The following is a 144,179-nucleotide window of genomic DNA, read 5'->3' on the forward strand; positions in this document are numbered from 1 at the left end:
CAGCGCCAGGGACCCAGGTACAATTCCAGCCTTGGGTGACTGTGCGGAGTTTGCACATTCTTCCCGTGTCTGTGTGGGTTTCTTCCGGGTGCTCCAATTTCCTCCCACAGTCCAAAGAAGGCCATGTTAGGTGGATTGGACATGCTAAATTGCCCCTTAGTGTCCAAATATATTTAAGCTAGAAGGATTAGCGGGCTAAATATGGGGCCTGGATGGGATGCTATGTCGGAACGTTGGTGCAGAATTGATGGGCTGAATGGCTTCCTTCTGCACTGTAGGAATTCTATGATTATAACTGCATTAGCTTGTTTTTAAGTCAATATTACCCAACAGTAATATCCAGAAGGATAGCAGCATATCACACTTAATGATCAAATGTGCACACAATCCAAATAAATCAATAGATCAATTAATCTGCTTGAATAATAAGCTGTACAGAATTCTATGAGTCACTGAAGCAATTAATTACTAGAGAACAGAGGCACTATTCCATTTAAATCAGAGTTCAGTGTCCTGTCTCATAATCTGTTCATATTGTACTCAATGAACACCAGCTGTTGTGGACTGTATTATTCATCCAATTTACAGTAAGTGTGAGTTGCCAAGCTATTTGCCAAGACCAAAAATAAATGTAGGAGTTTATTTTCTTATCACACCAAGGCCAGCTGTCATCTGTGGATTAGAACTGGATGAACAAGTCAGTGCCGAAATGTATGTTGTACCCTACCACACCCATAAGTCTTGGCTTTGTAGCCGTTACTTTTCTTTTTCATGCTCCACCTTTTAGTTGCCTTTTAATTGCCTGCAACTCTATCAGTCGGTCAATATGGATCTACATGAGACATACTATTCCCATGGCAACCATGAGTACTAATCCATGAAAGGCTAGCGCTGTAATATGCTCCTTTCTCTTTCTTGGGATAAACTGACTCCAAGTCCCAAACCAAAGTTTTTTAATGACTACCAGAACATGGATCTATTTTTGAATCTATGTGCATTCCTTGGCCCAATCTGAGCTATTGGCTTTTATTTAATATTAGCCCCACTTTTGTAACTGGAGCCTATAATCTAGGCTGATATCTCATGCTGCACTGTGGGTGGTGTTCTTTTTAAATGAGACATTAAACCATCTGTATGTTCAAGTAGACAGAAAAAGATCCCGTGTGGTTATTTGAGGAAAAGCAAGGGAGTTTTCCCAATGTCCTGGTCAGCCTTTATCCCTCAACAATGAGTCAAGGCTGTTTAACACTTCATTTATTTTGTTGCTTTTTGTGGAACTTTGTTGCAAGCAAATTAACTTCCATATTCACGTATACCATCACAGAGGCTAAACTTACAAAAAAAAAGTACTTTATTGAATCTGAGGTGCCTTGGGACTTTCTAAGGATGTGGAAGGTGCGACATAAATGCATTTGGTGAGGCAACATTTCGAGTAAGACGGAAGGTAATATTGGAATGAGTGAAATCCTAATGGTGGAAGAGTCAGTTGCACTATTTTTTCTTTCCTGTTGCATATGCATTTAGGATGCTGAATGGAGATATTCTCAAATTGAGAAAGAGGGATTGGTAGTTGTCTTCTGTGTTTTAAAAAAAACAGTAAGAAGTCTCACAACACCAGGTTAAAGTCCAACAGGTTTATTTGGTAGCAAATACCATAAGCTTTCGGAGCGCTGCTCCTTCGTCAGATGGAGTGGAAATGTGCTCTCAAACAGTGCACAGAGACACAACATCAAGTTGCAGAATACTGATTAGAATGCGAATCCCTAAAGCCAGCCAGGTCTTAAAGGTACAGACAATGTGGGTGGAGGGAGCATTAAACACAGGTTAAAGAGATGTGTATTGTCTCCAGACAGAGCAGCTAGTGAGATTCTGCAAGCCCAGGAGGCAAGCTGATAATGTGACATAAATCCAACATCCTGGTTTAGGCCGTCCTCATGTGTGCGGAACTTGGCTATCTGTCTGGAGACAATACACATCTCTTTAACCTGTGTTTAATGCTCCCTCCACCCACATTGTCTGTACCTTTAAGACCTGGCTGGCTTTAGGGATTCGCATTCTAATCAGTATTCTGTAACTTGATGTTGTGTCTCTGTGCACTGTTTGAGAGCACATTTCCACTCCAGCTGACGAAGGAGCAGCGCTCCGAAAGCTTATGGTATTTGCTACCAAATAAACCTGTTGGACTTTAACCTGGTGTTGTGAGACTTCTTACTGTGTGTGGTGAACCATCGTTGGTTCCCACTAGATAGTACTGAGCCAGGGTCTGGCCAGTACTACAAGTATGTATATATGTTGCTGTTGGGGTTAGGGATGGGTTGTTCTACTTGTTGCTGTTGGGGTTAGGGTTGGGCTGTTACACCTGTATGATAGTTATTATGGTACATCCCAGTCGGGCTCCGCCTCCTGGGAGAGGTATAAAGGTCACTGCTCTGTCTGGGACCCCTCAGTCTGGGATCGTGTACTATACTTAGTAGCTTCGTTGTAACAGTAAATAAAAGCCTTTATTTCCTGAGCATCTCAAGCCTCGTGTGTGATAACGCGCATCAATTTTATTTACTGTTAAGTAAACACTCGTCGTAAAAAAAAACGATACAGAGAGTATGGAGCAGATGTTAAAACCTGAACGTCTTACACTGGATCCACGTGCGGCGGGCGCCTCCAACACCTTCGACCACTGGTTGAAATGTTTTGAGGACTACCTGGCAGCCTCCGCAGCGGTCACCACAGACGATGACAGACTCCGGGTCCTCCATGCGAGGGTAAGCGACACCGTATACCTCGCGATCCGTGCGGCCACCGACTACACAAGGGCCCTCGAGCTTCTTAAGAAGCGTTACATTAAACCGCCAAACAAAATGCATGCTCGATACCTCTTAGCCACTCGACGACGGCAGCCCGGCAAAACGACGGAAGAATACGCGAACGAGCTCCTACAGCTAGCCAGGGGCTGTAACTGCAAAGCAGTGTCGGCAGACCAGAATATGAACGGCCTCGCTCGAGATGCGTTTGTGGCGGGAATCGGATCATCTTATATCCAACTCAGACTGCTGGAGCAAGGTAATCTTGACCTCACTAAGTCGATAGAACTAGCGGATACGTTGGAGACGGCCTCCAAAAGCCTAGTATTGTATCCTGAAGACCACGTGGAGACAACGTGGCAGGAGCAGTCGCTGATCCCTCCTCGTCCCTCGGGTTCGAAAAGCTGCGTGATGGCGTGCCCACACTCGGGCCTGACGACGGCAGCAGCTCCGGGCGGCCCGCGGTGTTACTTCTGTGGGGGAGCGAAGCATACTCGGCAACGGTGTCCCGCTAAAGCTGTGTTGTGCTCCGCCTGCGGTAAGAAGGGGCACTATTCGAAAGTATGCCGATCTAAACTTACTTCTAGGAACAGCAGTGCGGCCTGCGACTCCCCGGAGCCCGGTTCTTCGTCGTCGGCATCATCGAGGGTTTCGTCCACGTGCGAGGCCAGGACGACGCCATTACAGTCGACGGAGTCGGAGATGCGTGACCACCAGGGGTCGCTGATTTTGGCGCCATCACCCACGTGCGACCTATGGGAGCGGCCATGTTGGTCGGCACCGACCGCGAACGACCAGCAGGGGTCATCTTCGTCTATCTCAGCGGCGTGCAGTGGCGCTCACGAACCAACGGTGGCGTCGATCATCCTGGACCAGGCCAAGCCTCATAGACTCGACAAGTCTATGATGGACATTCAGGTAAACAACCACTTGATTTATTGTCTGTTTGACAAACTGAGAGTTTTATTCACCCAGACGCTGTGAAGCGGTGTGGCCTCCAGATCCAACCTGTCAAACAGACAATTTCTATGGCATCAAGGTCCCGGTCTGTCACCGTGCTAGGGAGTTGCGTGGTAAATTTAACGGTGCAAGGCACGGTTTACGAGCGCTTCAAGCTCCTGGTGTTGCCGCACCTTTGCGCGCCAATACTCCTCGGACTAAATTTCATGGTCCACTTGAAGAGTGTAACCCTACAGTACGGTGGGCCACTCCCTCCACTTTCAGTGGGAGAACAGCAGCTTCCAAATTGCCCAACGCGCCCCGCCTGTAGCCTCTCGACGCTGAAGATTACCACACCCCCCCTGTTCCAGAATCTTGTGCTAGGCTGCAAGCCCATTGCGACTAAGAGTAGGCGTTACAGCGCTGAGGATCGTATCTTCATTCGATCTGAAGTTCAGCGGCTCCTCAAGGAAAGGATCATACAATCTAGCGCTAGTCCATGGAGAGCGCAGGTCGTGGTGGTCAAGAGTGGGAACAAACCCCGGATGGTCATTGACTATAGTCAGACCATTAATAGATACACGCAGCTGGATACGTATCCCCTCCCGCGCATATCTGACATGGTCAACCAGATTGCGCAGTACCGGGTGTTCTCCACCATAGACCTCAAGTCTGCCTACCACCAACTCCCCATTCGCCCAGAGGACCAACAATACACGGCTTTTGAGGTGGATGGTCGCTTGTATCACTTTCTCAGGGTTCCCTTTGGTGTCACCAATGGGGTCTCGGTCTTCCAGCATGCTATGGACCGAATGGTGGACCAGAACGGTCTGCGGGCTACCTTCCCGTACCTGGATAACGTCACCATCTGTGGCCATGACCAGCAGGACCACGACACAAATCTCCTGAAGTTCCTACGCACTGCATCTCGCCTGAATCTGACCTACAATAGGGAGAAGTGTGTATTTCGTACGCGCCGTTTAGCCATCCTCAGATACGTGGTGGAAAACGGGGTCATTGGCCCTGATCCAGACCGTATGCGTCCCCTCTTTGAACTTCCCCTGCCCACTAGTGCAAAAGCACTGAGAAGGTGCTTAGGCTTCTTCTCTTATTATGCACAGTGGGTTCCCAATTACGCGGACAAAGCCCGTCCGCTTATCAAGTCCATCTCTTTTCCCCTAATACCAGAGGCTCGATTGGCCTTCGATAAACTAAAAGCCGACATCGCGAAAGCCACGATGCACGCTGTTGATGAGTCCATTCCCTTTCAGGTGGAGAGCGATGCATCTGATTTCACCCTGGCCGCCACACTTAACCAGGCGGGCAGGCCCATCGCCTTTTTTTCCCGCACCCTCCAAGGCCCCGAAATTCGACATTCAGCGGTGGAAAAGGAGGCTCAGGCCATTGTGGAGGCCGTCAGGCATTGGCGCCATTACTTGGCGGGAAAACGGTTCACCCTGATCACGGACCAGCGGTCCGTGGCGTTCATGTTCAATAACACGCTGAGGGGCAAGATCAAGAACGACAAGATCTTGAGGTGGAGAATTGAACTCTCCACCTATAATTACGACATCATGTATCGTCCAGGGAAACTCAATGACCCCTCGGATGCCCTGTCGCGTGGAACATGCGCCAGTATACAGGAGGACCGTTTGCAGGCTCTCCATAATGACCTATGCCATCCTGGGGTCACTCGGCTCTACCACTTTGTAAAAGCCCGCAATCTGCCCTACTCGGTGGAGGATGTCAGGTCCATAACGAGAAGCTGTCGGGTATGCGCGGAATGCAAACCGCACTTTTACCGACCTGACCGGGCACAACTAGTCAAGGCCACTCGTCCCTTCGAAAGACTGAGTGTCGACTTTAAGGGCCCCCTTCCCTCAACAGATCGGAATGTGTACTTCCTCAACATCATTGATGAGTACTCGAGATTCCCTTTTGTTATTCCCTGCTCTGATACATCCGCTGCCACGGTTATCAAGGCATTCCGTGATCTTCTCACCCTGTTCGGGTACCCCTGCTACATTCACAGCGATAGGGGCTCGTCGTTCATGAGCGATGACTTGAGGCAATACCTGCTCTCATACGGGATTGCCTCCAGTAGAACCACGAGCTACAACCCTGGGGGTAACGGACAGGTGGAACGTGAGAATGCTACAGTCTGGAAGGCTGTCTTACTGGCGTTGAAGTCAAAAAGCCTTCCAGTCTCCCGTTGGCAAGAGGTGCTCCCTGATGCGCTCCATTCCATACGCTCACTCCTGTGTACGGCAACCAACGCTACTCCCCATGAGAGGCTGTTTTCATTCCCTCGGAAGTCTTCCTCTGGGACCTCATTACCGTCTTGGTTGACGTACTCAGGACCTGTCCTCCTGCGGCGACATGTAAGGGCCTGCAAGTCCGACCCGTTGGTCGAACAGGTCCATCTCCTCCACGCCAACCCTCAGTATGCCTATGTGGCATACCCTGACGGGCGAGAGGACACGGTCTCGATCCGAGACCTGGCGCCAGCAGGGGAAGTAGAAACTCCTGTTGCTCCCATACCCCCTGTTAGAAACCCCCCAACTATTGTTTCCCCCCGGTCACAGCGCGGGCAACATCGGGACCATTACTTAACCCTTTTACTCCCGTGTACAGCTTGCCTGAGTCCAGAGGATGGTCGCCACTTCAGGGCGTGTCGGAACTCAACGGATTATCATCACCTCGGGGTCAACCGGCCCATGAGACTGTGGAGGAACCGTTGGACATCGCCTTGGGGAGAACGCCACCGCGAGTGCCTACTCCGGTGTCATCACCGGTGTTGAGGAGGTCACAACGACGGTGCGGTCCCCCTGACCGTCTGAACTTATAGACTGATGACAAATTATCTGTTTTTTTTGTACCCCGCCGGCCTTTGTCTTCAAAGGAGGGGTGAATGTGGTGAACCATCGTTGGTTCCCACTAGATAGTACTGAGCCAGGGTCTGGCCAGTACTACAAGTATGTATATATGTTGCTGTTGGGGTTAGGGATGGGTTGTTCTACTTGTTGCTGTTGGGGCTAGGGTTGGGCTGTTACACCTGTATGATAGTTATTATGGTACATCCCAGTCGGGCTCCGCCTTCAGGGAGAGGTATAAAGGTCACTGCTCTGTCTGGGACCCCTCAGTCTGGGATCGTGTACTATACATGGTAGCTTTGTTGCAACAGTAAATAAAAGCCTTTATTTCCTGAGCATCTCAAGCCTCGTGTGTGATAACGCGCATCACTGTGTTCACTCCAGTCCAACGCCGGCACCTCCACATCTTTAAAAAAAAATCCATCAATACATCTACAGTAGACGCTTCATCATTGTAACTGATCAAAAGCCATTGCTGGGACTTCTAAAGAAGACAAGCAATACCGCCCCCACCTCCACCCCATTGCCTCTGCCTGGATACAACGCTGATTCTTGTGACTGGCAGCTTATGAAAACCTCATTGAGCACCGTTCTGGGAGCCAGGTAGCTAACGCAGATACACCGAGTTACCTGCCATTGACCATAAGTCCAATTAACTACCAGCTGTGGAAAAGGTTGTGATGATCCTCAGTTTTTTGGACACCCTTCCGCATCTGCAAGGCAAATTAAGTAGACACAAAAGGACCCAGTCTTGTCTAAATGTAAAAAAACATGATCTTATATGGGGAATTCAGAGGACAGCCCTCGGATGAAATGAAACCCTATCTGATGAAGAAAGACGAACTCAGTATGGAGGATGGCATCATCCTCTGGAGCTCCCGTATTTGTCCTTCGTCCAGGGCGACGTCCGATACTTATAGAATTACATCATAGTCACCCTGGTGTTTTGAAGATGAAAATGCCAACCAGGATCTATGTATGGTGGCCCAGTGTTGACGCAGATATTACCGACTTGGTCAGACGTGTGAGTCATGCCAGGAGAATCAAAAACTGCCCCCTCTCAGCCTTCCTACATCTATGGGAGTGGCTTGGTAGGCTCTGGTTGCAAATGCATGTGGACTTTGCCGGGCCTTTTATGGGTTCCTTGTTCTTAATTCTGGTTGATGTGCACTAGAAATAGTTGGAGATACATTGCGTGAACTTCCCATGCTACCATTGAGACACTACGACAAAGTTTCTGCATGCACATGATGCCTCAAGTCCTGGTCTCTGACAATGATACTGACTTTATTAGCACCGAGTTTCAGACCTTCATGCTTTCCAATGGAATCAAACACATTAGGACAGCACCCTATAATCCATCATCGAAAGGGCTGGCTGAATGAGCTGTGCAGACTTTTAAGCTCCGCAAGAAGGAGCCACCCGCAGCATCCATTGACATCAAACTGGTGTGATTTTTATTTGACTACAGGACTACCTCTCACACAGTGACAGGAACCACCCCAGCAGAATTGCTAATGGGACAGAGGCTTTGGACAAGACTAAGCTTAGTGTTCCCAAACCTGGTGGGAAGGGTGGAGACTCGACAAGAAAGCTAGAAGAAGAACCATGATTCTGGAAGGACAGAGAGAGCATTCAACACTGGTGACCCGGTTCATGTGAGGAACTTTGGGGACGGCCTCAGTTGGGTCCCGGAGATTAGAAAGGAAAAAATGGTGTCCATGTCTTATAAGGTCCAAGTACAAGGCAAAATTATCAGACGTGCTTGAACCATCTCAGGAGCAGGGAGCCCGTGCCAGTGCAGGTCTCATTACCAGCCATGGGGGTGACAACTGCCAGAGTTGAGCCAGGACGAACCCCATGCCTGCTCCTCCAGGTGGTGAAGACATGGATTCTGAAATGGAAGCGGAAGAGACTGGCATCCCAACTGAAGCAAGACCAGCGTCAGGAATTTTATGGCGCTGCTTTCAGAAGCGAAGGTCTCTAATCTGCCTCACACCCCCTGATCCAGTCCTGCCTTCAATTGGCTTCAGGCTGATTGCTAAACGATGGAAAAGGCCCTCCCGTGGCAGGGCTGTTGGCGAAGAGAAGGACTTGTGGGGGGAGGGATGTTATGATGGCCATGGGGGATCGTCAATAGGTCTCCCTGTGGCTCCTGTAGAATATAAGCTCCCCTATTAAGTGAGTGGACGTTCGCCCAATAGGGAATGAGCAATGGGGAGCTTAAAAGCAGCTGGCATGACTTAGGCCGGCAGTCAAAGAACTCTGGGACTAACCTGTGTAATAACTCAGGAAGCCCTGGAGTCTTTTGGAAAGGAATGTAGTTTATTCACAGAATGCAAAGTAAACCCCTACCTTGGTGTACACACACTAGTCCCTGTTTGGGACAAGTAGTTCAGCAGGCCCAGTCCTGAGCCTGCCTTATAAAAGGCACAGATAATGAGTTCCAGCTGGGCAAGCCATTGCTTGTTATCAGGGAAACTCGTACTCAACAAGTCCCATAGGGAGATCAATTATTGTTTCCTCATGGATCTTAGGGGGTTATCACAACCTGTACATTGTACCTACAGAAGCAGTACCTTTTGCACATTATAAATAAAAGGTGTTGGTGATGGAAGACTGGCCTCAGTGAGGTTATTACATGATGCATGTAAGAACATTTCTTCTCTGGTAGAATTCCAGCATTGTGCCACAAAAGGGAGTTGATATATGTCTGGGTGTGGCTATTAATGCGGGAAAGCAAAATGGTGCCTATGCTACCATGAGAAACAAGCAAAGTGCTTCAACGCACTGTTGGGCTGAATTTCACTGCTGGCTTCTGGACTCTGAGTGTCCCAAGCTACATCTGCTGACGACGGGGGAGGGGGGGTGGGGGGGGGGGGGGAAGGGGGGCGGGGGGGGGGGCGGGGTGGCGGATGAGGGTGTGGGGATGCTCTGCCATTTTACTTCAGGTGCCCTTCTCATTGTCGAATTAAGGGTGGCAAAGGAATACCCTGCTGGAATGATCACTCTGGCTTCCTTCCCTCCCCTGTCTACAATCCCCTCTTTGGGTTCTGAAGTCTTCAGCTCCAATGTTCCCCTGGGCTGGCACAGGGAATGAATCTAGTGACCTGATGGGGCCCAATCCTACTCTATAGCAAAAGGTCTGTGGTCCAAGTTAAATGGCTCTTAATAGGACTTTTAACATTGCAAATCTGCTATCTGCTTCCTTGGAACTCGCTGTTGGGAAAAGTTTCCGATGGTGGGACTGCATTGGAGAGCCAAAATGGCGTAGCTCCCTGCTACCTTACTGGCAGCCCCTGCCTCCTGGCCTGTTACCAGGGGGTGGGTAAAATCCAGTGCAATATCTTGGCACCCAACCATACATGAGTTGAAAATCGAATTCAACCCCAAATTGGCATGAAATATAAGGAAATCACATTACAATTTCCCAAATATCAGTGTTTTTGTTGAGGAATTAGCAGGGACTCAGTAGATAATTACACATTCTATGGCAATGTTAGCTGGCAGAACCATTGAAGGGGCAATGCAACTAGGCTGGCAATGTTTATAATGGCCCACAAATTCCTGTACTTGGTCAATAAATGGCATCCACTGTTGGGTGGACTTTCCTTCTTTAATTGCAATGATATTTTGGAAGTGAGAGATGGCAATGACACAGCCATTAGGGCAAGCAACTGTGCAACTCCTTGGCCAATCAGATTGAAGCATTGTGAAATTAACAGCATGATTTTTTTTAAAAGTTTATTTATTCATGTCACAAGTAGGCTTACATTAAGATAATACTGCGGATGCTGGAATCTGAAACAAAAACAGAAAATGCTGGAAAATTTCAACAGGTCTGACAGCATCTGTGAGAGAGAATAGAGCCAATGCTTCGAATTCAGCTCTGATGAAGGATTATCCAGACTCAAAATGTTGGCTCTATTTTCTCTCCACAGATGCTGTGAGATCTGCTGAGATTTTCCAGCATTTTCTGTGTAGGCTTACATTAACACTGCAATGAAGTTACTGTGAAAATCCCCCTTGTCGTCACACTCCAGTACCTGTTCAGGTACACTGAGGGAGAATTCAACATGCCAACGCACCTAACCGTCTTTCGGACTGTGGGAGGAAACCAGAGCACCCGGAGGAAACCCAGACACGGGGCGAACATGCAGGCTCCACACAGACAGTGACCCAAGCCAGGAATTGAACCCAGGTCCCTGGTGCTGTGAGGCAGCAGTGCCAACCACTGTGCCATCATGCTGCCCCACAGAAGGAATTGTAAGTTTTTGAGCAGATGAGTTCAATGTCAAGCAGGTACTGAAAGAGAAATAAAGAGAGAAAGAAAGATTGGATTCAGAGAGAAAGAAAGGGACAGAAAAAAGTAAGATTTCACATTTTAATTATAAAAAGTCAGGTCATTAAAAGGACGTGGATTTAATGGCTTGACTTAACTTTCTGTCGCAAGTTTATTTCGTATCTACGTCGCAAGTACATTTGAATGGAGAAACAGCAAGATGTCATTTTGTGAAGCCAATGTTGGAACAGCGGCGTATCTCTGGTAACTTGTGATTTCTGTGTTTAATTGCATGTCTGCACTGTGGCATTTTCACATAAAAAAGTGATATTATTAATCTCTAAAATGTTATTTTGACAGCCACATGGGCCACATGGAACACAACAGAATAGTTGAGAACATGAAATGTAAAGCACATTGTCCAAAGACGTGCGGGTTAGATTGATTGGCCATGGTCAGTTGCCCCGTAGTGTCAGGGGGATTAGCAGGGGAAATACACGGAGTTATGGGGATAGGGCTTGGAGATAGAGATTGTTGAAGGTGATGGCTCAATGGGCTGAATGGCCTCTTTTCGCACTGTTGGGATTCTATGATTGAGAACCCCATAACTGCAACTGGACAATCGTCATGCTTCCTATGTTGAACATTTCATAGTTTGTTTTACTAAATAGGTCAGAAAGCACATTGAATGGAAATAAAATGCACCTTATCTATGTCCCAATTATGGGGCATAGATGAGGTAGATAATCAACATTTTTTCCCAAAGGTAGGGGCATCTAAAACTAGAGGGCATAGGTTTAAGGTGAGAGGGGAGACATACAAAAGGGTCCAGAGGAACAATTTTTTTCACTCAGAGGGTGGCGAGTGTCTGGAACAAGCTGCTAGAGGCAGGTACAATTTTGTCTTTTAAAAAGCATTTAGGCAGTTACATGGGTAATTATCTAAATGCAAGGGTATAGAGGGATATGGGCCAAATGTGGGAAACTGGAACTCGCTTAGTGGTAAAAACTGGGCAGCCTGGACAAATCGGGCCGAAGGGCCTGTTTCCATGCGGTAAACCTATATGACTCTATGACCTATCGACAAGTTCCCTGCTCCTCATATGTGAGATTTCTCTGATTTTCTCCTTGTTACATATTTTAGACTCCCACCCTTGGATTTCTACTCAGTCTCTCTCTGAATGGCACAGCTATGATTGGTAACTCAGGAATGTGGCCAGAACCCAAGTCTTATCATTCAACAAGTGCAGGATGGTGCTCTAATCAGCTGTAGCATTCTTAATGCCTGGGTATGTTTATGGAGTTGAATTGTTCCATTTATAGTCAAAATATTTGACTTAAAAAGAAAAATGTTGTTTGGAACAAGAGTTAATAACATTCTCAGCTATTTTCCCCAGTTACGATGTTTAAACAGACTGTGGAAAACTCAGTTGCAGCATTTGATGGATTAAAGAGTATTTCAGTTAAAAGACTCAACAACTATATTTAGTAGATCATTGTTTAAACAGAACTAATGAACACTTCAACAAAAATAGATCGATAGTCACTACAGTACTACACAACTTGGACTTCACCTGATGAAGGAGCAGCGCTCCGAAAACTTGTGATGTCAAATAAACCTGTTAGACTATAACCCGGTGTCGTGTGACCTCTCATCATGTCCACCCCAGTCCAACATCGGCATCCCCATAACTTGGTAATGGAATACCAGACTTTGGTATTAAACTTGTCACACAATATAGTCATCAACATGTCACCACTGTCCATTATCAAGCACGTTTTTATAAATTAGAGCTATTAACAAATGGACTTTGTCAGCTGTGGGTTTCCACAGTTACTCCAGTCCCAAGTACCACCACTGTGCACAGTAACTGATTCTGCACGCTCTAAGTCAAGTCAGGCTGTGATGTCTGGTGAATCACTAGCCTGGAATGTAGCACATAGAAGCTGGGGCTGACAGTGTTAGGGTCAACTGTTTCACAGTGAGGGGTGGAACCAAAACATTATAAGGTCTACATTTTATTAGCATCTGTTTTTCTTTAATTGTGTCCTGGGTAAAGATAGCCAGAAGGGAATTCCTACTTTGCAGAAGTATTTAAATTGCCAAGCAGCGTAATCTCACTGCAGCAGAATCATGATTAAATAATTCTTCTGCCTGTGAACCTTTTCCATTGTTGGCTTGTGTGTTTGTCTTTGTATGTATTCTATTTACTGTAAAGCTGCAAACTCTATTGTAAATGTGAATGTCGCCACAGTCCCAGAAGACCAAAGGCTGCTCTCCCCTTTGAGAGAAAACTGACTTCACCTGAGGATCACCACACCTCAGGTGAGGGGCAAGGTTCAGAAGGCAGGGTCTTCATGAATAACAATGTCTCACTACACCAGGGATCAGGGTTCAATACCAGCCTCGGGTCACTGTCTGTGTGGAGTTTACATGTTCTCCCTGTGTCTGCATGGGTTTCCTCCCACAGTCCAAAAATGTGCAGGTTAGGTGGATTGGCCATGGTCAATTGCCCCTTAGTGTCCAAAGATGTATAGGTTAGGTGAATTAGCCATGGTAAATATGCGGGGTTACGGAACTAGGGCAGGGGGTGGGTCTAGGTAAAATGCTCTTTCAGAGACTTAGTGCAGACTCGATGGGCTGAATGACCTCCCTCTGCATTGTAGGGATTCCAAGGTTCTATTTCCCCTAATACCGCAAATGATACCCTATGCTCTTTTACCCACCCATTATGTACCTCCGTACCCTCTTTGCCACTTGATGATCCTCTGCCTACTCCCTATGTCCCCTCATACCTCTAATTCCAGCCTATGCCCATCTACCCAGTCCCTATGGCCTCTAACATGCCCTATGCCAACTCATGCCCCCTCAACCAATCTCCCTTCATTGCTCCAAAGCCAACTTAGTACCAATTCATGCCAGCCCATGCCACCAACCACCGCCCTCTGCCCATACCCATTAATGTCAACTCATCTAGTATCCACCATGGACAAACCTCAGCAGCAATGCTGACACAAAATAAAATTGTGTCTATTAATGATGTCACTATTTTAAACAGAAAATACTCTGACTAAAAAAAAATCAATACATTGAAATTTCTTTGACTAAACGCTTAAGAAAAGAGACACTTCTATTCAGTAACAGCGTGGAGCTGTCCATCAAACTACTCACTTAACAGGCACCCCATTGCGATAATGTTAGGTTGTAAAATCAGCACAAATCCTATAATGATAATCATCATGCTTATGTCAACAGAGTGAAATATCAAGCATTGATTTTTTTAAAAACTCTACACTTTTCTTTTTAAATTAAAGCCTGGCAGAATTCAATCCTTCGACAGCTTTGACAGTTCCAACGAGCTTTGACAGTCTTTGACAGTTCCACTGAGTTTATGCACTTCTTACACACAATTTTGCCTACTTCTAACTGCAAGGATACCTGACCTAACCCAAAGAATGCCTTTCCTCTCCCAAAGGTGGCCTGGGGCCATATCTAAAGGGGTACCTTACCCTCCAAAAGGGTATGCTGGCTATTGAAACAAATGCACAAGGTCCAGAACTACCTAATCTTTGGGATTTAGATAACAACCTTTCTAAAACCACACATGATTGGAAGCAGCTATTGATTTATGTGGGCAACTGCCTCTGTGAACCGCACTTGTGTGATTTATAACCTGCTCCTATTTCCACCCCTGTGAGAACGCATGGAGCACAGATTTGGGGGGAGGACGTCCAGATTTGGGCCTCTGTCAGAATTTCTGTGCACATGGAGAGACTCTTCCGTCTGTGCCAAACACCAGGCCTCAGTTTCCACTGTGTTTGTTTTCCCCACATTATAACAGTACAAATTACTGCACATTAAAAACCTCTTAATTGGCTGCAATGACTTAATTGGATGTTTCGGGACGTACTCAGATAGGAAAAGGAGCTGTACAATGTATGTTTTTTTGTTCTTTAAAGTTAGAATTATAGAATCCCTACACTGTAGAAGGAGGCCATTCAACCCATCGAGACTGCATGGACAACAACCCCACTCAGGCCCTATCCCTGTAACCCCACGTATTTACCCTACTAATCCCCCTGACACAAAGGGCCCTATTTTACCACCTTGATTCTAAGCGCTGGGTGGACTTGAAACTGGGAGTGTTTCAGATCTGACTTTTAGACCCGTTCTGAGGCGCTCCCATATGCACTCCGCCTGCAAAAATATCAGCGATTCCGAATCGCGTTGCACAAGCCTGTGGGCGGGGCTTAATGCACCCGATTCCCTGCAGCTCCGATCAGCACCTCCAACTGCGCATGTGCAGAACAAAATGATGGAATGTGGCTCCCCTGCCACATCACTCCCAGGCCGGATAATGCCTCCCTCTGGCTCCCATAGGCATTGTCCCACCCCCACAACACTACTGCCCCCCTTATCCCCCTACTCCCTCCGCCACTCAGACCGATCACAGGCCCCTTCCCCTCTTCCCCCCCCATTGACCTCAGGCAGAGTAGAAGCAACCCCCTTCCCCCTCACTGATCTCAGGCAGAGTGGCAGTTTACCCACCTCCCCCACACCCCCCATTCCTCTCCACCAATCTCAAGTAGAGAACCGTTGGACGCTCAGCACTTCCCTCCTCACTAACTGGAGTGCCCGAATCAGACTTGTATGAAGCATGTCTGTTTCGCGCCGATTCCCGATTGGCGAACGCAGTGATGAAGGGGAATGTGCTGGTCAAGTTGGGCGTGCAGCCCATTAAGTCAATTTAAATGCATGCAAATGCATTTAAATCGCCATCGCGTCCGTTTCGGGTGTTGTCCTGATCGCGGCCATTTTTGGGCCTTGATAAAGGGGGAACCGGCGTGAGGTGGGCGCGGATCGCGTTACTCGCCTCATGCCCAACTTTACCAAGTTTTCGCGCCTGAAAACGGGCGCAATATGATGGTAAAATTGGGCCCTTAGGGTCAAATTAACATGGTCCATCCACCTAATCCACACATCTTTGGAGTGTGGGAGGAAACTGGAGCACCTGGAGGAAACCCACACAGACACGGGGAGAATGTGCAAACTCCACATAGATGGTCACCCAAGGCCGGAATTGAACCCAGGTCCCTACTGCTGTGAGGCAACAGTGCTAACCATTCTGCCACGGTGAAAGCTGTGCATACACAAATCTGGGTGTTTTGATATCAAAGCAGGTAGATTTTATTTTTCAAGTCACATATCATTTTGAAATACTTAAACACAGAGTGATTTTCATAATACAATTTAGCCAAAGGTGAAAAGTATTTCACATCTCCTTTTATGGTAATAAAATAAAAACTTGCTGGTTCTTCTCAAATGGGAATTCTTTCACAGTATTTGAGCAAAGAAAAACTTAAATGTTTACAATAAATTATCCAGGATTTATTAAAAGTATCCTCAATGCCTTCTAATTAAATTGTGTGCCTAAACGTTTTTAACACTTAATGTACATGTTGCATCATGTCCTGAGCTTTAGACAAGAGCTTTACACTTACCAGTAACTCAGAACAAATCCAATCTGTTTCAGCAGGAGCTGTATTTTCCGAAACATGTCTGGCATGTTTTGTGTCAGACCAGAGGGAATGGGTAGTCCTATCAAGACCTGAATTTTATCTAAAACCTTTGTCCTGGATAACAATCCCAGCAGAATGTTTGATCAGCTGGATAGGAACTTCTCCAGATTTATCTGGGTGGTAAGCAGCATCTGTACTTTTCCCCTGCCTTGCAGCCTTTGGGTGGGACAGTGTCATCGAACGTTCAACAATATTTTTAGGCAGTGCAGTTATATCTGGTGGCAATGTCAGTGACAATAAAACCTGCTTGCAAGTTGTGGATGAAACTTGCTATCTTGTCAAATGCCTTCCCTTTTATTACTACCAAGAAATTAAATACAAAGGTAATTGCCTACTTTATAGGCATATAGGGCGGCATGGTAGCACAGTGGTTAGCACTGCTGCTTCACAGCTCCAGGGACCTGAGTTCGATTCCCGGCTTGAGTCACTGTCTGTGAGGAGTTTGCACATTCTCCCTGTGTCTGTTTGGGTTTCCTCTGGGTGCTTCGGTTTCCTCCCACAGTCCAAAGATGTGCGGGTTAGGTTGATTGGCCATGCTAATAATTGCCCTTAGTGTCCTGAGATGCGTGGATTAGTGGGTAAATATGTAGGGATGTGGGGATAGGCCCTGGGTGGGATTGTGGTCGGTGCAGACTCGATGGGCCGAATGGCCTCTTTCTGTACTGTAGGGTTTCTATGATGTCATAGAGGTTTACAGCATGGAAACAGGCTCTTTGGCCCAACTTGTCCATGCCGCCTTTTTTTTTTAACCACTAAGTTAGTCCCAATTGCCCACATTTGGCCCATGTCCCTCTATACCCATCTTACCCATGTAACAGTCTAAACACTTTTTAAAAGACAAAATTGTACCCGCCTCTACTACTACCTCTGGCAGCTTGTTCCAGACACTCACCATCCTCTGTTTGAAACAAATTTCCCCTCTGGACACTTTTGTATCTCTCCCCTCTCACCTTAAACCAATGGGAAAAGATATTGACTATCTAGCTGATCTATGCCCCACATTATTTTATAGACCTCTGTAAGATCACCCCTAAGCCTCCTACGGTCCAGAGAAAAAAGTCCCAGTCTATCCAGCCTCTCATAATTCAAACCATCAAGTCGCGGTAGCATCCTGGTAAATCTTTATTTTGCCTAGTTGTTTTACTGAGACTGGGATATGTAAATTCAAACCTACTTGACTCCATTCACTTCTTGGCCTGACTTTTATTCAGACGCATTAAATCCTGGAAGGACAGTGCTTGAGATGGTCGGGCTGTTTATTATGCAGCGCATCAACTAAGCCTTTAGAACAGCCTAAGCATGCCCTGGCTGGAATTGGGTGCAATCTTACAGAAAGAAATTCCAAGGGCGTGATTCAAATTCTAAATGCCGAACAAGCGAGAAAACGGGGGAGTTTCAGTCCTGTTTTCAGGGTGAGTTTGAAAATGCAATCTTATGGCACTTAGTGCAAAAACCATGCGAGGATGTGATTCTCACAAGCAAGGGTGGGGGGCTGAGCTTGCTGGAGAAGCCGGCTGCTGAGCTATTGGGGCGCCATTGCGCGGGTACCATGATCTCCCAGTGCACTGTAGGTGGAGATTGTTTCCTTTGTATGAAACAGATAATGAACATCTATCTGAAATTTCTCAATTCCTGATATCGTGAGAAGTTAATTTGAAGAATTCAGACATCAGGAAGAGAGTTGATACCATCATACTGGTCTATGGTTGTCAACTTTAGTTGAACATATTATAGGAGGTTTCAATATGTGGCCACTTAGCTCTAATTGTCCTAACTCAGTCACACTTGTTGCCTAACACATTAACCTTTGAGGCAAAGATTAATGATTGCTACTACAATATCCACAATCCACTGCATTCCAGAAACTTCTCTGTAACATGATTTTATTGGAGTGACCATGCATCAGAGGTGTACCGCAACCCGGTTGCATTGCAGCTCTGATGTTTGTTATGGATCTGGCCGGGTTGAAATAGAAGAAGAACATTCACTTGATAATTTTTATCCTGGATTCTTTGCTGTAGTATTTAGGAGATTAGCCTCTAATTCTGAAAGACTCCAGAATAGTCCAGGAGGGTTGACAACCTTATGCTGGCCTCACATCTGTACTTCACACAAGGCCAATATTGAATGAGTAGAATTTCCACCCACTCTCTTCTTCAATGGGAATTATTTTTGCAGCAGAGTGGAGAGCTGGCATTACTGGGTACTGCCCCATTTTCTGGTCTCAATATCTGCTAGCGGTGGATCATCTACATATGGATGCTCCTGGCTCAGAAATGGTAGTGTGTTACATATCATTCATTCATTCATGCATTTATTTTTGTTTTTGATGGACTTTGCTGATGCACAACAGCGGTGACGACATTTCAAAAGTATTCATCGGCAACTGGAGATATGTAAAGGTGATAAATGAATAGATCTGCTATCTTATTGAAAGTTAAGTAGTCTAGGCTATTTATGTAACGGATGTCGGAGAGACATAACCCATCACTTTGGTATGATGCTGAAGGATTGAATAACGATCGCTTAGATCTCCACAGCAATGATCCAATCCATTCCACGATCCAGTCTGGCAAGTTGAAAATAGTCTACGGTGGTTAAATTTCTTTACTGGTGTTTGTTGTGTGTAATTATGGTTACAATAATAGAGGTCCATGAGAGCAAATCGTGCTCACAAACAGAAATGCAAATATTATCAATACACTTTAATAAATGTCAGGGAGATGTGGCATTTTCTCTCACCACTTCTTGGTATGCTTGGCTGGTTTGCCAAAACACAAAGTAAATTTAATTGCAATTAGATATAAAGAAATCATGAAAGAATTGAAACTTGAAACTCGTAAAAATCAGGAATGTGCCCAGTGATCATAATTGCTCTTGGGGTTAGACAGACAGATAGAAAGACAGTCAAACAAATATCTGATAGTGTCATTAAAGAAACTTCACTTCTGCAGCAGAATGGGCAGAATCTCATACCTCGACACAACGACTTCCAAAGGAGATGTATGTGAAATGAAGGCATGTACTTATAACACTGGTACAGAATCATTGTTGCTGATTAATTCTGATAGTACGCAATGAATTATTGTTTGTTATAAATCAACTTTGTGTCACATGTTAACACCACACTCATAAAGTAGCAACAGGTTGAATGCAGTAGGTGATGAATAAGGAATTGAAAGAATCTGGGCAAAGTTTTCCCAAGATATGACTAATCTACCAGCCCCATTTGACATTAGCAGGAATCCTGATGGGCCCGCTGAATAGGGCCAAATAACCATTCAATAATTATTCAAAATACCTATTTTAAATGTGATTAGTGGGCTTAAAGCCCAATTCAAAGCCCTCCCACCATTCACCATCTTCCCCAGCGGGAAACACACCGGGCAGGCTTTGGTGTTGGCCATGAGCAGCATTGACCTGGTGTGTTGGACGCTGAGGTTGGGGGGGAGGTGGGGGGATGGTCAATGAGGTAAGTCCAGTGCCCATGTGCGCCTCTGCTGCTGCCAGGCTGCAGAGGGAGGCTCCCCTAAGAGTCCTGGGAGTTGGGTGGGCTTGGGCTGAGGGCAAGGGGTTGACATCAGCACTCTCCCCCCGGATTGGGCTCTGTTGGCTGGACTGCTCCCTTTAGCCCTGGGAAACCTGAAGATCAGTCTCGGCACGGTGAGTTCAGGCATCTCACTGATCAAAATCTTCATTCTGGTCTGTGGACTGTGAACATTTTGAAGTGGTCTGGTCACTTCAATCTCCATGCCTCCTAGACACCTGGCAGGCTTCCAAATTCCAGCAGCACTTCATTCAGCAGAATTGGTTCCCCTTTCTCTCAGAAGCTGCAGGTGTGAGAAGACCCCTTTCAAGTCCTCTGACTGACAGATGTCAGTCACTTTCACTTGGGGGGAGGGGTGGAGTTCCCTTCTCCACAGCTGTTCACCCAGCCCCATTCTCTTAACACAGCATTCATTTCAAGTCTCTGAGCCTTCATAGAAAGTTCAAAGCTTTTGAAATCCCTTCAAACCCTTTGAAAATCTCATTTCCATTCAATTTCTGTCCAGTCCTTTTAACTCTCCTTTGATTGACAGCCTAATGGTTTTTAGACAGCATGTAGTCAGCTTTGTCTGTTGATCCTTCCGTTCAGGATTGAATGTATCTCAAGTACTCCTCCTGTCCCCCACCATTGTTCCTAACCGTAATGGTTGCACAAAGGAGGCTCTCAGAGCACGTAGCTGCATTGAAGTTGAATTAATTAAATTAAATGAATGCTGCCTTTTGTCTCTTTAGTTATCCATGGGGCAGGACTTTCCAGCTGTGCTCGCCCCGAAACCGGAAAATCCCAACCGAGGTTAACGGACCTTTCCATGGTCCGCCCCTTGCCCGCTATGATTCTCGTGGTGGGCGGAATGGGAAAATTCACCCCATGATTTTTTTTAACAATTGAGTTCTTGCTCCTAGGATATAAATACGTTTTGTATCACGTTAAATTCTTATTTTTCTTTTCTGGATTAATTATTTAACATATTTTAATTTTCCCTTTACCTATAGTGCCTAAAATGCCCACCTCATTCTGCGGATAGATGATAGCGTAATGGTATTAGTAATCTGGTAACCCAATGTAATGCTCTGAGGGTCTGGGTTTGATTCCCACCATGGAAGATGGTGAAATTGGAACCGAAGTCAATAGAAATCTGCAATTAGAGTCACTTGGGAGGAGGTTCACCAGATTGATTACAGAGATGAGGAGTTTGTTTTATGAAGAGAGATTGAGCCGTTTAGGTCTATACTCTCTAGAGTTTAGGAGAATGAGAAAAGGTCTAATTGAGGTATGTAAGATGACAAAAGGTATTGACAAAGTAGACAATAGAGCGGATGCTTCCTCTTGTGGTGTAATCTAGGACAAGAGGTCATAGTTTTAGGAGAAGTGGTAGCAGATATAAAACAGAGATGAGGAGAATCTACTTTTCTCAAAGGGTTGTGAACCTGTGGAATTCACTACCCCAGAGTACAGTGAATGTGGGACATTAAGGAGGAGATAGATAGATTTTTAATTAATAATGGGTTGAAGGGTTATGGGGAGCAGACAGAAAAGTAGAGTTGAGGCTGAGATGAGATCAGCCAAGATCGTACTGAATAGCAGAGCAGGTTCGAGGGGTTGAATTGCCTACTCCTGCTCTTAGTTCTTATGTTCTAAAAGTTGAATGACGACCATGAACTATTGTTGTTTGTTGTAAAAACCCATCTGGTTCACTAATGCCCTTTAGGGAAGGAAATCTGCTGTCCTTACCTGGTCTGACTTGTAAGTGACTCTAGACCCACAGCAACAATGTGACTCTTACATGTCCTCTGAAAAGGCCTAGCATTGGCCACGCTAAATTTTCCCTCAGTGTTCCCGAACAGGTGCCAGAGTGTGGTGACTAGGGGATTTTCATAGTAAATTTATTGCAGTGTTAATGTAAGCCTACTTGTTACAATAATAAATAAATAACCTTTAAACTTTAGCAAACCATTCAAGGGTAATAAATGCTGGCCCTGCCAGTGACTTCCACATTCTCTGAACGAATGAAAAAAAGGCCATTATTTCACTTTTCCCTTTTGTTAATTTTTGAGATATTGTTGATACTAAAGTTTCCACCTGTGCCCTTCCCCTATCTTCTAGTTAAAAGCTCTTGTGACCGTCCTATTTACTGTTTCTGTGAAGACCCTAATTTCAGCATGCCCCAAAGATACAGTTACTTCTCATCCCACATTGATAGACTGACACTTATGGCCACATTTTAGTTTTAAATATTCAAAAGTCTTCAGACAGCACTTTTACCTTGAGGTGCTCTTTCAGTCTCCCATCTACATGGGCAGTGCCCAGTGGTGCTGGCAGCCACCCATAGCTCTCTAATTGGCTTTCCACCAAGTGTTCTTAGTTGGATGAGATTCCCAGAGGAAGCCTGTTAATGGATCATGCAGGTGGGCAGACCTCAGAAACCATTGGGGTTAGATAATTGCCCTGGCCCATGTTTAAAAACCAAGGTGGTATGATTAAGTGAAGTATTGTTTCATAAGACCTGGTTCTCAAGCTGTATCTGACTCAAAGGATCTCATAGAAACTTACAAAATTCTAACAGGATTAGACAGGGTAGATTCAGAAAAAATGTTCCCAATGGTGGGGGAGACCAGAACTAGGGGTCATAGTTTGAGGATAAGGGGTAAACCTTTCAGGAACGAGGTGAGGAGAAATTTCTTCATGTAGAGAGTGGTGTGTCTGTGGAATTCACTACAACAGAAAGGTAAAAATGTTGAGGCCAATACATTGAGTGATTTCAAGAAGAAATTAGATATCGCTCTTGAGGCCAAAGGGATCAAGGGGTATGGGGGAGAAGGTGAGATCTGGATATTCGTTTTGATGATCAGTCAAGATCACAATGAATGGTGGAGCTGCCTCAAAGGGCCGTATGACCTACTCCTGCTTCTATTTTCTATGTTTCTATGTTTATTCTTGCAATTTTCCACATAGACAGTGTGTGCTGGAGGGCATCACTGCTGATCCTATTTCTTATCAATTCAGAGTTACTAATTACTTATTGGTAGTGGGAACCCTGGATAATTCTTCCTCACTACTCTCCTATATAAACCCATTAGTATATATCACACCATTTACACCCACACTACACCATCCATCCACCTTCACCCTTTGTCACAAACTAAAGACATCATTGTCTATGCAAGCACCTCTCTTGTTCCCGGAAGGTTTTGGTTAACTTTGCACTGACTGGAGATTAAAACTGGGCTCTACCCTGTTTGCATAGTTCAGGAATGGAAAATCTGCCTCTGACTCATTGAAACTTTAATATATTTGTTTTAAAGATTCTGAGTCACACAGCAAGTCAGAACAAGAGTAGTGAACAGTGGAATAATATTTGACTCCAGGCCAGTACAACATTTTCTTGGCGTGGTGATGAAGAAGGGAAGAGGATTGAGGAACATTTCTTTGCTTCTGAACAGATTCAGCCTGCAGTGTTGCATGCCCAAAAGCTAAACTACGGTGTTGCAGAAAGGACTATTTAGTTACATAAAACTGGCATCCCTTAGGCCAAGCTTCTTCAGCACCAGGATGATTCACTAGCATATAGAAGTTGATAATGCTGCAACGTTAGCTTTGTAACAGTTTCATGTTATTATTAATCCATATCTTGATACACTGAAGGGTTGATAGTTGTGTATCATTACATGGTTAATAAATCAAAGATAATCTTTGTTAGTGACTTTGAAACTGGCAGTAATTCATAAACATTCTTTGGTTTATTCATTTTATAGATATTCCTCTTAACCAAAAATATAGTTTTACAAAAAAAATTGTCCTGCAAGAAAGTGTGCTGAATTATTTCTGTGGAATGACAGTCTGATATGAAGCTATTATATAGCTTGAACTGCCATACAGACTATAATTGCAACATTCAGAAAACTTTTCTTTGTGTTCTACATAGAATTATAGGATGGAAGGTAACCATTCAGATCTTTGTACGACTGTTCGTACTAACTGGTTAACTGAAGTTATCGGTTTCGGGGTGGCCTTTTGGTGCGGTGTGTGGCATCCCTGAGTCTGAGCCAGAAGATCGGGGTTCAAGTCCTGCTCCAGAACTTGAGTGTCAAAGAAAGTTGGATATCAACTTGTTCATCCTCCCAATGTATGCCAATGGCAGGCGGCAAGAGCAGGAGAAATTCCTGCTCAGCCATGTGATGGAAATAAATTGGAGTCACTACCATCACGGTGGCACGGTGGCACAGTGGTTAGCACTGCTGCCTCACAGTGTCAGGGACCCAAGTTCGATTCCTGGCTTGGGTGACTGTCTGTGTGGAGTTTGCACATTCTCCCCGTGTCTGCGTGGGTTTCCTCCGGGTGGTCCGGTTTCCTCCTACAGTCCAAAGATGTGCGGGTTAGGTTGATTGGCCATGCTAAATTGCTCCTTAGTATCAAGGGGATTAGCAGGGTAAATATGTGGGGTTATGGGGATAGGACCTGGGTGGGATTTTTGTTGATGCAGGCTCGATGGGCCGAATGGCCTCCTTCTGCACTCGGGCCCCTGGGGTTCAGTTGGCTTGATGTGGTTATGTTTCAGGTTAGTGCCAACAGCACCGGGATCGACCTCCAATTCCGGCTGGGGTGGATTTGGGACCTGCCTCCTTGCTATGTCCGTAGCGGAGACTGTGGCACTGTGGTTGAACCTGTCTTTGGGTTTAGAACTGAAGAAAAAGAAGACAATCTATTTAAAAAGCAAAATACTGCAGATTTTAGAAACCTGAGGTAAAAGTACAAACTTTTGTAAATTCTCAGCATGTCAGGCAACATCTGTGGACAGAGAAAAACAAAGCCAACGTTTCAGGTTGATGACCCTTCATTAGAATATAGTCGATCACAATCTCCTTTTTTCATATCAGTAAGTATTATTCCATTGATATAATCACCCAATTTCATTTTAAATGTGGTCATTCTAGTCACAAAAGCCATTTGTAGCAAAGCATTCAATGTTTTAATAACCTTTTATTTGAAAGAAACATGGGTCAGTAGCTGGACGGATCTCCATTGCTCCCTGAAATACTGACCAAAGTTGAATGAATTTCAGTGGAAGACTCAACTTGCCAGTACAACGCAGCTTAGACTCAAATAGCTGGAAGTGAGTGGAAAGCATAGAATGCTATTTTCATATTCAACTGACAGGCATAACTTCTCATAATTCCAGGTGCAAAGAAAGTAGTTCATAGAAATCATAGAAACACTACAGTGGAGAAGGAGGCCATTCAGCCCATCGTGTCTGTACCGACAATAATCCCACCCCAGGCCCTATCCCCACAACCCCACACATTTACCCCACTAATCCCTCTAACCTACACATCCCGAGACACTAAGGGGCAATTTACAATGGCCAATCAACCTAACCCACACATCTTTGGACTGTGGGAGGAAACCGGAGCACCTGGAGGAAACTAGTAGTAGAATGACTATTTGTAGAATGACCTGGCATTTAATGGGTTAACATGAGTCCGAGCACAGTAACATCCACATAATGATGTAAGAAGGCCCACAACCTAAAGCTGGGCCAGATGAGTAGCAATGTGCAAGGACCTAGAATGATGTCCTCTCCATATCAATTATAAATATGTACATAGTCCAGTATTGTTAATAAAGACTTCCTTGTGACTTATATAAGATGGCTTCATGGTGTCCAAGCATCCTTCAAGCATGGTGACAACAAATATATCACAGTACAAGCAGTAGGTACTAGTAGCTTCTTGGAGGAGTGGAAAATTACAGTTCAGTTGAACTTTTAAAGGGAAGTAGTCACTTAAAGCAGTGAAGTAAGCCATTATGTTTGTTTCGCCAGGGCACTCCCACTCTGTCAGAAATGCAGTATTTCTGGAAGGATGCGCAGACAGATTTGGAAATGCTGCTGACAGTTACTGTCACTGGGCTGTGCCAGCTCAAGGTGCGTGCTTTAGGTATAATTGCATTAAATGACTGGTATTGGAAAAGTGGTGATGTGTCTGTCAGATTTCTGCAAACACACATAGATGAGACTTTACCTCAATCAAAACCCATCAGTTACAGAAAGTTAAAATTGGACCCATAATATCATTCAGGGGAGGAAACCTACTCTATTTACCTTGCCTGGCCTATATGGCAGCCTTTATGGCAACATGGTGGCACAGTGGTTAGCACTGCTGCCTCACAGTGCCAGGGACCCGAGTTCGATTCTGGCCCTGGATGACTGTGTGTGTGAAGTCTGCACATTCTCCCCGTGTCTGCATGGGTTTCCTCCAGGTGCTCTGGTTTCCTCCCAGTCCAAAGATGGTTAGGTGGATTGGCCATGCTCAATTACCCCTTAGTGTCCCAAGATGTGTAGGTTAGATGGGTTAGCCATGGTAAATGTTTGGGGTTATGGGGTAGAGGGCCTGGGTAAGATACTCTGTCAGAGAGTTGGTGCAGGCTTGATGGGCCGAATGGCCTCTTCTGTACTGTAGGGATTCTATATGTGACTCGAGTTCCATGCTAACAGAATTGGCTCTTTGCTGTCCTCAAAAGGGGTTTTGACTTTGATTTTGATTTGATTTATTATTGTCACATGTATTAACATACAGTGGAAAGTATTGTTTCTTGCGCGCTATACAAAGCATTCCGTTCATAGAGAAGGAAATGAGAGAGTGCAGAATGTAGTGTTACAGATGTAGCTAGGGTGTAGAGAAAGATCAACTTAATGCAAGGTAAGTCCATCCAAAAGTCTGATGACAGCAGGGAAGAAGCTGTTCTTGAGTCGGTTGGTACGTGACCTCAGACTTTTGTATCTTTTTCCCGAAGGAAGAAGGTGGAAGAGAGAATATCCAGGGTGGGTGGGGTCTTTAACTATGCTGGCTGCTTTGCCGAGACAGCGGGAAGTGTAGACAGAGCCAATGGATGGGAGGCTGGTTTGCGTGATGGATTGGGCTACATTCACGACCTTTTGTAGTTCCTTGTGGTCTTGGGCAGAGCAGGAGCCATACCAAGCTGTGATACAACCAGAAAGAATGCTTTCTATGGTGCATCTGTAAAAGTTGGCGAGAGTTGTAGCTGACATGCCAAATTTCCTTCGTCTTCTGAGAAAGTAGAGGCGTTGGTGGGCTTTCTTAACTATAGTGTCAGCATGGGGGGACCAGGACAGGTTGTTGGTGATCTGGACACCTAAAAACATGAAGTTCTCAACTCAGCTAACTATTCTGTTATTATAAAACAGCTGAAAAGAATCTTGCATGGGCCACAGCAGTTAAATAAGGTCCACCGCCGCCTCCTCATGGTTAACTTGAAATGCTCACAATGCCTTAACAAAATTCCAATTGCATTCAACATTTTCAGAGCCTATGTAGGAATATTACACCCACCTCAGTATCAATTCGTGAACAAGTTGAGAACAAAGTTAGAAATAGTGAACTGACATCTTTAAGTCTAACAGAAGGATAAAAGAAAATAAAGCTGCTCTGGAGTGTGAAATCAAGGTGAAAATTCTGAAGAATCTTTATGAGATAAATGGAAAAGCGGGTTAACTTCTCAAATAACAGTGCAATCTTCCTTTTCTTTTTAGATTAATTGAATCATTGAACGCCTTCAGTACAGAAGGAGGTCATTCGGCCCATCAAGCCTGCCCCAACAAGAATCCCACCCAGGCCCTATCCCCGTAACCCCACATATTTACCTTGCTAATCCCCCCAAAACTAGGGTCAATTTAGCACGGCCAATCAACCTAACCTGCACGCCTTTGGAGTGTGGGAGGCAACCGGAGCACCCGGAAGAAATCCACACAGACACGGGGAGAACGTGCAAACTCCACACGGACAGTGACTCAAGCCAGAAATTGAACCCAGGTCCCTGGTGCTGTGAGGCAGCAGTGCTAACCGCTGTGCCATGGTGCCACCCCTCTGTTTTGTGCAGAGAGTGAATGAATTTAGTATTTCTGATAATACGAAGATTGTTGAACTTTCCAAGGAAAGTTTAAATTCTTGTTCTAGAATCATAGAAACCCTACAGTGCAGAAGGAGGCCATTCAGTCCATCGAGTCTGCATCAACCACAATCTCACCCTATTCTCGTAACCCCGCACATTTACCCTGCTAATCCCCTGACACTAGGGTTAATTTAGCATGGCCAATCAACCTAACCTGCACATCTTTGGGCATCTTCTATTGAGATATTACTGCTTTTTACTACTGCAGATCAGCCATGATCTTCTTAAATGGCAGAGCAGGCTTGAGGGGCTGAGTGGCCTACTCCTGCTCCTAATTTATATACCTGTTAGAAAAAATAGGTTGTGATGTTGCAAATTGAATTAGAAGTAAATAATTGTGCATGATTCAAATCATGCAGCTCAGTTAGTGCAGGCTTGGAGGGCCGAAGGGCCTGTTCCTGCGCAGTAATTTTCTTTGTTCTTTGTTCATTGCCTGTCAATAAATTGTCAAGAGGAACTTGCCAAGATGCCAATCCTCCTAATGTTGCTTTATTGGATCAACAAAAGTCTTCAAATTTGCAGGAAAGTTGAAATGGTATTGTTACGTGTACCGAGGTGTATTACTTGATTACAATAACAACAAATTTAATTTATATAGCACCTTCAAAAGGCACTTCCTGCGAGCATTATTCAACATTTGTCACTGAGTAGCTTAAGGTGATATAAGGGCAAACGGCCAAATCCTTGGCCATAGGGGTGGCTTTTAAAGGAGAAATAAAGAGGCAAAGAGGTTTAAGGGAGCAGTTTCTAATTACTATTTTGCTGAAAATAGTTGTTCTTTGAAGGTATTGACTTGGGTTCAAGTATCAAGATCAGCAGCAAGATATGAGGGATTTGCTGATCGCTACTCATCTCAGGGTCAGATAACAGACTGGATGCATGAAAGCGGTTCTTTGACCTTCCGCGGACTGTTTTAAGTTTTGCTTTACTTGAAATTTCTCTTCCAATCAGCAGATCTTTTTTAAAAAATCATGCACTGAGTCTCCTGGGAAAGTTGATTAAAGTATCCCCTGCAAAGAATTATCTTTTCAAATTTTCATACGAATACTGCAAAACTTGTGACACAAATTAAACTTTAATCTGGACTTTTTAACAATTTGCAATCCTCGGTTTCAATTGCCATTAATGATATTTTGCCCACCATAAAGATTGCAAAAGAGGCATTTGCAAAAGGTTTCTGTGAATTTGTGCATACCAAAACAGTTGCTTTCTCTCCAACTTGGCATCATGAAGTGAACTACATTAAATCAAAATGGCTGCGTGCCGTCAAATATTTTTTGATAACGCTCTTGCAGGTATCTTGGGCATATATAAATTATCCACAAAAAGCAGGACAAATCAATCCAAATTCCTTTCTAAACCACACCCTGACTTGGAGCTATATCACTTTTCCTTCACTGTTACTGGGTCAAAATCCTGGAATTCCCTCCATAACAACAGTGCAGATCTTCCATGGGTGACTCACCACTACGTTCTCAAGGGCAACCAGGAATGGGCAATAAATGCTGATTTTTACAATGATGTCCACATTCATTTTATTTTATTAGTGTCACAAGTAGGCTTACATTAACACTGCAATGAAGTTACTGTGAAAATCCCCTCGTCGCCACACTTTGGCACTTGTTCAGGTACACTGAGGGAGAATTTAGTATGGCCAATGTACTTAACCAGCACATCTTTCGGACTGCGGGAGGAAACCAGCGTTTCCGGAGGAACCCCATGCGGACATGGGGAGAAAGTCCAGACTCTGCACCAACGGTCACTCAAGCCGGGAATTGAACCCGGGGTCCCTGACTCTGTGAGGCAGCAGGGTTAACCACTGTGCCACCATGCTGCCCATTCTATTAAATATTTTAAAAATATATAAATACAAGTTATTGCTGTTGCTATAACAAGATTCCTTGTCCTTGATAGATTCTTGATTCATCAGGGGGTGAAATGTTATTGCGGAATAGGCAGGAAGGGGGGGTTGAAGGTACCTTACTGAATGGTGGAACAGGCTTGAGGGGCCAAGTGGCCTACTCCTGCTCCTAATTCATATGTTCATACCTATGTTTGTAAGTTGATTAAGCAAGCGGATCAATCATTAAATGAAAGTCAGTTTTAGGTTTGATTGTGAATATAAACTAGCTTTTCAAATGTGCTATTTCCAGATCTAACATTCACGTACGTTGCATTATATTGTTACAAATTAGGGTGAAGCTTGTCTTTGCAATGTACACTGGATGACATTTGAAACAAGAGTTATTAAAGTGATGAAACATGAACTGAAAATGTGACCACTGGAAATAGCACGTCAAACCTGCAAGAAACTTTTTAAGTGTTTTTTTATGGGAAGAATTGAATTTACTTCACAAATATGCTTTGTGAACCTGTGCCAAATTGAACTGGTTGAACCCACTGATTAATTTAAATGGCTTGTCATTTCTCGAGACTATCAGACATTCTGCAAAAAAAATCTACGAGAACCTTGTACCATTCACCATTCTCAGACTCTGCATATTTATCTCACATTCCACAAACAAATGCAAATCATGTTTTCAATTTTAGCATGCAGGTTTACAAGTCTCTGCGAAATGCATACATTTAACATTTTTTAAAGATTCGGATCAGTATTTGATATGTAAACTTTTGAATCATTTTTCTTCAGAAGTAACTTTTCATTAATCTAGGCTTGCACTGATTTTCAAGTCTGTAAGAGCATTTTTTGAGCTCAGAAAGCAACGGCTATGGTTTCACACAGCTGGGCTGTGGCAGCCATAGTTTCTGTCACATTTTCAGCAATGCCACGCCAGTAAATGACTGATATGTAGGGGCTGGCTTTGAACCCAGGGTAGGTTTTCCATGCGTTGCAGGTCAGTTCAGCACGAATTGCACTCACTGGCCTAAATTTCAGGCCTGGGAAAAAAACGAACCATGATGTGGAGATGCCGGCGTTGGACTGGGGTAAACACAGTAAGGAGCCTAACAACACCTGTTGGACTTTAACCTGGTGTTGAAAAAAACTAACTCCAGGGCCAAATGCTGCAAATCTAGCCAAGCTGTTCCAGTTCAGCTATAACACTGGCATCCATCCAGGAATGTGGAAAATTGCCCAGCTATGAACTATACACAAAAAACATGACAAATCCAACCCGGCCAATTACCGCTCCCATCAGTCCACTCTCAATCATCAGTAAAGTGATGGAAGGGGTCATCAACAGCACGATCAAGTCGCATTTACTCAGCAATAAGCTGCTCACGGATACTCAGTTTGAGATCTGCCAAGGGTCACTCAGCTCCTGACCTCATTATAGCTTTGGTCCAAACATGGACAAAAGAGTTGAATGCCAGAGATGAGGTGAGAGTCACTGCCCTTGACATCAAGGTAGCATTTGATCAGGTGTGGCATCAAGGACCTCTAGCAAAACTGGGGTCAATGTTAATCAGAGGGAAAACTCTCCGCTGGTTGAAGTCATATCTGGCACAAAGGAAGATGGTTGTGGAGATTGGAGCTCAATCATCAACTGCAGGACATCCTTGGCCCAAATATTTTCAGCTGTTTCATCAATGACCTTCCTTCCATCATAAGGTCAGAAGTGGGGATGTTCCCTGATAATTGCACAATGTTTAGCACCATTTGCGACTCCTCTGATACTGAAGCAGTCTACGTCCAAATGGACAATATGCAGGCTTGGGCTGACAAGTGGCAAGTAACACTTGTGCCAAACAAATGCCAGGCAATGACCAGCTTCAACAAGAGACAATCCATTCAATGGCATTACCATGACTGAATCCCCACTATCAACATATTGGGGGCTTCCCATTGGCCAGAAACTGAACTGGACTAGCCATGTGAATATGATGGCTACAACAGCAGATCAGAGGCTAGGATACCTGTGGTGACTAATTCACCTCCTCACTCCCAAAGCCTGTCCACAATTTATAAGGCACAAGTTAGGAATGTGATAGAATACTCTTCCTGGAATATTGCCTGGATGAGTGCAGTTCCAGAAATACTCAACAAGCTTGAAAACATCCAGGATAAAGCAGCCCACTTGATTGGCAACCCTTCCACAAATATTCACTCCCTCCACCACTGACAGACAGAGACAATGTTGTGTGTCATCGACAAGATGCACTGTAGTAACTCACCAAGGCTCCTTAGACAGGATCTTGCAAACCCATGACTGCTACAGTCTAGAAGGACAAGGGCAGCAGACACATGGGAACACCACCAGCTGGAATTTCCTTTCCAAGCTACTCACTATCCCGAATTGGAAATATATTGCCATTTCTTCACTGTTGCTGGGTCAAAATACAATCCCCCTGGCTGTTGATCTAAACATTGAATTGGATTATGGCTGATCTGTACCTCAATTCTACTTACCGGCCTTTGCCATGTATTCTTTACCCCTCCTTAATAAAAATCTGTTGATACTAGTTTTGAGGTTTTCAGTTGACATTACATCCACAGCCATTTGTGGGAGAGATTGCCACATTTCTACTTCGGCTGAGTGTAAATTATTACACTACAGAATGACCTAGCTTTAATTTAAGATTGTTTCCCCATGTTCTGCATTCCCACTGTATTTACTCTATCAAATCCACTTTTCATTTTAATCACACCCATTAGATCATTCCTAGACTTTCAAAACTCAAGGGAGTACAAGTCAGGTTTATGCAACCTGTCCTCCTAATTTAATTCTTTTAAGCCCTGGTAACGTTCTGCTCAATCTGTGCTGTATCTTCTCCAATGTTAATATTTCATTCTTTTCATTCCTCATAGTAAGGGATGCCAATACTTGATGTATAGCAGCACTGTCTGTGATCGCTGAAAAATACATTCCTTGTTCCTATTTCTTGTGTTCTCGTAATTTAATAGAATGGAGAGAAATGGCTGGATTATTCTTCAACACAAATTTAAAGTCAGTATGCATGAAACATTCATGTTATGCAAATACCACATAATCACAAGATCATAAGAAATAGGAGCAGGAATAGGCCACGCCACCTATCAAGCCTGCTCTGCCATTCAGTAAGCTCATAGCTGATCATATTGTAGTCTTAACCCATGTTCCTGTCCTCCATAATCCGTAATTACTTTGTCAATCAAAAGTCTGCCAATGTCACTCTTGAGCATATTCAATGACCCAGCCTCCACTGCTCTCTGTGGAAGACAATGCTAAAGACTAATGCCTCTGAAAGAAGAAATTCCTCCTTAGCTCCATCTTCAAGTGGAGAGAGCCCGCACTTTTAACCTGTGCCCCCTCGTTCTAGATTCCCCCACAAGAGGAAACATCCTCTCAGCATCTATCAGCATTTACCTTTCAAGCTCCTTCTCATTGTCTCATTATTCTAAATTCTCAACCTATTCACCCGTTCCTCATAAGGCAACTGCCATTCATTCCCATGCCTTTTCCTCATACCCCTGCATATTGTTTCTATTCAAACAATCATCTAATGCCCTCCTGAGTGCTTCAATTGAGCCTGCCTCCACCACACTTCCAGGCAGTGCAATACAGATCTGAATCACTCATTGTGTGAAAGAGGATTTTCTCACATCACATTTATAGCATCATACATTTTTTCTATCAATTTGATATCAACTTTAACTTCCTTAGGCAGCCAATGATGGTCTATCCTCCTCATTGTCTTTCATTCTCAATGGAATATATTTTTGCTGCGAGTTATGAAATATCTCCTTAAATGTCTGTGACTGCTTATCTACTGTCTTGTCTTTTAACCTATTTTCCCAGATGACTTTAGCCAATTCTGTCTTCATACATTTGCAATTGCCTTTATTTATGTTTAAAACACTAGTTTCAGACCCAAGTTCTCACTTTCAAACTAAATGTGTAATTTTACCATGTTATGGTCACTCTTACCGATAGGATCTTTTATCATGAAGTCATTTATGAATTTCATCTCATTACATATTACTAGGTCTAAAGTAGTCTGTTCACTGGTTGGTTCCAGAATATATTGTTCAAAGAAATTGTCTCCTCCCTCTAGTAGGATTTTTCCAGTCCTGCCAAAGTCAATACACTTTGAAAGGATTATTGCATTTTATGACCCCACACCCACTGTGGCAGGGCCCTTAATTTTGGCCTTCAATGAACTCGGTTTGCAGGCTGCCTTTGCCAATTTGATTCTCCCAATCTATATGAAGAGTATAATCTCCCTTGATTGTTGCAGTAAGTGTCTTACAAACACCATTATTTATTGATTTATATTTTGTCCTACAGTGTAGCTATTGCGAGGGGGGCTATTTATCACTCACACCAGTGACTTACTTCCTTTGCTATTCCTTAACTCCACCCGAACTGATTCTGCATTTTGATCCTCTGAATCAAGATCATTTCCCACTTCTGTATTGAACTCCTCTTTTATTAACAGATTTATCGCACCTCTTTTTTCCTTTCTTCTCCCTCTGAAATGTCAAATACTTTTGAGCATTCAGGTCCTAACTATGGTGACTTTGCAATCATGTCTCTGTAATGAGTATCATATCATACTCAATTATTTCTATCTGTGCTTTCAATTCATCCATCTTCAACAAGAAATTCTAACTACTTCCCTTGACATTCAGTGGGATTACTGTTGTTGGTTTCCCCACTATCAACATTTCTGGGTGTTTACCATTATGTGGAGATGCCGGCGTTGGACTGGGGTAAACACAGTAAGAAGTCTAACAACACCAGGTTAAAGTTGGACTTTAACCTGGTATTGTTAGACTTCTTACTGTGTTTACCATTACCCAGGAACTCAACTTGATCAGCCAGTTAAATGCTGTGATTACAAGACCAGGTCAGACACTGGGTTTGCTTGAGTGAATAATTCACTTATTGACTCTCTGAAGCTTTTCCATCAAAAATCTGAAATCCCAGTTCTTCACTAAATGAATGAAGCCATGAAATTCCACTGCATAAAATAGAAGAACTTTTACAATACAAGAGTCAAACAAAGCAAACACTAAATATTATTTTAGATAACCTCCTATACTCTAACATCCAGAAACAACGTAAGTTAAACATTAATTAACAGGCAAATTGTGGTCAGTTATCAACTATAAATTGCACATTGAATGGAAGATACAAGCAAGACAGATCTTGCGAATTAGGTTCACAATCCACTCAGCACATTGACAATAAACTCAGTCACAATGTCCTTCAATACTCTGTCTTCCTTACAAATAATATCAGCTCCTCTCCTTCTAGGATGAAGCCCTGATCCCCAGCTGACGGTAATGCACAACCAACACGATCTTCACCACAAATGGCACATGTCGGCAGAACCTCCTCAGCTTGATCTCAAAGGTGTAGAGTCACCAATGTTATTTTTAAGTAACAGAAAAGCTGCAGAAATTTATTTGCAGCTTCTGGATCTAGCCTCTGTCTTCTTCAGATGTAAGGGGGTGTTTTTGCCCTGTAATCTCTGCCACACAGCAATACTAAAACTGCAGATAGATCTGGATAAAAGTTCAATCTGCTTTTGGAGTGAAACAGGGTAGCGCTCCATCAAGAAGATGGTTTCCTGTTCCTTGGTGTAAGTCGAACGCAGTGTTGAATTTGGCTATGAAAAGGTTTAACAGATCTATTGAACCACCTGAACACTTAAAAAAATTACTCACAGTGGACTTAAATGTTTAGAAAGTGCAAACATCCTGCTTGCATTCTCAGAACATTCATGTTTTAATGGGTAGGAGGGGCACTTCAGAGGAGCAGAGCTGGAATCAACATTAAATGAGCTATTTGCTAGCTGGAACTAAATCTGCAGTTACCAGTTTCAACTCAAAGAAATGCACTTCTGAAAAGAAGCCCCATTCACGATTTATGTTGCTTGGCCTTAAAACAGAACGTCCTCCAATCCTGCAAATTGGGTCTATAAACATTAACATTCTTTTGGGAAAGCAGGACATTAGCTATTCTTGGAAGATTAATTATTTTCCAGCTGTTTTTGTTAATGCAGTTTATATCATCCTGGTTGATTTGGCAGGTGAAATGGATCAATCCTGAGGATGGGCCCCCACCCCGCTCTCTGCCACACCCTCCTCCACCCCCCTCCTCCACCTTCTGAAACCCCCCTCTCTCACACCCCCTCTCTCCCACAACCCCGCTCTCCCATCCCCTCTCTGCCACACCCTCCTCCACCTTCTGAAACCCCCCTCTCTCACACCCCCTCTCTCCCACAACCCCGCTCTGCCACACCCCCACCCTCCCACAGACCCTCTCTTCTTCCTCTTCTAATAATCTTCTATCACTTCCAACATAAACCAGCCAAGATCAAAAATCTGCTCTTAGGAAAGGCTTAGTGTTAAGGCCTAATTAGATTCCCTACAGTGCAGAAGCAGGCAACTCGGTCCATCGGGTCTGCACCCACTCTCCAAAAGATCTTCTCACCCAGATCCTTACCCCACAAATCCCCCTAACCTACAGGTCCTGGGATACTAAGGTGCAATTTAACCTGGCCAATCCATCTAACCCACACGTCTTTGGATTGTGGGAGGAAACCTACGCGGACACGAGGAGAATGTGCAAACTCCACACAGACGGTGACCCCAGGCTGGGATTGAACCCGGGTCCCCAGCGCTGTGAGGCAGCAGTGCTAACCACTGTGCCATCCCTAATACAGGGACTTCAAATGGGGCCATGTTTTATGTGCATTTTCAATGCCGTAGAAGTTATGTTAACTGTATATTGATGCATCCAGTATGGATAAAATATCACCAGAAGGCTTCAAGGGTTCAAGTTCAAATGCTAAATAATACATCTGCCTTGTCAAATATTCAGGGTTAAATGATCCTCTAACAGTATAGAATATTCAAGGACCATTAGAAAAAATATTTCACCAAACACCTCAGCTCAAACTGTCACTGAATAACGAGGTAACTATTGGTTTGTAATTTGGGTTCAAAACAAATTGCTTCCACCACACATCTTAAGCAGACTTAATGGCATTTAATTAAACTCCTGATCATCCCTCATAATGGCCTGTTACATACCACACTACAGTGTGCTGGTATTTATTAGTTTTACAGCCCTGTATGGCAACAATGCATTCTTCCACTGAATTTTATTACCTTTTAAACTTTTCCAGAGACCTGCCAAAATATTTTGTACTCAGAGTAAGGAATGAGTTTAGTCTTTTATAAACATGGAACATGAACTTTAAAATAGAGTTTGTTTGAGAAATAATCAGATATCAGAATGATACTAGATCTATATATTAGTTACTTCACTACTGAAGGTGGGCGGAGAGACTGTTCTCATTCCTGTTTGTTGGTCCATTTGTCTGTAAAGAATATGGCCTGGATTTTTGCATGGGCTGACTCCAAGCCATTTAAAAATGGTGGGAGGAACCCGATCCCAGGATCCTTTCCCCTTTCCCAGCACTGCCCATTTTCTCTGACACAAGATAATGGTGAGGTCGTACTCTACATTCCTGACCCGGCTGGCTCCATTGTTGGGGGGAGATATCCCATAGTCCTTGGCAATCTTTGTGGAGTTGGGCCAGCTTCTCGGTGACTCGTGATTCACTGCTCGTTGAGGAACTGTCAACCATAGTGAGGATCCGAGATGCATTTGAAAGACAGGTTCAAAACGTCTTACACATGTCCCCATGCTCCTTACATCCTCTCCATGTCCCCTCCATGCCAACACTATGTCCTCCACACCATCACTGCAGGAGTTCTTTAGGGTAATGTCCTCGGCCCAACCACCTTCAACTGCTTCATCAACGACATTCCTTCCAATGTGTCAGAAGTGGGGATGGTCACTAGTTGCCACATATTGATACTGTGGGGGATATGCAAAATCCCCTAGTTGCCACATTCCGGTGCCTGTTCGGGTACACGGAGGGAGAATTTAGCATGGCCAATGCACCTAACCAGCACAACTTTCGGACTGTGGGAGGAAACCGGAGCACTTGGAGGAAACCCACGCAGACATGGGGAGAACGTGCAGACTCCGCACAGACAGTGGCCCAAGCCGGGAATCGAACCCAGGTCCCTGGCGCTGTGAGGCAGCAGTGCTAACCCCTGTGCCACCGTGTCACCCCACATGGCTTGAGCGACACTCAAGCCCGATGAAAAAAATAAATGGTTAAAAAAAAACTAATTCAGAACTGGCAACAGGAACTTGTGTGCTGCTTCAGGTATTCATTGATATGGAACTGAGGAGTATATCAAATCATACTAAATGGGAAAGAAATGTGTGTGTGCTGAACTCATTGAGAAACGCATAGTAGAAGTACGTGATCCACTTTTAATCTGATACATGAAAACTCAAAGAAACCCACAGCTGCTATTGTTACAGTGTCAAGAAGCGTGGATATAATAAAGATTTTAAAAATGGATTAAAGGGAAATGTTAAGGGTTTAGCTGCTCGGAAAGGTTTTTTGATATGCAAATTAGCTTAGCAGTAAACTGATATTTAGTGGTATTTCGACGTTGCTTCAGTTCTGATGTATGAGGAGAGATTGACTAGGTTAGGATTGTTTTCACTGCAGTTCAGTCGAATGAGGGGGAATCTCAGAGACTTACAAAATTCTAACAGGAATAGACAGGGTAGATGCAGGGAGGATGTTCCCGATGGTGGGGGAGTCCAGAACGAGGGGTCACAGTCGAAGGATTCAGGGTAAACCATTTATGACAGAGATGAGGAGACATTTCTTCACCCAAAGAGTGGTGAGCCTATGGAATTCATGACCACAGGAAGTAGTTGATGCCAAAACATTGAATGTATTCAAGAGGCGGCTGGATATAGCACTTGGGGCGAATGTGATCAAAGGTTATGGGGAGAAAGCAGGATTAGGCTATTGAGTTGGACAATCAGCCATGATCGTGATGAATGGCAGTGCAGGCTCGAAGGGTCGAATGGTCTCTTCCTGCTCCTATCTTCTATGTTTCCATGTAGAAGTGAGAGGAATACAGTTGAGGAGCAGTTAAGATCATAGCCACGCCTAGCTGGAGCTCTCCTGCAGCAGGCATCTAAGTTGAGAAGCAGCAGTTTTGAAAACCTCAAAGAATCTACACTGAATCAGAAGAGCATCCTAAAATAAAGATACAAATCGTGTGTGGTAACTATTTGGCTCACAAAGTTAAACATCATGGGATGTTGTTTTAGGTAAAGGGACATTCTCAGAGTTTACAAATGCAGCTAGAAATAGAATGGGTTTCATTCACAAAAGTGTGTGTGTGTGTGGCCATTACTGTAGTTAATCGAGTTTTGTATTCTGGCCTTTCTTGGGTGTTTTCCTCACAATATATTAAATTGCAAAATAAACACTTAACAAGTGGCATTCCTGGTTACCCTTCTGGATTTTGGGACACCCTTGGAGCAGTGGGATTCTTAACAACAGGATTAAAAACATTTCATGTTCAAATTTTGTCTTTAATTCCATCCCTTGCTTCAATACTTCAATACTTTTCAGTACGGCAATAAATAACGGATCGACACATTGGAGTGATGAATTTGCGAATGTAAGTTGCATTGTTTTTCATGTAGGAAATTCTGATTGTTACAATCTCTGGAACAGTGAGAATGCACCCAGAGCATCAACCCATGTATTACAGGCACAAGCCTAGTAGATTACTATACACAATGGATATACTGTAATGTACTGGGTATTTGCCATGACTAAAATTCAATAAGATTCCATTTTCTTACTTGTTACATAAATAGTGGAAGGAATAACGAATACTCAGAGTATTAGACTGGAAAAGGCAACTTTCAGTGAAATTAACACAAATGGAACGAGACAGAAAACGCTAGCAAAGGAAATTACAGATCATCAGTGAATAATTGTTAAATTAAATGGATTGACTACAAAGCAGATATATCGTTATGATAAATTATGCCTCAAAAGGACAGAATTCTGTGGATAAATAGACCCAATTAAAATGCAACTTGAAAGTGAAACATGATAAAACTTGGGCCAACAATAAAAATCATAAGGAATAGTGTACAGAGGAGATGAAGAGAGAGGTTAGAACACCTGATCACAAATTTTCATTTTATTCATCTATTGGCCTTAGTTGGGAGCGATTCTCCCAGCCCGTTGTGCTGCTCTGCAGGGGGGGGGGGGGGGGGGGGGGTGGTCGGAGAGGCAGCAATGCAGGGTTGCAGGAGCTGGCAGTGATCAAGCTGGACAGTGATTGGGAGGGCAGCAGTGCGGCGCTACTGCACATGTGCCGATCTCGGCACTGACAGATTGGCGCATGTGCAGTGGCCCGCTCAGCGCTGTGCTGCCGGCCTCACCAGTGGGAATAGGCCTCACCAGCGGGAATAGGCCTCACCAGCGGGAATAGGCCTCACCAGCGGGAATAGGCCCTGCCCCCAGATTTTTAATGATATACACGCTAGTGCACAGTGTGGAAGATTCATTTTGAAAGTCCCTCTGAAAAAGCCAGTGGGATTTACTCCAGTTTTTACACAAATTTGACACTTTTTTGGGAGAGTCCCACCCAGTATATTTATGTTACATTGGTTCTTATATTCTCTGAGATCTAAGTAATTCTTCAGGAATTGAAGCCATTTGGAGGTTAAGTAACAAAAGGTACACGATTTTCACTGTACCAATTAATCAAGACCTAATTGGACTGGTTCCCTTGGTCAGCACTCGATTTGTTTGTCCTGCTGCTTTACAAAATGGCACGAGTAATAACCAACCTGTATGTAAAGTGAGTAAGCTCATTGCTACATTAATGGGTGTTGCATTTACATTTGAGCAGAACACCACTTGGAATAAATGGGCCCTTTTCAAAATGGAAAGTTGTAACTAGTGGAGCATCACAGGGATCACTTCTTGGCCTGCAATTGGTCACTATTTGCATTAATGGCATGGAGGAAGGAACAGAATGCGAGGTTTCCGAAGTTGCCGATGATACAAAGAAAGATGGAAGAGCATGTTGTGATGAGGATATTGCGATTCTGCAATGGGATATAGATAGATTGGATGACTGGGTGAAAACCTGGCATTGGAGTTAAATGTGGGCAAGTGTGAGGTCATGCACTTTGGTAGGAGGAATTAAAAGGCAGATTATTATCCAAATGAAGAGAGACTGCAGGTGAGCAAAGTACAGAGGGATCTAGGTGTTTTAGTGCATGAATCACAAGCAGCTAGCAGGCAGGTCCAACAAGTAGTTAAGAAGGCAAACAGCATTTTGGCCTTTGAGTTTAAAAATAGGGAGATTGTGTTGCAATTGTCAAGGCTGTTGGTGAGGCTCATTTGGAATACTGCATACGGTTTTGGTCCACTTATCTTAAATGTATATAACATTGGAAGGAGTCCAAAGGAGATTCACCAAGCTAATTCTTAGGAATAAGAGGGGTAGGCTTGAAGGGCCTGGTGGCCTACTCACTGCTTCTACCTTTTGTGTTCCGAAACGCGTTATGAATTCTAACTTGTCTTGGATGATTATGTCTCTCTGCCCTTGGAGAATTGTTTATCAATTATTATTGCTCAACTGCACAGATGCAAGGCTGCACTGCACCAATTTAAGGAATACCTGCGCATTGATTTCTCCTGCACGCTTTCGAGTGGCTGAGTGAAGAGCAGTCGAGAAATGGAAGTTTATCAGACTCTCAATGTAGAAGATCAGAGCAAGCGCAAACACCCAAAGAGACATTAATAAATCTTCAGAGAGGCAAGGGAAAATAATTCACTAAAATGAGAACTCCCTCAGGATTTTCCCAGAGTCATAAATAGCATAGGCTACACAGGATAGCAGCTGGAATTAATTAATTCTTTTCAACTTGCTCTCCCTCCCTTCAGCTACCCCCATGCCATTCCTGCAGACTTGTTGGGATGCTGATTTCCATCATGGGAAGATGTCTTACTACAATTTTGCCAGTGAAGCCTGATCTTTGAACTCCCCACAGGCTCCCTGAAACAGGCAGGCAGCCAATAGCGTTGGCTGCTACCAGACGCATGATAAGGAGTTGCCAGTATTAACAGATATGTGCAGCACACAGGTTCACAAAGGGGCGATTTGAATTCCTAGGCCTTTGCGCTTTAGCTACAATAAGATGTCCAACAGAAAAACACAGGCCTGAAATACCAAACATTTAGTGAAAAACAGATCAAGTCGAATTTTATTTTGAACCCAAGAAAGTACACATAAGCTCCAGCCTCAGCTGGACAGATATTTCTCTAGGTATCAAAAGGGAATGCATTTTCAGATATTTTTATCATGAGATTTCCAGCTTTGATCTTCCGAACATACAGCTGCTTTTCATGAAGTGTACACTGAATTATTAGTAAAAGAGGTGATTTCACCATAATGCATTATAGACTCCTTGGGCATGATCATGCAACATAGTACCCTTTCAATGTGACGTCTCATCACTAACAAATCCTTATATTTTGTGATAAAACAGCAATTCCTCAATTTATAATACCCTAGCAATAGAAGCTAGATTGGAAGAAAAGAAGTGCTGTAATCAGCATTTAAGCTTGTTGCCATTAATCCCGCCACTTCTTTAAGACATCAGCTTCTTCTTGCACTCCACGGAGCAGAAGAGCATTCTTTCCAGTGGCATGAACTTCTGACCCATCAGGCACTTGCCGCAACAGGAGCACAGGAAGCAGTCAGGCGAGGCATGCCAGTTGTAGTTCCCGTATGTAACACGCTGGGCCTCAGGATCAATGACGTTATGGCAACACTGGCACACCTACAATTAGACATTGATGCAGAGAAAGAAATTCAGCGGTACAGCATTGACATCTATCAAAACGTATCGTGTAGCAATGTGCAAGATTTAGATATTTATGTTCCTGACTTGCTCCCTGCTGTCAGTTTGCTCATGTTCTAACCTTGGGCATCTTTCTCTGACCTCGTCAGCTCACGAGAAGCAGCTTCTAAGCTATGCCAGAAAGTGGCACTCCCTAGGTTCTCCCAAAAGTGGTTGTGTTATCAGCAATTCCAACTAGGAGCAGAGTCACTCGAAATTTAGAGTTATTAAAATGTATAAGATCACAGAAAAAGTGGGTTGGTATCCATTACAAATTTTGGGTCCGCAAGTGAACTGAGTTGTGAACCAACCTCAATTACTACAATTTCACTTCTACCCTCAAAGAATTAATGGTCATATCCAAAAATAATATTTTAGATAGATAATAAACCTGTCGATTAAACTTGATGTGGTACAAGGATAAAATGACTGGTAAATGATCAGGGAAAACCTTTTTACACAGTGATTACAGCCTGATGGGGTACTACAAACTGATTCAACAGTAGATTTCAAAAGAGAATTGAATAAATACTCAAAGGAGAAACAATTGCAAAATTATGGGGAAAGAGTTGAGGAGTTGGCACGGGCTCGATTGGTCAAATGGCCACTTCTTGTGCTTTACTATAGATAATTAGCCAACTAGAAAATTCTAAAATCAAGTGTTTTGGCATCACTGTTTGTGCACATGTAGATATGTTTTTGGCTATATTGATTTGTAACTGCAAAAAAAAAAGTACATTTACGAGACACGAAGGACCAAAAATATCTGTGCACAAACAGCTATGGCAGCTGCATCTTTGGTAAAGGTTACATTGAAAATCCCTCAAGTCTGGAAGAATAAGTAAAGCTTAAGGGTGGAATCAATCTTCAATATGACCGTTTGCAACTTTATAATCTCCCGGTTATAAATTCAGATATTCTGGCAAGGTACATTACCGCAGCATGAAGCTTCACATAGCAAGGTTTGCAGACAGGCTTGTCATTCACCATCACATAAATTTCTCCAGCAAGGACACAATCACATTCGAAACAGCAGAAATGCTTCAAGTGCCAATTCTGGCCTTCAGCTTGGGTATATTCATTGCTGAATATCAACTAGGGAGTGAGAGAAACAAGGATTAAGAGAATAAATGCACATAATATAATTCTACATTCACAATATATAAGGGAGGCAATGGCTCAGTGGAATTGATTTGATTTATTATTGCCACATGTAACAGCATACAGTGAAATGTATTGTTTCTTGCATGCTATACAGAGCATACCGTTCATAGACAAGGAAACAAGAGAGTGCAGAATGTAGTGTTACAGTCATAGCTAGCGTGTAGAGAAAGATTAAGAGATTGATTTAAAGTATTGTTGGAGAGTTTAAAAGAGTTAGTGAAGTTTTAGAAGCATAGAACGAGTATAAAAAATAGAATTAGAAGGTATGCTAGACACAGTTTGCAAGAAGTTGCCTCGCTCCGGCTAATAATCCATTAGCCCCCGGGTAATGCTCCAGGACCCAGGTTCAAATTCAATCGTGGTATTTGGTGAAATTTGAAGTCAATAAAAAAATTGGAATTAAAAATCTAATGACAACCATGAAACGATTGATGTAATAACCCATCTGCTTCACTAATGTACTTTAGGGATGGAAATCTGGGTCCTTACTTGGTCTGGTCTACATGCGACTCCAGGGCCACAGCAATGTGGTTGACTCTTAAATGCCCCCAAAATGGCCTAGTTCAAAGGGCAATTAGGGATGGGTAATAACTGCTGACTCAGCCAGCAACGCCCACATCCCATGAATGAATAAAACATCTGTCTGAGGTATTAAAAATCACAAAAGACAGATGCGGTGCAAGTGCCAGAATATGTAATGTTAAAAAGGAATTTGCTTAATGCACATCATCCATTGTGCAACTAAAATGGAAACAATCCTAAGAACATAATTTTCACAAGGAGTGAATAAACTTTTGTGTGTTAGATTATATATTCTAGAACCAAGATTAAGCCCATTAAGCCTTTGAAAGCTGCACCACTAAACAGATATTTCTGAGGTGATTTAAAAACGGGCGGGGTGGGAGGAAGAAGTCTAGAGAATCAAAAGTATTCCGTAAAGATTGTAAAAGGGCAATAGCGGGAGGAGTCACAATAACCGTGTGGAATTAAACGCAGAATGTCAATGTCACAATTTTTCTGTCAATCTGCCTATTCAAACATTTACAAAATATAATGGCGCTGGCCATGGCCACAATCCCATAATGGCCGCCGATTCTCACGAGAAGCTAGAAACAGGATTTGTGCCTCTGTGATTTCTGAACCTGATCTTCCCAGTCCCCCTCTGAAGACATGATCAGGTTCACACCCAAGAGGAGGAGTGCAAGTTTGAGTAGCGCATATTATAACATATTAAATATCATTAGTGGGCTTAATGCTGCTAACTCCCCCCCCCACCCCCCCAACCAATCATCCCAGCCAGCCAGTGGGACGTCACACGAGCGCAATTCATTATTAGTTTTCAAGAATGCAAACCAGCCATGATGACCACACCAGGGACACACAGGTAAGTAGAGCCCCAGGTGGTGAATGACATGGCTGGGCAGTGCCATGGAACAGAGCTAATGCTTCAAGTCTGGGGGACTTGTAATGCAGATTTCCTGTAACATTTCAGATTTACTAGTAAATCCCAAGTTACTCTGACTTTCAGTGCTCACCTTAGACCGTAGGCGGCACTTTGATGCATGTTATGCCCATACCCCCGACTAACCTCATCAGAGCACTTCATCAGTGCTCTGACAAAGAGTCATCAAGACTTGAAACATTGGCTCTGTCCTCTCTCCACAGATGCTGTCAGACCTGCTGAGATTTTCCAGCATTTTCTGTTTTTGAACAAGAATGAAGAGGAGGGGTGTGAGATACAAGAGTTCATTGCAGACTTGATCTTCACTTTAAATGTATCCAATTCCATCTTTTTGGCTCCACACCTCTGCAAAGCAATAGCTTAATGAGCAAGTCCAAGTGCCTGCTCGTTTGTGTCCCCCAATGGCTGTTTTGCTTTAGAATGGGTTCCCCTGCATGTGCTTGCAACCACAGGAGATACATGGCACATGGAAATAAGAGAAAGAGTGCAAAATATCTTTACAGATAGAATGTCTCAAGACCTTTCCAAACCATTATACTAATACAACATGTGATTATTTCTTTGCACCATCTCTGCTGCATTGCAAAATTCCATGTATCACAACAGTTATAAGTTCTGGGCAATGATTTGAAGATTTTACATGGTAAAATGGAAATCAATGCGTCAACAACATATTTTGAAGACTTTGGGCAGTTTTTAAAAATTAATTTGTGGGACATGGTGTCGCTGGCTAGCCCATCCCTAGCTGCCCGAGGGCAGTTGAGAGTCAACCACATTGCTGTGGCTCTGGGGTCACATGTAGGCCAAGCAAGGCAAGGATGGCAGATTTCCTTCCCTAAAGGACATTAGTGAACGAGATGGGTTTTTCTAACAATTGACAATGGTTTCATGGTCATCAGTAGATTCTTACTTCCAGGTTTTTTTTTATTGAATTAGAATTCCACCACTTGCTGTGGCAGAATTTGAACCCAGGTCCCCAGAACATTAGCTGAATTTCTGACTTCATAGTCTGGGGATAATACCACTAGGCCATTGCCTCCAGCTGACATATGGGCAGAACATGCATCACGGTACCACCTACACTCTGAGGTGAGCACTGAAAGTCAGAATATCTCGAGTTTCACTGGTAAATCTGAGAGGTTACAGGAAATCAGCATTACAAAGCAGAAGTTGAACTCTTATTGGGGTTTTCATGGTAATTCAGAAGTTACTCTACTGCAAGGGGAAATGAACGGCCGTTTTGAAGTATGGAAGGGTTAGAATTTAGAAAGAAGGAAAGCCCCGATAGACAAGCCATTGTTTCTCATGACCCATTGCACATGCAGTGAACCACAGTCGTGTAAATAAATCCTCTGTGTACAATAGGAGGGACCTTTACGGTCCATCTCCAAGTTGCAATCTTTTTATTTTATAGTCAGTGTCAGAAAATGTACAATGAAGCCCACTTGTGCATTTTCTTCTTTACCAAGTATTACATGTTACAAAATGTTATATTTCAATACTCATGTTTAATTCAGGACCTATATTCCGAGCCTTCCGCCAAGTTGGAACAATGAATTCTTTCTGCAGCTTGCTACTTTGCATATGAACAATAATTGTCTTCAGCTTTCAATGTAAACATAAAAAGAGTAGACTATTACAACCATTTAAAATACAATATAAAAATATTTTAGAAAATGCTTCTTCCCTCTAACAATCGCTGTAATTGTGCAGGATGAGCTAATATAAATGTACACTATTTTTCATTTCAGAAAAAAGTTAATGTGTTCATAGCTTAACCTGGCTTTTGCTGTTCTACACTTTGAACAAGACGACAACTGAGTAAAACTGCTTATAAAAATGGTTGCCCTGCACATTGTCGCTGAGATTAATTTTCCATTGATACAAAAAGTGTAGGAAGCCCGGAGATGCTATGCATCTTTCTTTTGAGACCCTGAGACACATGTTGGGAGTTGTAGGCCACAGCCTGATACTTTTACCAGCAGGCCGTAACAGCTCTGGGAATCTCAATCAGTTTTAGCCTGAGGCCTTTCATAAAATACCTGATTTAAAAAAAGTCTCAAGCATTTGATAAAAAGAAAATATTTAGATGTGTAGGTTAGGTGACCATGACCTTTAGTGTCAGGGGGACTAGCTAGGGAAAATGCATGGGATTATGGGATAGGGCCTGGGTGGGATTGTGGTCAGTGCAGACTTGATGGGCTCCTTCTGCACTGTAGGATTCTATAACATACATGAAGTTCAATTATCATTTGTACTTTTTAAAAACAAGGTTATTACGCTACAAACCTTATTCCAAGTCCTCTGTTTAGGGAAGAGCTCAAAACGACAACCAAAGGATTTTCAAAAGAAAGTACAGAATTTGTATAAATGGAGAAATTTTACGTCATCAGAAAGTTTACACTTTTCGCTGAGGCGATGAGATGTTCATTCCTCTGAATTTGGTTCCCAATAGCTGACTTTCCTCTTGTTATGCAAAATACCACTTTTAAAAAGTACATTCAAATCTGAAGCAAGTGGGAGTTGCTTCACATGAACTGTGCGCACTATCAAATTAGTGAAGCATTTTCAACACAGACAAATGGACTGTGGTTTCACATCTGGGTGCCTCCCCAGCGATGGCCTAGTGGTATTATCGCGAGACTATTAATTCAGAAACCCAGCCAATGTTTTGGGAAACCGGGTTCGAATCCCGCCACGGCAGATAGTGGAATTTGAATTCAACAAAAAAAAATCTGGAATTAAGAATCTATTGATGACCCATTGCCGATTGTCAGAAAAACCCATCTGGTTCACTACTGTCCTTTAGGGAAGGAAATCTGCCATCCTTACCTGGTCTGGTCTACATGTGACTCCAGAGCTACAGCAATGTGGTGGACTCTCAACTGCCCTTGGGAAACTAGGGATGGGGAATAAATGCTGGCCAGCCACAACACCGATGTCCCATGAATTAATAAAACAATATAGGGGTTAAGGAAATATCTTGGGTGTCTTTGTAGACATTGGTTGATTTAATTAAAGAAAGCAACTTTTTGATTTTCTATATTCTAGTTTTCAACTTCAAATTCCAAGGATCTGGGGGCTATACTGGTGGCAGCATATACTCAGTTCTACCCTGTAGAACTGTTTTTGTGCTATTACTCCATCTACAGATTTCAGCACAGACTATCTTTCGGGTTTAGAAGAGTGAGCAAAGCCTTTTGTTGCTTCTCTAACATAGGAGAGAGGGTTAAGTTACAGGCTCTTTGGAAATAGTGTATTGTCCCTTTATACTGCTTACCTGCTACTTCTCATAATTCTGTTCTGTTCACAGCTAAACTGCAATCTGAGCATTTCTTCTACTTTTTAAAAGTCTAGAAGTTATTACGGGGCTAGGGTCATATCTGGCAAGTGACACCATTACAAAAGTTTCTGCTTGTCCTTTGGATAATACTACATGCTCAACATCTGGTAACAAAGTCAAACTCTGGCTGAAAAAGAACAAGGGGAAACTTGGGGGAAAATAGTATTTGTCACAAAGCAACAAATATCTATGCAAGGTCACAAAATGCACCAGGTTTCTTTTGTTGGGCAAGTTTAAAGTTTATTTATTGTCACAAGTAGGCTTACAGTAACACCGCAATGAAGTTACTGTGAAAATCCCCTAGTCGTCACACTCTGGCACCTGTTTGGGTACACTGAGGGTGAATTTAGTATGGCAAATGCACCAAACCAGCACATCTTTCAGATTGCGGGAGGAAACCGGTGCACCCGGAGGAAACCCATGCAGACACGGGAAGAACGTGCAGACTCCATACAGACCCAAACTGGGAATCAAAATCAGATCGCTGGCACTGTGAGGCAGCAGTGCTAACCACTGTGCCATCAGTTTTGCCACAAATAAGATTTTCTTGGTGTTTGCGTACATCTTCCATTTGTTGCTGTTTTATGAATATGAAATTTGAGTCAATCACACAAAAGAAATTTATGCGCATGCACTGGAAGAATGATTTGGCAAACAACATAACACTATGGGAACATTTACTGTTTATCTTTTCACAGGCCTGCAGAATGTTTCCAACATCTGCCAGCCAGTACAGGATGTTAGTCTTTATATGGTTAATGGCAATGTGGTTCATTGATATAAAAGATTATTGGGGCAACGGCATAACATTGGTTTCATTGAAATGTATTTTGAGATTTTCAGCAGTTGTTTTTCTACAAAATTTGTAAATCATCGCTCGATTATTAGATGCTACCCAAGTCAGAGGTTGATAGATTCTTGATTGGTAAGGGGATCAAAGGTTATGGGGAAAAGGTGGCAGAATGGGATTGAGAAACATATCAGCTACGATCGAAGGGCAGAGCAGACTTGATGGGCTGAATGGCCTTATTCTGTTACTAAATCCTGTGGTCTTATGACCAAGAGAAAATGCTGGAAAATCTCAGCAGGTCTGGCAGCATCTGTAAGGAGAGAAAAGAGCTGACGTTTCGAGTCCAGATGACCCTTTGTCAAAGCTGTCAAATCTTGTGGTCTTCTGGTTTGTGTTCTTCTGAAAGTCAAGATTAGGGCAAGATGGTGGCTAAAATTCAAGTTGGCACTTGGGATCTTACAGCTGTCAAATCCCAAGATGCAACAAATTGCGGTCAGGTTTAAACAGGCATTCAGAAATTATATACCTATTTAAATAATGCTACACTAGCTAAAACATACTCCATCACTGTCCCAGAGTAGATTCTTTCTGTATACCTGGCCTCCCCATGTTTCAGTGCACACATGTTTAAGTAAAGCTGGAATTGTACATTTTCTAAAGTTTTGATAAGTAATAGATTTTGTTCCTACCTCATCACAGCCGGCACAACGTGGCTTCTCAGTGTCACAGTAGTGACGACCACAGTAGAGTTTGCCCTTCTTCCAGAAGTAGATCATATCCACCAGCAGCTCACTGCAGATGCAGCAGACAAAACAAGGGGGGTGCCACAGCTTGTCATAACCAGCCCGCTCTGCGTATACCGCCGGGTCACCCTCCTTCATGTTCAACTTACAACGGAAGCATGCCTAAAAACAAGAACAAAACTCAATTCAGCAAATGAATCATCAGACAATGCTTAATGGCTGAAAATACATTACACGGTTATAGAAACAAAATTAAAGGCACCCAGATAAGAACGTGAAAAAGGAGCAGGAGTGGGCCAAATGGCCCCTTGAGCCTGCTCTGCCATTTAACCAGATCAAAGCTTATCTGATCTGGGCTCCAACTCCCACTTTTCTGCCTGTTCACCACAACCTTTGATTCCCCAATAATTCAAGAATCTGTCTTTCTCAGCCTTGAATATATTCAATGATTCGACCTCCACAGCTCTTTGGGGTAGAGAATTCCAAATAATCACCACCCTCAAGAGAAGGAATTCTTTCTCCTCTCCAATTTAAATGGATGCACCCAAATTTTGAATTATGTCCGCAGTTCTAGATTCCCGCTCCAGGAAAACATCCCCTATCATCTACTCTACCAAGTCCCCTCAAGATCTTGTACGCTTCAGTAAGATCACCTCTCATTCTGCTACGTTCCAATTTGCATCGGCCCGATGTGCTCAACATTTCCCCTAATGACAATCACTTCGGAATGAGTCAAGTGAATCTGCTTTTAATGTCATTATAACCTCCAAGTAAGGAAATCAAAACTGTTTACAGTACTCTGGGTGCCATCTCACCAACACCCTGTACACTTGTAACAAGTCTTCCCTATTTTAATACTCCACCCACCTTGCATTGAAGGTCAGCATCCCATTTGCCTTCCTAATTACTTGCTATGTCTGCATGCCAACTGTGTGTCATGAACAGTGTCAGTTTTTTCTGTAACACTCCATTTAATATTTTGTTTTTCTATTCTTCCTATCAAAAGGGGCTAACCTCATATTTTTCAATGGCCTTTAATCCCATTAATATGTCTTGTACTTTTTCTTGTGATGATTGTTTCAAGTTCCTTCTTCCCTTTCGTCACCTGACGTTCTACTATTGTTGCAATGCTTTGGTAACTAAATTCAAAATGAATTAATTAATTTATACAAAAACTTTGCAGTTAACTAATCCCTGGTGAATTCTCCATGGCAACACCTCTACAAAACAAAGTCCACTTACCAGCCAATCAGCATGCTCCTTTTATGCAATTGGCATTCTTGTGGTTCTGACCTGATGAGTGCAAGGTGAAAGATTTCGACAGCATGGCCAGAATTTTACTGCCTTGCCCGCCCCGATTCTGGGCATGGCTCACAGAACGGAATTCTCTGTTGACCTTGGGTGGGATTTTACGAGACTCGCCCGAGCGAGTCTCGTAAAAGACTCTACTTTATGAAGTAATCCTAAATGCAACCTTTTCCAATTCGATTTGCCCATCTGAAGATTAAAGTTGCTCAAGATTATTGCTGCACCTTTCTTGGAAGCCCCCAATATTCCCAGTGAATTCTTTCCCTTGTTACCTCTTATCTCCGCCCAAACTGATTTTACATCTTGATCTTCACAAAGAGTCAAAGACCGGAGGGGATAATTAAGCTATCGAAATTTAGATGGAGGCTTGAATACACAGGGTACTTGACACTTTATAAATACATTTTCCAGCACTTTGCTGCCATGCTAATACTTCAAATCCAAACCTAGACAGCAGGTGTCATCAGGTTATTCAATAGTAGGGGGAAAGAGGAAAGCGACAGAGGAGGGGTAAATTTTAGCCAAGCCCAATTTGATCCTCGTCAGATACGTGTACACATGAACAATTGAGCAGCACTTAGTGGAGAGATCAGAGGCAGGAATCCTGGCTAGTTTCTTATTCCCTCTAGATCCCTAGGCCAAGCTCTTCTGCCATTGCCCAACTGAGATACACAAACTTAACAAGATCGAGGATCAAACTCAAAATTCTCCAGATCTTGTGGCTCAGTTCATTTACCAACCGGTCATTTAGTCTTAAAAACAGAAAAAACATACAATTAATCAGAATTTTAATTGTAGTCACAGAATAATGCTTTACTTCAATATTGCGTGTATTTGGTTGTATAATTCCTGCTTCGTTTCACATTAGCATTCTCACTGCTACTACAAAAGGCATTTGAACCCATATTCTAGCTTCACACTTCAGTACACAATTGAGGAAATGTTGTATTGACAGCACCACTGGCTTTTGAAAGAGATGTTAAACTTGGGACTCATCCGAAAGTTCTGTGGATGCAAAAGATCCCTTGGCACTATTCAAAGAACAACCATAGAATCTCTACAGTGCAGAATGAGGCCATTTGGCAACAATCCCACCCAGGCCCTATTCCCACACCCCATGCATTTACCCTGCTAGTCTCCCTGACACTAAAGGTCAATTTAACATGGCCAATCAACCTAACCTGCACATCTTTGGAGTGTGGGAGAAAACCGGGAGGAAACCCCCGCAGATATGGGGAGGACGTGCAGACTCCACACAGACGGTGATCTGAGGGCAGAATTGAACCCAGGTCCCTGGTGCTGTGTGAGGCAGCACTGCTAACCACTGTACCACCGCGCCGCCCTCGGGAGTTCTTCCAGTTTCCCAACTAAACTGCATTAGCTGCTCCTCTATGTTATTGCTATTTGTGGGATCTTGCTGTGCACAAATTGGCTGCTTGTATTTCCCCAACATGGAAACGGTGACTATCCATCAAAGGTGGTAAAGAGATTTGGGATGTCTTGAGGGCAAATTTCTTCCTTCTTTCTTTTACGTGTCAGATACTTTGGTGGGGGGGGGGGGGGGGGGAAGAGTGGGAAACTGTGAAGACAGTAATTCTTGCAGAGTCAGAGTGATATTGGGCACTCACAGGCAGTTGAGCAAATCAGAAATGGCAAACAGTATTCACATAGCAGCATCTTAGGTGCTTAAATAGTTGCACGTGAATTTAATCTTGTTGGTCAGTGCTGGTGCTGCCGATAGTAAGCAGTATATTGAATTTGGTACAAATTAATTGCTAAAATCTTAGTTTTTTTTCTTTTGTGGGTTGTGGGCATCACTGGCAAGGCCAGCATTTGTTGCCCATCCCTAGTTGCCCTTGAGGGGGCAGTTAACAGCTAACTACATTGCGTGGATCGAGAGTCACATGTAAGCCAGACCATAGAATAATAGAATCCCTACATTGCAGAAAGAGGCTATTCAGGCCATTGTGCTGCCATTGGGCAGCACGGTAGCACAGTGGTTAGCATTGTGGTTGGGATTGTGGTCAGTGCAGACTCGATGGGCCAAATGGCCTCTTTCTGCACTGTAGGGCATCTGTGATCTATCTATGTGTCTGCACCAACAACAATCCCTCCCAGGCCTTATTCCCGTAACCTCACATATTTACCCTGACACTAAGGGGCAATTTAGCAGGGGCAATTTACGTCACCTGCACATCTTTGATGGAGCACCCAGAGGAAACCCACGCAGACACGGGGAGAATGTGCAAACTCCACACACAGTGACCCGAGGCCGGAATTGAACCCAGGTCCCTGGTGCTGTGAAGTAGCAGTGCTAACCACTGTGCCACAGGTAAGGATGACAAATTTCCTTCCCTAAAAGCACTTTAGTGGACCAGATGGGTCTTTATGGCAATGGACAATAGGTTCATGGTCACCATTGGGGCGGCACGGTAGCACAGTGGTTAGCACTGCTGCTTCACAGCTCCAGGGACCTGGGTTCGATTCCTGGCTCGGGTCACTGTCTGTGTGGAGTTTGCACATTCTCCTCATGTCTGCGTGGGTTTCCTCCGGGTGCTTCGGTTTCCTCCCACAGTCCAAAGATGTGCGGGTTAGGTTGATTGGCTATGCTAAAATTGCCCCTTAGTGTCGTGAGATGCGTAGGTTAGAGGGATTAGCGGGTAAAATATGTAGGGATATGGGGGTAGGGCCGAGATGGAATTGTGGATGGTGCAGACTCGATGGGCCGAATGGCCTCTTTCTGCACTGTAGGATTCTATGATTAAACTTTTAATTCCATTTTGTTTTATTGAATTCAAATTTCACTATCTGCTGTGGTGGCATTCGAGCTCGGGTCCCCAGAGAATGACCCAGAGTCTCTGGATTACCAGTCTAGTGACAATACCGCTACGCCACTGCCTCCCCTAAACTGTCATATTATTATTATAGGTTTATTCCTTAGTCGCTTATTGGTAAAATGTATATTCAGTCAGCATAATGGAGCGGACAAAACTTCAGACTGGATTAGATGACTTTATAACAATGTTTGGGGTTGCGACCCACAGGATGTTGAAAAATGGGTCGCCAAAAATGTCCTCAGTGATTGCCCGGTCTTTTTCTTCCGTTGCCCTCTTTTTAGGTCAAACCAAATAGACAAACTCAGATTAAGTCAGGACAAAGTAGCTCCCCAAAAGGAGGGGGAACACTGGATAGATTCTCGCTGCAGTACCGTGTATGGCCTCGAGGCAAGAATAAAACAGGTCAGCGTGCCCTGCACATGCACATGGTGCCAATTCACTTGCTGTTTTCCCTTTCCAGTGAGCAGAATGTAGACATGGATCTGTTTGTTACGTGAAAGAGGGGGCCAGGGACAAGGGTGAGTGAACGTGGCGTGGGGAGGTCACGAGGGATGGCCATTTGGTAAAAGTGGGTCCCAGGAAAAAAAGGTTTGGCTTTATAAGACCATAAGACATAGGAGCAGAATTAGGCCACTCAGCCCAGCGAGTCTGCTCCGCCATTCAATCATAGCTGATATTTTTCTCATTCCCATTCTCCTGCCTTTTCCCCATAACCCCTGATCCCCTTATTAATCAAGAACCTATCGGTCTCTGTCTTAAAGACACTCGATGACCTGGCCTCCACAGCCTTCTGTGGTAAAGAGTTCCATGGATTCACCACTCTCTGGCTGAAGAAATTCCTCCTCATCTGTTTTAAAGAATCGTCCCTTTAGCCTGAGGCTGTGCCTCATTTAACACTAGATAGAAAGTGTGGATGAAGGGGGGGTGGGGGGCGGCAATGGGTGTGTGTCAGTAAATGTTCCATTTTTGCTACGAATCAAGATATTTTATCAGTTGGATTTATAGGGAGGAAGCAACTTAAACATGAAAATGTAACAGGATATGTAATAAATCCCACTAAAACATCTTAATTTGAAATTCCCTTACTGTAGCAAAATCTTAGAAACATTTGGTTCACAAGATTTCAGTTAAAAAAAAGTCAGCAGCACCGAAAACTACACAACCTGTTGAGGCCTCGTTAAAATTAATGACTGTTCAAGGTCAGAGGTCCTGCTCTGTATCTATATCCAGTCACTCATCCTAGAAATGCATGTGGGCTTCAGAATCAATTGATTTGTTCTCTCAGGGAACAACTTCCTGACTGTCTCTCTCACCGCTGAGACTCAAATTGGAAAATTGGTCATTGTAGTGCTCCACTGGGGAATAACCTTAATCAATACATCGACAACTGCGGGACTAAGTGGGAGCAGGGACAAAATTAGGCAAAAGAAAAAAAACTTAGCTCCTTTCGGAATTCTCACAAAAATATATAATTCCAATTCTAAATCTACCGCAGCGTGAATTCAAATGCGTTTTAAAAGATGGTGGCACAGTGGTTAGCACTGCTGCCTCACAGCGCCAGGGACCCGGGTCCAATTCCAGCCTTGGGTGACTGTGTGTGGAGTTTGCACATTTGCCCCGTGTCTGCGTGGGTTTCCTCCGGGTGCTCCGGTTTCCTCCCACAGTCCAAAGCTATGTGGGTTAGGTGGACTGGCCATGCTGAGTTGTCCCTTAGTGGGAGGGGATTAGCAAGGTAAATACGTGGGGTTACGTGGATAGGGCCTGTGCGGGATTGATGTCGGCGCAGACTCGATGGGCCGAATGGCCTCTTCCTGCACTGTAGGGGTTCGATAATTCTCTAAGAGGCAGCAACAAATCTGGACCCTTCATTAAGTAGAGAAAATAGATATCTGTGCGAGACCCCGCCAAAACTATTCAGGAAGAAAAATGAAAAGGGCTATTCTGGCTGTTATGGGAACGGGGCGTTTGGCTAATTTTGGAAGCGCTCTCTCGCATGCTCATTCTAAATTTGTTTTCCCATGTTGAAGGGCTAAACTGCAAAGAAAATAATGGAAACAATGCAGTCCAAATCCAAATCCCAGGGTAAGCAGTTCCTGTTTGATGGAATGCTCAGTTTCTAAAGATTGAACCAAATCACAATACAAGTGGTAACTTTTACATGCAACACTTAAGATGTGATTAAAGGATTCGCCGCATCAGTGGATATTTAAAATAGTTAGTTTCCTGTCAGATTTAACCAACATGTTGTTGAGACAATGATGTTGCAAAACATGCCAAATGGCTGAAAATAAATTCAAAGGATTTCTGGCTAAGATAATAATGGGCGTGGATAGAAAATAGTTTTGGGCCTTTCGGTTTCGACATTGTTAAAACAAAAGTAAAGCCTCCCCTCTGCTGGCTATTGCTTGTAACTGCGCAAGAAATTTCAGTTCGTTAAATGTTCTGACTTTGCTTGATGTCTAAGCAATGTGCGATGACTGAAGGTGCTGCTGAATTGGCAGCAGGTGAAGACTGCACTTCATATAATTCTGCAAGAAAGATACTGAGAGACAAAGCATTTTTTCCCCTTTACAACTCTATTTTTGTCTATGAATAGGAAAGAAACAAATATTTTAATCATTTCCCTTCGTTAAGGGCTTATCTTTCCATTAAATGTATTAAGTTTATTTATTAGTGTCACAAGTAGGCCACCGCAATTGAAGTTACTGTGAAATGTTCTATTTGTACTCAGTTCAATGAGCTTTGCACTCATTTTTGTTGTGTTGTGATACAGTCCTCAGCTTTACCCCACTGTAGACGAGTCATATACTAAAGGACAATAGAGGAATGCCCCTGTACAATTCTGCAAAACTTTCATATGCATTGCATAACCTCATACAACTGGAAGGGAAAATCATGGATTTACTGAATATTTGCAGATATTTCACTTTCAGCCCCAAGTTGCAAGGCCCAGAGCCAGATTAGTGTGGAAGGTCTAGTGGTGGAAAGGGGAGGTAATCTCTAGGTGGGGAGGGGAAAGGGAACATCTGCATTTTGGGGTGCCGGATGTCGAAAGGGGGCATCTGTGAAACCCATTCAAAGCTTTTTAAATTTCTTCAAATGCCTTGTCTTATAAAAGCAAACAAACATATTCAGACGCAAACGTCGAAAGACTATCCTTTAATATCTTCTTTCAACTGTCAAATTGCATACTCAATACCCTCTGCTGAGCCAACCATAGCTTTGGAAATTTAGCCGAGCGTCTGTAATGACACAACAATAGTCCCGAGAAATGTCAACAAAGGCCGCTATCTTAACTGCACAAACAACTTTTTCTAACCTACACCAAATGGCCTGTCAATAAAAGCAGTCCAGCTGAAGGTGTTTTTAAAACTCTGACAGATAGTTTCAACCTGTTTTTTGCATGTTCAAGAGCAGATAATACTTAGGCAGGCCTCATCCACCCTTCAATTGTATTTACATCTCTGCATAAATTTGTGACTGCGTTTCAGAGCCAAAATAGGTGTCTGTTTGAACTCAGCACTAAGTCTAAGTGGTTGTCCTGAGTTTGAGTTGTCCTCCTGTGAGAGTCGCACCTTTTCCCCACTGGCAAAAACTGGACCAGTGTGAACTGGAGCAGGAACTCTGCATCCAAGCTCTGTCCGCTATTTTTAAAGAGAGTCTTCACGATGGTGAATTCCTGGCCCTTACTCTATAAAAAAGTGCTTCGATGGCTGAAAAAGTGCTTGGGAGGAATCATGAAAGGCTCTTGTGTAATGCGAGTCATTTCTTTCTGGTTACACAATGACCTGATTGTCAAAAAGCATTTCTGTCGTCCGACTTAAAAACTTTTGAACAGAGCAACGTGAGAATCAGCTTCGAGTTGTGTTGGATTTTCTCTGCTTCCCACTTTACTGGGTTAACTGACAGTATTACACAATCACCGTGACACAAATGGTATTTCAGGCCCTACTAAAAATGGGCATGTTGAGAACAGTTTATGCATCTGGCAACACTCCTGGATGCTTCAACATCTCAGAAATGCTTCACTGGATTCATACCAAATCAGAACTCCGAAGAGTTTATGCGTGCGCGCGTAGATGATATAACTGACTTAACAAAGAGAGAATTCCTGAATTCCAAGTCAAAGATCTAGGTGTTTCCGCTCTGCCAATGGGACGGGGAATAGAAGGTATTAAGTTAAATGCACAATCAATAAATATCTGCTTCATCTGACCTTGTTAGCTGCTGGATTTTATTTATTTCAGGAGTTTTTAAATTAGAATTAACTTTTTGAACATACAAGATGGAGTCTCCCAAACCAGCCCCCCCCGCCCCCACCCCGCCCCGCCCAACGCGTTCATTAGTGGGTGGGGGATGAATTTGGCAGGAGGCCCAAAAATTTGGTTTTATGCTGGCGGGAATTTCATAGAAACCATAGAAACCCTACAGTGCAGAAGGAGGCCATTCGGCCCATCGAGTCTGCACCGACCACAATCCCACCCAGGCCCTACCCCCACATATTTTACCCGCTAATCCCTCTAACCTACGCATCCCAGGACTCTAAGGGGCAATTTTTTAAACCTGGCCAATAAACCTAACCCGCACATCTTTGGACTGTGGGAGGAAACCGGAGCACCCGGAGGAAACCCACGCAGACACGAGGAGAATGTGCAAACTCCACACAAACAGTGACCCGAGCCAGGAATCGAACCCGGGACCACGGAGCTGTGAAGCAGCAGTGCTAACCACTGTGCTACCGTGCCGCCCCACGGCCTGTGGGATCTTCAGCTGGTGCCCACCAAGGCAGATCGGGAAACCCATTCGCATCCCACTAACTGGAATGATGAGGGAGGTCTGGCCACCCACACCTGATTCTCTGTAGTGCCGGCGGGAAAGCACACCGGTGCAAAACCCCTCTGGAACATCTGGCGTGCAAAAGTCAGGACTCACCCAAACAATACCCGGGGCTGCCTCCAGAATTCAGGATGGAGGCCGCCAGCCATCCAGGACCCCGAACACCATAGCAGTGGGTCGGGAAAGCATCTATTAGGTGGGGCTTCCAGCGTCAGTATCCTCCAGGATACTGACGCTGGAAACCGGATCCATCTCCCAGCCTCAGTGTGCTCCAGAAGATTAATCTTCATTACTCAGGAGGTCCACCTTTTCTCTTTAATAGTGGGTCAGTGATGATGGGTGCACAGATAGCATGACGGACTGCACAGCATCAGATTTGCCCTGCCTCGGAATATGGCGCAAACACCCCTGCCCCCATGCATAATTAGTGAGGTCAGAGCTGGAAGATTTGGCACGTTTTCCTGCCTCCGCAACAGGAAACACATTCCCTGGAGAAACAGCACAATCTGCAAAACGCTGCCAAGAGTGGTGTTGTATGAACACATTTCTCCCCCATTGTATTTTACTACATACTTCTAATTTGACAAGGGAGAAATTCCCTCTTTAGGGCAACAATCACAAGTTGCTTAAACATCCATTTTATCTTCTACCATCATGGAATCATAAACTCCCTACAGTGCAGAACAAGACCATTCTGCCCATCGAGCCTGCACCGACAACAATCGCACCCAGGCCCTATCCCTGTAACCCTACTTATGCCCCTGATACTAAGGGGCAATTTAGCATGGCCAATCCACCTCACCTGCACATCTTTGGACTGTGGGTGGAAACCAGAGCACCCGGAGGAAAGCCCACGCAGACACGGGATGAATGTACAGACTCTGCACAGACAGTGATCCAAGGCCAGAAACGAACCTGGATCCCTGGCGCTGTGAGGCAGTTGTGCTAACCAGTTCAGTTGTGTTTATTTTGAAGGATGTCATTAGCTGGTGTGGTGAGATCATAAATTGCAGCATGGTATTAAATTAGTGTTGCACTGTTACCAGCTCTGCATACTTCCAGTGTACGCTTCTAAAGCCCTTGATGATGCCTTCAAATAAATTGTGCTTTCAAAGAATCCTACAGTGCAGAAAGCCGCCATTTGGCTCATCTAGTCTTCACAATCCCACCCAAGCCCTATCCCCATAACCCCATGCATTTACCCTAGCTGGTCCCCTGACACTAAGGGGCAATTTAGCATGACTAATCCACCCAACCCGCACACCATTGGACTGTGGGAGGAAACCCATGCAGACATGGAGAAGACGTGCAAACTCCACACAGACAGTCACCCAAGCAGGGAATTGAACCGGGTTCCTGGTGCCATGAGACAGCAGTGTTAACCACTGCGCCACCGTGCATGTGCGTCTGGTCTGGGTTATGCCAGAAGTGTGTATGCGCAACCCAATTTAATTTTGTTTATCTTCCTTCCTTTTCCAGCTTAAAAATGATATGATCTGAGGGAAGATCTGGCAGTTCGCTACGTTTCCGAACCAAAATGCCTTCCACTTCCACCATCAAAAGCAGATCTGCTTTGTTATCTCATTGCTGTTTACGAAACCTTTTACAAAATGGCATCCATGTTTAGCATTGGCTCCGCTGCACAGTAAGTCATTGTGTGAAGAAGCTTTCGGCATGTTTCTGGGACACGTGGCAATGCACGATACAGATAATGCTTTTTCCTTGGTTTTTTTGCAAGATAATTTTTTTGCCATAACGGTGCCAAGATTTTGAGGCAGTTTCTTTGGCTTAGAAAATAAAGTCTCGGCCATTTCAATAACAGCGATCTCCAGCTCCACTGGAAGGGGTTTTCATTTTTTCTTATTGGCTGGCATGGATTGAGGGGGGGGTGGGGAATGCGGTGTTGAACAACATTGACTGCGTAGGCCTGATAACTGCACAAGTTATTGACAAATTTAAGGGAGTCGGGCACCTCGAGGCATCTAATCCTTTCTATAAGCAACCGCATCTACTGGAAAGCCCTCATTTTTAGCAGTGGCAACTATTCTTCTGCAGATTGGGCACAGGCTGTTCCACCACTAATCTCATACGGCTCACTCCCATTTTCCATTCGGTAAAATCAGTACAATTTGAGAGATTCCTATTTTTGTCTTTTCCAAAAGGCACAGCTTGGTATGGCTCTTGCTCTATCCAAGACCACAAGAAACTTACCAAAGATAGTGAATGAAGCCCAGTCCATCACTCAAACCAGTCCCCCATCCACTGACTTTGTCTACACTTCTTCTGCTGCCTTGGAAAAGCAGTCAGCATAATCAAGGACCCCATGCACCCCGGACATTCTCTCTTCCACCTTCTTCCGTCAGGAAAAAGATTCTGAGGTCACATACCAACCGATTCAAGAACAGCTTCTTTCCTGCTGTCATCAGACTTTTGAATGGACCTACCTCGCATTAAGTTGATCTTTCTTTACACCCTAGCTATGACTAACACTAAATTCTGCACTCGCTCCTTTTTCTCTATGTATGGTATACTTTGTCTGTATAGTGCACAAGAAACAATACTTCTCACTGTATACTAATACACGTGACAATAATAAATCAGATCAAATTGTCATTCCACAGGAAACACATTTTTGTGAATATTAAAGCCCATGTTGGCATATTTGAAGGTGGGGGCGCATATTAAATAAAGCAGGTGGTCAGTTCATGGCCTTCCCATCCACCGACTGACCTCTTTGCTACATTAAAGGGGGGGTCAGCTAAAGTGTTGGATAGTCCACCCCCTTCTGTTAGGCCTCTTGAGGCCCTTAAGTGACAAATGAATGGCCACGTTAAGAGCTCATCCCGCTTTTGACGCAATAACATGAGCAGCCGGAAAAGATGGGAGAAAGCAGAGTAGCTTGGCAAGTTTCACTGCACAGACTAAAGGCAGGCAGGATCATCCCTGCTAACAAGATTGTAGTGCTCCATTGTACCTCCCCTTCCACCCTCACAAACCCTCCCCCACTCCCATCATCCTTCACTGGGGTCTTAAAAGTGTCCCCGACCAAAATTCCTGGACTAGCCTGGGATTACAGAACTGCCGGCAGCTGTCAAAGGCAGGACTTCGAGGGGCAGAAGTCCCAATATCAACTCATTAAGGTTACCCCCATTATTGCTGAGGGGTAGCCAGATAAAAAGGTGGAGGTTGTTAACTGACCCCCTCTAAAATTCATAGAATCCCTACAGTGGAGAAGAAGCCATTTGGCCCATTGAGTCTACACCCACTCACTGGCAGTATTTTTAACCAGGCCCTCTCCCCACAATCTTGCACATATACCATGGTTAATCTATCTAACCTACACATCTTGGAACACTAAAGGAGCAATTGTGCATGGCCAATCCATCCAACCCGTGGCAATTTTCATTATTTTATCTAAAGTGTGGCACTTTGAAAGAAAGCCTGAGGGTGAAATCAGACAACCATTTGAAAATTAGGTTTTAGTTAACACATCTGGTACTAATTACCACGGTAACAATGTTCTGAGAGGCACTAAAACAGATCGCTACAGTTTTACTACCCGAGTGCTGTTTACAACTAGTTTTCATGGAGTGTATATGTAGCCTTCATACACCGTTTCCGGATGTCTCAGGGACAGAGGAAGCAGGTGCAGAGATCTAGCGTATGGTATTGGCGATCCTGTTGGAGCAGGGGCTGTATGGGGTGGGGGAAAAAGAGAAAAGAGGACCCCATCTCAATTCTCCAGTCCCTCTCTACCTGGCCTCATCTCCTCTTCCGGAACTAGTAAGGGACTGCTTGGTCACGAGCACCTTTTTCCTGGTGACTTCTGTGTAATGTCCAATTTAGATGGATTGGCCATGCCAAGTTGCCCTTTAGGTGTTCCAGGATGTGTGGATTAGTGGGGTTAATACCTCGGTGGGATGCTCTATCGAAGAGTTGGTGCAGACTCGATGGGTTGAATGGCCTCCTTCTGCACTGTAGGGATTTGATTCTATGACTCTTCAATGAAGTAGCACAACTCACTCTCTTTAGGTGAAGCCCTCAGAATTTCTGGGAAAAATTGATAGAATGCTGATGGAACCTTGACAGAAGGAAGTCTCCTACCGTGACTCAAATCCTAGTTGAACAAGTGAACTGTGAAAGCCAGGTAGCATTTTAAAATAGTGTGGGCAATCCATGCTTTGCTCCTGTTACAAGAGGTCAGTATTTGAAACACTCTCCACCAAAGTGCCACAAAGCTGCTTTATTGAGCACTGGAAGGTGATTTAATTGCCAGGGTCTGAAAGATCTGCTGGCTGGCTATTCCTGGTACAAGTTTCAATTCCTTTAAAAATCAAGATGGCATTTTGCGTTGAAGGCAGGCTGACCTGACATTTCAGATCAAGACGCCATATTGGGTCACCTCGAGTAGATGGGGGGAAAAAAGCATTGCCCAAATGAGGAAATTTGTCACTGCTGAGGCAGTAATGGTGAAAGAGCTCAAATCATTGCCACAGCCACTAAGTGCCAAAATCCATTGAGAAGCCAACTACAGAGCAGAAACATTTTCTTCCCGTCTCCCTCTGTCCCCAGAATAACTGAAGAAACGTTGGTGACTTTCCAGAATGTGAAGAATTTTACTCAACATGGATGCGTTTCCATGGCACCAGATGCAACACTGGTCACAAGCTGTTCCATTCCAGTTATTCAATTAGTAATCACATTGGAATCTCTCTGTCTGGGGTCTTTTGTTGTATTGGGACCGTGCCAGACCTTCTTCTCAGGTTCTGCACTGTCCACAACTTGGGAGTTTAAAATATCTGCCAACATCTTTTAAATTTCTCACCAAATGTCAACTATTGATCTGTACATTGGCTGTGGGGCACTTCACCTGCAAATTAACCCAACTCCAATAAAAAAATTGTCAACTTGTACTTCTGATTAAATCCTGCAGTTTTCCTGTAAATTAAAGATCCTGTTCTCCAAGAATACCACTCTTGGGGCTGGTTTAGCCATTTCCTTATCCAAAATGGGTCTGGCTCTTCTGATTTTCTATCCAAGGTTGTTTTTTTTGTGTGTGGTAGTTGCAGTATTAAAATGTCGTTGCCACTTTAAGGCAAACTGTGAAGTAACCAATTTATCATACCCAGGCTGTCTGCAGCCAGTAGACAGTGGCGTAGCGGTATTGTCGCTGGACTGGTAATCCAGAAACACAAGGTATTGCTCTGGGGACCTGGGTTCCAACCCCACCATGGGGGATGGTGAAATTTGAATTCAATTTTTGAAAAAATCTGGAATTAAAGTTTAATGATGACCACAAAATCATTGCCAATTGTCCTAAAAATCCACCCGATTCACTAATGTCCCACAGGGCAGGCAATCTGACGTCTTTACCTGGTCTAGCCTATATGTGACTCCAGATCCACAGCAATGTATAGCTCATCCCTACTGGCCCAGACAGCGACGCCCACACCCCATGAACAAATTCTTTTAAAGTTGTTGGTTTTCCACACATTTCCCGGCGACCATGGAATTTAAAGGAAAAAAAATCTCAAACTTTAAAACAGCAGCCAATCATTCTTCTTTCTTTGAAACTTTGCTCGACTCTGCTGGTTTTCTTTAAGATTCACTTCAGTGCAGCAAAGTCAGCATGTGTTATGGTGCCAGCTGTAGACCCATTCTGCCACTCTTTCAGCTGCTGCCATCTGCTGAGCCCCAGGGACGGTTGCCTGTTCTACAGTGCAAATACAGCTGCTTTTTAAAAAATAATTTTGCTCACTTGCCTTGTGATCTGACCAGGTTCCTTCATTCTGTGCCACTTCTGGGTCTTGCAATGGATCTCCATTCACTCGGTGGATTCCTTAACTTCCAAGTCTGTGTTGAAGCTTCTTGGGTGGTCATCTTTCTGGTCAGGCTTCAGCTGCTTTTAGTTTTTCATATGTTGGGACTCAGTGCTGAGTTTATTGTTTAAATGTCACCTTTCCTATCACCGCTGATCACCATGTTGGGTTATGGATTTACTTGGTTTCTCATTGATGAGATCTTGAGATTTGTGTATTTAAACGTGAATATTTTATTGGCAATCTGTAACTACATATATCCCAGTTACCGCCATGCATGGTGCTGCTGCCATGCAGGTCGGTTCTTTCTAGATTATTCTACTAGTCTTTTACTATACATCATACCTCCGATGGTGCTCTCTTCCAATCCCACATTAGCCTAGCCATGCTCTGCTGAGCACACTTATATTACAATGGCACACAGGCACACAGCACCTCCCAAGTCCCCAAAATTGTAGGCAGGAAGTGTACACACGCATCTGATTGAAAACTGCTGCTCGCCATATTGGATAAGGGCACACAAGAGGCGACCTTCACCCAGACATAACACAAGAAATAGGCCCTTTGAAAATTCAACTAAAGGTTCTAATATCCAATTGAAATCTCTCTCCAAGAGGGTTTTGCCTTGTGGTGGATGGCGCCATCTAGCTGCATTCAGAGAAACCAAATCTAGGGATCATCTGCACCAAAGAAGGCAAGCAATTTACCTGAACATAAGCTCAGCCCTCATCACTGGCCCAAGCATATCCCCCCACTCCCCCCCCCAATGTTGCTATGTTCATTCCCCAAATGCCTCCGAACCCATTTACCTGAGGCTGCTTGATACGTCATGACCGGAGGCTTCTTTAGCATTTGCCTGCAGTGCCTGAAGCTGCACCTGCTCCATTATAAGTCACGTCAGAGCTCTGGAACTTGATCTTTCTCTCCCCAGCTTACAACACCTGATCACACTCTCCCTCCGCACCCCCCCTCACACTGTGATTTCCAGCCGCCAGACTTCGATTCTGCTGCCCACTGCTGTCACCTTCTTTGACTGCTCCCCAAGGCCTATCGTTCCCTCCTTTTCTGAGGTTGCCCCTCCAGAACCCTCTGATCACTCAATTGCCCCAATCTATGTAGAATGTTGTGAGAAGATAGTATTATTTTAAATGTTTTTAGGATAGAATCATAGAATCCTACAGTGCAGAAGGCACCCATTCGGCCCATCGAGTCTGCACTGACCACATTCCCACCCCAGGCCATATCCCCATAACCCCATGCATTTACTCTAGCTAGTCTCCTAACACTAGGGTCAATTTAGCATGGCCAATCCGACTAACCCACGCATCTTTGGACTGTGGGAGGAAACCGGAGCACCCGGAAGAAACCCACACGGGCATGAGGAGAAATGTGCAAACTCTACACAGACAGTGACCCAAACCGGGAATCGAACCCGGATCCCTGGCACTATGAGGCAGCAGTGCCAACCACTGTGCCATGTGTTAACCTTTGAAGCAGGTTTGTCTGTGTGACTTGATTAATAAAACGAAAAACATTCGGTCCTCAAGGTCTAGGGCATCAAAGGGGTGTAGGTGTGAAAGGCATGCACTTGAAGGAAAAACAGCTAAGTTGAATTTTCTACAAGTAAATAAACAGTGGGTAGAAGTCTGCATTAGGAGATAAGTCATACAGCACATAAAAAGGCCTATTGAGTCTGCACTGACAATAACTACCACAAGGCATGTGGGGCGGCACGGTAGCACAGTGGTTAGCACTGCTGCTTCACAGCTCCAGGGACCTGGGTTCGAATCCCAGCTCGGGTCGCTGTCTGTGTGGAGTTTGCACATTCTCCCCGTGTCTGCGTGGGTTTCCTCCGGGTGCTCCGGTTTCCTCCCACAGTCCAAAGATGCGCGGGCGAGGTTGATTGGCCATTCTAAATTGCCCATTAGTGTCCCGGGATGCATAGGTTAGAGGGGTTAGTGGGTAAATATGTAGGGATACGTGGATAGGGCCTGGGTGGGATTGTGGTTGGTGCAGACTCGATGGGCCGAATGGCCTCTTTCTGCACTGTAGGATTCTATGATTCTAAGGCATGCTAATCCCGTTTTCCTGCATTTGTCCCATATCCTCGAATGTTATGATATTTCAAGTGCTCATCCAAATATGTTTTAAAGGTTGTAAGGTTTCTGGCCTTCACTACCTCTCCAGGATGTGCATTCCAGATTCCCACTAACCTTGAGTAAAAATGTTATTCCTCAAATCCTCTCCCAATCTCCTGACCATTACCCTAAAACTATGTCCCCAAAGATCGATCAGGACAATGGAATGGAGATGACAGAGAAAAAGATGAAAGATGTAAGAGCTACATTGGGAGTAGCCATATGAGACCTCCTGGTCTGCTGCTCTGTGCTGGGAAAATGAACTGCAAAGAGACAAAGGGAGGCAGTTTGCAGCCAACACAGAAAAAACTCTGTTTCTCCAGAGGACAGTGTTTTATTTTAAAGTTTCTTGCATTTCCATAGCAGGAGGAAGTTAGAAGCCACGTGACAAACCTTCCCTACAGCAACAGTGGGTTTCCCTTGAGGTAATGTTTTGGATTTTATAGATTAAATACCTAGAACGGATTGTTGCCTTAAAGGGATGTTTATATGCGAGTCAAACCAAGGAGGAAATCTTTTTAGGGCATGTTCTTAAAGACTGTGCAAATGTAACCTACGTTTAAAGTTTCTTTTCTCTTTATAAATGTTTTCACAGTTAAAACCTCCAAAAATTAAGTGTTACTGAAATTTGTGGCTTCTAACTTCAGTACACAGGGATTTGATACTTTTGTAAAGTTTCCCATTGGGATTTGTTTGCGCGGCAATTGCCATCTGTCGGATGTTGTTCAACTCCCTTCATCTTGTTCAGCATCTTCAAGCCAGTACAAATCAGCGCAACAAACAAAAACATTTTTGCCATAACTCTTTGCTAAGGTGAAAATTGATAAAGCATTGTTTAGGGTTCCTGTTAACGGTTACCCAAATCTAACAATCTTCAGTGAGTGGCCAATGCATGTGTTGTATTTATGTGCAAATAATCTTCTTTCCCACTTGAAGAACTTTCCTCCTTGAGGTGGCGGGGGGAAAGAGAAGAATTCTTCTTCTTCTAGCGAGGATTGTTGGGGGTGGAGAGCAGCACAGTAACATGTCCAGTTTTCTACAGCCCTCAGGTATTTACAGAGTAAAATTCATCGTTTTATGTATAATGTGATCATTACCAGCTTGCTTGTTCGAGAGAGCGGGTATAGATTGAGAACTTGCTTTTATTTATTGCCTTACCGTATCGTCAGACCATCCCAGGGCTACAGATGAGTGCTACTAGAATTAACCCTTTCAGTCCCAAATTCAAGTTGCCCCCATCTGCTCATTTCACCAGCATTTTCTTTTCCAACAGATGCCAAAGTCAGCATTTGGATGCAAAGTTTGTAATTTGGTTTGGCGAAAAATAGGAAGGAAAACTGGTAAGTCATTACCTCACTTTTGCTAAACCTTCAGTTAGGACATCACTAGATACCAGCTGTACAGACCATCTTGATGAACAGTCACTGTGGCTTGTAGACTGCCAGCCATCAGTCTCATCCCCAGATTGTGGTGAAGGCAAATAAAACTGTCAATTTGCAATGCCTCATTCAGATGAGATTGACAACTGCAGGAAAAATGGTATTAGCGCGCCTTTAGTGGGAGTTGTCAGAGCAGACTCGATGGGCTGAAGGGCCTTTCTGCACTGTATGACTGCTTTATAGTAAACATACATGCTCATTTGATCACATGTAAAAACAAGTCAGCAGCGTGGTCATTATATGGATGCTTACACTGGGGTGGGAATCAAAGTATATTTTTGTCTTAGACTCCAAGCACAACATTTGTAAATGTAGATTAAGAAATGCTGAATGGAAGAAGTCTAAATGAACTTATCAGCTTTAAACCAAATCTTTTTGTCAATCCTCTGATACAAAGAAGCCATCTCTAAAAACCCAAAGCAACTCGTTTACAAACCTGTTCTGTGGAAAAGATTAAGGCAGGTTAATTATTAAAATCAATAATTATAAATCATTTAAAATTGCAATGCTCCAAATATAAACATTAATATTTCCAAAATGTTTAAGGGTACATTAATTCAGAAAATGTACATCATTGCAATGCAGATAGAATTAGTCCAGGTTCATTATCTAATAAAGCACAGGCATTCACTCCTGAATTATTAATTCTAGTCAACTAATCAGGAACTAGCAATGTTGCTCAGAATTACAAATTTTAAAAAGTGCAATTCGTTTTGAACTCTGCAGCTTTAAAAATATTGAATGTCCGAAAAGTTTAACGCTTATTAAAGTTAAATTCCACCTGACCGACATAGCTTTAACACTTACATATTTTGTAGCTGGTTGTCCAGCTACTGATCCAACAGCAGCTGTTGTACTTCTTTCACCTGTGTCACTTTTGCTTTGTTCTTTAGACTGCGCTGCCACCTCATCCGGGAGTTTGATGTCACCGACACCAAGGGCCTCGTTCTTGTACTTTTTCACAAACTGCTCCATCTGCTTTACCTCGTTAACAGACAACTCATGGCACTTCGAAGGGTCCTGATCATGTGCAGGCAACTGCTTGGCCAACTGCTTCTTTCGATACTGAGCTCCCTCCGAGCCAGCCACTGGCTGCTTCTCCTTCGGTAGCAGCTCCATGTACCGCACAGCCTTCAAAGGAAGAAATTAGCAGGATTATTACAGCCTTCCAAGTTTGTGACTCAGGCAAGATAAGTCTTTCCCTTATTTGCCTCTGGAGGAAATGCACAAAGCGTCTAGCTGCGGTGTCCAAGGAGAAAACCAGTCTTCCAAATGGTCACCCTCCTTGGACTGACTGTATTAAACCTTCAATAAGCATTTTTATAAGATGATAATTTTCCAGCTCCGCATAAAACAACAAGATAAATCTGCAGCTGTTGTAGTAACTTCTGGAATGGCAAAAAGCCAAACCATACAGGCTTCTTTGGAAAAACTAAAAGGGACATGATTGTGGTCTGCCAGAAGTGTAAATTTACTCCCCCCTGTACAATAAATTGTTATTCAATTTTTTGAGATGTAAATAATTATTGGTACAGTCACTACTGTGGTACCAAAAAAAAGTGACTTGTAGTTAATAACCAGTAAACCAAAGATGAATAATTTTAAATATTCTAAAGAAATAATTCACAAATCTAAATTTTCCTATTCATTGAGTAGTAGGCTTAGAACAAATCTAATTTGCAATAGCACTTTTTGAGAACTGGTAGATTTACACATCTTTGTTGTGCACTTACCAAAGCCTGATTTTGGACTGGTGGAGCCCACTCATAAGTGACAGTGTTGAAAGACACATCCTTCTTGGCTGCTATCGGGTTAGTGAGTGTCACCACGTTGCGCTTGTAAACAGGGGCTCCATCAGCTTTAAGTTTTGCAATGAGACCAGTGTATTTTGTATCCTCAAAGAGTTTGCCCACTTTCTTGTCTTCTTCATTGCCAGAGAGAACGTCGTGTTCTTCTTGGCCACACTTACAGTTCCGACAGATCTTCCTGTGAATTCAAGGTTGACATTAATTTGGCAGAATTGCTGGCCCTATTTATTTTAAAATTACTTCTCCAGACATGCGGATTTATCCATACATAGTTTAGGAAAGATGCTTGCTGATTTGGCTGCTACAGTAACGGCGGCATGCAATTTCTTAAACACAGTGAGTTGGGGATCTTCTCCATGCTGTCAGACAGTTGTTTAGGTAAACTCAAGTATTTCCTAATAGCTAGTTAATTAGCAGTGCAAGCAGAGGCCACATCGAGGTATGTCCCTTCAGCTGAGAAATGGTACTGAGAAGGAGAAGGAAAAAAGATCTAAAGCAAGTAAAGGCAAATAAAATACAATTCAATAAGAGAAACTTACTGTAGAATGAGAATCACAATGAGATGAGAGCACTGTAGATATTATAGAACATAAATAAAATGAAATAAATGAGATGTAAGAGGCACTGATATTTTTAAAAAGAACGTTTCCTGTAGGAGAAATGATTACATGTTAAAAATATTAAAGTTAATTTACATTATAAATTACCATGAATATTGTGTCACAAAAAGAGTGAAAGAATTGCAAGTGCCAATATTAGTAAAGAGTGTGTGAAGGCTTGAATAAGGATAAGTTGTATTGAACTCTGACTTGGAAGCAGTTCAATAAAGCAAATTTGTAACTAGTTTTAAGAAGTTTGAAAAGGACTTTTAGAGTTTGCATCAATTGTAAGGGGATCAGCTGTAATTCTGTGCAATAATATGAAATATTGGCTCACATGACCCTTGACTTGATAGCAATAACAACAGGATGGAAGTTAACATAAGAAATCCATGTAGCCAGACACAAAGGAGAGCTGCAGAAGAGAAGACATATTTATAAAGGAGCTGTGTGTAATACAGATAAACTGTTTAGAGAGTCAAAGGCAGAGTTGGAACAGGGATTGAGAATTGGACCATTTTACTGCTGCTGCTTTAGTGGAGGGATGGATAAAAGGAATCTCTGGGGAATCTGTGCCATCCAGACTGTTGTGAATCTTGCTGCAGGAGTGTGCAGCTTGCATGACAACGGTCTCCACAGACCTCAGATGTAATATGGCTGCTGGTGAATGTTGCATGAAGGCCAAATCGATCAATGTGAAGTGTGAAAGTGAGAGATCCTATGTACTGGAGACAGAGTTACAGAACTTTGGAACTGCACGTTGCGCAACATGTCTGCAATGAGTGATGTGGGTGCTTGTGGTTGTGTAAGATTTATTTGTTAAATTGACTATTTTGAAGTAAAATTTACCTTAGTTCATATTTAGTTTGCATTGAATTAATTTATATTTAATTTTCATTGGTTCTAATTGGCATTAAAAGTTACACTAAGTAAAATCTTGTTAATTTCTTCATTTGGGATGGGGAGTTTGTTTGGTAAAGTTGGTTATATTTGGTTTAAGGCAACTGTAAGAATACTTACACGTCTGCGTTAATCTTAATACATTTCATTATCAGCTTTTGGTTTTTATTGTTTATAAATAACCAATTTATTTCAAAAGCAATTAGATTTGTTTGTGAATTGCAACTTTTGAGGATAGAGTAAAACAATCGGCAGTTGGGAATTGTTGCCTCACAGCGCCAGGGACCCGGGTTCAATTCCAGCCTCGTGTCTCTGTTTGTGTGGAGTCTGCACGCTCTCCCCATGTCAGGGTGGGTTTCCTCCGGGTGCTCCGGTTTCCTCCCACAGTCCAAAGATGTGCAGGTTAGGTGGATTGGCTATGCTAAATCGCCTCCTAGTGTCAGGGGATTAGCAGGGTAAACATGTAAACAGGGTAACCAAGGGTTATGGGAATAAAGCCTGGATGGAATTTTGTTCGGTGCAGACTCGATGGGCCGAATGGCCTCCTTCAGCACTATAGGGATTCTATGATAATTAAGTTACGAAGCCAATGCTCAGAATGGACCGGGCAAACCCAAATCCATTCCTTGCTTGCTCCAAAAACCAAATTCAAATTGCAACTGAACTCAATTCATGGTCCTCCACAAGAAAGACAAGATCGATCCAAACTGGCAAGATTAGGCATTGTGCCTAATTGGGCTTGATCTTAGCCAAAATTGCAACTTCCAGGCTTTTATTTTAAATATGCAAATATGCCTCAGTTGTGTAATGGAAGCACATTAGAAGTCAGACTTGAAGTTCTATTAATAATATGGTGAAGCATTATAAAGTTCTAAACAATTGCACTTGACCTTATTTTCTTAACAAAAAGATTAATAAACACAGTTTTGATGCATTATGATTGCCAATATTCCTAATTAATCTGGATAACAGTGGCACCAAGTCATCAGATTCCATTCATTCCACATGCACTGGTCATGAATGCTGCTAAGTAGTAAACTTCTGCCTGAAAGAAAGAGTTTAAAACAACCATGTGTGCATCTTGCACAGACGATCATGTGTACATCCTGCGCAGACACGCTATCACATTAACTCAGCCCCTCATATATATGCAGAAGTGATTTCCAATGTACCCTGCACTTCAATGATACAACTCAACTCTGGTCTCCCACTTATGGGTACATCATCAGTAAGATGGCCAAATACAGTTTGCTACACTACTTCACTGAATCATACTCTGTTTCAGTATTGGTTGCCTAGTTCTGAGTACAGCTCATTAGCATATATGGAAGTAGAAGGAACTGCTACAGGGAAGTGGGTTTAATAAGAGTATAATTAGTACTATTTTAAAAAAAAATCAAATCCAAATAGTATTTTACTATAAGGCAGCTAGCATCAATGAAGATTCAACATTTGGACTGGTAGAAAGAGAAACCAGTTGTTAAAGTTAATTTATTAGTGTCACAAGTAGACTTACGTTAAAATTGCAATTTAAGTTAGTGTGAAAATCCCCCAGTTGCCACACTCTGGCACCTATTCAGGTACACTGACGGAGAATTTAGCATGGCCAATGCACCTAACCAGCATGTCTTTCGGACTGTGGGAGGGAACCAGAGCACTCGGAGAAAGCCCATGCAGACACGGGGAGAATGTGCAGACACCACACAGACATTGACCCAAGCCGGGAATCGAACCCGGGTCCCTGGTGCTGTGAGGCAGCAGTGCTAGCCGCTGTGCCACCATATCTGTAAATGAGAAAATTGTAAAGGCGAGGTATCAAATCCATCGTTTTTAATTATGGTAACTGCTAAGCAAGTTATTCAGCGAAAGTTAAAGAGAAAATACACAGGTTGCTGCCCACAAAAGTCAACTATATGTACCATGGTGAGAGAAAAGTAGCAATCGTGAACAGGCAGCAGGAGTATCTGGATTGAAAATGCACACTTCAACTGGGAAACCTCCTAGCAGTGAATATCAGGAGTGACCAACATGAGAATCAGCTTGGATAAGCAGGTCAGAGAGTCAGGAGGTATACAGCACAGAAAAAGGCCCTTTGACCCATTGCCACCCAACTGTTAAGAGTCCTATTTTCCAACCCCAACACATCTTAATCCAATTCAATCAAATAAAGTCCAATTCAGAGTCTCAACAAGTTGAGACATTCCCAATCCAAGCTGACGAGACAGGGCTCTCACCTCCTGTCTTGGGCTTGATCTACATGATCCAAGCTGATTGGAGTAGGCATTGCACCTACTCCAAAGCTTGATCTCATTTGCATCTTAGCCAAAAGGCCGAGATGCCACTTTTAAAAATTGCTTCAAATGAAGCTAAAATTTAACCTAATGACTTCAACCAAGCACAGCATGTTGATACTACACTTTTTAAAAATACTTTTCCAATTCAATCAAATCAAGTTCAATTCAGAGTCTTGACAAGTTGAGACATTTCCAATCCAAGCTGACAAGACAGGGCCTACACTCCTGTCTTGGGCCTGATCTACATGAGCCAAGCTGATTGGAGTAGGTGCAGACTCACCTCCTGCAAGGCTTGATCTCATTTGCATCTTAGCCAAAAGGCCGAGATGCCGCTTTTAAAAATTGCTTCAAATGAAGCTTAAATGTAACCTAATGACCTCAACCAAGTGCAGCCTGTCCATACCATACTTGATCTTAGCCAACCCAAGAGTATTTCACAAAGTATCTCATTAGGAGAAAGGAAATAACATGTCAAACCGGTGGGCTGGCTTCCCACTTCTTTGTGAGCATATATATTTTTCTCGGCTGTTGTAGGTGGTGTGCTGTTCGCTGGTGCTGGGATCCTCTGGTCCTGCCACTGTCAATGGGAATTCCCATTGAAGCCACCCTGTGCTGCCAGGAAATTCGTGGCAAAGAGTACATCACCGATGGGACCAGAGAATCCTGCTGGCGTGAACAGCTGGAGAATTCCGACCATGGTGTTATGTCCAACTTCAGAAAATACTACAAAAGATAATGCCCTTGATAAAGAGGACAGAAACTTCACATTTTGTTAAATGGGAAGGGATAGGGAATAATATCGTACCATTCTAATATTTCAGCATGTCTTATTCCTTCCAAACGGTCTTAAGATTCAACTGGTTAAGAAACAGTGATCCGTTTTATTGTCAACCACTTGTAGCAACCAAGAATATAAACTGCTTTTGCTGTAAAGTTTATAGTAGCAAGTGCGATCTTGAAAACATTCAGATCAAAAGAGGGAAGTTGTGGGAGCTTTATACATTCAGACTAATTCAAACAATGGCCTCAGAGTAAATATACTGCCAGTAATAAATTTTCATTGGGTTTATAACAAATTACAGTACAAAGTCTGGCATACATGTTATGCTTGAGGCACTTAGGTACCAGCCAAATTATAACTATAAAACTGAGGTCTGACTGACACACTGGATTTTACAGTCAAGTTAAATCTACGTACAAGCTATTTTGATGTCCTTTAGTCAATGTCCATGGTATTAGTGAAGAAAGTTATCTCCAATTGCAACGGGATCTTGATCAATTGGGCTGACGAATGGCAGACGGAGTGTAATTTAGACAAATGCGAGGTGATGCATTTTGGTAGATTGAACCAGGGCAGGACTTACTCAGTTAATGGTAGGGCGTTGGGGAGAGTTACAGAACAAAAGAGATCTAGGGATACATGTTCATAGCTCCTTGAAAGTGGAGTCACAGGTGGACAGAGTGGTGAAGAAGGCATTCGGCATGCTTGGTTTCATCGGTCAGAACATTGAATACAGGAATTGGGACGTCTTGTTGAAGTTGTACAAGACATTGGAATACTGTGTGCAATTCTGGTCACCCTATTATAGAAAGGATATTATTAAACTAGAAAGAGTGCAGAAAAGATTTACTAGGATGCTACCAGGACTTGATGGTTTGAGTAATAAGGAGAGGGTGGATAGACTGGGACTTTTTTCTCTGGAGCATAGGAGGCTGAGGGTTGACCTTATAGAGGTCAATAAAGTAATGAGGGGCATAGACAAGGTAGATAGTCAATATCTTTTCCCAAAGGTAGGGGAGTCTAAAACTAGAGGGCATAGGTTTAAGGTGAGGGGAGAGATACAAAAGTGTCCAGAGGGGCAATGTTTTCACACAGAGGGTGGTGAGTGTCTGGAACAAGCTGCCAGAGGTAGTAGTAGAGGCGGCTACAATTTTATCTTTTAAAAAGCATTTAGATAGTTACGTAGGTACGATGGGTATAGAGGGATATGGGCCAAATGCAGGCAATTGGGATTAGCTTAGGGGTTTTTAAAAAAAAAAGGCGGCGTGGACAAGTTGGGCCGAAGGGCCTGTTTCCATGCTGTAAACCTCTATGACTCTAGTTATCATTGTTATCCCAAAAAAGTCATACATTTTGTCATGATAAAAATGTAATAATTTAGTCCAATTTCCATATCCAAATCCAACTAACGTCCACTGCACAGAGTGAAGATTTGATTATAGTCTCCTTTAAAATAATAGATAGATGACTTCAATTGTATAATAGTACAATGTCGAAACAAAGGGATGATTATTATAGATATCATAACAATCTTAATACTAAGATTAAGATTAAGAGCTAGGAGGGGGCATGGAAGTCCTTGGTAGGTCGGATCAAGGAAAACCCCAAGGCTTTTTACTCTTATGTGAGAAATAAAAGAATGACCAGGGTGAGGTTAGGGCCGGTCAAGGACAGCAGTGGGAACTTGTGCACGGCATCAGAAGAGATAGGAGAGGTGATGAATGAATACTTTTCTTCAGTGTTCACCAAGGAGAGGGGCCATGTTTTTGAGGTTGAGAGTGTGATACAGTCTGATAGGCTGGAGGAGGTAGATGTTCTGAGGGAAGATGTAGCAATTTTGAAAAACCTGAAGGTCGATAAGTCCCCTAGGCCAGATGAGATATATCCTAGGATTCTTTGGGAGGCAAGGGATGAGATTGCAGAGCCTTTGGCTTTGATCTTTGGGTCCTCACTGTCCACGGGGATAGTCATGATGTGGAGATGCCGGCGTTGGACTGGGGTGAATATAGTAAGAGTTTTAACAACACCAGGCTAAAGTCCAACAGGCTTATTTGGTAGCAAATACCATTAGCTTTCGGAGCGCTGCTCCAGTACTTCCCCGGAGCGGAGAAGCTATGGCATCTCCTCTGGAGCCTTCAACATGTCATTGATGAAGACGAACATCTCGCCAAGGCCATCCCCACACCCCCACTTCTTGCCTTCAAACAACCACGCAACCTCAAACAGACCATTGTCCGCAGCAAACTACCCAGCCTTCAGGAGAACAGTGACCACGACACCACACAACCCTGCCACAGCAACCTCTGCAAGGCGTGCCAGATCATCGACACGGATGCCATCATCTCACATGAGAACACCATCTACCAGGTACACGGTACCTACTCTTGCAACTCGGCCAACATTGTCTACCTGATACGCTGCAGGAAAGGATGTCCCGAGGCATGGTACATTGAGGAAACCATGCAGACGCTACGACAACAGATGAATGAACACCGCTCGACAATCACCAGGCAAGACTGTTCTCTTCCTGTGGGGGAGCACTTCAGCAGTCACGGGCATTCAGCCTTGGATCTTCAGGTAAGTGTTCTCCAAGGCGGCCTTCACGACACATGACAGTGCAGAGTTGCTGAGCAGAAACTGATAGCCAAGTTCCGCACACATGAGGACGGCCTAAACCGGGATGTTGGATTTATGTCACATTATCAGTAACCCCCACACCTTGCCTCCTGGGCTTGCAGAATCTCACTAGCTGTTCTGTCTGGAGACAATACACATCTCTTTAACCTGTGTTTAATGCTCCCTCCACCCACATTGTCTGTATCTTTAAGACCTGGCTGGCTGTAGGGATTCGCATTCAAATCAGTATTCTGTAACTTGATTTTGTATCTCAGTGCACTGTTTGAGAGCACATTTCCACTCCATCTGACGAAGGAGCAGCGCTCCGAAAGCTTATGGTATTTGCTACCAAATAAACCTGTTGGACTTTAACCTGGTGTTGAGAGACTTCTTACTGTGTTCACCCCAGTCCAACGCCGGCATCTCCACACAGGGATAGTGCCAGAGGACTGGAAAGTGGTGAATGTTGTTCCTCTGTTCAAGAAAGGAAATAGGAATGACCCTGGTAATTATAGGCTGGTTAGTCTTACTTCAGTGGTCAGTAAGTTAATGGAAAAGGTCCTGAGGGATAGGATTTACGACCATTTAGAAAGATGCAGCTTAATCCGGGATAGTCAACACGGATTCGTGAAGGATATGTCTTGCCTCACAAATTTGATTGAATTTTTTGAGGAGGTAACTAAATGTGTAGATGAAGGTAGAGCAGTTGATGTCATATACATGGATTTTAGTAAGGCGTTTGATAAGGTCTCCCATGGTCGGCTCATGAAGAAAGTAAGGAGGTGTGGGATAGAGGGAAATTTGGCCAAGTGGATAAGTAACTGGCTATCTCATAGAAGACAGAGGGTGGTGGTGGATGGAAAATTTTCAGACTGGAGACCAGTTACCAGCGGTGTACCACAAGGATCAGTGCTGGGTCCTCTGCTATTTGTGATTTTTATAAATGACTTGGAGGAGGGGGCTGAAGGGTGGATCAGTAAATTTGCTGATGACACCAAGATTGGTGGAGTAGTGGATGAGGTGGAGGGCTGCTGTAGGCTGCAAAGAGACATTAATAGGATGCAGAGCTGGGCCGAAAAATGGCAGAGGGAGTTTAACCCTGATAAGTACGAGGTGATTCATTTTGGTAGGACAAATTTGAATGCGGATTACAGGGTCAAAGGTAGGGTTCTGAGGAATGTGGAGGAACAGAGAGATCTTGGGGTTCATATCCACAGATCTCTGAAGGTTGCCACTCAAGTGGATAGAGCCGTGAAGAAGGCCTATCGTGTGTTAGCGTTTATTAACAGGGGATTTGAGTTTAAGAGCCGTGGGGTTATGCTGCAACTGTACAGGACCTTGGTGAGACCACATTTGGAATATTGTGTGCAGTTCTGGTCACCTCACTATAAGAAGGCACGGGTGCACAGTGGGTAGCACTGTTGCTTCATAGCTCCAGGGACCTGGGTTCGATTCCCGGCATGGGTCACTGTCTGTGTGGAGTTTGCACATTCTCCTCGTGTCTGCGTGGGTTTCTTCTGGGTGCTCCGGTTTCCTCCCACAGTCCAAAGATGTGCGGGTTAGGTTGATTGGCCATGCTAAAATTGCCCTTAGTGTCCTGAGATGCGTAGGTTCGAAGGATTAGTGGGTAAATATGTAAGGATATGGGAGTAGGGCCTGGGTGGGATTGTGGACGGTGCAGACTCGATGGGCCAAATGTAGGGTTTCCAAGATTTCTAAGAAGGATGTGGAAGCACTGGAAAGAGTGCAAAGGAAATTTATCAGGATGCTGCCTGGTTTGGAGGGTAGGTCTTATGAGGAAAGTTTGAGGGAGCTCGGGTTTTATTCTTTAGAGCGGAGGAGGTTGAGAGGCGACTTAATAGAGGTTTATAAGATGATGAGGGGGATAGATAGAGTGGACGTTCAGAGACTATTTCCTTGGGTGGATGTAGCTGTTACTAGGGGGCATAACTAAGGTTCATGGTGGAAGATATAGGAGGGATGTCCGAGGTAGGTTCTTTACTCAGAGTGGTTGGGGTGTGGAATGGACTGCCTGCTGTGATAGTGGACACAGTAAGAAGTTTAACAACACCAGGTTAAAGTCCAACAGGTTTATTTGGTAGCAAAAGCCACACAAGCTTTCGAGGCTCTGAGCCCCTTCTTCAGGTGAGTGGGAATTCTGTTCACAAACAGAACTTATAAGACACAGACTCAATTTACATGAATAATGGTTGGAATGCAATTGAGTCTGTGTCTTATAAGTTCTGTTTGTGAACAGAATTCCCACTCACCTGAAGAAGGGGCTCAGAGCCTCGAAAGCTTGTGTGGCTTTTGCTACCAAATAAACCTGTTGGACTTTAACCTGGTGTTGTTAAACTTCTTACTGTGTTTACCCCAGTCCAACGCCGGCATCTCCACATCATGACTGTGATAGTGGAGTCAGACACTTTAGGAACTTTCAAGCAGTTATTGGATAGGCACATGGAGCACACTAGAATGATAGGGAGTGGGATAGCTTGATTTGGTTTCGGACAAAGCTCAGCACAATATCGTGGGCCAAAGGGCCTGTACTGTGCTGTACTGTTCTATATTCTAAAAGGTTCTCCTTGTGAAATGAATGGAGGGGGAAAAAAAGCTTTTAAAACAATACCTTTTATGAAGCTACAAAATAAATTCTTCAAAAGCTTACAGAAAAATTTACAGACCAAACATTTTCTCTTCGAGGTAGATTAAAAGGCTGAAAGAAGCAGTTATCTAAACTTCACTTATAAGGAGACGAAGCCTGAAATGTGTTGAAATTTTAAAGTACTGTAAAAGCATTAGTTTCTCCCAGCACAGGAAGGGAGAGGGGCAGTTTAACGATTCATTAAATATACACTACCTCCAAAAGTGGAGCTCAAACCCTTCACATTTATCCTTGCATTTCAGACACGGGGCCCCAGCTCCTTGCTCATGGCCCAAGGTCATCTATGAGAGACAGAAATAAAAAACACACGTTAGCGATGAAAGAAAAAAACTGTATAGCATTTTATCACGGTGGGTAAAAGAAAGCAATCAAGTATCAGGAATAAATTTGATAACAGAAGTAAGTCAACGTGGTTTTTGATTGAGAAGAAGTTGCCCATCTTATTGACTTCAATGAAAAATGAAACATAATCAGGGTGCGCAGCTGGTGACTGATCCACAAATGCTTATTTTATGGCCCGGTCAAAAGTTGAAAGCTTTTCCCTTGGGCTTTTCACTAAGAGATTGTCCTGGAGGTAAAGACGGTAGTAAATGACACTGAAAAGATAAACCCAGAATTCTACATTACATTAAACTGTATGAAATAGCAAAAGAGGTTCAAAGCTGTAAAAAAAAAAGGACTGATATTAAGATTTCTTTGCCACACAAATGGCGGTAAACACTTTGAAAAGTGGGCAGAATGCAGGGAGGCAGAAATGCTGAAATCAAACAGTGAGATGCAGTATTAGGAGATGATGACATTATTTTATATGGATTAATGGACCAAGCGGGCTCCTTCATCCATAAATATGTTGTTAAGAAGGAATACCCCAAAAGGACTTTTGTACATGATGAACTATAGTGTACAATTATTGCTCCAATGCAATAGTCAATTGTGAGCACCACAATGCGATAAGTGACCAGTTTTTGGTCAATGTGAGTGAGTAAAACATGAACAATACTCCATTAAATCAGGATTTGTATTCCCCTTTGTCACAACTTTATGAAAGGAAATGTAAGCTGCAGATTTACAGACTGCCAACTTTATCCACCAGAGTACGATTCCTCATTAGATATGATGTTTTATTGATTTCTTTTTAAGAGCAATAGACACATTATTTTTACTGATCTGTCACAGCTGGACTGTTCTGGATGAAATTGCACAAACATGTCTAAATTTTTGGGCATCTGACCGTGAGAGAGAGTAGTTTATTGCACAAACAAGAAAAGTTTACTAAACTGTCAGGCACATGAGTCTGGAAGTCTCTGCAATTCAGTCAGGGATTTTTTTTTTCCCTTTTAGGGTTATTATAAATTGAAGCCAAGATAAAAACTCAAAAATCTCCAACGCAATCTGTTGAATTTTCTTTTGAGTCAGAGGAATACGATGCGGAATCAAAACATTTACTTCTCATGACCATCGGTCAGATTATTACTCTTTTCCACAACTGTCCCATTTAAGAAAAGAATGGAAAACTCATTGTTTGATCAGTTAAAGTAAGCATTGGACATAGACACACTGGAATGCAGCCAAAATAATTCCCCATTTTGACAACGCGTTTTCTTTGCAAGAACTGCATCGCTGCTATTGTCAGAGTTGAAGGGGTGGAAGACAAGAGGGGAAAGCTAACTTAATCATTAAAGCCACCTGGGCATGTGTCAAATTGAAAGCACAGACTGAAAACTAACCCAGATCTTCAGCGATAGCAGCAGACAAATCCAAATTCACCAGCTCCCTTAAGGTCAAATTACCACACTAGAGTTTACAGCACATTTTGTACTAACTGGAGCTACTGATCTCAGGCGAGTATTTACAGCATCACTGCTGACACCATCTCCACTTTATGTCCTGCTCAAATTACCATTATCCTGTCCAGTCTTGAGCTCTGCACATATCTTTACAAAACACCAAGGCCCAAGAATTGCACAAAACCTACTGAATCAATATTTTTATTTTTGTATTGTGGCCCAGCTGCACTTAGAAAAAGAATCTGCATTAGAGCTTCTGCTAAGCTGAGGTTGAAGGTCTCAACAGCCATTGCAAGACAAGAATGTGCCCAAAAGACACATTCATTAAATCCTTTCAAAGACACCTCTGCCTACGATGTAGACTCAAGATGGAATTTCCCTTCTGACCAGGTTTTGCTGAATGGCTGACATGCATTTAAAGTTTATTTATTATTAGTGTCACAGGTAGGCTTACATTAACACTGCAGTGAAGTTACTGTGAAAATCCCCTATTCGCCACACTCCAGCCCCATTTGGGCACACTGAGGGAGAATTTAGCATGGCCAATGGACCTAACCAGCACGTCTTTCAAGCTGTGGGGGGAAACTGGAGGAAATACACAGGGAGTATGTGTAGATTCCGCACAGTGACTCAAGCCGGGAATTGAACCCGGGTCCCTGGCGCTGTGAGGCAGCAGTGCTAACCACTGTGCCATCATGCCACCCTTGCCTGCATTTGTCTTTAACAGAGAAGAAAAGCAGGCAGGATGTGAAGTGGGGTATTGATTCACTATTGCCCATAAAAGTTAAAATTAACTCCACTAAGTACAGCATTTTCCACAGTCAGCTGTCTATCACAGCAGTACTTCTACTGTTAGTTGTTAGTCATGGCTCATTGTAGCACACACACTTCCAATGCAAGATCATGGATTCAAACCCCACTGTAGGATTTCAGTACACATTCTAGGCTGACATACCAGTATAGTGAAGAAAGTGTGCATGGCGTGTCAAACTACAGCCGAAAAGTTAAATTGAAGCTCCAACTATCCTGTTCTAGTGGTTGTAAAAGATCCTATAGCAATATCTACAAAACAGCAGAGCAACTCTTCCAGTGCCCTGATCATCAATTATACTTTAACCCATGTCATTGCCACAGACAGAATAGATGTGCTTTCTTACTGCCTGTAATCAATGTACTTTGTTTAGAAAGAGGTTTGTCTTCTCTTGGGAGTGTGTATTCCAATTAAATAATGGAACGGCATGCTGGCACAGTGGTTAGCACTGCTCCTCACAGCGCCAGGGACCTGGGTTCAATTTCCGGCTTGGGTCACTGTCTGTGTGGAGTTTGCACGTTCTCCCCGTGTCTGCGTGGGTTTCCTCTGGGTGCTCCGGTTTCCCCTCTCAGTTCGAAAGACATGCTGGTTAGGTGCATTTACCCGAACTCACACCAGAGTGTGGCGACAAGGAAAATTTCACAGTAACTTAATTGCAGTGTCACGTAAGCCTTACTTGTGACTAATAAATCAAAACTTTAAACTTAATTCAGCAGCAAGCTTTGGTGAGTTTAAAAATAAAAACATGTAGTTACACAGACTCGATGGACAAGAGCTCAAGTACTTACCAAAAATTAAATGCAACACCAAACACTTGTTCTCACATCCACACAAGCACAGATTAGATGCAGGCAATGCATCTAATCATGCAAACTTACAGATTACAGTTTTCCCAGTCTGATTTATGATCTCTGGTCTGCCCTGTAGTAGGTTGTAGTTTCTGGAATGGTTTCCAGGCTGTCTTTAAAAGTGAAGGGTTCACAGTTGAATATTTAGGATGTTAGTTCTCAGGTGAACCTCAACAGGAACAGGTTACGAACTCTGGCTGTCTGATGTGTCATGATGTGGCGATGCCGGCGTTGGACTGGGGTAAGCACAGAAAGAAGTCTCACAACACCAGGTTAAAGTCCAACAGGTTTATTTGGTCGCAAATACCATAAGCTTTCGGAGCACAGCTCCTTCGTCAGATGTGTCACAGTTTGTTTTGAAGCCTAGTTCAGACTGGCTGAACTGATGGTCCAATAGCTTTGGTGGAATTGCCCGCGTTTAGTTCTTAACTGATTTTTCCAAAGCAGACAAAAAACATAGCTGCCTCATCATATGACCTTTGACAAGTTCAACTCCCTTTCCAAATAAGGGTGGGGCTCATGTCAACTTACACATCCTGTGTTGTGGGTTTAACACCTCTGAAGGTTTGAGGCAGTGTTTTTGTTTTAGAATGACCCACTGTAATTAGATAGTGCCCTTTTGATTGCTTTAAGGGAATAGCTTTGACTTGCATAGTTCTGGAATGTTCATTTTGCTCTCCCTCGAGGCGAGGCAGTGATTCTAATCCACAAAAGAAATCAGTTAACCATCTTTTTCAGTTTGCTCGGGCGGAATTTTAAAATATAAAATTAGTCTGAAGTTCAGAAAGTGGCATGCTAGTACTGGCCATGTCACCACCAAAAACCATTAAGTGGTGAGTCAGCACAATGCTATTTCTAAAACCCTGTTGTGCACAAATTCCTTCTCCCAGTGCTTCAGTAGTTATTAGCTGGGGCACCCCGAGGCTACAAAAGGCACTGACTGGATAAATGCAAATTCTTTCCTCCTGTCTTTTCAGTTAAACACAGTAAGAAGTTTAACAACACCAGGTTAAAGTCCAACAGGTTTATTTGGTAGCAAAAGCCACACAAGCTTTCGAGGCTCTTTTTTTGTGTGGCTTTTGCTACCAAATAAACCTGTTGGACTTTAACCTGGTGTTGTTAAACTTCTTACTGTGTTTACCCCAGTCCAACGCCGGCATCTCCACATCATGACTACCATTTTCAGTTAAACACACGGTCTGTAAAATTCAGAATATTTCAACATTGTTACAAATTAAAATATTTCTATGAATTTTAGCCATGTTAAAAAGGATTTTTATCTTCAAATTTAACCCCTTAGAAATTCTGTGAAACATTTATCTTGAGTGCAAGTTTAAAGCCAAAGAGAGGCTGGCCGGGAATCTCTTGGCCTGCTGTGCTGCTCGAGTGGTGCAGTGGGTCGGGAGAGATCAGCAGAAGGCCATTTGTAAGGTTTGCAACCGGCGTCCAGCTGGTCGCGAGTCTCCCAAGTGGCTTTTTAAAAAAAAGTGCAATCAGCTCTGCGTCGATCATATGGAAATTATGGGGAGGGTGGGGGAGGAGAGAAAAGGCCAGCGATCAGGGGTGTTCCAGGGAAGTAAGAAGCTTAACAACACCAGGTTAAAGTCCAACTGGTTTTTCCAGGGAAGGCCAGCAATCAGGAGGCTGGTGATGTTTGGGGGGGGGGGCAATGCACATGCAGCAATCTCTGCACTGACAGATTGGCGCGCGTACGCAGTGGCGGGGGGTCCGCTCAGCTCTATGCTGCCAGCCTCTTGCGCGGGAATAGGCCCCATCCCCTGCTTTTCAGAGTGCATCACGCTGAGGCGTTCCGTATTTCTCAGTGTTGAAGATTCGTTCAGGTAAGTGCGCCCCAAAAAACGGGCAGGAAATACTCCCGCTTTCGCCTGCTGGGCACTTAGTTTTGTTTTGGGAGAATCCTGGTCGAAATGTCAGTTCACTGCTGGAATTTGATTGCTGTTTAGATAGAATCAATATTCATTTGTCCAACACAAGGTCAGAATTAGTGACAATGGCTATGAGCAAATCCTATTTTTAAAGTGAGATTTCAAGAATATTCGACATCCAGACAATGGAAATTTTATGAGGGCTAAATTGGATATTATCCGGAAAAGGGTGCTGGGATTTTTATTCATTCGTGGGATGTGGGCATTGCTGGCTGGGCCAGCATTAATTGCCCATCCCCGAGGCAATTAGGAATTGCTGTGGGTCTGGAGTCACATGTAGGCCAGACCAGGCAAGGATGGCAGATTTCCTTCCCTAAAAGGACAATAGTCAACCAGATGGGTTTTTACGACAATTGACAATGGTTTTGCGGTTTCATCATTAGACTTTCAATTCAATTCAAATTTCACCATCTACCGTGGTGGGATTTGAACCCAGGTCCCCAGAGCATTGCCCTGGATTACTAGTCCAGCGACGATACCATGACGCCACTGCCTCCCAGTTCCCCACTGCAGTGCACAGTGAACTTTTATCTGCTGATTGAAATGCAGCAGTCTGTCAAAGTCGTTATAGTAATCTCTGAATGCAGGCAGCTCTAATCTGTAAATTTGTATGCATCACCCAAACAGATTGCAGCACACACACTGATACACTTTCCTCTAACAGGACAAGGAGGTCACAACCAGAGGCAACAGCAACTAACTAGAAGGGAAGAGTGTGCCTGCATGTCCTAACCCCAATGGGGAGACAACACTGGCCATTACTAAGGCCGTGAGCTGGAACTCTCAAAGATGATAACATCCTCACAACTAATCCTCCTTCCCACATCTTACAATCCGATTTAAAAACTGCAGGTGGTGTGAACATGTACCGTCCTCTCCCCATCTCATCCTTGTACCCAATTTCTTTTAGAAACCCAAGTGATACAACCTGGCCAGCGGTGAAGGAACACAGAACACAAGAGAGGGATGATGGAGACACAGCACAATTTTGCATTCTCGGGCACCAGCTCAGACTGACCCTGCAAATTTTAGAGGATAGATTAGAAGCAAGCTAGCCTTTGGCGAGACACTAGGCATAAGTGGGCTGCAACCAGGGTGAGGGGCAAGGACAAAGCAGGTGCCCATATGCTGGAGGGTGAGGTTGCAGTGGACTCCAACTGCGCCAAGATAGTGCCAGAGCTACTTGATCATCCCGCAGGTTATTTGCAGTCTCTCACTGAAAGTTAGAGGACTATAAGGACATTATTGGGCCAGTCTCCAGAAGAAGACTGATTGGACTCTACTAGTGTCAAGAAGCATGGAGAAAATCACCCATTGACTTTACAGAATGTGGTATGCATTGTCTCCAGTACGAAAGTGGTAACTGACTCAGTTTTCAATGTGCAGACCCAGCCATGATGCAGCCTCTGATTGCCAAGCTCAACTTCCACTGCAGGACAAGACGCAGCCACTCAACACGCAAGTGCTGCAGTGGAAGCTCATACTGACATAGGGTAGTTTGCTGCCATGCAAGTTAGAATCACTACACTGCAGAAGGAGGCCATTTGGCCCATCACGTCCGCACCAACTCTCTAACAGAGTATCTTACCCAGACTCTCTCCCCATAACCCCACACATTTACTATGGCTAATCCATCTAACCTACACATCCTTGGACAATAAAGGGCATTTTAGCATGGCCAATCTACCTAACCTGCACATCTTTGGATTTAGAGGAAACCCACACAGACATGGGGAGAACGTGCAAACTGCACACAGACAGTAACCCAAGGACAGAATTGAACCCGGGTCCCTGGTGCCATGAGGCAGCAATGCTAACCACTGTGCCACCTTGCTGCCCTTAGTTTAGACAGCTGGCAGCATGACTGTGGATTAGAGTGTTCAAAGGGGCTTGCAGGTTGTCATAGCAATTTGGGGTAATCTGCTATTTAACAGATCACTAGGTCTGATGAGGCACCACCCTGAGGTGGGGGGTGGCGGGGGGGGGGGGGGGGGGGGGGGTGGGGGGGGGGGAGTTGTCTGGTGAGCAGAGCAGTACCTCCATGGAGCGCATACCTGCTGTTCGCACTTAGGTGACAGCATTCATCCTCCTAAGCTGCCACTCCACCAACGTCCTTGCTGTTTGCCTGTCACCTGGCCAGTCCAAACTGCTAGCAACTGTACTGAGATAGTACAGATGCCTAGAGCTATTCGAGATCATCCTGCAAGCCAATTGCAGTCACTCTCACTGAAAGTTAGCAGCCGACCATCAGCCATGCCACAGCTACTGTGGGGACTTCTATTTTTGCATTGCGGCTAAGTGATTGCTGTGACGGTTAGTGAGAGAGAAGGGAAAGTAAGAGAAAAGGGGAAGGTAAGAGACTTGTGGAAGTTGCAGTTAATGTTGTAGTAGTCAGATAAACTGTTCACTGACTGCATGGCCAGGAACTGGGGGGGGGGGGGGGGGTTGTCAACATTTGTGCCTCCCATCCTCTTCCTCAGGTGTGTGCTATATATTTGGTGGGAAAGGCTGTCCCACTGTGACAGCACACTCGTGCAGCATGCGGCAGCCCAGCTGTGAATTTTGATAACCACTTTGTTGAGTACTGCAAGGCTTCTTCACGGCAATCCAACTAGTGGATGCATTGTTTCAGCAAATGGTTTGCTGTATCACATTTCTGTGGCAGAATGGCCTTCATTGAATGCAGAAGTGAATGGATCATGCACTGGAGCCATTAGCCGTGCTGCCAGCAGAATGCCCACATAACTAAGTGGCCACTCTCAGTTTGAAGTGATGGCTCAAATGTAGCTGGCAAAGCAGAATGAAGGCACCATGCCTGCTGTCAGGATACCAGTTAATTTTCTGCCTGTGGTTGTGCACCAGTTGGAATTTGATGGAGCGAAATTCATTTTTTCCTTTCTGATGTAAAGCACGATTGACATACACACATTTTGCAGGTGCAGTATAATCAATGGCATCATGGGGAAGCCTGCAATTTTATTGAAGCCTTGTGCTGGCTCCAGCTGCTAATTCCTGACATGAGAAAATGACATGCGACTCTTTTGTGTAGACAACCTCAATGGCCCCCTTACACAAAAAGAGATGGCAAACTGAGATGTTGCAAATATATCCAGCTTCAGCCTGGAAGAAGTCTGGTGCTTACAAGTCCATAGTCACAGGAGTAGCAATGTGCGCCTTGCCCTGCTTGGAGGTCGCAGTTACGGCTGAGGCAGGCAGAAAGTTTCAGTGAGAACATCCTTACTGAAGTGCAGATGTCTCATGCATTGTTCACTGATGAGGATCAGGTTGGAGAATTGTCCCCCGAATGTCCTGGTTGGATGCAGCAACCTACTGAAAGCACTGCTCCTCTTCCTCCATCTTTAGTACCTTGTCCTGTTCTGTGTGGTCTCTGCTCATTCTGAGTTATGGAACAACTGGTTTGCACAGCAAGAACTCCCTCAGTAGCTGCCGTATAACTCTGATTTTGGCAGCTTTATAGAACTCCAGAATGCATCATGCACTTTTAGAAACTAGAAGCAGGAGTAGGCCATTCAGCCCTTCAAGCCTACTCCGCCATTCATTTGATCATGGCTGATCATCAAAATTCAATATCCTAGATCCCCCCCTTCCCCTCGAGCCCCAAGAGCTATATCTAATTTCTTCTTGAAATCAGACAATGTTTTGGCCTCAACTACTTTCTCCGGTAGTGAATTCCACACATTCGCCACCCTCTGGGTGAAGAAATTTCTCCTCACCTCAGTTCTAAAAGGTTTATTCCTTATCCTCAAACTATGACCCCTAGTTCTGGGCTCCCCCACCATGACACCTTTATGTAAAGTCGTAGTAACAGCAACCAACCTGTAAGGAGATGATGATCCCTTTAAATAAAATTGGTGGAGAGGTTCTGCCTGTTGTTTAACAACATGTTCAAGCTGAGAGAGGCCAAGATAGAGTACTGACTGGAGCAGTGTTCCAAGTATGGTACCACATCAGCTTTGCATGCCAACTGATAGCACAATCTGGCTGTTCTGCATACTTCTGGTGAACATTAGCTGCACACAAACACTAATGCTCGCACTCAGATGGCGTCGAGTCATTTCACAGCAGGTGGGTGCCATCTTGATAGCCTGAACAATGGCTGCTATCGACTGCACTTTCATCTCCTATGTTCCTCCAAGTAAATCGGGCTAATTATTTAGGGGATGGAAAGATTGTTCTATCTTTGCTGGCAAGTTTCCGAATGCTACATATCTATCAAACCACACAACTGCAATGGTGTACTTATGCTCTCATATATCTGAATTTAGTAATGCAATTATAATCTTTTATATTTAACAATATGAGGTAGAGACACTTCATTATGCTTTAAACACCTCCCAAGAGCCAAAATAGTTTCATATGTTTTGAAGACACATGCATGAGGGTGGCACGGTAGTGAGCACTGCTGCCTCACATTGCCAGGGACCCGGATTCAATTCTGGCCTCGGGTGACTGTGTGGAGTTTGCACATTCTCCCCGTGTCTGTGTGGGTTTCCTCCGGGTGTTCCACTTTCCTCCCAAAGTCCAAAGATGTGCGGGTTAGCTTGATTGGCAATGCTAAATTGCCCCTAGTGTCAGGGAAATTAGAAGGGTAAATATATGGGGTTACAGGGATAGGATCTGGGTGGGATTATTGTCAGTGCAGGCTTGATGGGCCAAAATGCCTCCTTCTGCACTACAGATTCTACGATTCTATAACAAAAACAAAAGCTACAATGTAAAGAATTGAGATGAATAAAGCAGAATGTTTAAAGCCATTCAAGGTAAGGTTATACAGAAATATAACAGTACCCCAATGCACTACATAGAAAATTGTAACCACTGTACATTACGATCACACTTAAATAACTTCTCGGAAATCATAGAAATCATAGAAACCCTACAGTGCAGAAGGAGGCCATTCAGCCCATCGAGTCTGCACCGACCACAAAATATGGATCCAAGCACATTTTTTTAATGTTCTAATTTATTTTTTCTGATATTACATTAAGATTAGAGATTCTCAACATCCAGGAAACTGGAATCTTAGTTTATTGAAATCTTCGCTTATTGAAATATCCAAAGTTGATTATAGGTAATTATTTCAAGCCCAGCTGACTTTAGTTCAGTTTATTTATTAGTCACAAGGAGGCTTACATTCACACTGCAACAAAGTTACTGTGAAAATCCTCTTGTCGGCACACTCCAGTGCCTGTTCAGGTACACTCAGGGAGAATTTAGCATGGCCAATGCACCTAACCAGCAAGTCTTTCAGACTGTGGGAGGAAACCCACGCAGAAATGGGGAGAACATGCAGACTCCGCACTGACAGTGACCCAAGCAGGAATCGAACCTAGGTCCAAGGCAATGTGGGGCAGCAGTGCTAATCATTGTGCCACCCTCAAGTTTCCCATTATCCTCATTTTCTCCAAACCTTCAGCAAAAGTAGTTAAAATGGTTTCCTTCACTATCTGATTGGCAGTTGACTTATTTGACAGAAAAATAACTTGCTTTTATTTTGCTCTTTCATGCATCCCTAAATGTTTCACTGCCAACGAATTCATTTTGACATCTCGCCATTGCTACATAACAGCAATGAGATAAACAATCAATGAATCTCTTCTGTTAGTCTGGCTTGACAGATAAATGTTGGCCAAGACACAGGTTGAAATGTCAGGGAACTTCACACCCCACTGGAGGTGCCAGCTGAGGGTCAGAGGTAGCACTGTCATCAGCGGCACTGTCGGAAATGCTGCTTTTAAAAAAAAAGAGACATTGTCTGGCTGTTCGGTGGATGTAAAGAGCAGTGGAATTCTGCCTGGTGTCCTGACTCAGACTTCTCCCTCAACAAACACCTTTATCTGAACAATAAGACAATGTTGCCAGTGTGTGTGTTACGCACTAATTAACTGCAATATTTCCCATTTTACAAATGTGAGTACACTTCAAAAGTGCTTCCTGGTAATTGGCTATAAAGTGCTTTTGGGACACCCTGTGGCCAGGAATACAAGTTCTATCTTTTTCTCCACCTGAGGTGCCGTGTGGTTTAAGAATCAGGAGGCTGCCATTTAGGCAATTGAATCTGCACCAACAACAATCCCACCCAGACCCTATCCCCTTAACCCCCATATTTACCCTACTAATCCCCCTGATACGCAGGGGCAATTTAGCATAGCCAGTCAACCTAACCGGCACATATTTGGACTTTCAGAGGAAACCAGAGCACCCGGGAGGAAACCCACACAGACACAGGGAGAACGTGCAAACTCCACACAGTCACCGGAATTGAACCCGGGTCCCTGGCGCTGTGAGGCAGCAGTGCTAACCACTGATGTCTCATTGGAGCTACTGCACCTCTGACAATGCAGCACTCCTTGGTGCAGCACTGAAACATCAGCCCAGCTGAAATGTTCAGATCCTGAGATGGGCCTTGAACCAGCAAGACTCAAACTGACATTCAAACGTGGAATGAGTGACTAGCAAATAGAAAACTGAGTGACTAATAAATAGAAAATAAAAGCTAGTCATGAACAACAAAAAAAAAGCAAGGTGCTCTTCAGCCAGAAGTAGATGCAGTCCTATTGAGACCAGTTCCCGTTTCCTATTAATTTCTTCCGTTATACAACAGATCTCTTACATGCCATGTGTAGAAAAATGGGCTTAAAGCTACAACGTTCCTTTCATTGTTCTGCAGGTCTTCCCCAACACCCTGACCACCATTCCATTAATCAGCAGCCTCTGTCAATATATGTTTTCTAGTCAGTGTTGAGAGCATATGAATCTTTAACCGAGGGTAGGTGCATGTTTTATTAAAGAGGCAAAGTCATACAGAGCAATCAACTGGGTGTAGCCCCTTCCTTGATCAGATAAGGCAGACAGAGAATCAAGGGCGTTTTTTTATTTTACTGACGGGAGAACACGAAATGCTCTTACCTTTTTCACTTTGCTTTCTAAATCCATGTCTCCAGCCTGGCTGTCCGGGGAACTGGCCGCTGCTCACAGTATTAACACGATCAATGACTTTACTCCTCTTACAATGTTTCAAAGCACTTCCGCCCCCATTGCATTCCCCTGTCGTTAACATGAACAAATCAGAAGGCAAGAAATATAATACTGTCGCCAATCGCAGCCGACCAGGACAAATATTGGACCAATAAACCTCCGACAAATTTTCCTTCCCCCCCCCGGCCAATGAGTTGTATGGTTGAAACTCCAATCCCTTTGTGTGCAGACACAGAAATGTACCCACTTTTTGATCTGACCGCAATGGGTTACCTGACACAACAGTACAGCGCTAGTGTTTGTGTGTAGGCAGGGGGAAGTGTTCATCCTTCTGCCTTTTTGAGGGCAAGGGTTATCAATGCCTTTTTATGTTCCTCCTGCGAGGTGCCTTGAGGTGTTTTACTATGTTAAAGGCGCTATATAAATGAAACTTGTGCTGCCCAGCCTCTGACCCAAAGTGAGCAAGATAAAGGTTGATATTGAAGTAACTTTCTATTTGGGTGCATTACATTGCCCCCAAAAGGAAATGTTAAGCCTTTTTTTTTGAACCTGGTGCTTAAAATATTGCTTTCAAAGCAGACAAGTGTTTAAAAAGTTCCCTGCACTTTTGCCTATAAGAATTGAGTACTGCTCTCAGTCTCCCTCCATTTTATTACTGTTGAGCTCCGAGCCCCCGTTGCTCCCCTAACTCTGACAACACCACAGTGTGTGGAGATGCCGGCGTTGGACTGGGGTAAACACTGTAAGAAGTCTCACAACACCAGGTTAAAGTCCAACAGGTTTATTTGGTAGCTGATGCGCATCAATTGGACACGAGGCTCGAAGCTTCAGTAAAAGAAGGCTTTTATTAACGAACAATGGAGCTATCAGAACTTTAACACACTATCCCAGACTGAAGGGGTCCCGTCCGAGCAGGGAGTCTTATACCTCTCCCAGGAGGCGGAGCCCGACTGGGATGTGCCACAAACGTAACAAACACAGGTGTAACAATCCCACCCTAACCCAACAGCAACATTAGTACAATCCCACAGTAACCTATATACATTCCTGTAGTACTGGCCAGCCCTGGCTCAGTACTATCCAGTGGGAACCAACGATGGTTCACCACAGTAGCACAAGCCACTAGCTTTCGGAGCTCTGCCCCTTCATCAGGTAAGTGGGAGTTCTGTTCACAAACAGGGCATATAAAGACACAAACTCAATTTACAAAATAATGGTTGGAATATGAGTCTTTACAGATAATCAAGTCTTAAAGGTACAGACAATGTGAATGGAGAGAGGGTTAAGCACAGGTTAAAGAGATGTGTATTGTCTCCAGACAGGACAGTTAGTGAGATTTTGCAAGCCCAGGCAAGTCATGGGGGTTACAGATAGTGTAAAATGAACCCAAGATCTCGGTTAAGGCCGTCCTCGTGTGCGGAACTTGGCTATCAGTCTCTGCTCAGCGACTCTGCGTTGTCGTGTGTCGTGAAGGCTGCCTTGGAGAACGCTTACCCGAAGATCAGGGGCCGAATGCCCGTGACCGCTGAAGTGTCCCCCAACAGGAAGAGAACACTCTTGCCTGGTGATTGTCGAGCGGTGTTCATTCATCCGCTGTCGTAGCGTCTGCATGGTCTCCCCAATGTACCATGCCTCGCGACATCCTTTCCTGCAGCGTATCCAAGTTGCAAGTGTATGTACTGTGTACCTGGTGGATGGTGTTCTCACATGAGATGATGGCATCCGTGTCGATTATCCGGCACGTCTTGTAGAGGTTGCTGTGGCAGGGTTGTGTGGTGTCGTGGTCACTGTTCTCCTGAAGGCTGTGTACTTTGCTGCGGACAATGGTCTGTTTGAGGTTGTGCGGTTGTTTGAAGGCAAGAAGTGGGGGTGTGGGGATGGCCTTGGCAAGATGTTCGTCTTCATCAATGACATGTTGAAGGCTCTGGAGAAGATGTCATAGCTTCTCCGCTTCGGGGAAGTACTGGACAATGAAGGGTACTCTGTCCGCCGTGTCCCGTGTTTGTCTTCTGAGGAGGTCGGTGCGGTTTTTCGCTGTGGCGCATTGGAACTGTCGATTGATGAATCGAGCGCCATATCTTGTTCTTATGAGGGCATCTTTCAGCGTCTGGTGGTGTCTGTTGCGATCCTCCTCATCTGAGCAGATCCTGTGTATATGGAGGGCTTGTCCGTAGGGGATGGCTTCTTTAACGTGTTTAGGGTGGAAGCTGGAGAAGTGGAGCATTGTGAGGTTATCCATGGGCTTGCAGTACAGTGAGGTGCTGAGGTGACCGTCCTTGATGGAGATGCGTGTGTCCAAGAATGCAACCGATTCCGGAGAGTAGTCCATGGTGAGTCTGATGGTGGGATGGAACTTGTTGATGTCATCATATAGTTGTTTCAGTGATTGTTCACCCTAAGTCCAAAGGAAGAAAATGTCATTGATGTATCTAGTGTATAGCATCAGTTGAAGGTCCTGTGCAGTGAAGAAGTCTTGTTCGAACCTGTGCATGAAGCTGTTGGCATATTGAGATGCGAATTTGGTCCCCATGGCTGTTCTGTGTGTCTGGATGAAGAACTGATTGTTGAAGGTGAAGACATTGTGGTCCAGGATGAAGCGGATGAGTTGTAAAATTGCATCTGGAGATTGGCAGTTGCCGGCATTGAGTACTGAGGCAGTTGCAGCAATGCCATCGTCATGGGGGATGCTGGTGTAGAGTGCCGAGACATCCATTGTGACGAGGAGTGCTCCTGGTTCAACTGCTCCATGTGTGCTGAGTTTCCGTAGGAAGTCCGTAGTGTTGCGACAAAAGCTGGGGGTTCTTTGTACAATGGGTTTCAGGATGCCCTCGATGTAGCCGGAGAGGTTCTTGCACAGGATTCCATTGCCCGATACGATGGAACGGCCAGGTGTGTTTTGCCTTGTGTATCTTCGGGAGGCAGTAGAGATTTCCAACAGGGGGAGTATGTGGGATGAGAGCACGGAGGGTGCTCTGAATGTCCGGATCCAAGGTCTTGATCAGTCTGTTGAGTTGACGGGTGTGTTCTTCGGTGGGATCTGCGGGTAACTGTCTGTAGTGTTCCTCGTTGTTCAGTTGTCGGCACACTGTGTGTCTGTACACAGTGTACAGTGGCAATCCAAACTGGAGCAAGTAACAGGAGTTCCAGAGCTGTAAGTGCCCAAGGATGGCACTTGCCTCAGTGGCAGAGATCCAAAGTGCAGTGAGGATATCTCTCAGACTTTGAAAATTAACCGAGACACTTAGTGGAAATAAAAAACTTAAAATTCTAGGAATACTCAGCAGGCTGAGTATTGCCTTTTGTGGGAGCTTGCTGTGCACACATTCCCCATTGCAATAGTGACCACTGGCGGGCTTTTCCGGCCTTGCTTGCCCCAAGGTTGGAAAATCCCACCCGAGGTCAATGGACCTTTGCATGATCCGCGTCACGCCGGTTATGATTCTCGTGGTGAGCGGGACAGGAAAATTCCACTGCTCTCCCCTCCACCATTTCAAAAATACTTCTTAGCCCTAAATTGCTTTGGGATGTCCCATGGTCACATCAGAAACTAATGTTTCTTTATTCATTCTCCTGCCATCACTATCTGGCCATCCACTACTGACATTCAAACTCATCTTAATACAATGCCTCAACAAGCAGCACAGTGGCACAGTGGTTAGCACTGTTGCCTCACAGCACCAGGGTTCAATTCCAGTTAGGGTGACTAACTGTGGAGTTTGCACATTCTCCCTGTATCTGCGTGGGTTTCCTCCGGGGGCTCCGGTTTCCCCCCCACAGTCCAAAGATGTGCGGGCTAGGTGGACTGACCACAGTAAATTGCCTCTTGGGTGTCCCAAGATGTGTAGGTTAGGTGGATTGGCACATGCTCAATGTTCGGGGTCATGGGGAGTGGGCCTAGGTAGTATGCTGTTCTGGAGTGTCGGTGAGACTCTATGGGCCGAATGGCCTCCTTCTGCACTGCAGGGATTCCATGAAACGAATGTTGTCCATTCATTCAACACATTCCATTTCTCTCACTCATAGGTGACTCTTCAGTCAACTCCATAGTGACAACTGTGGCGGGATTGGCACAGAAGATAAGCCGAGTCCAGCTTATCTGGCCACTAGTGATGGAGTTTAAAGTTTTAAAAGTTTGTTTATTAATGTCACAAGTAGGCTTACATTAACACTGCAATGAAGTTACTGTGAAAATCCCCTAGTTGCCACACTCCAGCACCTATTGGGGTACACTGAGGGAGAATGCAACTAACTAGCACATCTTTCGGAGCATGTGAGGAAACCAGAATAACCAAAGAAAACCCACACAGACACAGGGAGAATGTGCAGACTCTGCACAGACAGCAACCAAAGCTCGGAATCAAACCCGGGTCCCTAGCGCTGTGAGGCAGTAGTGCTAACCACTGTACCACAAGGCCGCCCTGATAGGGGATTCCCAGCTACCTGGTGATAGAATTAAATATCACACAGTCACATGGCATACAACACTCACTCACGTTAACTTGATGCTGTAAACTAGCCTGATTTAATACATTCTTACCATGCAAGAGTTCCAATTCATGTCTTTCATTTTCCACAGGTCCATCAAGTATCTCACAGGCGGTGGTGCGGGAGGAAGTCAAAACCTCTCAGAGGTGATCAGTCACCATCATAGGAATCATTTAGATTGTGCAGCATTTCAGATACACATGCCCTGGTGGGACCTGCAAGAATGTATTTGGGTTTTCACCTGGTGCCTCACACATCTCAAATGAGCAAGAACAGGCGGGGGAAACGGAGAGACAGCAGTGGGAAGTCCTCTTTGGAGGGTGTTCTAATCTCTGCTCAGCTGGACACAGGTGCTTTGTCCATGGAAACATCATTACCTGTATGGAGTAACAAATGGGGCTGTCAAATGTGTGTACGTTGGCCCTCACAAATGGCCTGCACGCTCTGAATGCCAAGTTAAACAGCGGTGATGAAAAATCTAGTCATAGTCCTTATTTACTCCACTGATGTGCAACAAAGTGCATTCCTGCTCATTGCTATCAGACATGTAGGCAGTCAGAGAGAGGATGGAGTAAGAAGACATAAAAGTTAAAGTTAACAAGTTTTTAAAGTTTATTTATTAGTGTCACATGTAGGCTTGCATTAACACCGCAATGAAGTTACTGTGAAAATCCCCACACTCCGGCGTCTGTTCGGTTACACCGAGGGAGAATTTAGCATGGCCAATGCACCTAACCAGCACGTCTTTCGGACTGTGTGAGGAAACCCATGCAGACATGGGGAGAATGTGCAGACTCCACACAGACAGTGACTCAAGCCGGGAATCAAACCCGGATCCCTGGTGCTGTGAGGCAGCAGTGCTAACCACTGTGCCACCGTGCCACATGAAAAGTGGGGATTCTGTTCAAAGCACTTCAACTCCTCGCCCATCTTCCCTCAGTCAGTGCCCCACATGCTGCCTCTCACCCAGAGGGCTGAGTCTGACCCTGGTGGGGCAATCTTTGGGGCTCTAAGAACTCCAAATTCCAGAGGACATTAGCCTCCTGGGCATGATGCCAACCTGGCAGTGCCAACCTGTGCCAAGGGGCAGTGCCAAGCCACTGCCTGGACATGTCCCTCTCCCCTGGGGGCTATATCCACTTTTACACCCCCAAGGGAGATCTCCCCACAACAGATTCACGTTCAGGTGAACCTGTTGTAAGTGGCGCTGGCGTCTTGCCACACCCGCTGGATATCCGGTGGGGGGGCGTGTGGGATGTCCCTGAGAGAGTTCTTAATAATGACTATGTATTCAAGTGAGCTTACTGGGTGTCGCGGTGTGTTTCACGCCATTTCGCCAGCGAGGGACGTGGAGGATCGGAACTTGGAAACTCACCGGCGTGAATTACGCTTTCTGGATTGTGAGCACATACCTCCATTCCCACTGACGGTGAGTGCAGGCTCAGCATCGCTCCCATGGTGTTAATGTTTAAAGTTTTTAAAGTTTATTCATTAGTGTCACAAGCAGGCTTACATTAACACTGCAATGAAGTTACTGTGAAAATCCCCCAGTCGCCACACTCCGGCGCCATCTGGACTCGAAACGTCAGCTCTTTTCTCTCCTTACAGATGCTGCCAGACCTGCTGAGATTTTTCCAGCGCTTTCTCTTTCAGTTTCAGATTCCAGCATTTTCTTTTATCCTGCGCCTGTAATTTGCTTTTATCCTGCACCTGTTCGGGTACACCGAGTGAGAATTTAGCATGGCCAATGCACCTAGCATTCACATCTTTGGAGTGTGGGAGGAAACCAAGAGCACCCTGAGGAAACCCACGCAGACACGGGTAGAACATACAAACTCCGCGCAGGCAGTGAGCCAAGCCGGGAATCGAACCCGCGTCCTTGGCGTTGTGAGGCAGCAGTGCTAACCACTGTGCCACCATGCCATCCATTAATTAATAATGTAGTTCATCTATGTACCAATTGTAGCTCGAATCAGTGGGTTGGAGCTTCCTCACGTGGCAACTATGACTCGGGCATTGCAAAATGTGAAGTACTCCTCTAGGGGAAAGTTACCATGAATTCTCAATGTTCCAAAGGAGCGGCTAGAGAGGTGATTCAAGTGAGGAGAGCTGGTAGGAAAGAGGGATTTCTAACTTACTTTTTTATTTCTTTTTTCGGAGTTTTTGTAAGGCAGCCGGAAGTGTAAAACCGGAAGTAGGCCCCAGTGAGACCTGGGAAGTTTTTTTTTCCTGACGTCAGCCAGTAGTGCGTGGAAGGTTTAAAAAGCAGGCCGCTCTATCCAGCGGGCAACGTTGTGAGTGGGCAGCGTTGTGAGCAGGCGGCGGAGTGAAGGCTGAAGGGCTTTGGCTCAACGGGCTTAGGTGGAAATGGGCGAGGCAGGGTAGGTTTAGTTCTTAGTTGCTTCCTGTGTTATTTGACGAAAGGGGAATGATGAGTGTGAGGCCAGTTTGTTGTTCTCGGTGTCGGATGTGGGAGGTCCTGGAGTCTCCTAGCCTCCCGGACGTCCATATCTGCGCCAGGTGCATCGAGCTGCAGCTCCTAAGGGAACACGTTAGGGAACTGGAGCTGCAGCTCGATGACCTTCGTCTGGTCAGGGAGAATGAGGAGTTGATAGAGAGGAGTTACAGGCAGGTGGTCACACCGGGGCCACGGGAGGCAGACAAGTGGGTCACGGTTAGGAATGGGAAGGGGAAAGGTCAGGTACTGGAGAGTACCCCAGTGGCTGTGCCCCTTAACAATGAGTATTCCTGTTTGAGTGCTGTTGTGGGGGACAGCCTACCTGGGGGAAGCAACAGTGGCCATGCCTCTGGCGCAGAGTCCAGCCCGGTAGCTCAGAAGGGTAGGGAAAGGAGGGGGAAGGCAGTAGTAATAGGGGACTCTATAGTGAGGGGGTCAGACAGGCGATTCTGTGGACGCAGACAAGAAACTTGGATGGTAGTTTGCCTCCCTGGTGCCAGGATCCGGGATGTTTCTGATCACATCCAGGATATCCTGAAGTGGGAGGGAGACGAGCTTGAGGTCGTGGTACATATTGGTACCAATGACATAAGTAGGAAAAGGGAAGAGGTCCTGAAAGGAGAATATAGGGAGTTGGGAAGGGAATTGAGAAGAAGGACCGCAAAGGTAGTAATCTTGGGATTGCTGCCTGTGCCACGCGACAGTGAGAGTAGGAATGGAATGAGGTGGAGGATAAATGCGTGGTTGAGGGATTGGAGCAGGGGGCAGGGATTCAGGTTTCTGGATCACTGGGGCCTCTTTTGGGGCAGGTGTGATCTGTACAATAAGGACGGGTTGCACTTGAATCCCAGGGGGACCAATATCCTGGCGGGGAGGTTTGCTAAGGCTACTGGGGAGAGTTTAAACTAGTATGGTTGGGGGGTGGGAATCAAATTGAAGTGACTGGGAGAGAGGAGGTTAGCTCACAAATAGAGAAAGCTTGCCGACAGTGTGAGAGGGAGGATAGGCAGGAGATAGAGAAGGGGAGCGCTCAGACCGAAGGTTTGAGATGTGTCTATTTTAACGCAAGGAGTGTTGTGAACAAAGTGGATGAGCTTAGAGCGTGGATCACTACTTGGAAATATGATGTGGTGGCCATTACAGAGACTTGGATGACTCAGGGACAAGACTGGTTACTTCAAGTGCCGGGTTTCAGATGGTTCAGAAGGGACAGGGAGGGAGGCAAAAGAGGTGGGGGAGTGGCACTGTTGATCAGAGATAGCGTCATGGCTGCAGAAAAGATGGACACCATGGAGGGATTGTCTACGGAGTCTCTGTGGGTGGAGGTTAGGAACAGGAAGGGGTCAATAACTTTATTGGGTGTTTTCTATAGGCCGCCCAATAGTAACAGGGATGTTGAGGAGCAGATAGGGAAACAGATCCTGGAAAGGTGTAATAATAACAGAGTTGGCTTGATGGGAGATTTTAATTTCCCAAATATTGATTGGAATCTCCCTAGAGTAGTGTAGATGGGGAGGAGTTTGTTAGGTGTGTTCAGGAGGATTTCTTGACACAGTATGTAGATAAGCCTACAAGAGGAAAGGCTGTACTTGATTTGGTATTGGGAAATGAACCTGGTCAGTTGTCAGATCTCTCAGTGGGAGAGCATTTTGGAGATAGTGATCATAATTCTATCTCCTTTACAATAGCATTGGAGAGAGATAGGATCAGACAAGTTAGAAAAATGTTTAATTGGAGTAAGGGGAATTATGAGGCTATCAGGCAGGAAATTGGAGGCTTAAATTGGAAAGAGGTTTTCTCAGGAAAATGTACGGAAGAAATGTGGCAAGTTTTCAGGGAATATTTGTCTGGAGTTCTGCATAGCAACGTTCCAATGAGACAGGGAAATTATGGTAGGTTACAGGAACCGTGGTATACAAAGGCTGAAATGAATCTAGTCAAGAAGAAAAGAAAAGCTTACAAAAGGTTCAGGGAGCTCGGTAATGTTAGAGATCTAGAAGAGTATACAGCTAATAGGAAGGATCTTAAGAAGGAAATTAGGAGAGCCAGAATGGGTCATGAGAAGGCCTTGGCAGGCAGGATTAAGGAAAACCCCAAGGCATTCTACAAGTATGTGAAGAGCAAGAGGATAAGACGTGAAAGAATAGGACCTATCAAGTGTGACGGTGGGAAAGTTTGTATGGAACCGGAAGAAATAGCAGAGGTACTTAATGAATACTTTACTTCAGTATTCACTATGGAAAAGGATCTTGGTGGTTGTAGTGCAGACTTGCAGCGGACTGAAAAGCTTGAGCATGTAGATATTAAGAAAGAGGATGTGTTGGAGCTTTTGAAAAGCATCAAGTTAGATAAGTCGCCGGGACCGGATGAGATGTACCCCAGGCTACTGTGGGAGGTGAGGGAGGAGATTGCTGAGCCTCTGGCGATGATCTTTGCATCATCAATGGAGACGGGAGAGGTTCCGGAGGATTGGAGGGTTGTGGATGTTGTTCCTTTATTCAAGAAAGGGAGTAGAGATAGCCCTGGAAATTATAGACCAGTGAGTCTAACCTCAGTGGTTGGTAAGTTGATGGAGAAGATCCTGAGAGGCAGGATTTATGAACATTTGGAGAGGTATAATATGATTAAGAATAGTCAGCATGGCTTTGTCAAAGGCAGGTCGTGCCTTATGAGCCTGGTTGAATTTTTTGAGGATGTGACTAAACAATTTGATGAAGGAAGAGCAGTAGATGTAGTATATATGGACTTCAGCAAGGCATTTGATAAGGTGCCCCATGCAAGGCTTATTGAGAAAGTGAGGAGGCATGGGATCCAAGGGGACATTGCTTTGTGGATCCAGAACTGGCTTGCCCACAGAAGGCAAAGAGTGGTTATAGATGGGTCATATTCTGCATGGAGGTCAGTCACCAGTGGAGTGCCCCAGGGATCTGTTCTGGGACCCTTACTCTTTGTGATTTTTATAAATGACCTGGATGAGGAAGTGGAGGGATGGGTTGGTAAGTTTGCTGGTGACACAAAGGTTGGAGGTGTTGTGGCTAGTGTGGAGGGATGTCAGAAGTTGCAGCGAGACATTGATATGATGCAAGACTGGGCGGAGAAGTGGCAGATGGAGTTTAACCCAGATAAGTGTGAGGTGGTTCATTTTGGCAGGTCAAGTAGGATGGCGGAATATAATATTAATGGTAGAACTCTTGGCAGTGTGGAAGATCAGAAGGATCTTGGGGTCGGAGTTCATAGGACGCTCAAAGCAGCTGTACAGGTTGAGGCTGTGGTTAAGGCGGCGTATGGTGTACTGGCCTTCATCAATCGAGGAATTGAGTTTAGGAGTCGTGAGATAATGTTGCAGCTATATAAAACCCTGGTCAGACCACACTTGGAGTACTGTGCTCAGTTCTGGTCGCCTCATTACAGGAAGGATGTGGAAGCCCTAGAAAGGGTGCAGAGGAGCTTTACAAGGATGTTGCCTGGCTTGGGGGGCATGCCTTATGAGGATAGGTTGAGTGAGCTCGGCCTTTTCTCCTTGGAGAGACGAAGGATGAGGGGTGACCTGATAAAGGTGTATAAGATGTTGAGAGGTATTGATTGAGTGGACAGTCAGAGGCTTTTTCCTAGGGCTGAAATGGTTGCCACAAGAGGACACAGCTTTAAGGTGCTGGGGAGTAGGTACAGAGGAGATGTCAGGGGTAAGTTTTTCACTCAGAGGGTGGTGGGTGCGTGGAATGGGCTGCCAGCAACGGTGGTGGAGGCGGATTCGATAGGGTCTTTTAAGAGACTTTTAGATAAGTACATGGAACTTAGTAAGATAGAGGGTTATAGGTAAGCCTAGTAATCGCTAAGGTAGGGATATGTTCGGCACAACTTTGTGGGCTGAAGGGCCTGTATTGTGCTGTAGTTTTTCTATGTTTCTATGAATTGGTTTTTCCACTCTGCCAGCTGTGAAAATTTGTTTATGAATCAATATTTCAGTAAAGGCCTGACTAAGACTATTCATGTGGGTTGAATTGTGACTAAATGTATTTCAATGCAGATAAAACTTATTGTTTAATCATAAGCAAAGATTCACATGCATAAAGTCATGGTGAATCTCAGTTGGGAGTTTTTCTATACGGGGAAACTTTATGGACGCTATCCTATCAGCTCACTGCGCTGATCGATCAGTGTGGCGAGCCAGGAAGATAGCGTGAAAGGCCAAAAATCTGACTCATGCTGGGCGAATGAAAGGGCGCAAAGCTGATTTGCATCAGATTGCCTACATTTTAAAGTACTTACCAGGTTCAATATGGCTGTTTCCCCCTTCCCAGATGCTTCCCGCCTCGCCGGTGTGATGTCGGTATTGCAGTAGCGGGAAGTAGGCATCATGGCCACGCTAGGGAGATCAGGTGCCAATGAAGCCCTTGGGCGGTCGGGGGCATGGCCAGACAGTGCCCACTTGGCACTGCTCAGTTGGCACCCTGGAAGTGCCATGGGGTGGGAATGAAGTGGAGGTGCAGTCTGAGTGGTGGTGGGGGGCTATGCCCAATGAAGGGCGTTTATGTGAGGGGGGCCTACGCAAGTGGAGTGGTTCATAGAATCATAGAAACCCTACAGCGCAGAAGGAGGCCATTCGGCCCATTGAGTCTGCACCGACCACAATCCCACCCAGGCCCTACCCTCACATATTTTACCCGCTAATCCCGCTAACCTACGCATCTCAGGGGCAATTTTTAACCTGGCCAATCAACCTAACCCGCACATCTTTGGACTGTGGGAGGAAACCGGAGCACCCGGAGGAAACCCACGCAGACACGAGGAGAATGTGCAAACTCCACACAGACAGTGACCCAAGCCGGGAATCGAACCCGGGACCCTGGAGCTCTGAAGCAGCAGTGCTAACCACTGTGCTACCGTGCCATTGCATAAGGCGGGGGGCTATGCAAGGGGGTGGTCATGAAAGAGGGTGCCGAGCAGGGGTGTGTCAGGGAGGGGATCGTGATGATGGGGGGGGGCATTTCAGTGGTCAGCCAGGGTCTCATCAGGAGGGTGCTGATGTTTCGATACTTGTTGGTGTGGGAGGGGGTGGGAGGATGTCTTCCAGTTCACTGTTAGATCAGGGCGCCATGCGCAATAGTGCCTGAGCTTTCTGAAGCTAACTTCACCGGAGTACTTATGTTCCATCTCCCTGTACCGGCGCAAAGCTCCCAGCTGTCAAAGAAATTGACAGAGTGCCGGAAGACTGAAGTGGGGAGCCCGCCCAAAAGACCGGCACGGAGGATACCTGTTTTCACACTGTTATGACAGAAATATTTTGAGAAAATGTCACCCCATGGGCGGAATTTTATGAGAATGATTTTAAGTGTCCAGCTAGCATGAAAATGGGAGAGTTCCTGATCTGTTTTTTGGGCACGTTTTTTTCGCCCAATCTTATACAATTATTCATTGAAAAAATGGTGTAGACTGTTTCTAGCTGCTGCAGGCAGTGGCTGAGCTTAATTTACCAGCCAGCTTGTAGAGGGAGCTACTGCGCATATGCAGACCTCTGAAGCTGCACATGTGCCACTACAGCAGCAGGGATCTGACAGACAGAGAGAGAGCTGTCAGGCCCCTGCTACTGCAGGCAGCCTCAGCAAACTCTCCCCCTCACCCCGCAATCGTGGGGGCCCGTGGCTGATCGCGAGCCGCACAATGACGGACTTCCAGCCCCCGCCAACCCCCGTTGTCCCCCGCCACCCAGACCGATCGTGTACCCCTCCCCCGATCATGCTCGCATCTGCAGAGTCCGCAGTGGCCCCCCCCCCCCCCCCCACTTCAGGCCCCCCCTTCAGGCCTCACCCCTTTAGGCCTTGCCCCTTCTGACCATGCCACCTTTAGGCCCCGCCCTAGCCCCTCATCCAACGCCCCACCTCTGGTGGACAGTGCCAAGATGTCCACTGGGCATTGCCCAGGTTCCAGGCTGGCACTGCCAAGGTGCCATGGTGGCACTGCTAGGCTGGCACTGCCCAAGGGCACTGCCTTGCCCTTGACCTCCCCGGGAGTTGGTGGGGGGGCTCAAAGCCTCCGATTCCACCGGCGAGGCCAACACGACAGTTCCACGTTGATGGTGTTTTCCTTGCTGGAGAGAACTCTTCCCGACGCGGCCATAAAGGCAAGTGAGCCCGGACGATTCAGACCTGTGCTCACTAAACAGCTGTAAATCTTCATTTAAATAAATTATTCAGCCCCTCGCCCTTCAATGGGAGCGATCTTACAGGCTTGTTCCTCCCATTGATGGACGAGGCGTGCCAGTAAAATCCCGGCCCGTACATTCGAAAGGTGATGAGGGGGCGCTGCTGCCCTGTGGCATTTTCTGAGTGACTTGTCTATTTTCAGCACTCTTTAAGTTAGTTTGGTTTGTTACAATGTAACGTCTCATTATAATATTCTACCATAGTTAAGACCTGTTTTTGATCATGTGTCATCGTGTTGATGTAGCAAGTCAGCTGACTAGATGACTGGGCAATTTTCAAGCATTATTAAAACTTATTAAACTTTCAGCAGAACTTAAAATTTGGACTTGTTATTTAGACTCATAACAATGTTACGTCTTCATTTCACATGATTTTTAAAAATCTATAAATTCAGCCTCGGTCGTAGTATGGGGAAAGAACATTAAAATTTCCGAAAGAAATTCCCTATTACAAAACTTTTTTTTGGAATGCTCTGTCATTGAGTTTGGTTTATGATAGGTTACATCTAACAAAGAATTATAATTATACGGATATTAATATGAAAGACAGTCTCTTAAAAACAGTTCAAACTGATATAAAAGATTTTATTTTCAGGATGCAGACAGTCGGAAACTTTGTTGGCGTTAAAAAGAGGAAGCTGATTTTAGCAGTATTTATATGGCAATCTCACTTGCAAATCTGCAGTGCTAACTTGAAAGGAGACTGTGGGTGTCTTCAGTAATCGATGCCCTGACTGCGCTTGAAGTGGAACCGCCTCTAACATTTATATTCAGGTAGGATGAACTTCCTTTCCACAAAGGGTACATTTCACCTCTACCAAGTATTCCTTGGACTGTGTGCTAATATAGAATACATGGAATTAGTGGACTTATTAAGAGAAATACAATTGTAATTGTAAAGTTATGATTAAGTGTCATAAATATGTTACATGTGATGTATTAAGATTTTAAAAAGGCGTTCAGTAAGGTGCTACATAATAGATTTATGGTGAAGGATAAAGCAGGTAGAATCAAGCGACAGGTAGCAGACTGCATAGGAATCTGGCTACGAAACAGAACATAGGCAATAGTGATTAAAGTTAACTATTCAGACAATCAAAAAGTGGGAAGTGGTGTTCCACAAGGATGGATGCTGAGACTACTTAATTCACAATTTACATTAATGATTTGGATTTAGGAATGGGAAGTATAATTTCACATTTACAGATGACACCAAATTGGGATGAGCTGCTTATACTGAGGAAGAATGTGATGAAATATTGGAACCCGTTTATAAAGTTACAGAATGGCCACGTAATTGACAAGTTTAGTTTCAATATAGATCATGGCACGGTGGCAGAGTGGTTAACACTGCTGCCACACAGCGCCGGAGACCTGGGTTTGATTCCCGGTTCGGGTCACTGTCTTTGTGGAGTTTGCACATCATCTGCATGGGTTTCCTCTGGGTGCAAAGGTTTCCTCCCACAGTCCAAAGATGTGCAGGTTAGATTGATTGGCCATGCTAAATTGCCCCTTAGTATTCCCAGGATGTGTATGTTAGAGGGATTAGCAGGGTAAATATGTGGGGTTTCAGTGATAGGGCCTGGGTGGGATTGTTGTTGGTGCAGACTTGATGGGCTGAATGGCCTCCTTCTGCACTGTAGAGTTTCTATGATCCTATGTGAGGCATTGTAGGAAGGATAAAGTGGCCACATGGTACTTGGACGATGAGTTTAAGTGGGGTAGAGGAGCAAAGGGATTTAGAGGTACAGTGGAACAGATTAAAAAAAGCCATTAAAATGGCAAGCCAAACACTGGGATTAATTTATTGAGGGTTAGAATTTATGTATAAAACCTTTGTTCGGTTACACTTAAAGTACCGTGCACAGTTCTGTTCTCCATAATACATAATTCAAATTAGAGGTATCGTTGATGGTGCAAAAACAATTTACGAGAATTATACCAGAACTGAGAAGCTATAATTATCAGAAAAGACTGAACAGGTTGGGACTCTTTTCTCTAGAAAAAGAAAGACTGATGGGTGACCTGATAGAGAGTGGTCCTTAAAATAATGAAACATTGACGTGGTGAAAAGTTTTCCACCAACTAGGTGTCGAAATCTAAAGGTCATAAATAGAAAGTAGCCTCTAATAAATCCAGCAATGAATTCAGGAGAAACTTCTTCACCAAAGAATGGATAGAATGTGAGATGTGCTGTTACAATAAATGGTTGAGATAAACACCGTCAGTACATTTAAAAAGTAAGATTAATGCGCGAGAGGGGATAGAAGGATATGTTGATAGGGTTGGATGAGAAAGGATGGAAGAAAGTAAACACAAGAATACACAAATTGGGCTGACTGGCCCATTTCTGGGTTGTGAACTTGTAATTTGATGTAATTGACTTAACTATTGCAGTCACTTAGGATTAATAGCCAAGATTCATTTTTAAATTAATGTCTGATTGCAAATATTCATATTAGGCTTATTTTTTTATGAGCTTTCTCTTTTGTGTTAAGAGTGTAAACAGATTAATATCCAGTTTGGATTAGGACTGATGATGATAAGGAAACTCAGTAATAATCAAATCCTTCATGGAATAACATGATTCCTTTCTGTGAAAAGTAATGGGCCAGGCTTGAGCAATGGAAAATTAGGAAGTAAACACTCTTACCCTGGTCTCAGGCTGAATTCTGCATCACAGCTGTAAATTTTAGAGTTCAGGAATGACAGATTACTCAAAATATGAGTTGAGATATCGTAAATGATTTTAGGGTAATTTATTAAATTAATTAAGAAGCAACAGTTTACACATGATGCATACGCTAACTACACAGGAAAGGCTTATGGCACCTGACGGGTGAAAGGTTTACTGATCCCAGGGGCTGAATGAATGAACTGCTCAGAATGTGCTGATATCTCTAGCTTGCGGTGGTAATTTCTGCTCTGTAGCTGAAATGTTCTTCTCCCAATCTTCCTCTATGTTCTCCATCTTCCCTAGTCTTCCCCAGCTAAAGGAGGCAGATGCCCTCCAGACAGGACAGTTAGTGAGAGTTTGCATTAACTGTCCTGTCTGGAGACAATACACATCTCTGTAACCTGTGCTTAACGCTGTCTCCACTCACATTGTCTGTCCCTTTAAGACTTGATTACCTGTAAAGACTCGCATTCCAACCATTATTTTGTAAATTGAGTTTGTGTCTTTATATGCCCTGTTGGTGAACAGAACTCCCACTTACCTGATGAAGGAGCAGCGCTCCGAAAGCTAGTGGCTTTTGCTACCAAATAAACCTGTTGGACTTTAACCTGGTGTTGTGAGACTTCTTACTGTGTTTACCCCAGTCCTACGCCGGCATCTCCACATAATGACTCAAGGACAGGTACCCAAGGTGTCAGCACCCCCTGTCCATCAGTTTGAGGTCATGTTATAGTTTACATCATGGTGAACACCATTTGTTAGCCCTACTGGAATCTAGGGGATTTAACTCCATTGCAGCACTAATGTAAGCCTGCTTGTGACACTAGTGAATGAACTTAAGCTGTATAGATAAGAGGGAACACAAGAGGCAGGAATCTCCAGCTGCACTCACCTGAAAACCGGAGATTCCCACCCAACTTCAATGGACCTTTACATAGTCCGCGCCCCATGCCCGCTAGAATTCCAGTGGCGGGCGGGATGGGAGAATTCCAGCCACGGTGCCAGAAGACTCCCTCCTGTCACTTCAGGAACTTTTGTACATCTTTGTTTGTGTCTGACCATGGATGCTAAGGATTTCTCTTTGGAAGAGAAAGAAAATATCTGACCTTCTGCTAAGTGTTCACATTACTATGCCTGCTAATTCTGTAATATTCTTACACACCAATACTTACGCAGCATATCTCTTTGTGAAATAATTTATCCTGAATTGATCTTTGCTATTTTCACTTAGTCACATAGTTTATCAAATTAATTAAGAAGCAACACTTTACATATGATGCATCCGGTAAATAGATAGGAAAGGCATATAGCACCTGATGGGTGAAATTCAAACTAAAGTCCAATACTACGATGACAAATATGAAACAAAACCAAATAATCATATCTTGCAGCACTTCATTGTCCAATTAGATTCAAGAGTGGAAACTCAATCCAGGTTTAAAATCCCAGAAGTAAAAAAAGCGGGTTTTTGCAGAGGAGGATATATTTCAACAAAAAACAAATTGATTTTAATGTATGATCATTAAATCATTCTGGATTTAGTAATGATAAATGAACTAGAATTAATGAATAATTTCCAAGATTAAAACCTTGCTTTGTGACTTTCACCCTCTCAGTTGTAATATTAAATTCAATTATATTAGGATCACTATTTTCAAGGTGATTCCTTAATATTATTGAATTTAATATATTACAATTGAGAGGGTGAAAGTCACAAAGGTTTTAAGTTTGGAATTTGAATGAGAATCTCCAGCATAGTAAGATCTGTCTGCCATGGCGATTCCCTGCCCCAGCCTCTCCATGGTGTCGATTGACTTTCCAACTGCAATGTTTCTTGTACACCGGAGGAGGGGCTCTCTGGCCTTTACCATGGGAACCAAAAAGCAGCCGTGAGGCAAAATGTGTCTTCCTGTGCTTTGGACTGTGCCTGGCTGTGCTTTGGGAGCATTTGCACAGCCCACCCACCCTCTCTTGATTGAACTCCCAAGATCTCTCTGCCAACCTTTAAACTGCCTATTGTGTCCAGGCAGCCCCTGTGAGTAGCTGGACACAGTGAGCAATAATAAAATCCCTACAGTAGGAAGGGGGCCTACTCGAGTTGCTCTGGCTAATGACTGCAGGATAGGTACCCAAGGTGTCAGCATCCCTTGTCCATCAGTTTGAAGTCATGTTATAGTTTATACCATGGTGGACATCAAGGGAAGATGGGGAAAGAGGGATATGGGCCAAATGCGGGCAATTGGGACTAGCTTAGGAGTATATAAAAAAAGGGCGGCATGGACAAGTTGGGCCGAAGGGCCTGTTTCCATGCTGTAAACCTCTAAGACTCTATGACCATTTGTTACCCCTATTGGAATCTAGGGGATCTAACTTAATTGCATTGCTAATGTAAGCCTGCTTGTGTCACTAATAAATAAACTTAAACTGTATAGATAAGAGGGAACACAAGGAGGCCATTCAGCCCATCGAGTCTTCACCGATAACAATCCCACCCAGGCCCTGTTCCTGTAACCCCACGTATTAACCCTGCTAATCCCTGAGGGAACCCATGCAGACATGGGGAGAATGTGCAAACCCCACACCAACAGTCACCTGAGGCCAGTATCGAACCCAGGTTGATTATCACCTGGTTGATTATCGTAAAAATCCATCTGGCTCACTAGTGTCCTTTAAGGAAGGAAATCTGACGTCCTTACCTGGTCTGGCCTACATGCAACTCCTGACACACAGCAATGTGGTTGACTCTTAAATGCCCCCACAAGGGCAATTAGGGATGGGCAATAAATGCTGGTCCAGCCAGTGATGATCACATCCCATGAAAGAACTAAAAAGCAGCATTTTTTGGTCAGGATATTTTAAGGATCTATGCACATATGGACCTCAAAATCTCTTTGGATCTCCACTGTTTCCAACTTTTCACCATCTCAAAGGTATTTTGTTCTAGCTCTCTTAGGTTCAGAGTGGTTGAACTCATATTTTCCTGCATCGAAATCTATCTGCCACAGTTTTGACCATTTACTCAATTTATTAATTTTTTTTGGTATTTTATACTTTCATTTCCATGACTTACAATGTCATCTATCTTTGTGTCATTGACAAACATGCATATAAAACTTTTTATCCCTTTTTCTAAGTTGTTTTATTTATTCATTGGGTGTGGGTGCCGCTAGCTCACTAGCATTTATTGCCCATCCCAGTTGCCCTTGGGAAGATGGTGGTGAGCTGCCTTTTTGAACCACTGCAGTCCATGTGGTGTAGGTATACCCACAGTGCGGTTAAGAAGGGAGTTCCAGGAATTTCCCCCAGTGATGGTGAGGGAATGGTGATTATAGTTCCAAATCAGGATGGTGTGTGGCTTGAGGGGGGGGAACTTGCAGGTGGTTTTGTTCCCACGCATCTGCCGCTCTTCTCCTTCTAGATGGTACAGGTCATGGGTTTGGAAGATGCTGTCTCAGGAGCCTTGGCGAGTTGCTGCAGATGGTACACACTGCTGCTACTGTGCGTCAGTGGTGGAGGGAGTGAATTTTTAAGCTGTTGGTCAGGATGATAGTCAAGTGGGCTGCTTTGCCTGGAGCTTCTTGTGTGTTGTTGGAGCTGCACTCATCCAGGCATGTGGAGAATATTTGATTACACTCCTGACCTGTGCCTTGGAGATGATGGACAAGCATTGGAGGACCAGCAGGTAAGTCAGTCCCTGAAGAATTCCTGCTTTTGTCGCCACAGTAGAAATAAATCTGTTGAATAGTGAAGCCCTAACATGGATCATTGTAGGACACCATTAGTCACATCCTGTCAATTAGGCACATACCTGATTCACTTTGCTGTTCCGTTACTTTGACAAACATGTTCCACTGAAAAGGAAGAGATAACTTAAGTGGAACACAGCAGGAAATGAAAAGCACATTGTCCGTATAGATGGACAGCCTTCAATCAGCAGTCAATGTTCAGTAAATCTGAGGCCATTGATGTATAGATAAATTTATTGAAGCAGAATAATTTGTGTAAATGAATGGAATGCAAGTGATACCATTCAAGAAGGCGGCACATTGGCACAGTGGTTAGCACTGCTGCCTCACAGCGCCAGGGACCCGGGTTCAATTCCAGCCTTGGGTCACTGTCTCACTGTGGAGTTTGCACTTTCTCCTTGGGTCTGAGTGGGTTTCCTCCGGGTGCTCCAGTTTCCTCCCACAGTCCAAAGATGTGCGGGTTAGGTTGATTGACCATGCTAAATTGCTCCTTTGTGTCAGGGGGACTAGCAGGATAAATACGTGGGGTTAGTATAGGGCCTGGGTGGGATTGTTGTCGGTGCAGACTCGATGAGCTCAATGGCCTCCTTCTGCACTGTAGGGATTCTATGGTTCTATGATATTCTATGAAGTGTGAAAATGTAGCGTGGTGACTGTTCCCAAAGAAAATCATTCTTAATGAACTGACCAGCACAATCTGAGAGTCACAATTTTACACCGTGCAATATGTCAAGTTAGTTGTTTTGTCTTCATAACAAAATAAACAACCATTTATTTATAGGAATAGTCATTAGAGAAGAGAATAACATTACAAGAATCTCTCATAGCAATTTCACATCCTCTTTTTAAAATGTCATTAAAATATTGTTGAACCAAAATACATGTTGTGTCTTATTAGAGTGCATGAAATCTACTTAATTACAAAGAGCAGTTTTGGTTTGCTCGTATTTATGCATTTTGACTTTGTTTTGAAGCAGAAATGGTTGCTGTCACCTTGCTGCCACTGCTCAAAACGTGACTACTTAATTTCAGACTTCTCACGGAAAGTCCAAAATAAGATTCCCGCAATATAGAATGATTATTAATTCTATGCAGGTCTCATGAGCGTATGAGTCATTCTCACATTTCATCCGAATGATGGGAAAGACCCACAAACTTACATAACTCTCCAGCTGTGTTTACAAGCTCGTTTTTGATTTTGGTGAACAAAAATGCAATGTCATGTCAACATTAGTAAATTTGGCTAGGTGAAAGAAATGTCTTTTCTAATATCCATCAATTGTCAGCATTCATTGCAGTCAAGAAACATAGAATTCTTACAGTGAAGGAGGAGGCCATTCAGCCCATTGAGCCTTCACTGACAACAATCCCACCCAGGCCCTACCCCCGTAACCCCACATATTTACCCTGTTAATCTCCCTGAGACTAAGGGACAATTGAGCATGACAAATCAACCTAACCCGCACATCTTAGGACTGTGGGAGGAAATCAAAGCACCTGGAGGAAACCCACGCAAACACGGGGAGAACATGCAAACTCCACACAGACACTCACCCAAGGCTGGAATCAAAACTGGGTCCCTGGCACTGTGAGGCAGCAGTGCTAACCACTGTGCCACCCTCACAATCAAAAATCAATTCATAGCTGCACCAAGCTTTGACCATGCCAGAATACAAGAGAAATCTATCAGTCTTTAACACTCGAGGAAATATTGGATTTTTGGCAGTGAGAACAGGGGTTGTCTATGATATGAACTGTGCATCTCAAGCTGTGGAGAAGGGACTCCCCCCTCCCCCACCCCCGACCACCCCCAGTGAAAGTGACCGACTTATTTCAGTCAGAGGACTTGAAAGAGGTCTTCTCAAACCAGCAGCTTCTGACAGAGAAAAAGAGGAGTCCCTTCTGCTGAATGGAGTGCTGCTGGGATTTGGAAGTCTGCCAGGTGTCCAAGAGGCCTGGAGATTAAAGTGACCAGGCCACTTCAAAGTTTTCAGAATTACAAACCAGAATCAAGATTTTGATTAGTGAGATGCCTGAAATCACCATGCCAGGAGTGATGTTCAGGTTTCCCAGAGGTAGAAGGGGCAGTCTAGCCACTAGAACCCCATCCTGAGGGAGTGTTTCAAGGTCAACCCCTTGCCCACAGCCCGATCCCCCAGGATCCTTGGGGGACCCAACGTTGGTGGCGGCAGAGGGGCACATGGGCACTGAACTTACCTCCTTCACCAGGCTCACGCTGGTCATGACCAGCATCAAAACCCAACTGTTGCAGACCCCGCTGGGGAGGCGGGTGAATGGCGAGAGGTTGCTGAATGGGTCATCTGGCCTGCTAAAGGCCAGATGACCCATGGGATGGGATTTATCCAAGGATTCTCTGGGAGGCAAGAGAAGTGATTGCAGAGCCTCTGGCTCTGATCTTCAGGTCGTCGTTGGCCTCTGGTATAGTACCAGAAGATTGGAGGTTAGCGAATGTTGTCCCATTGTTTAAGAAGGGGAACAGAGACTTCCCCGGGAATTATAGACCAGTGAGTCTCACTTCTGTTGTCGGCAAGATGTTGGAAAAAATTATAAGGGATAGGATTTATAGTTATTTGGAGAGTAATGAATTGATAGGTGATAGTCAGCATGGTTTTGTGGCAGGTAGGTCGTGCCTTACTAACCTTATTGAGTTTTTTGAGAAAGTGACCAAGGAGGTGGATGGGGGCAAGGCAGTGGACGTGGTATATATGGATTTTAGTAAGGCGTTTGATAAGGTTCACCATGGTAGGCTTCTGCAGAAAATGCAGATGTATGGGATTGGGGGTGATCTAGGAAATTGGATCAGGAATTGGCTAGCGGATAGGAAACAGAGGGTAGTGGTTGATAGTAAATATTCATCATGGAGTGCGGTTACAAGTGGTGTACCTCAGGGATCTGTTTTGGGGCCACTGCTGTTTGTAATATTTATTAATGATCTGGATGAGGGTATAGTTGGGTGGATTAGCAAATTTGCTGATGACACCAAAGTCGGTGGTGTGGTAGACAGTGAGGAAGGGTGTCGTAGTTTGCAGGAAGACTTAGACAGGTTGCAAAGTTGGGCCGAGAGGTGGCGGATGGAGTTTAATGCGGAGAAGTGTGAGGTAATTCACTTTGGTAGGAATAACAGATGTGTTGAGTATAGGGCTAACGGGAGGACTTTGAATAGTGTGGAGGAGCAGAGGGATCTAGGTGTATGTGTGCATAGATCCCTGAAAGTTGGGAATCAAGTAGATAAGGTTGTTAAGAAGGCATATGGTGTCTTGGCGTTTATTGGTAGGGGGATTGAATTTAGGAGTCGTAGCGTTATGTTGCAACTGTACACAACTCTGGTGCGGCCGCACTTGGAGTACTGTGTGCAGTTCTGGTCCCCACATTACAGGAAGGATGTGGAGGCTTTGGAGAGGGTGCAGAGGAGGTTTACCAGGATGTTGCCTGGTATGGAGGGGAGATCCTATGAGGAGAGGCTGAGGGATTTGGGATTGTTTTCGCTGGAAAGGCGGCGGCTAAGAGGGGATCTTATTGAAACATATAAGATGATTAGAGGTTTAGATAGGGTGGATAGTGATAGCCTTTTTCCTCTGATGGAGAAATCCAGCACGAGGGGGCATGGCTTTAAATTGAGGGGGGGTAGTTATAGAACCGATGTCAGGGGTAGGTTCTTTACCCAGAGGGTGGTGAGGGATTGGAATGCCCTGCCAGCATCAGTAGTAAATGCGCCTAGTTTGGGGGCGTTTAAGAGATCCGTAGATAGGTTCATGGACGAAAAGAAATTGGTTTAGGTTGGAGGGTCACAGTTTTTTTTTTTTTTAACTGGTCGGTGCAACATCGTGGGCCGAAGGGCCTGTTCTGCGCTGTAATGTTCTATGTTCTAAAGATATGTCACTGAGGGGTTTTTACATAATTATTGGATTGCCTGTGCGGGAACTCGATTGAGGCCCGATACCCTATTCAGTAGGATGGTCCTGGTGAGTCCCAAATGCATATACACCAGGTGGGAATCCCATTTTAGGCCCAATGGCCTATTCAGCGGGCGGTTGGGATTCCTGCCAGTGGCAAACAGGGCCGATGAAACCTCCCCTTATATTCACAGTTTTGAAAAGGTTTGAAAAGATGAATGATATCGATTATTGGTTTCTGAATCATCATTTAATGTCCGCACTAAAAATATAAAGGGACACCAATGGAGAAATCCTGTCATGCAAGGATTTTCAATAACCTAAACCTAACCTCAGCTTTAGGTTATTGAAGCTGAGACAATCATGGAACTTGAAGGGAATTAGATTATCATTTGATTAAAAGAAAATTAAAGTGGAAGGGAGATAAGGTTAGAGTAAAAGGCTTTGATGTAAAGTATAACACAACAAAGTGAATGGCCTCCTTGTGCTAAAAGTTCTACCACTGCAACTGAACCCAGAAATTAAATAATAACCCTGAACCCTCTTCCTTCACTCAGAGCTTTTATTCCTACATGATCAGAAGGTGTGGGTGGGTGATGGGTGAGCTATTCTTGTCTTTTTTGGGAATAATCTATCACTTTGACTCATGAAATCCACAAAAGTATATTTATTAAATCTAAAACAAAAATATATTGGAAGGGTTTACTGGTGCTTAGGGTTTATTGCAAATGATCCCAGTTAGGTTGGAATTTCATGGAAGATACAGAGGTTCTTTCTGTTATGTAACATTTAATATGAAAGTGGTTGCTATGTGTTCTGTCCTTTTCTTCAGCCAATAAGACCTCAAACTCTAGAATCTGCTTCTTAAACCTATTTGCCTCTCTCCTTTCCTCTCTACCTCTAAGACCACTTCCAAAACTGTCACACCGTAATCTCATCATTTGCCTCTGCATCCATTTTTGTCTGATTATAACTCTGTGGAATATTCTATAAAAAAGTGCAAGTTATTGTTATCCTTGTTGTTGTGCCCAAGGTGTACTGATGTAACTTCCCTGAGGTTATTCAATGTAAATTTGATGCCAGTATAAGAAGACTGTTCAAAAATTGAAATGACAGAGCCAATGACTGCTCACAAAAATCTTCAAATAATGCAGCTTGTTTATCAGGTCATTTAACTCAATGATCCTGGTGTTCAATATTCACCTCCATTTAGTTTTAGCAGTGCAGGAAGTGCAGCCACTGGCAATTTTTATGTTCAGTGCTGTTTGATCAGAAAGCAATCCCATCAGTGATAGTCGGTGTTTACCAAACATTGTTCACATGACACGGCATGGTAGCACAGTGGTTAGCACTGCTGCCTCAGTGCCAGGGACCCGGGTTCAATTCCTGCCTCGGGTCACTGTCTGAGTGGAGTTTGCACATTTTTCCCATGTCTACGTGGGTTTCCTCCGGGTGCTCTGGTTTCCTCCCACAGTCCAACGATGTGCAGGTTAGGTTGATTGGCCATGATAAATGCTAAATTAACGCTAGTGTCAGAGGGATAAACAAGGTAAATATGAGGGGTTATGGGAATAGGGCCTGGGTGGGATTGTGGTCCTTGCAGACTTGATGGGCCAAATGGCCTCCTTTTGCACTGTAGGGATTCCATGATTCTATGACAAAGGACATGTGAAAGGGAAACTTTTCAGTTAATTTCACACAAGTTTCTGTAAATATAGCAGAACCTGGTCAGGTGCCCCAAACAGAATTTTAAAAATCCCCATGATAGCATGTGAGTTCATTATGTCACTAATCTTGTTCTACTTCTGTTTCTTTCAAAAGATAAACACAAGACTTCAGAAAAAAAAACTTCTATTACTGACAGCTGGGACATTGCTAGCAGTCAGCCCTGAGAGATAAACAAGGGAATAAATAATATGGTGCTTTACCTCTGAAAAGGGCATTTCAAACAAGACTCTTGATTTGATGTATAAAATATACATTCAATCAGATGGATTACATAGGTTTTCCTTGTTTCCACTGTATCTTTTCTGAAGTTTGGTGATTACTGGTTTTTATCTGTTCGATTGCCAAGCCCTTGTGCATTTTTAAATAGCTAAATTTAATGCTGCGGTATAAAATAAGTTTATATTGTAAGTGCATAATTTAGAAACTTATTAAATAATTCTTTCAAAAATTAAGAACATGAAGGGAATAATTAAATAACTGTAGAGGAGAAAGTTTGTATTACAATTAACCTATATTTGCATGTGCTAATTGGTTCCAATTTGTCTTAAAGTAACATTATTCCTACCTAAATATTTATACCCCCTGAGTTTAGCTTGCCAACTGATTGCATTTAAATTTGTAAAGGGTTTTAGTGCACATTTAATTAAGGCATAAGTGATTTTTAATGGTATTTACTTTTATGCTTTCTACGTTTCATAAAGATACAGTTTATATGGCTTTGGTATTGAGGGAAATCTCCAGTTTTCTGACATTAGGATTGGAACATTGGAATATTATTCCATTTGCAGAGCCAGTAAATTAGGAGCAATTTGCTTATATGTTACCCTGAAAAATCAGCAGTTATACTCTTCAGCTTTGTAAATATAAATCTTTTATTTCTTGAATTCTTTTATGATGTACCTTTAAGAATTCTTCAGGAGAAAATCAGATTTAGAACCATAGAATCCCTACAGAGCAGATAGAGGCTGTCCGGCTCATTGAGTCTGCACCGATTCCCCGATAGAGCATCTTACCCAGGCCCATCCCCTCTACCCTATCCCCATAACCCCGTGCATTTACCATGGCTAATGCCCCTAACCCACACACTTTGGGACACTAAGAGGCTAATTCAGCATGGCCAATCCACCTAACCGGCACATCTTTGGATTTACAAATCTTTAAACAACAAGTTTGACGCCTGCTTGAAACAGGCACCAAGGCAACAGCATGAAGTCGGTGTTGATGAATTAAGTAATCTTTGGGCTGAAAATTCATTTGGATGCCACCAGCTAAATTTAATGCTGCGGTATAAAATAAGTTTATATTGTGAGTGCATAATTTAGAAACTTATTAAATAATTCTTTCAAAAATTAAGAACATGAAGGGAATAATTAAATAACTGTTAGGCACAGGCACAGAAGATTGGGAAATCAGCCAGCTCCAATACTGAACTGATAAATAGCTCAGCTTTGGCACTTGGTGGAGTTGTCTAGTGTATCCTGCTGGCATCTCGAAAAATCTTTCTGAACATTTATTTTTTTTCTTATGCCCCAGAAGCATCTTTAAGGATGGAATGGAGATGGCACATACTTTGTCCATTTGTCATTAAAAACTGTAAATAAAATCCTTCAATTGGCATAGGATCCTGATTAACATGCTATGTTCCACTCAAATGTTAATGTTCCACTCAAAATATGTAAGCATGCTGTCTAACAGGATTCAAACTAATTTGGTGTAGTCAAAAACTAGTCCGGCAAGTTTATTGACCTCTATTCAGTGTCAACATTCCTCACCTCCACCCAACGTCCCAGCTATCTCCTATTTATATGTGTTCAAACATCTATTCCCTGTGTATGTATTTGACATTAACAAGCTTTAACAATGTAGTTGTTAAGTCCAAAGATGTGTGGGTTAGGTTGATTGGCCATGCTAAAATTGCCCCTTAGTGTGTCCTGAGATGCGTAGGTTAGAGGGATTAGCGGGTAAATATGTAGGGATATGGGGGTAGGGCCTGGATGGGATTGTGGTCGGTGCAGACTCGATGGGCCAAATGGCCTCTTTCTGCACTGTAAGGTTTCTATGATTCTATGAATTGATCACACATTGACACATACTTCTAACCCAATAAAAGTGCATCAGGTCCAAGTTGGGGTGCAATGCCTTATCTTGTCAGCTTGGACCGTGTCTGCCTCTCGTATGGAGATCATGAATTGGACCCAATTGGAATTTGAATTTATTGTTTGGAGCAAAGAATGGATTTGCCCAGTCCATTCTGAGCATTGGTTTTGTCACTTTAAGGATGGAGTTTAAAAAAATAATTAAGAAATGCATCAGATGGAACTTGGACATCAGTTGGGCTCCTTGAACTGAGGTTCCCCCATCATCCACCCTATTTTTCAATTGTCATCTACTCATCTTCAATTTGAGTTATGTGCATCCAGCAGTTTAGAGCCAGTCCACTTGTTGGTTTATTTGAATTGTGTGTATTGTGTCCAGACATTGTGGCAGTACTTTTAAACTCCAGGATTGTCACGATGATGGAGGAAAAACCCTGAATTATGCATGAATACACTGAACTTTTAAATAAGACCTGTGGATTTAAAAATGGACATAGAAGCCAAAGATGGCTTGTTATTGGCAGGATTGCAGGGTGATGCTAAGGGAGAGACAACTGAATCACATCCTATCTCCAGACAGGGATACATCAAAATCACAAAAGCCATACAGAAACCTAACAGCCATCTCCTGTGGAGATAATGGGTGGGGTTTTCTGGCTGCACTTGCCCCAAAACCAGAAAATCCCCCCGAGGTCAATGAACCTTTGCATAGTTCCCCCACCCCACCGCCCATTACAATTCCCATGGCGGGCAGAATGGGAAAATTCCCCTCAATGGGAGCTGATCATCATCTCAGCAGGAATGATATCTTGTGAGCAATGTGCCAGACCAGTTGTGGATTTTTGCCTTCCAGGAAAATATAACAACTGGGATAAAAGCCAGCTGCAAAACCTGGTCAAGGTTTGGGTGTGTCAGTGCAATGACCCCAACGAGGCCCATGATATTGGCTTCTTGGAGTATATGTTCCCCTTCTTTTGGGAGCTGCCCCTTTTAATTTGTCCCTGGTTTATTTTGAGTTTGTTTATTTGGTTGGACACAAAAATATGTCCCTAATTGAGGTAATGATTGCCCGCCCAATCAGGGAGTCTCACCTGTATATTGAGGAGTGTCAGACTGAGAAAGGTATAACTGAGGGGGTATAGCTTAGTGGTAGCGCATTTGACTGCAGGTCAAAAGCTCCTCAGTTCAGATCTGAGTGCCCACTTCCTTGTTTGGCAGAACAAAGGGCACAGTGGTTAGCACTGCAGCCTCACAGTTCCAAGGACTTGGGTTCAATTCTGGCCTTGGGTCATTGTCTATGTGGAGTTTTCTCATTCTCCCCGTGTCTGCGTGGGTTTCCTCTGGGTGCTCCGATTTCCTTCCATAGTCCAAAGATATGCGGGTTAGGTAGATTGGCCATGATAAATTGACCTTCTGCCCTCAATGCCAAGCTGTAGATTAGGTTGTTAACATTTAAATATTGGGACCTTTTTAAATTTTGGTACATGTCCAGGGGAGGACTACCTCGCCCTTCCTAATTTGTTAAAGATAATCTCAGTGACCCAAACAGGGCTATCATTCCAGAATCATTTTTTTTTCATATCTGGAGCAACAAAATTCTCATCCTAATAAGTAAAAAGTACAACAATCTGATTTAGATGGTCAGAAGTCTTTTGATCTTGCAGACTTGTATGTGTTCATAAAGAATACATACAGGAGGCACTCCCCGCTTATCCCTGACCTCCAGGGGCCCCTCCAGGGCCTCCCTTCACTCCAGCGCGGTTGGGGAGGTATTGTAAACTCCTCTGGAGTGAATCACTCCTGGCCGGGGGGGGGGCGGGCAGGGGTAGTGGAAGATGCTAACGGGCCTCATGAGCTCAGTCCCGGGTCTGCTCATTAGATGCAAATCATTATCTAAAGAATGTATACAGCTCCGCGATGATTTCTGGCACGGAGTTGGCAGTGCTGGAAAGGCGGCACCTAGAGACACACGGAGACCTTGGCACTCAGCGGGAGTCCGCTAAATGGCCTCCACTCGAGTCTCCCGGGCCGTTGCACTTCTAAAGGAGCCCTCCATGTTTGCTGTTTTATATGCACACATAATTTATATACAATTTGAAAAAGCATTTCTTTTTAGTTATGGAATATTCTGCTGATCCTTACAAACAACAATTTTGTTGACTAAACACGCTGGCCTGAGATCAGCAAAATGAATCGCTCACAATTTACTCAGCTTCTAATATTGCTGTCCAAGGAAATGATCTCTTATTTACAGAACTGTCACAAGCCATTTTTTTTTGTCTTCCTCTGGCATATTTGCTAACTTTGTTGATGGCATTTTAGGGAATGTTATGCTTGAACTCCAATGAAACCGGACTGAACGTTGTTACAAAATCAAAATTCTGACGATCAGAAGTTTGTGAATGAATGTCTGGGCAGTCGAATGAAAAATACATCAACACATTTGGGAAATAACCGAGGTGCAATCTCAAAAGCGCTGCGATGTCTGTCTCCATTTGTTAACCGTATAAATAAATGCAAATGCTTCATAACGTTATTGAGAAGTGACATTGACTCTTGTCCTTGGAGAGAAAAAGTAAGGTTTAGGAACTAGTCACTAAATTTGCCTGCACTATAATGCGATGTAAGAACCCATATTACACCCTTAATACTGAAAAGGTTTATCGCACATGGCATCATGAAGCAATTGGATTCAATCATACACATGATATAAATTATTCATTTGGCAATAATGAGGATGTTACACTTAATGTTTATCGTAAACAGGTCTGGATATCAGTCAGAAAATTGTCCATAAATTGTTCATCACCTAGAATTTAAGCATCTCTAGGCTGCATGGCCTTGATTCAAATAATCAAACATTAACCTCTTGCTTGTGCATGAGTAGGTATTAAGTCCTGGCCAATGTACTGTGACAAGACCCTATGTAGGTTTACTGGTAGCATAATGTAATTCTTAGTGACATGCCCGAGTATCATACTGCTGAAGATAAATTTATGGCCCATTATAAATCATCTCGATTTTTGGAGGGTTGATGGGGTTGATAATTTACAGTGACTATTTCACAACACTTGTGCTTTATATTCTGTGTCTGGAGCGTGGTCCAAACTACTTTTCGATGTGATTAGATAAAGCAGGCTCTTAAAGGACTGTGCAATGCAGAATATTTGAAAATAGCTCTTCACATCCAGACTGAGGTGACGGGATTTTACGGCTTCGCTTGTCCCTAAACCGTAAAATCCTGCCCGAGGTCAACACTTATCCATGGTCTGCCCTTCGCCCGCTTCGATTCCCATGGCGGGCAGAACGGGCAAATTCCGTCCAGTGTTTAAGCTTAGCCCATATCAATGGGATAAAGGGACACCCTTCAATTGTTGTGCCACCAGTAACAGTTCAGCACGGTGAAAGTGGAAAAATAAAATATATATAAATGATAATCTTTTCTATTTAGCAGTAAGCATGTACGCACCAAAGCCTGCTGGAGCATCTATGATACCCTCTACCACTCTGGGAAACAATTCTGGTCTCTACTTCTCCCCTCGTCCCATTAACTTGTGTCCTCCCATTCTGTAATCACAGTTTAGAATAAGGTACCTTGCTTGCATTCTCGGCAACCGGTTTCTGTTATTTTAAAGCCGGGATCAGGTAACAAAATGATTTCTAAATGTTTGCTATTCAAACCCAGTACTCTGCTCTGTAATCTCAGATACTTGTGCAGCATTTGACATTTCACACAATTCTGAAACCCCGGGGGCTTACTTTAACTAATTGAGATATTAATGCTCGGGAATGTAATAAACAGTAATTAGCGACTTCACATAATTATACAGTCACAGAACAAAACATGTACATCGATAAAATTAAGAAGACCCTTCCTACAAAAGGAATCTCAATTATCCACGCAGAAGGGGGTGGATTATATTTTACATATATACTGATTTTTATTTCTTGATTTGTTTGCACTAGTTCTCTGGGGTTTTGGTATTTTTGTTTGCCGGAGTTTTGGCAGACGATTAAGAGAATGTCCAAAGAAGTTGTCATCTTTTTTGCTGTGTTGGTTGAGGGAGAAACATTGGCCAGGATACCAGGGGATCTTCTTTGTCTTCCTCAAACCCATTATTCTGAAAAATTACTGGGAAAGTGGCTTAATGTCTCTTCCGAAAGGAGGCACCACTGACAAAGTAGCATTCCCCCACTGCTGCTCAGTTAGCTGGATGGCTTGTTTGCAATGCAGAACAATGCCAACAGCACAGGTTCAATTCCTGCACCAGTTGAAGGTTATTCATGAAGGTTCTGCCTTCTCAACCTTGCCCTTTGCCTGAGTTGTGGTGAGCCTCAGGTTAAATCACCACCAGTCAGCTCTCCCCCTCAAAATGGAGAGGGGACTATACCTTTTTGTTTACTGAAGTGTCAGTGTAGATTACATCATCAGGCCCATGGAGGGGTAGGGTAAGAGGGATTTGAACTCATGGTCTCCTAACTCAAAAGCAAGAGTGTTACCAACTGAGCCACGGTCACACTTATAGAGAGGAATAATTTCTGTCAATGATTGTTCATGTTGAGCCCCATTTTCACTCTGGCGTGGGAGTCCTTGCTCTAAGACCATTTGGACTGCAGCTGCTGGCCTTAAGTTGGTCAGTGCAGTGTAAATGCAAAGTATGTTTCTTTTCAGTGGACTCCCAGGGCGCAATCTTACCTGCTGTTGATGCCATGCTCCCGCTGCAGCGAAGTCGGAAAATTTGGCGACTGGCCAAATCGCCATTCACTGTGGTGGGGATGGGAAAATCTTGTCGGCATGAACAGTGGTAAGATTCCGGCCACAGTTTTTAACTTCTTTAATGTCACAACTCAGGATCACAATGCTTAGAAAAAGTGTGCAACTTTTCACGGAACTCATTGCATTATTAATATAAATCAACTTTAGAATGAGTAATCTAAATTTCTAATATTCAAAGTTGTTGCTATTTTTACTGATAGCAGAATCTAGCGGTCTACACAGTCGCCCTTTCAATTCATGGTTCTGAGAAATGGCTTATTTTTGTGTGGTTGTTCTTTCTTGTCCTTCACTTCTGCACCTTGCGGCATGGGAGAATTTTCTGTTCTGAACGTTTCCTAGCTCGTACACTTGTTCTTCTTTTTCACTTCCTCATGGGTGCACTGAAGCTTTCAGTTGCATGGCCATTCGATATGTACCATGTAATCTATATGTTGCTTCTGGACCTTTGGAGTTGCCATTTCCAAAGTTGGCAACTTTAGCTATCATTGGTCCTGGGTAGTAATCATCACCTGGTGTTCCTACACTGGGAAATGTACATTGGAGATTGAGTTTATCTAATCCGAGATACAAAACAATGAACATTGGAGAGTGATTGTGAAGTAGAATCTAATCACGTTTCAGAAAACTGTTTCCTGTCTTGCACCCCTGGTTGGACCTCATGTCCGACCATCAGATAGGATTCAGGAATGTTGTAAAAGGCCTGAGAAAACTGCACCCACGTTCTTGGCTCCACCATTACAATCATCTCATCATCTTGGGTTTGGCAATAATTTTTTTCTAATTGATTTGTGGGACATGGGTGTTGCTTACTGGCCAGCATTTATTGCCCATCCCTAGTTGCCCTTGTTCAGAGGGCTGTTGAGAGTCAACCACATTGCTGTGGCTCTGGAGTCACATATAGGCCAGGCTAGTTAAGGACAGCAGATTTCTTTCCCTAAAGGATATTAGTGAGCCAGATGGGTGTTTCTGACAGTGGTTTCATGGTCATCAGTAGATTCTTAATTCCAGATATTTTTTACTGAATTCAAATTCCACCATCTACTGTGGCGGGATTTGAACCCGAGACCTCAGAACATTAGCTGAGTGACTGGATTAATAGTCTTGGGATAATTCCATTAGGCCATCGCCTCCCTGCTGATATTTGACTCGCCTTCCTTTTCCCTCATTATTCCTGTGTCCTTTCCTCATCCTCCTGTGGCAGGCCCAATTGCACTAGCGAGCATCACATAATTTATCGGATTCAAACACTGGCAATTTGGAAATTTGGCATGTCAGCTATGACTCTCACCAACTTTTACAGATGCACCATAGAAAGCATCCTTTCTGGTTGTATCACAGCTTGGTATGGCTCCTGCTCTGCCCAAGACTGCAAGAAACTACAAAAGGTTGTGAATGTAGCTCAATCCATCACACAAACCAGCTTCCCATCCATTGTCTCTGTCTACACTTCCTGCTGCCTCGGAAAAGCAGCCAGCATAATTAAGGACCCGACGCACCCTGGACATTCTCTCTTCCACCTTCTTCCATTGGAAAAATGATACAAAAGTCTGAGCTCACATACCAACCGATTCAAGAACAGCTTCTTCCCTGCAGCCATCAGACTTTTAAATGGACCTACCTTGCATTAAGTTGACCTTTCTCTACACCCTAGCTATAACTGTAATACTACATTCTGCACTCTCTCATTTCCTTCTCTATGAACGGAATGCTTTGTCTGTATAGCTCGCAAGAAACATTACTTTTCACTGTATGTTAATACATGTGACAATAATAAATCAAATCAAATCATTGGATCTGAGGCTACAGGAAAGGGGAGGCATTTAGGGCAAGGATATGGGAGGCAGAGACATGAGGTAACTTGTGTCTGTCCCATATTCCCCCCTCTCTACGCTGACAGAACAACAGGCTAGAAGAACACTGGCTCCACTCACAACTCCTCTGATAATGAATCATACTTAGTCAGACTACGACAGAAAATGACAAAGTCCAGGCTTGTGCCTACAGCTGGCAGAGAACATTTCCACCACCTAAGTATCAGAAAATGACCATCACCAACAAGTAAAGATCCAACCACTTTATCCTGATTTGAACAGCACAATCACAGAAACTGCAGTCGACAATCATCCTGAAGTTTTCCATTGGTTGGAATCTTCACTGAATCAACCACAGTAACAACTCTGCTGTGAGGCCAGGCTGAACACTCTGCATTGCTTTGCTCACTTCCTGAACCTTCAAACCTCTACGCTACTTACAAAGGCTCAAGTCACAAATGTGATGGAATCCTGAGCACCAACTTGAATGCTAATGGCATGCTGCCCTTTATAACTAGTGACTTGAAATGAAAGACCTGATCACACCTGGGCACCACAGCTTAGGAAGGATATACTGGCCTTGGTTGGAGTGCAGTGTAGATTTACCAGGCTCAGATATTCACCCATTTCAGACCATTTCCTGACCTCACAATCTTGCCTCTTGCCTGCCAGTGCTCGCTCACATTATTTTCATTGTGGGTTGACAGATACAGGCTGGAGCTGGGTTACCATCCTTGGGAGCAGGCCTGAGGCAGGAACAGAAATGGACTGCAGGTTAGAAAGACCACCTCCATTGATAGTGGCATGGTGGTACAGTGGTTAGCACTGCTGCCTCACAGTGCCAGGGACCTGGGTTTGATTCTGGCTTTGGTGACTGTCTGTGTGGAGTTTGCACGTTCTCCCTGTGTCTGCGTGGGTTTCCTTCGGGTGCTCCGGTTTCCCCTCACACTCCAAAGATGTATGGGTTAGGTTGATTGGCCATGTTAAATTGCCCCTTAGGATCCCAAGATGTGTAGGTTAGGGGGATTAAGTGGGGTAAATACATGAGATTATGTGGATATGGTGGGGGGTGGGACTTGGTAAGGACGCTATGCCAGAGAGTCGGTGCAGCCTCCTTCTGTATTGTAGGGATTCTATGATTCACTGAGACATTGGATTAGTTCTCTAAATGACTGTTAAACTGCATGGTCCTCACACCTACTTAACAATGGCTTACTTCTTTGATTGACAGGTTAGCCATCTGTTCGGTCTGCTTCAAAGGTTTCAAAGTATTCAGTTCTAGAGCTTTTGTTGACATAGCTGTGAGATGGAATCCCATTATAAATGCTTGGTTGAGCATAAATCCCAGTAATGTGTTTAGCTATGTAGTTGTTTACACAGCTGGGAAGGGGAACATGTCATTGATAGTTTTATGAACTGCTAAGAGAGTTGTGTCTTTGAAGTGGTTTTTCAATGCCTGTTTGTTTATTTTGACAGTTTTAAACACTTGCATTTGACAAAGGAAGTTTGAATGGATGTTTGTTTATTTGACAGTTTCATGTGTATTTGAAAGACCTCCAAGTGTTACTGGAGGCTCCTGAGCTCTGCCCATTGTGGATACTGGAAGAGTGCTTCAGAGGCTCAACAGGTCTCTGGACTTTAAGACTTAACGATGAAAGCACATGTCCAGATGACACATTAAAGTCGGATTCTCAGCACCACTGAATGAAGAAGAGGAATTTGTTCTTTGGGTTAGGAACGCTAATTCATATGAATACTTAATTAGTGTTGGTCAATTAATGGTCACTTGTCCTGTGATCAATCTGCATTAAACATATTAAATTTATCATAAGCATTTAATTATTATAGTTGGTGTTGGCAAGACCTTTTAAACTTAGCCGTCAAAAGGTCACTGACTCCACAAGAGGCATTCCCCAGGGTTCATACCTCCTCTGGGGTCCTGTGAACCATATCTCTGAATAAAAGCAGCCCAATTCCGTGAAAATAGTAATCAAATAGGCGAAGGTGGAACTTGTGAGCTTGCCACCCATGCCCTAATCCCTTTGAAAATCACACACGTTGGGAATGGAGGCGGAAATCCTGGAAATGTATCCGACCCACCAACTTTAAATCTCACCTGTTTCCGTCCCGACATGGAAGGAGGCATGAAAATGCAGGCACTGGACTTTAAGGGTCAAATTATGAGGAGCTAGAGTTATATTCCTTCAAATTTAGCAGGTTCAGGGGTGCATTGGTCACAGTTTTCAAGGTATTAAAGGGAACACATAAGCAGTAGATACAGAGAAACAATTTCTGCTAATTGGAGGCTCCAGTACATCGGGGTATAGCCAAAACATTAGAGCCAGACCTTTCAAAAGTGAAATTAGGAAATGTTTCTTTGTGTGAAAGATGGTAGTAGTTTGGAACTCTCTTCTGCAAATGACAATTGATGCTAGATCAATTGTTCATTTTAAAACTGAACTTGATTGATTTTTGTTACCCAAAGCTGTCGAGGAGAAACGAGACAACAGTGCATTAGATTGCAAATCAGCCATGATCACATTGAATGGTGGAATAGGTTTGAGGGACTAAATGACCTCCTCTTGATCCTACATTCCGATGTTCATCACTTCAGGGCACAACAAAATTAGAAAAGCCCTTTTCGTATCAAAATCAGATGTTTAATTTGAAACAAAGCATTTTGGGTGGGTGGCGTGGGGTACACTCAATGGAAAATCCCGTCAACAAAGGTGGGACTAGAAGATCCCGTCACTGGCCAATGATGAGCCACCCTCCGCCGCCGTGAAGCACAGAGGAAAATCCCACCATTAAATTTCCATTTTGGGAAAATCTTTAATTCGGAGTATTGTCCTGCAGGAATTGATGAACTCCCACATCCAAAGAACAAAGAAAATTACAGCACAGGAACAGGCCCTTCGGCCCTTCAAGACTGCACCGACCATGCTGCCCGTCTGAACTAAAACCCCCTACCCTTCCAGGGACCATATCTCTCTATTCCCATCCTATTCATGTATTTGTCAAGACGCCCCTTAAAAGTCATTATAGTATCTGCTTCCACTACCTCCCCCGGCAGCAAGTTCCAGGCACACACCACCCTCTGTGTAAAAAACTTGTCTTGTACATCTCCTTTAAACCTTGCCCCTCGCACCTTAAACCTATGCCTCCTAGTAATTGACTCTTTCATCCTGGGAAAAGGCTTCTGACTATCCACTTTGTCCATGCCCCTCAGAATCTTGTAGACTTCTATCAGGTCGCCCCTCAACCTCCATCGTTCCAGTGAGAACAAACCAAGTTTCTCCAATCTCTCCTCATAGCTAATGCCCTCCATACCAGGCAACATCCTGGTACATCTTTTCTGTACCCTCTCTAAAGCCTCCACATCCTTCTGGTAGTGTGGCAACAAGATTTGAATATAATATTCCAAGTGCAGCCTAACTAAGATTCTATAAAGCTGCAACATGACTTGCCAATTTTTAAACTCAATCACCCCCTGCAAAAAAACAACTAAAAATACTATGGGTGTAATGAAAATCTATTGCCTTGAAATTTACACTGTTTCTCTCGGGTTTCTGTGGCTCGCCTACTGAAGCTGCAACTAAAGTCCAGTGGTAGGTAGCTTTGTGATCTTTCACAGCCATTACCTTCTAAACACAATGGTTAATAATGTCTGGAAGTGAACAGTTTTTTAATCCATCAAATTATCTGAAGTTCCCCTGGCATATTCGGAATCCGTGGCAGTGCACTCATTGTTCTCTAACTCTCATCCTAAAAAAAGGCATCTGGTCAACATATTATAGTAAGAAGTTTAACAACACCAGGTTAAAGTCCAACAGGTTTATTTGGTAGCAAAAGCCACACAAGCTTTCGAGGCTCTAAGCCCCTTCTTCAGGTGAGTGGGATCCATGCTAAATTTATCCATGTCAAAACCAACATTGTAAAGTCGCAACAGGCTGCGGGACTTTCCCGTCACGCTCGCCCCAAAACCGGAAAATCCCACCCGAGGCCAACAGGCCTTTGCATGGTCCGCCTGCCCCCCTGCCCATTATGATTCCCGTGGTGGGTGGGACTGGAAAGTTCCGCCTAGGGTGTCAATTTATAAACATCATAAGTACTGTTCTCCTTAACTCAAACATTGTAAAGTTGAGGACTATCAGTATATAATCTGAAATTTTAATATCAATTTGGAAAAATTTAGCATGAACATATTATATGCAGCACTCCGAAAGCTAGTGCTACCAAATAAACCTGTTGGACTTTAACCTGGTGTTGTGAGACCTCTTACAACATATTACAGGCAGTCTTTGGAGTTACGACACAATTGGTTCCTGAAAGCCGCGTCACAAGTTGAAATGTCATAAGTCGGAACCAATATTCCCGCAGGAATAATGTTAAACCTGGGGGATTAGTTCATCAATCAAGGGCCGATACTATGTTTACGAGTTATCCATTTCTACTTTGTCTCAGGAGTTTATGTTTGATATTTCGGTGAATGATTTCACACGTTTTAACTGGCTCTCGCATATTTTTAGGCTGATAAAGAGTCTCATTGGGTTGAGTTTCCAAATGCTTTTATGAATGGGAATCCACGTCCCTGATGCTGGTGACCTCCATCCCTGTGTGTTTGGCTGCTCTGACCAAGTGAATTCAGACCTTTCCCAGACCGCTGCCTGAGGTCCAGCTGGCTTGACTTTGGCAGCGTCCAATGCTGCTTTGAGTGTGGCTAGGGGCAGTGGGTTGCACGGAATCGGTTGAGTGCGGCGTTCTGTGATGATCGACTGGACTTGGGCGAATGGGATCAAAGGTGATGGGGAGACAGCAGTATTAGGCTTTTGAGTTGGACAATCAGCCATGATCATGATGAATGCCCCCCTGCCCATTATGATTCCCGTGGTGGGTGGGACTGGAAAGTTCCGCCTAGGGTGTCAATTTATAAACATCATAAGTACTGTTCTCCTTAACTCAAACATTGTAAAGTTGAGGACTATCAGTATATAATCTGAAATTTTAATATCAATTTGGAAAAATTTAGCATCGATCAATTTTTGAAGACTATCACGGGAATAAAGAAATTGGCAAGTCATGTTGCTCCTATCTTCTATGTCTCTATGTTTTTATGTTGGTCACTCACCAGCCGTTCGTCGCTTGTTGTTGGTGTCTCTTGTGCCAGTGACAGACCTTCCTGACCGAAGGGTGGTTGGAGCGAGGTTTCCGAACTTTCCCGTTATCCAGCGATGCCATCCGTGACCTGAAGCGGATATGTGGTTCTGGAGGAAAAGGCACAAAACCATAGGCACCAGAATCCTATTGTAATTATGGGAAAGCTATCAGAAGGCAAGGCCACATTTTTACCATCCGATTGGAGGGAGGTTTCTCCATTACTCTAGGCTTGTTTGGGGTCAGTGACCTGAAGTAGAATGAAAATATGAAAGCATCTGATTTTGAGGTGAAAAGGACATTTTTACTTGTGTTGTGCCCTGTAGTGATGAACATGCGAGGCGCAGAACATCGATGTGCGCATATAAACCTTTGAACTTGTTTGCTAGCATGGCATTGTCAGGTCAAAACCAACATTGTAAAGTCGCACCAGGCTGCGGGATTTTCCCGTCACGCTCGCCCCAAAACCGGAAAATCCCACCCGAGGCCAACAGGCCTTTGCATGGTCCGCCTGCCCCCCTGCCCATTATGATTCCCGTGGTGGGTGGGACTGGAAAGTTCCGCCTAGGGTGTCAATTTATAAACATCATAAGTACTGTTCTCCTTAACTCAAACATTGTAAAGTTGAGGACTATCAGTATATAATCTGAAATTTTAATATCAATTTGGAAAAATTTAGCATGGATCAATTTTTGAAGACTATCACGGGAATAAAGAAATTTGCAGTTATTGCTGAACAGTTAAAAAATATATTTTAATATAAACATATAAAAAGAACCAGCAGGGGGCATCTCTCCACATTTTACCTGTTTAGTTTTTATACAAACCTGTTGCTGTTTAATTAAATCTAATGGTATATTAAGGCTGATAAAGCAGTAATATTTTAACATGGATAATAGATTCAAAACTGCCAAGGATGTTTTAATGCTGTTCATCCCAGTTTTAGTACTTTTCCTTAGGATTTGCTTTTACATTTTGCTAATTAGTTTCTCACTCTCTTTAGGTTATTTAAATAGTGGGGCAGTGGCATAGTGGTATTATCACTAGACTATTAATCCAGAATTTCAGATAATGTTCTGGGGACCTGGGTTCAAATCCCACCACGGCAGATGGTGGAATTTAAATTCAAATAAAAATATCTGGAATTAAGAATCTACTGATGACTGTGAATCGATTGTTGGAAAAACCCATCTGGTTCACTAATGTTCTCCAGGGAAGGAAATCTGTTGTCCTCACCTGGTCTGGCCTACATGTGCACTCCAGAGCCACAGCAATGTGGTTGACTCTCAACTGCCCTGCAAGGACAACTAGGGATGGACGATGAATGCTGGCCAGCCAGCGATGTCCATGTCCCATGGAATAAATTTTGTAAAAAAATGCTCTAAGTTCAATAAAATCACGAGATAAATGATCTGCTCCCAGGTTTCTGCTGGTGGTTTCCAGCCTGACCTTTCACATGATGGTGTGGTGTTGCGCAACAGCAACATCTGCTTGGTGCTGTTCCACCAATACAGTGCCAGCTAATATACTTGGTTTTAAAGCAACAGCATCTACGGCCTGCCTTATTTACAAACATTGCAAGAGTTTGTATTTTGGCGAAGTGAATCACAATTGCACCTTCCCGTTATCTGTGACATAACCCCTTGTGTCGCCCTGGTTTACCTGTTACCTCAGCTGGTACAAGGTGCAGGACGTGGGGAAGTCAGTTGGACTTGCAAACTGCTAAAAATATTCAACCTTGAAAGGTAATCCGCATTGTAAGATTTAGTTAAAAGCCAAACCATTCCTTTATCGGGCATTCCACTGAAGGTCTGAATCAAACTGAAAGATGTTACTCGGTTGTAATAAAATAAATTCTTTGTGAGCTTCAACTAAGAACTGCTGATGGATATGAAATATCTGACTCTCCTGCACAGAGGAGAGAAAAGGTGTGAGCCGAACAAAATTGGTGTAAAATTAGCACTTCCAAATTTCATAAGTTAGCCTTCAATGTCCGGAATATTTGTGAATATCGGGTAACATGATTTCAACTGAAGGATTGGGGTGGCATGGTGGCACAGTGGTTAGCATTGCTGCCTCACAGCGCCAGGGATCTGGGTTCAATTCTGGCATCGGGGGTCACTGTCTGTGTGGAGTTTGCACATTCTCTCCGGGTCTGTGTGGGTTTCCTCCGGGTGCTCCGGTTTCCTCCCACACTCCAAAGATGTGCGGGTTAGGTTGATTGGCCACGCTAAATTGTCCAATAGTGTCAGGGGGGATAAGCAGGATAAATGTGGGGTTACAGGGAAAAGGCCCTGGGTGGGATTGTTGTCGGTGCAGGCTCGATGGGCTGAATGGCCTCCTTCTGCGCTGTAGGGGTTCTATGATTGATTTAATGATTAAGGGCTGGACTTCTCCCCCATTGGGATGGGTTGGGAACCAGCCCTTTAAAAATGGCAGTCAAGAACTGATTTCGAAAATTCTCGATCCCAATCCTCAGGTTCCCATTTTCAGGAGCGGCCTTTAAAGATTTGGGCTGGTTCAGGTTACAAGTGCGCAGCCTGCACTCCTGACCTATTGTGGGAATAGGAATACACAGTCCTCTGTTATTTTCACAGAGTGAAGTCATTTTTCCAAAGAATCATGATTCATGGCACCTCGGAGGTTGTGAATCATAGTCTGCATAAAGGAAACTTTTGAACTGACCCTTCCTCCTCATGTTCTCCCTTATTTCATCTTAGTTTCGGGGTCCAGAATGGGTTTCTTTGGTGTTTGCCTGTTACCCTAAGAATGCTACCATTATCCGTAAAAAAAAACATTGTTGTTTATTTACGGGCCTATGTACATCTCAGTACTCTATAGGAGGTTATTCCTCTGCTTCCCACCAGATTGTAGTTAATTAATCATGTGACATTGCATCAGCAGTTACATCAGGTGCTCCTGATGTTAACCCTTTAATCTACATCTCATCCCAAAAACTCACCCAAAAAATGAGTTTGAAACTCTCCCTTTTTCTTTCTTGTTCAACACCTCGAATTGTTTTCATAAAATTCTGCCCTCAGGCTTGACAGGGTTAGTCTCTGTAGTGCCTTGAACAATCTTCCTGATCTGGTCCTGATTTTAGTTTGAGGTTGAGGATGAGCTGGACTCTCTCATTCTTCAATAGGAACGCCTTCCACCTGGTTCCTCGTCTCCAAACGGATCTCAATATTATTTATGACATTTAGAATAAATATTATTATTAATATCCAAGGTTCATTTGGTTTCCTTCCCAATTATATCGAGGCTCTTTGGTTCCTGCTGATATTTCCCTGGCTTGGGTCGTTGTCTGTGCGGAGTCTGCATGTTCTCCCCTTGTCTGCATGTGGTTCCTCTGGAGACTCCGGTTTCCTCCCATAGTCCAAAAGATATGCTGGTTAGGTGCATTGCTAAATTCTCCCTCAGTGTACCTGAAGAAGCACTGGATTGTGGCGACTAGGGAATTTTCACAGTAACTTCATTGCAGTGTTAATGTAGACCTACTAGTGACACTATTAAATAAACTTTAAATTGGTTTGTGTCAATTCCATAAGATCTTGTTTGTGGTCTTTTTATTACAATGCCTTCTTTCTGTTGACCTTGTAAGCACACTCTTTTCCTCTGGCTGTAGCCCTTTCAAGTGTTGTGCTCTGTGTCTGAAGTTGACCGTCTCTTTGTCGCTCTTTATGCTTCCTAATTTTCTCACAATCGTCTGAGGTAACATTAGGTTGTAGTGTTTGTTCTAGAGTTGGGGGTTGCATTCACAAATCATTTCAATAGTTCGGATGGCGAGAACTCATCTTGTTTAATGGCGACATTCTGTAGTTAAGAAAAGCTAAGTTAATAATCTTCATTTGTGTTCATCAATCGCCTGATTATTTGAACTCCTCTTTCTGCTTCTCCATTTGACTGAGGCAAACTAGTCACATGTGTGAAACCATGGGCGGAATTTTGCGGGTACGTCTACCCGAGGTTCGTACGATCCCACCTGAGGCCAACGGAGAATGCCGTTCTCCGAGCCTCGCCCGCCCCCGGAGTTGGGGCGGGCATGCCGATAAAATCCCACCCATATTTTTGCACAAAGTAATGGAATAGCTTGTTAGCAATCTGAGGTCCGTTATCTGAATCGCGGGACCCAGGATGCCGTGTGTTGAAAAGATTTTTCTTACTGATGTGGTGACTGCCTCTGCCATGGTGCTGTGCAGTCCACTCACTTCAAACCATCCGGCAAAGTAATCAATGACAATAATGACAACTTTGGCTTTTAACTTAAATAAATCTATTCCTCAACACTCCCATGGCCTTGTAGGAAAGGTGGATGGTGCAAATGGTTTACTCTGTCGCTGGCTGTGTACTGCACATATCAAGCAATTTGTGATTAACTCTTCAGTGGAATGACTGATGCCTGACCACCAAGCTGATTGCTGGGCTGTGGCTCTGCATCTTATTATTCCCAAGTGACCTTGATGGGTTTTCTGGAGAATGTTGAGTCAAAGTGTTTTAGGAATGACTAGTCTGTCATTAAAGACTAATAAATCATTGATAATTGTGAGATGTTTTGTCTGTTCAAAGTACAGAACTCACACCGGGCAGCACTGTGTCACAGTGGTTAGCACTACTGCCTCACAGCACCAGGGATCCGGGTTCAATTCTGGTCATAGGTCCGTGTGGAGTTTGCATGTCTGCATGGGTTTCCTCCGGGTGTTCCGGTTTCATCCCACGGTCCGAAAATGTGCAGGTTAGGTGAATTGGCCATGCTAAATTGACCCTTAGTGTCCCAAGATGTGGGGATTAGTGAGGTAAATATGTGGGGTTATGGAAAAAGGCCTGGGTGGGACCCTCTGTCGGAGAGTCGATGCAGACTCAATGGGCCGAACGGCCTCCATCTGCACTGTGGGAATTCTATTGGCAAAGTATTGGGATTGTTAGTATACACTCCAGTCATCTGTTCTGATAATACTTTTCTATTTTGATGCATTTGTCATCTTCCTGTTGTGCTTGCTTAATGTCTTGTAATCTTTTCTAAGTAGCTGGTAAGTATTTGATAATGAGTGAAGTATAAGGTTCCACTTCCTCAATAAAATTTACGTCTTCCTGTTTGGCTCCTTCTCTTTGATAACACATTCACCATTGTCTGGTAATTCCCTTAAATGTACTTAGTAAATGAACCATATCTCACGAGTTTCAGTCTAAAACGTTGAATTCTCGGTGGCATTTTTGCAATTTCCCTTAGGTTATGAAGAATAACCAAATGTTTGTGGTCACTTTCAATTTTAATTTCAATTTTAAACCTTAATCCCATGACGTAATCAGAAAACCTCTTGCAGGCCCATGTAGCAGAGCTCTTCTCTGTGTCTGTGAGAGACCTTAGGGCAGAATAAACTGGTCTTCTTTAGTCCTTATCTTTTTGAGCTGTAGGTGAAGTGTTCGCTGCCACAACTGTTGACAATTCTGGATCTCAGTGCATTAGATTTTCTGGTAAAATTTGTATATTTTTTATCTTATCAAAAGCATTTGCTGGACCATGTTCCAACACCACGGCTGGAATTTTACTGCTCCGCCCACCACGGGAGTCGGAGCGGGTGAAGGGTGGACAATGGGAAGGTCTGTTTACTTCGGGCGGGATTTTACTGTTTCAGGACGAGTGAGGCCATAAAATTACGCCTGACTTGTCTCAATAGCGACCGTAATGAATCATTGATTTCCACCATGTCCGTTAGGAACTTATCTATTTCTTAGAATCATAGAATCTACAGTGCAGAAGGAGGCCATTTGGCCCATCGAGCCTGCACCGACAACAATCCCACCCAGATCCCATCCCCGTAACCCCACATATTTACAGTGCTCATCTCCCTGACACAAAGGGGCAATTTATCATGGCCAATCAACCTAACCTGCACATCTATGCACTGTGGGAGGAAACCGGAGCACCCGGAGGACACCCACGCAGACACAGGGAGAATGTGCAAACTCCACACAGACAGTGACCCGAGGCCAGAATTGAACCCGCGTCCCTGGTGCTGTGAGGCAGCAGTGCTAACCACTGTGCCACCGTGCCATCCTCCCAAGGGATCTTTGTAATTCTGTGACTTTTTTAGGCTGTGGGAATTCTCTAACGACTTCTGTTTTCTGCAGGTTGTCCCCAGACGAGGTCCCCTACTTTGGTAACCTTTCGAATGGGACCCCAATGGGACCCCGATGAGGAGGAATGAGCTGGCTCCCTTTCTTTATGCAAACCCCATTCGGTTGGTCACAACAGGATTAATATAAAAGGGATCCCTTCCCCTGTGGGTACTTTGCCCCTGTCCAAATGTATTTACTTTTTAGAAGGAGCCAATTTATTGAGGCTTTCTTGTTTACAATTTATATAGGTCATTTGGAGTTGGGGACCAAGTGTAGTGTGTCAAAGTTCGCAGATGACACTAAGCTGAGTGGCAGAGCAAAGTGGGCAAGCGTCTGGCAGATGGAATACAGTATTGGTAAATGTGAGTTCATCCATTTTGGTAGGAATAACAGCAAAATGGACTATTATTTAAATGGTTAAAAAATAGCAACATGCTGCTGTGCAGGGGTACCTGGGTGTCCTTGTGGATAAGAACATAAGAACATAAGAAATAGGAGCAGGAGTAGGCCATCTAGCCCCTCGAGCCTGCCCCGCCATTCAATAAGATCATGGCTGATCTGAAGTGAATCAGTTCCATTTACCCGCCTGCTCTCCATAACCCCTAATTCTCCTACCGATCAGAAATCCATCTATCCGTGACTTAAACATATTCAACGAGGTAGCCTCCATCACTTCAGTGGGCAGAGAATTCCAGAGATTCACCACCCTCTGAGAGAAGAAGTTCCTCCTCAACTCTGTCCTAAACTGACCCCCCTTTATTTTGAGGCTATGCCCTCTAGTTCTGGTTTCCTTTCTAAGTGGAAAGAATCTCTCCACTTCCACCCTATCCAGCCCCTTCATTATCTTATATGCCTCCATAAGATCACCCCTCAGCCTTCTAAACTCCAACGAGTACAAACCTAATCTGCTCAATCTCTCCTCATAATCTACACCCCTCATCTCCGGTATCAACCTGGTGAACCTTCTCTGCACTCCCTCCAAGGCCAATATATCCTTTCGCAAGTAAGGGGACCAAAACTAATCACAAAAAGTTGGTTTGCAGGTGCAGTAGGTAATTAAAAGGCAAATAGAATTTTGTCCTTCATTGCGAGAGGGATGGAGTTTAAAAACAGGGAAGTTATGTTGCAGCTGCATAAGGTGCTGGTGAGGCCACACCTGGAATACTGTGTACAGTTTTGGTCCCCTTACTTGAGAAAGGATATACTGCCACTAGAGTAGGTGCAGAGGAGATTCACTAGATTGATTCTGGAGTTCAGAGGGTTGGCTTATGAGGAGAGACTGAGTAGACTGGGACTATACTCATTGGAATTCAGAAGAATGAGGGGAGATTTTATAGAAACATATAGGATTATGAAGGGAATAGATAAGATAGAAGCAGGGAAGTTGTTTCCATTGGCAGGTGAAACTAGAACTAGGGGACATGGCCTCAAAATAAGGAGGAGCAGGTTTAGGACTGAGTTAAGAAGGAACCTCTTTACCCAAAGGGTTGTGAATCTGTGGAATTTCCTACCCAGTAAAGCAGTTGAGGCTACCTCATTGAATGTTTTTAAGGCAAAGATAGATAAAATTTTGAACAGTAAAATAATTAAGGGTTATGGTGAGCGGGTAGGAGCTGGGTCCATGAAAAGATCAGCCATGATCCTATTGAAAGGCGGAGCAGACTCGAAGGGGCAAATGGCTTACTCCTGCTTTTAGTTCTTATGTTCCTTATGTTTTTTGAGTCAAAGAAAGAGTAGTTCATTAGTTATTAAAAACCAGAGAAAATAATAAAAAATAACACAACATGATCAGAAATGAGAAATTAAAAGTCCAGATAAAAAGTTACAAAAAAATGAATCAGTCTTTGGCTTGCCTGTGCGTTTAGATGGCGGCATGTTGCAGCTGTTAAGTTGGGTGATTCCGGTAGAGCTGACTTTGACAGTTGAGCAGTTAGTTTGGAGACATTGGGTTTTGCAGGGTAGCTGAAGGCTGTACTATTTCCTTTAGATTGTGACTTCTGCTGAGCCTCGTCTCCAGTGACAGAGGAAGATAAAAGTCCTTTACCTGCTTATCTTTACAGGGGTGACTGGCTGTGGTCTTGTTTGTGTTTACGTTGCGTGTGTTCAGGAAGAAATTAGATATAGCTCTTGGGGCTAAAGGGATCAAGGGACATGGGGAGAAGGCAGATTTAGGATATGGATCAGCCATGATCATCTTCGAATCTTAGAAACCCGACAGCACAGAAAGAGGCTATTTGGCCCATCGAGTCTGCACCGACCACAATCCCACCCAGGCCCTACCCCCATATCCCTACACATTTACCCACTAATCCCTCTAACTTACGCATCCCAGGACACTAAAGGCAATTTTAGCATGGCCAATCAACCTAACTCGCACATCTTGGGACTGTGGGAGGAAACCGGAGCACCCGGAGGAAACCCACGCAGACACGAGGAGAATGTGCAAACTCCACACAGACAGTGACCCAAGCCGGGAATCGAACCCAGGTCCGTGGAGCTGTGAAGCAGCAGTGCTAACCACTCTGCTACCGTGCCGCCCATCTTTCTAAGATTCTAAGATCATAATGAATGGCAGAGCAGGCTCCAAAGGTCGAATGGCCTACTCCTGCTTCTATTTTCAATGTTCCTGTGTCACTCATACACTGACACCTAATACACCAGTACATACAGATCTGATTTGCTGCCAGCTTTTTTAAGCCATGTTGCTGTGTATTCCTAGAAGGTAACAAACAAACACATCTTTCACCCCAGAGTTTGTTTTCTTTGAACTCAGACAATTTCCACATTCTGAAATATAACATGAACTAATGAACCGCTGACTCACAGCACCAGAGACCCGGGTTCAATTCCGGCCTCGGGTCACTGCCTGTGTGGAGTTTGCACATTCTCCCCGTGTCTGCGTGGGTTTCCTCCGGGTGCTCCGGTTTCCTCCCACAGTCCAAAGACGTGCGGGTTAGGTTGATTGGCCATGCTAAATTAACCCTAATATCAGGGGGATTAGCAGGGTAAATATGAAGGGTTATGGAAATAGGGCCTGGGTGAGATTGGGGCCGGTGCAGACTCGATGGGCCAAATGGCCTCCTTCTACATTGTAGGGATTCTATGATTCTATGTTATTCTATGATAAATCAACAAGAGATGGGTTTTAGGTGTCTGCTGAGATGATAATCAGTCTCCATTGTCTCCGTAGCCACAGGAAATTAAAGTTTGGCCTTTTGCATCTTTCCTATCTCCCTTTCAAAGCTCTGTTTGAAGAAGTTTCTGACACCTTCCAGATGCACCATTCCATGTTGTCTCAGGACTAGTCAGTCAAGTATAATCCACATAGGAATTTCCCAGAAGGTGCCCGCATTACATTATGAGTCATCTTTTGCTCAATGTCTTTGCCTGTACTTTTAAAAACATGCCTCCCCTAAAAAGTTCAAAATGCCCGTAAGTAAGTTGGGGTTGTAATGTACCGTCATGACAATAGTCTAATGGTTCAGCTAGGCCAGCATTTATTGCCCATGCCTAATTGCCTTTGAGAAGGTGATGGTGAGCTTCCTTCTTGAACCAACGCAGTCCATGCGGTGTGGGTACACCCACAGAGCTGTGAGGGAGTGAGTCCCAAGATTCTGACAGGGATTTTAACTGCACCATTAGACTTTGATACTGTGACCATTCTAGGACACCACTTCACGAGTATGGTTACTGGAGAGATGGCCCTTTGTTGTAATCAGACACAAACTTCCACAACCCTTCATCCCTACAACTGCACACCTTAAATTAAAACCAAAAACAGAAGGTGGAATTCTCCCCAAAATACTTGAAGTGTTGAATTTGTGGGAAAACGGGAGTAATTCAAGCTGTTTTTTTTCAGTGGGAGTTCACACGAGAACCTCCCACAGTATGCACTGCAGAGGTCACCAGCGTGAATATCATTAGATTTCAGGGGGCAGGGCCTATTCCCGCCCAGGACTCTAAAACCAGTGGGCCTCGGCACATGCCCAGTGGCCCCGAACTGTCAGCCTCATGTTTTCTGGCCAGCTCAACCGCTGACCAGCCACGGAAATCCCCGCAGTGCTGCCCCACTAACCCCCCCATGGCCCGATTGTGGCCCCACAACCATTCCTGGGCCAGTCCTGACCCCCCCCATCCTGGACCGCCCCAGTCTCCAGCCTCCAGTTGCCCCCGTAGTGCCAATCCCCCCACCCCCCTGCAGTGCAGACACCCCCGCAGGCAGAACCCCCCCCCTGGCAGGTCCCAACCTTTCCCTCGCCCCTCCCCCCCCAGCCCACCCCGATCACTGGCCTCCATCCTGCCCCCTTCGATCCCAATGGCAGAGTGGCAGCCGGACCCCCCACTCCCACCAACCGCCCCCAGGCCCCACCCCCTTGACACTGCCCCATGCCCAATGGACATTACCAAGGTGCCCCCTGGGGGCACAGGCTGGCACTGCCAGGGTGCACATGCCCAGGGGGAACCATCCTCCCACCGCCCGACCCCCAGGGGACCCTGACTATTCCCCCCTTCACTCCAGCGGGGTCGGGCTGCTTGTTTCCCCAAAGTGGGGAGCTAGTGTAATCTCCGCTGGAGTGAAACACTGGCGGGGTGGGAGAGGCCAGCGGGCCCGGAGAAATCAGTCCTGGACCCACTAATCTCATTTGAATTGTAGGGAAATTATTATTTAAATAACTTCTGCGTCTCCCTGCTGATTTCCGATGCGGAGTAGACTGCACCGAAAATCCACATTAACAAATTACTGTTTGTGGGAGCTTGCTGTGCACAGTTTTCTACATTTCAATAGCGTCAACACTTCAAAAGTACCTCACTGGTTGGAAAGCACTTTGAGGACATTCTGAGGTGGTGAAACGCATGATATAAAAATCAAATGTTTTTATCCTTCTCATCTTTAAAGGGACAAACTAATTTTGAAAAATTGCGACGTAGACATTGATTTTTATTTTGCTTCCGGGTGGTTTACCTTTTGCAATTGGAGGTGTATTTTTACAAAATTAGGATTCCTTCTGGTTTATTGTTACCCTTGAATTTATTAACCCTAAGTAGTGGCGAACTACTTGTAACAGTGGAACAACAAGGTAAATACGTGGGGTTACGGGCCTGGGTGGGATTGATGGGCCGAATAGCCTCCTCCTGCACTGTAGTGATTCTATGATTCTCTGATTCTGTAACATTCAGATAGAACAGCTGAAGATATTAATGCTTTCAGCCAATCTGCAGGATGAAATTGACTCGTGGACATTGCTTTAGTCTGAAGCCATCTGCTGGGCAGAATGAATAAAGCAGCTCAGTTGAAAGAAGGGTTCATCAGTGATTTATCAGTACAATGTGGAATAACATACACAGTGGGGTTGAAATTTTTGTGGTTACCGTTTGTGTTTGGACAGATGACATATCATGATTTCTGCCTCCTGAACAAACAGCTCAGCCGATTTCACACCTTTATGGATCTAAAGCTTCCTCTAGATTACCACCAATGAGTGAGATGGGATCCGACTAAAATCTCTGCAGTGTGGCCTAATGTTCATCTTTCTGCTTGGTAACTTGCTCAGACCTGGCAAACCAGGTATCTCTTTGACCCTTATCTATATCCTAGACATCACCAACATGGTCACTGTTGAAGAATTCAGGAATTAACACTGGGAAAGGTCAAATCTGAGCTCCAATATTATAAATCAGCAATTAATCCACTTACATTGAAGGTGTAAGTATAAAATTCCACTGGCATTTGTACAGTACCGTTCATGCCCTCAGGACATCACAAGAAACTACAAAGGGTTGTGAATGTAGCCAGTCTATCGCGCAAAACAACCTCCCATCCATTGACTCTGTCTACACTTCCCGCTGCCTCAGAAAAGCAGCCAGCATAACCAAGGACCCCATGCACCCCGGACATACTCTCGTCCACCTTCTTCCGTCGGGAAAAAGATACAAATGTCTGAGAGCATGTACCAACCGACTCAAGTAGAGCTTCTTCTCTGCTGCCATCAGACTTTTGGGTGGACCTACCATTTATTAAGCTGATCTTTCTCTATACCCTAGCGATGACTGTAGCACTACATTCTGCACCCTCTCCTATTCTTTTCCCTATGTACTCCATGACCAGTATGCTTTGTACAGCGCGCAAGAAACAATACTTTTCACTGTGTACCAATACATGTGGCAATTATAAATCAAATCAAATCAAATCACTTCCCAGCTAAATAAGTATTTTTGAATTGCAGTCACTGTTGTAATGTAGGAAATGTGGAAGCCAAATAACACACAGCAAGCTTCCATAAACAACAATGTGATAATGGTGAGATAACCTGTTTCTTTTTGTGTTGTTGACTGAGGGATAAATGTATTGGTGGAACTTTAGGGACAGATCCCCTGCTCTCC

The 144,179-nt window shown here is 44.0% G+C and overlaps 1 protein-coding gene across 1 annotated transcript; it reads right to left on the minus strand.

Moving 5' to 3' along the window:
- Window positions 1-42,023: 42,023 nt before the first annotated feature.
- tes (testis derived transcript (3 LIM domains)) lies at window positions 42,024-92,707 on the minus strand. The gene is made up of 7 exons (XM_078219883.1): window positions 92,562-92,707; window positions 80,435-80,520; window positions 70,310-70,562; window positions 69,384-69,707; window positions 50,146-50,361; window positions 43,634-43,792; window positions 42,024-42,637 (listed from the first exon to the last, which is right to left on the minus strand). Exons 1-7 carry the CDS (start codon window positions 92,586-92,588, stop codon window positions 42,446-42,448), a joined length of 1,257 nt encoding a protein of 418 aa, XP_078076009.1. The 5' UTR covers window positions 92,589-92,707; the 3' UTR covers window positions 42,024-42,445.
- Window positions 92,708-144,179: the final 51,472 nt, after the last annotated feature.

Source organism: Mustelus asterias, chromosome 9 (assembly GCF_964213995.1).
Source record: "Mustelus asterias chromosome 9, sMusAst1.hap1.1, whole genome shotgun sequence".
In the NCBI taxonomy this organism is placed as follows: domain Eukaryota; kingdom Metazoa; phylum Chordata; class Chondrichthyes; order Carcharhiniformes; family Triakidae; genus Mustelus; species Mustelus asterias.

What these genes read in the sequence shown, in the direction of transcription:
- tes (XM_078219883.1), bottom strand. Translation starts at nt 92,588, where the DNA reads ATGGATTTAGAAAGCAAAGTGAAAAAG. An exon ending in TTTGAGCTCCACTTTTGGAG is followed by an intron (nt 70,563 to 80,434) that starts GTAGTGTATATT and finishes TTGAATTCACAG; the next exon opens with GAAGATCTGTCGGAACTGTA. An exon ending in ATGTGAAGCTTCATGCTGCG is followed by an intron (nt 42,638 to 43,633) that starts GTAATGTACCTT and finishes GTCTAATTGTAG; the next exon opens with GTGTGCCAGTGTTGCCATAA.